This window comes from Paramormyrops kingsleyae, chromosome 2 (assembly GCF_048594095.1).
Source record: "Paramormyrops kingsleyae isolate MSU_618 chromosome 2, PKINGS_0.4, whole genome shotgun sequence".
In the NCBI taxonomy this organism is placed as follows: domain Eukaryota; kingdom Metazoa; phylum Chordata; class Actinopteri; order Osteoglossiformes; family Mormyridae; genus Paramormyrops; species Paramormyrops kingsleyae.
The window spans coordinates 30,341,911-30,486,089 of record NC_132798.1 but is presented as its reverse complement, the minus strand read 5'-3'; the positions used below and the strand labels follow the sequence as shown (position 1 = coordinate 30,486,089).

Genomic DNA, 144,179 nt, shown 5'->3' with positions numbered 1-144,179 from the left:
CAGATGCAGTATAGTGTTTCCCAAAGGAATTATACCAAACTATCCTTTACTTACTGTCAGCAAAATAGGCCAAAATGCAGGTCTCAGTCGTGTGAGTCATGTGCCGCACAGAAGCCAGAGAATAGCAAGAAGCCGTGAGTAGTGCCAGTGCAAGGTGGGAGTTGGCCCGTTTCACCACCCAACTGTGCACTCTGGCTGCCAGAACCTCTGCTGTAGATATGTCTGTGCTGTTCAACAGTGTCAGCAGCTCTGCAAACAAGCTGGATATGGCCATGTGTCTTTGCTGCAGATCAGTCTCTGAAAGGGAGACCATAACCATGGATTGCTTACTGTCCCAATTCCCATCCCCCCACCAATTTGGAATAATCAGCTACCCTATTGTACACCAGCTCCTCAACACAATAGGATAAGAGCAGTATTTATCTTTGTATCAACCATACCAGTGTGCCAGCAAAGAGGTCTATTTGTTGTTTCATCACCATACACCAATGAGCCAAAACATCCCCCCATCCCCATGTGATGTGAGTAATCTCAACTATTTTGTAAAAACAGTGCATGTCAAGGTCTGGAATATATTAGATGGTAAGCCAACATTCAGTATTCATAGTCAACGTGTTGAACACAGAAGAAATGGTCAATGATAAAGATCTGAGTGACTTTGATAAGGGCTAAATTGTTGTGGCCTGACATCTAGGTCAAAGGTTTGTGGGCTGCTCAAAGTCAACTATGGTGAGACTATACAGAGAGTGGTCAGAGAAAGGAAAAGCCAATAGTCCACCAACAGGATGCTGGAGGCCAAGATTCGAAAGCTAACCTTTCTGATACAAACCAACAGAAGGGCCGCAATGGCACAAATTGCGGACAATTTTAATCATGGTCATGGGAGAAATGTCTTACAACACACAGTGTATCAAGCCTTGCGAAGTATATGGTGCTATGTAACTGTGGATCAGGCTTGTTGGCCCAACGCATCCCATAGATGCTTGACATGTACCCAGCCATCCAAATGATGCAACAGAAAATAGCATACATCTGCCTATTGCGCCAAGATCCAGTTCCGATGCTTTCATGTCCATTGCAGGTGCTTTCAGGGGTTGGCATGGGCACTCTGACTGGCCTGCAGCTAAGCAGCCCCATGCGCAGCAAGGTTTGATGCACTGTGTGTCGTAACACATTATTAACATGACCATCATTAAAACTATCTATCATTTGTCCCCTTCTGTTGGTGCGTACCAAGCCTCATTCACATCATGCATTGAGTCTTGGCTGCAACCTTGTTGGCAAATAGTGGTTTTTCTCTCACAGCACTCTCAGCAGGTACTCACCACGGCTGACCATGAGCACCCCACAAGCCTTGCAGTTCGCAGACACTGCTCAGTAGTCTGCTCATAATGTTTTCAAAGTCATTCAGATCATTACCCATGCCCATTTCTTCTACATTCAACATGTCGACTACGAGTATGGAATGTTAGCTCACTATCTAATAAATCCTAGTCCTTGACCCACACCATTTGTGGGTTGTACCATTGGTGTGTTGTTCCTAAATTATATTAAAATGACTGAACTTTGAAAGTGCAATTCCATGAAATAAGAAAGTGTATTACTCTAATTTGAACTTTTCGTTTGCAAAGCAAGTCAAAACCGAAAGAGCCTATACAAATCTTACCTGGTGGACTGAAGAGCACAATGCACTCTAAAAGCTTTTCAAATTCCTGCTCCATAGAAATAAGACTGACTTTTCCATTCTGATCCAAAGAAATCAAAAACTTTACCATCAGACGAATGTAGGATTGGCACTTCATGGTGATGTCCTAACAAGACAACAGAATATCCAACTGAACGTTACTTCTAGGAAGAACAACCTACTTCAGCAGCATTCTGCATAAACAGGGAGATCTGAACAACTCATAAGATCTAGTCATTGTACAATTCAACTTGCAGGTGCCTGCATACCTTGTACTGTGACCCATTAGACCCAAAACCTGCCGCCATCTGAAGCAAACTGAAAATCTGCTTTGAGGAGTCATTCTTGCTCAGGATGAGTGTTGGTGAATAATGTGTATCAACATAGCCAATTACATTCTGGTAGGAGGATAAATCCACAAAGTACCAGGGGAAGAAGCTGGACTGCCCCAGCAGATTCAAGAGTGGGGATTCCTAAAATGGAAAAAAAAACAAAACAAATATAGTATTACAATATGTACACACACAAAATGAATTCGGGGAAATCAACATTTAGTGTGCAAGATAAAATCTTTGTATACAGTTCTGATAAAGAGCTTAATGAAGTAGCTTACAGGTGTGAGAAGCAGGTGTTCCTCTTTGGCCAAGAAGACCATCATATAAAAGAGGTATATGACCATAGACTGGTCTGCAGGGCTGGGCTGGGGACCCAAGGCATCCTTCAGCACACTGACCCAGTTGACCTCACAGAGCACCTCACCAAGGAAGAGAAAGCAGCTTTTCGGACTACCCCTTTCCACCTACATGACATATAGCAAACAAGAACTGAATTTTGACTATTACAACAATAATGTAACAATAATTTAGGAATAAAATGACAATAACATACAATGGAGAAATCACCATAAAAATGATAAAATGATGAGTAAGATATCATAGGTTCTCTCACATTGAAGAATTTGTTCATAAGGGTCTGATCAGGGTAAAGCTCCTTCCAAGGTAAGCTCCTGTATGTGGAGTGGTAAGTGGACAGAAGATACTCTGGAGTCTTGGGAGCAGTGCAGTTATCACAGTAGTGGATGAGATGAAGCCACAGGGAATCCCTGTGATTGGACTGTAGCAGGCCTGCGTCACAGCAAGGTAACGGGAAATCATGTTTATGATATTGTCTTATTCTGATCATCATTTTGAAATATCATGCAGATTGTCAGGTTAGTTATTTGTGCTTGTCGTACTTTTAAATTTCTCATGTAAGGAGCAAGTAAGCTGGGTGTACAGGTCTACCAGTTGGGCTGCTGTATTGTTGTCTGTCTCCAGCCAGGGGAAACAGCGCTGTCTACAGGGAATAGCATGCAGAGCACATCAGAGTTAGGTACATCTTACTTACACCTCTCAACAAAATGCAATGTCTGAAAATCTAAAATTTAAACAGATTATACCCAGCATCACTTGACTCTTCAACTAGAATCCAGGGCTTGAAAAGGGCTTGGATTTTTGAGTCCAGGTCTAAAAGAACTGAAAGAAAATGTTTTTAAAAGTGGGTAAGGTACATAGCTAAGGTACTTGATCAATATATTAGAACAATTAAAAGTGAAATACGAACGACTTGTTTATTCCTACTGTACCTTTAAGAACGGTGCTGCTGCCAGGAGGCTCCTTAGCACATTCTATCACTTTCATGTCTACGATGTAGTTCACTAAATATGCCAAGAATATCTTGATTTCCCCAATGTAAGGACTCCATTTACAGTAAAGGCCAAAACTATGGAAATCTGGGTTAGACATGCGGAGCTTCGTGAGGAAACTGGACAGCCACTCAATTGTCTCATCAACCTGAATATAAAAAGATGAAGCAGATACATAGACACATTCAACATTTTGTGCTGATAAAGATTTTCAGGAGACAGTGAATATTCAGATATCATTATACATATATTATTCTACATATTCACTTATCTTGCTTTTCTTATTTACATAAATATAAAGGTATTTGCCCACATGGTAAGAGCATATTAACTAAGAAAAAACGCATTTTCAGGGGCATCCCAGCCATTCTATGTATTTGTTGCATTTCACCAACAATTTACTTAATTCATTACTTAAGTAACTGGATGAGGTAATGATTAGTCAAATTGAGAATGTCAGTGGTCAAGTCAACATATTAACACAGAGATTGGACAGTTATTGCACATACTGGGGTGACAGTAGGAAAAAATACGAAATCACAAAACTGGCATACCTTATCGGGTACAATATAGTTTAACACCAACGTAAAGGTAAAAAATTTTAGCAGCCTAAGACTTTTGCGCAATGCTGTACATTCATCAAGGGCCGTCAGTGTATGTGTATTTACCTGCTGAGGGGAGAGCGAGATGGAATCCAAAGCCAGAGCAGACCTTAAGATTGTTGGTGCCTTCATCTTGGGAGAACATCCAAGAACTTGAAGAAAGCTTCTCCAACACTCTGGACTAAGAAGCTGTTCAGAGCAGCCTGTGAGCCAGAGTCTTAGGTAAGAGCCAGGAACACCTCTTTTATACTAAAAACCTTATTTTGTATGATTCTAAGATACTTTAACAAGGTGAAATTTTAGTCAATATACACTATATTGCCAAAAGTATCAGGCACCTGCTTTTACACACACATGAACTTTAATGACATCCCACTCTTAATACATAGGCTTTAATATGCAGTTGGCTTGCAGTTTCCACTTTAATTCATCCCAAAGGTGTTCTATCGTGTTCAGGTCAAGAATCTGTGCAGGCCAGTGAAGTTCCTCCACACCAGACTCGCTCATCCATGTCCTTATGGACCTTGCTTTGTAGACTGGTGTGCAGTCATGTTAGAACAGGAAGGGGCCATCCCCAAACTGGTCCCATAAAGTTGAGAGCATGAAATTGTCCAAAATGGCTTTGAATGCTGCACCATTAAGAGTTCCTTTCACTGGAACTAAGAGGCCTAGCCCAACCCCTGAAAAACAACCCCACACCATAATCCCCCCTCCACCAAACTTTACACCTGGTACAATGCACTGTACCATTCTCCTGGCAACCGCCAAACCCAGACTCATCCATCAGATTGCCAGACAGAGAAGAGTGATTCGTCACTCCAGAGAACACGTCTCCACTGCTCTAGAGTCCAGTGGCGGAGTGCTTTATACAACTGCATCCGACGCTTTGCATTGCACTTGGTAATGTAAGGTTTGGATGCAGCTGCTCAGCCATGGAAACCCATTCCATGAAGTTCTCTACGCACTGTTCTTGAGCTAATCTGAAGGCCACACGTTTAGAGGTTTGTAGCTATTGACTCTGCAGACAGTTGGCGACTTCTGTACTTTGTGCGCCTCAGCATGCATTGTCCCCTCGCTGTGATTTTACGTGGCCTACCACTTCGTGGCTGAGTTGCTGTTGTTCCCAATTGCTTCCACTTTGTTATAATACCATTAACAGTTGACTGTGGAATAGTTAGTAGCAAGGAAATTTCACCAATGGAGTCATTGCATAGGTGGCATCCTATCACTGCACCACACTTGAATTCACTGAGCTCCTGAGCACGACCCATTCTTTCACAAATGTTTGTAGAAACAGTCTGCATGCCTAGGTGCTTGATTTTATATACCTGTGATCATGGAAGTAACTGGGAGACTGGAAGACATAAGGAATGTCTCAATACTTTTGGCAATATAGTGTAGTTTATGTCTGAAATTATTTGTGGAATATAGCTGTACAAACCACAAATATCCCATTCCAAATGTGTCATATCATGCAGGTTTATCCACATCTGATGTAAAAGTAAAATCCGTAAAATCTAAATGGATACAAAGGGCTGATATGTATAAATATCTAAAATTAACAAATGATAAATACTGGATGTTTTGGAAGAAATGCAGACAGCCATCTTACTTTGTATTAGAAGGCGCAGACAGTCACTGTAGTGATCTGGGAACTGGTAGCAGAGTAGCTGTGCCCAGTGCTTACAGAACAGGTTGAAGGGCATGAGGACCTCAGATTCAGGCTCCATTCCACAGAAAGACAGAGCCAAATGTACATGCTCTACCAGGCGGCTACGGTCACTGAACGATGGCTGGGCTGCGGTGAACCACTGGCTCATGTCGAACTGTCCACAGGGGAGAAAAAAAGCTACAGATCATAATTACTCTGGTGGAATACTGCAAAACACATTAACATACCTGCCCAAAAATAAGGAAAGTTCTATTTCACTGTTTTTTAAAAAAACTTTGATAGTATTACCGTTACCTTTAATTTAGAGATAGTTTAGCATTTCAATTAAGTTTATTTGCTACAATTTAGAAACACTAGAATCATTTACCAATGTTTTTTTAACTATTCAGAAATAAAGACACATTCTGTATATACAGTGCATATAGAAAGTCCACATACTGTTTAAAAATGGGGACATGTTAGGGCAAACATAAAGTATAAAATAAAAATACATGTATGTATCGTAAAAGGTTGCTCAAATTTTCAATGATAATTAAAGACAGATATATAGCAGTATATACCAGAGCAGCAAAATAGCCTTTTGTATGAATTACTGCCAATAGCTCTTTTGCAAAAAACAGGAATATCTGCCTTATTCTTCTTACAAAACACCCCATAAAATAATGCAATCTCCGCCAAATATTATAGTATTAATGGAGTTCTGTGGGTAATTCTTCAGATAATAAAACCTTTTCCCAAACATGGCTACAGAATTCTAATGGTGCTGTTTTCCCCAAAGATTAAATGAGTCTCAGTTTGACCTCAGATTTGTGCTTTCAGAGCTGTTAATGGAACATATCTTGAACAAGTTGTTTTTAATGTGCAATTCCTCTGGTAGAATGAGCTATCCAATACAATCCGGTCTGGGGAGTCTCTCAAAAAATCTCATCCCCTATCCCTCACTGCTGTATTGTTTCGGACCTTTTTATTGATTTGGTTTTACTAAACACCCAGTAGCACCCCACTTCAGAATATCACACGTAGAGTCTTGCGGAAGATGTTTATTCATAAAGTCTTTCTGAAATCTGGTTCTAAGCAGTGTTTTTGCAGCTCTTATTCCAAAGTGCTTGACCAGCTGTATGCTTATCATCTGTTGTTTCCCTCACTTGTACATTGTGTTGGATAAAAACAACAGGCAAATCAATGTAGGCTTTCTATATGCACCACGTTTATCTTGACAAGACGTTACTACTACAAGAAACACAATCAAATTCGGTGAACCTTAGTGAGTAGCATGAAGGTGATATCTCCACTGTCAGTGTGAAGAGCTCCCACAACTTCCCCATACATGTCCACCAGCTCCCCCGGGGACGCGTTGGGGGTGAAGTAAGGCGACAGCAGGGTACAGAGGTGCCGGTTTAACAGAATGGTCTTTAGTAAGCGCCTGCATTCTGACTGGACACCTTGAACGAAAACCTGGTGTGAGGTGAATAAAAACAAGTGAAAGCTTGTGAAATATGCAAAGTGTGAGATTTATATATTAATAATGTATGTAATACTTTTACCTGTCCCAGGACCTCAATGCAGGAGGAGAAGAACTGGCGCGTGGGGGGGTACCGCTGGGTGTCCTCACAGACAAAGGACACCAAATGGTAGAAGGCTGCGACCCCCACATTCCGTATGGCAGAGGTGGGCATCGCTTTGAAGCCATTGACAAGAGCCCTACGTGAATAAACACAGCAGAACACATGTTTCTTCTAAGCATAAGTGCTGCTTTCCTATTACATGCTTTCTGAATTTCTTCCAACGAAATATAGTGAATAATTCAAAAGTGTTAAACGGGATAGAAGAGGCGAAGGTTCTGACGTGATGAAGCGCTCCACATGCACTGCAGCCTCCGCCACACACTGGGGGGGGCGCTTGGTGGCTTCTGTCTGCAGCTGTCTGACGTCACTGTTGAGGGACTGAATCTGATTATGCACTGGTTCCGACTTGCGCATGACCTCAAACTGCATAAACAAAGGTCAAAACAGGTATCAGTAAACAACAATGCTTGATACAGACATTTTCAAACTTGTGTTTTTTTCCACAAAAATTAGAGTCGGTGGAGCTGTGAAAGAACAAAGCCCACCATGGCTGTGATGAGGGCTGGGCCCTGACAGGGACGGCCCCCACTGCCCTTGCACTCCAACCGCATGCTGATCTTCTCCTCGTGGTTACTGTGTAGCTGGGGAAGACTTTCCAAGAGCTCACTGTGCAGAGCTACCTGCTGGGTTTCACGCAGCACCGCCAGTCTAAATGATAAGGACAATAACCACAACCACATTGAATTTCATATGCTGTTATTCCTATAGCATTCTTACATATATACAGTATATGCAGTACCGTCTTAGGCAGTCTAAGAAAATTATGTTTAAATGACCTTCATGTTGGTGTAAAAATATGCCATTATGCCTGTCAAAGTGTAGCCATCTGCTAAAATCACCCCATTATTTGCAGCACCCACTCAGTACACCCATGTATCTTCTGACTTGGCCATTAGCACACTTATAGAGCTAGGCAATATCTTATTGACTTTTTAAACTAATTAAATTGATAAGTTAAGGGAGATGGTGATGAAATACATGGAACGGCTGGGGTGCCCCTGAGGAGAAGTTTGGGAACTGAATCGGTGTTCATCTAGCAGTCCAACTAGATATCAGTAACTTTTTGGAAAACAGAAAGATTCTTACTAGATTTTATTGTCTTACTCTTAATTTCCATATGGTCTAATGTTAAATTGTGGTTTTTGCTCTGACGCAAAGTGCATTACTACTCAAATAAATAGCTTTAAACATTTCTATGGGCCGCCTGAGACTGCACAGTACTGTATGATTATTTTTACATTGTGTTTTGTCATTTGTCTACACCTGGAACTTTTCAACATTTTATGTACCTAAAAAAACTACTTTTCCTTGACATATTGCAAACAATTGTGAATGCATCTATGCTTTTCCTTCATCATACTTCCCTGTCGGACCAGTGGCAGCTGCAGAATATTTTGATTGAGGTTTTAGCACACCCTACGTTGAATATCATTTTATACATTACAGTTCTAATACGATACAATATGCTCTCTATACTACTTTCTTTAGAGACAGACACTGCTTTCAGAATCTAGACCACTCTTCACATTTTCACATAATAGCATTTAGTAAAAGGTCAGTGCAGTTATATAAAAATGACTAAAATAACATGGCCCTCATTTTCATTTGGGGAAAACATAAAATCAGAATGCATATGAAACAGAAATGGAAGTGTGCAAATTACTAAATTCTTACTTTGCTTGGTGCTGTAGTTTCTTAAGGTCTTCTTGGAGCAACTTGGAGGACAAAATGTCATCAGAAAGGCAGCAATGTGCAATGTCTGGAACCGGGGGCCTCATTGATACCAGTTCGAGGGCAGGCTGGGGTCGCACATGCTTTCTCAGGTTCATCAGGATGCGCTCTTGTGCTTTAAACATGTACAAAACTTTATAGAGCACGGACTTCATAATCAATCAACATCATTTTGTTATTTTTCTACCACTGTACATGCATTATATAGATATAAAAAACTATAGGTATTGTACAAGAAACTCCATTATAAATAAAGTACATATTTGTTAACAGTAGCTGACCTCATAAGGCACAGCCGATAAAATCCCAAAAATATAATTTACATCAACAGATCAAGTGGGATTTTCCAAAAGGTTCCTTTCTGAAATACATAAATGTGTTTGCCTTTTGAAGTTAAATCAATGAGCATCTCCCCCAAATAAATGAGCAGGCAACCTGAGAAAACTATATACTACAATGTGAGATCTAGATAATGATAGTTAATTCAGTTAATTAGTCCTCAATACCATTCCTATCAAAAGTAAGCTCTGAAAGATGGATACATGTGTATATTGTCCATTGAAATCTTCATTTATATAGTTCCAACAGACCATGGTGACAAATTTTTTTAGTAAATATAGCTGACAACGATAAATGGTTGTGGAATTTGTACAATTAAGATGGGCAGGAGGTACACTGGAGATGTAACTTGGGGAATGGTCTTGCACCATTAATTGTAGCCATTTTTGAGTAGAATTAGCTTTTTTTGAAGAGCCTAAATAACAGTGGATGAAAAATTCTCTGAATTTTGTGTGCTCAAGATGCTATACCGAATGCCAGAAGGGAGCAGGGAAACAAGAGATGGTGCAAGATTACTGGCAATTAACTTAAAACAAAATTAAATAAACAAACAATGCATACCAGCTTGAGGACTGAAGAAATCTGTGAAAATAGAGTTGCTATTGTTCTGCAAGAGTGATGGTTCTGCCCTGACTTTTTTGCAAAGCTGCGCCGCTTCCCTAACTTCATGCTGAACACGTTCCATATCTACAAACTCCATCCAGAGCTCCTGAAACAAAACCGCACAAGGGACGGTGAATTTTAATAAAAAATATTGAAGTTTGAGGAGACTTTGCTGAGTTAGTATAGGAACTGACCTGCTGATTGTGCATGATTTTGGCCAACCTGTGTGGATCGTGCTGTTTGGGTAATGAAGGCAAATATACTTCCTGTAGTTGAAGATTTTCATCTTCTAACCAAACCATAAACACACTGAAAAGGCTGAATAAGAAGAAAAAGAGAAAAAAGATCATTTCTAATACAGAGAACATTTTCAGGAAAAACGTTACTGAATGGGACAAAAACATTTTAGCTTGAAACTAGATAAGGGTGAAATATTATCTGGAACTCTATAGTCATCCATCCATTTTAAATAACCAATAAATATTGATTAATAAGTTGCTGTGAGTTTGGTGGTTATGACAGGAAGCACGGGTCATGAGATGGGAGTCAGTTTGTGGCAGGACATGGATTCACATAATGAGAAAGGCCAATTCACGTAACTGTTTTATTATACCAAAGTCCACACACCTATCATATCACTACGCAGAAGATATGAACATGAGACCCCGGGACTCCTTTTGCACGGTGATACAATTGGTGTGTGGAGTTTGGCAGAATAAAATAGTTCCTACATTAAACTGCTCTCTACAAAGTATGTGGATCATCTTCAATAACCCAGACATGATTTCTGCTGTTAAATTTCTCAAATGTATTTTTTACGCATTTTAATCACCACAGAAAGAACACCATTAAGTCCTAATATATTAGACAATCCCCAAAACCTCTACAGTTGATATCTCCAAAACTAAGTAACTCCCAGCAGAACAACCTAGATGGATAAATAGCACTAGAGCCCCTCAAAAATATACCTTTTCAGTTTTGGGGTGAACCGCCCTTTTAAGGAAATTTCCATAAAATAAACCTAATCATTCCAAATTTTCTACACTTATTGTTGCCTCACAGCTTTGAGGTAAGGAATCTGAAGCCTAGTAAGGGCACAAGGCCCCACCATGGTCCTGACCAGGAACATACAAAAAATGGATGGTTAGGCAATGGATGATTAACCAATGGAGGTAATAAAGACGATAAGAACAGAAACAACGGCTATCTGGAAAAATGCCAGGAAAACAAGCAAACAACTGAGGAAGTCATGCAGCTCGTGCCTACCGAACTAATTCAGTGTGTAGTTCAGGGGAGGTAATATATTGCGGACATGGATATAGCAAGGTAGGGTCTTCTTCACTGGTGGCTGGTGGTATTTTTAGGGCCTTGCTAGCAGCATGGTGGAAATCTGACACCTGGATGAGTCTTTGCTTCAGCTCTTTAAGAAGAGCAGTATGTGCTGAACTCTGAAAGAAACGTCTTCCAATGCAACCTTTGGTTTCCAACCTGGGGACACATGACACAACAAATTACAGCATATTATAAAATAAAGTGATATAAAAAAAAGTAGCAGACAATGTTACCTAAAAACAGATTTCTCTTTGCAATGTCAAAAGTCATTCTTTTTAAAGGCATACAATGATAAATAAATGGATCATGTTTTTGAACAAACAAGGTGGCATGCAGAAAACTAAGACAGCATTCAAAACCACAACCTTGAAGCTGTGGGACAACACCAAGGAGTCACATTAGGGTTTTTTCTCCAAGATGTGAGATCCTCCTTAAATTATATTCATTTGTATATACGTATGTTTTGGTCCTACAAGTGAATACCCAAACTCAGGTCCTGGCTGGTGTAGGTACAGCTGCAGGAACCTCTGCCACACTAGTGGGAGCAGTGGATGGTCAGCTGAGGTGGCTAAGGCTTGATGTGTCCATCGGTACACCATCATCCTTTCCATGGAAGGCACCACAGGAAGTTTCAGGCGAGCTTGAGCTTTCTTTCAACAAAACAGAATGGAACACATTGACAGAGTATATTCAATATTTCACATGTACAAAAATCTACAAAATTCAGGGATAATGCACACAAAATTGACTTTCTTCCATACCATGTGATCTATAGTACCTTGAGAGCCTGCTCAGGAGAGATGGTGGGGTTTGACAGCAACTCGTGTTCTACGCAGAGTCGCAGCTGAGAATCCTCTTCAAAGATAGCCTCCATGTTCAAGGTCAACCAGGCAAACCACACCTGGCAAAACATAAATCTTAAGGGAACTAACAGGGACAGCCATAATATAAGACATTGACTGTTCAGTTCCTTACCTCATCTGTGAGTGCATGTCCTTCAATGAAGGAGGGTGTGACATTTCCAGCCACAAACCAGCTCACAAGGGAGGACCACAAACCTCGGTCTCCATGGAAGCCTAAGAGCCTCTTTACACAGCAAAAACCAAATGCAACATTTGTATTTTTTCTATATGACATAATAAACAAAACAATACAGAAGTCTTAAAAGTAATACCTTATGCTGCTGGTACAGAACTTTCTGTATACACTCTTCCTGTTTGTGCAAAACAGCAGCCTGACACAGATTGTCCATAAGAAAGAGAATAGGCTTTTCTCTGTGCCAAAAATCCTGACCAGTCAACATCTGGACCCAGAATTCCAGCACTGCAGCTGGCCCAACTCGACCAGCCTTACAACTCTCAGAGACATGAGCCTAGAGAACAAAACATTCCTTATTCACTACTACAAAATCAAAACTATGAGTATATCTGTCTTCTTTCATAATCATTTTATATACAAATGCTCCTCACTTTATGATGGTGCATTATTTATTATTTTATTTATGACTTACAATATTTTGACTTTACAATGGTGCATGGTGATGGCATTCAGTAGTCATTAAACTTTGAATTTTGATCTGTTCCCGGACTAGTGAAACTCCATACTTAATGCTGATGCCAGGTGAAGGCAGTAACCACTCAGCCCCGCTTCAAGTCTCTATAGTGATTGCGAGTGTTTAACAACATTTAATGACAGGATTCATGTATTTACTTACAAATTACTGGTATTTAGTTAGTCACAGTATTTGGTTATTTACTTATTCAGTGAAAGTAGTTATGTATTTATCATATTCATGATCGACTTACAATGGGCTCATTATTACATCTGTATTAGCTAATGGAAGTCATGCACTGGGCGACTACCTGTATAATGCTGTTAAGGAGTTTGATGTTTTCTCCATAGGATGACTTTGTGAGATGCTGAGCCACCTTCTGAGTGACTTGCTGGGCCATTCCCTGTGGAGTACCACTTTCCAGTTGGAGGAACAGCCGAATACACCTCAGGAATCTGACAGGCATACAGCACAATTGTACTCAGATATACAGTCTCGAAAAAAGCTGCAAGCTTAACACAAACGAAGAACATTTCAAAGTCAGAAACTGTTTGTCCCAAAATTAGTTAAGTTACTTAAAGCTTGTATAATAAACCATAGTAAAAATGTTCTTAACTGTTCATTTTTGAGCAGGTAGAATGGGTAGGAGTACGCCAGAGGAAGAAAGTTCTCCAGAATCTGCAGCACAGCTCTGAGCTGCCGGGAGCTTACCAGCGTCCACAGTAAGTCAAGACCCTCACTGCAGAATTTCTCCAAGCTGTATAGGCATACATATTGACATATTGGCATACATATTGACTTACTCACAGATTTTACAAATGACACTTCTACGTACCACAAAATAGTGACAGCATGATAGACTTTCCAGATAATCTGTTAAAAACATTTTAATATAATAGACAATAATGATTTTAGAACCTGTGTCCAATGGTGGTTACAGAAATGGCTAGAAAGCAGCCAATTGGGAGTCCGGTCTTCACTGCTTTGAGTACAGGGTACATTATGGGTGAATCAGAGAGCTGTGGGATCAGGGTGCTGCTAGGGGACGCTGGGGTCCATGTGTCCTTGGGGCAGCGCTCAGTCATATGGAGCTTCAGACGCAGCACTAAGTCCCAAGCCCAATTACTGAAAGAGGCTTCGGGGGTGCAGCCCAGGCGGACAACGTTGGCGAGGTAAGATACCTAGACACAAGGAGACAACAAAACTATGCTGAGCGCAGCACCTGTTACAAACAGCAGACAACGCATTCATTCATATCGATTCATGCAGTCAAAGGAACCCTGTTTTGACATGTACTTCACTTTAAACAATAGTGTCTGCTTTAGAAAAGAAATGCAAACATGAATCATATGAACCTATACAAATTCTAAGTACTCATAATTCTTACAAATTAAGAAACATAATACTTAACTTTCAACTCAATTTTCACTCATTCTAAAATACATTTATCATAATACAATTTATGTAACTTTGAAAACTGATAATGAAAATACAACATAATGACACACAAACCTGCTTGATGCCTTCAGAGACAATCCCTTCATAGGGTTTATCAGTGAGATGTTTCTGATAGGCCTCAACCACCAGCAATGACACCTCAGTGTGTAAGGCAGGTTCCAAGGCTAGGAAGCCATCCTACCAAGACCACGCATTACATTAAGAGAAAGCAGGGCTGTCACTATCAACTGTATCAATATTTGAGTAATCTACCAATTAATGATGATTCATCAAGTAATCATTCATAATATAATATAATATACATTCTGATTGGTGCGCACTCAGTCACCCATACGGAAGATTTAGGCACTCCAATCCACTTAAGTTGCTTGTTTTTGGACAGTGGAAGGGAACCGAAGGATCCGCCAAACAGCCGTGCACACACAGGGTGAACATGCAACCTATAGAAACCCAAAGAGGCGGTGTGCCAAGACAGGGCTACCCAGTGTGCCCCCAGTGTGCCACTGTGCCACCCTGACAGGCTTGCATGATGTGTGATGTTAAAATTCACATGGCATTTTATGCACTTACATCTGTCGCATTGCGATAATCTGCTGGGTTCAAAACATCACTAAATTGCGCTAAAACAGTATTGGTTGAGTCAAAACAATACATGGGTGTGTTGGACAGCTGATGCAAATACTGTCGTTTTAAAAGAGGTATTGAAATGGCTAAGCTAACACACTTTGACAATTATAATATCATATTTTTACACCAACCTGAAGAATCGTTTAAACATAATAACACTTTTGCAAGGTACTGTATGTTTGTCTGTGCACTATGGTCTCAATGCTATATGTACCAAAATGTCCCCCTGCAATCAAGTCCATCTTAATCTTTACCTTAATGTCAATGAAATGTGTTTAGGTGAATTATATAATAGAATTTATTAACACCGACATACACAAAAGGGTTCATCAACCTCACCTGACTGAAACTCCAGTTGAGTCTTTCAAGAATGATGCATGCAAGCTTGTTCTCCACAGTTATGAGGCTGTAGTCCAGGAGCCAGCTGTGAAGGATCCTCATGTCATAAGTTGCAGGCTTCCATAAGTGGAGGGGCAGCTCTTTGAACAGATACAAAGACACCTGTTTGCAGAATATAGCAGAGATGGGTTTAGGACTCAATTAACGAAAAACAAAATGCTAATAGGCTTGGTTAGATTAAACTATGTTTTTTTTTTTGCTTAGACCACCTGTATTTATTGCATTTCTCACTTTGTGTATATTATTTTGGGCAGGAAATCTGGCAGGGTTGCTATGGATACTCCCCTCCCCCAACAAAGAACATAATCACCACAGAAAGTCTATGTTGTGTTTCACTGCTTCAGTGTTTTGCACATTGATGTTGTTGTACTTACTGTTTGTTGAACTATGTTATGTAATTTAACTTATAACCTATTTTTGTTTGCACTACATTGCATTTCACTACTGCCATTTTTGCGAAGTAGTAAGGTAACTTGTCTAAAGATTATTCTTGTACCTTGTCTGCATTATGTTTGTCTCTTTTATAGCACTGCATTTATGGACCGTTATGGTTAAGTCCTATACATAGCACATATGGGTAGAACAGTGTGAAAGCAGACCCACCATGCCCACTCTGTCAATGGTCTCCTGGAGTCGTTCCAACAGCACAGAGATAATGTGAGGGTGAGATGTGGCTATCGAGGACAGCAGCTCACGTCCAACCTTGGAGAAATTCTCTCTTGTGGTCATACTGACATATGACACCTTGAGGAAATAAAAGCAAATCATTTTCTCAATTCACAATGAAAACTGTAATGTTAGCACCTGAAGCTCAAGAGCACATCTATAAGCTAAAAAGTGTTATGTCTATATAACTCAAAACAGACTGCAAATATTTACAACAACTTGAAGTCAACTAGCAACCACAATAGACTTACTTGGATAACAGAGTTAGTATATTAACAAACCTGATATATTTTTAGCACTACAGTGCTGACAAACTCAGGATCTACGCTGCTGTGATTGGGTTCAGCCATGCGTGCGAGCGTGGTCAGCAGACATATCCCATCAGAGCTGTTCATCTCTGACAGCCAGCACTCAAACTTGTCCTGGTTCTCAGATTCTGAAAGGATAGGGATATTCTTTTTTTTTAACAATTTGTCAAATCAACTTAAAATTCCTCGTTTATTTGTGTACCTAAAATGACATTACCTGTAACTTTGGTACAAGGGCCGATGCTTAGGTTTGAACAAAGCCCTTCCAGATCTTCAGTCTCCGCACGCTGCATGATGTGGTAGATTTTCCAAAGCATGGCACTAGAGAGAGTCCCATAGGGCATCCCTGACATAAACAGCCAGATTCCCAGTCTGTCAAAAACATAAAACAAGACGCAAAACAAATTCATTCACATACACGCTTTTAGTATCTTATCAGCACTTTCCAATATTAGATATTAGTAGTACAGCTCCCTTCCATCGAGGCCTCCCAGTATAAGCAATGACTGACATAATCCTGCCCAAAATTAGTTACACACTATACAGAACTCCATAATTCTTCAGAATTCTTTTTTTAAATTTTTTAATGCTGTCACAGAAACTATATAGAGTGGGACCCCTGTATCCACTGATTTAGTTATCCATGGTTTGCCACAGTCTAAATTTAAAAATCCAGAAATACACATTTCATAAGTTTCAGACCGCGCCAAGCGAATACAGACTGTTACATGGTGAAATCCACCAACTTATCATTAAATGTATATGATACAATTTTTTTATTTGTAAAATGTGTCACAATAAAATTTTTCATTGTTTCTTCATCCTTTGAGGGGTATAAAAACATGTTTTTCATTATTCTATTATCCCTTGATAAATTATATTTCTCGTTGTGCTATTGTCTCTTGGGAATTAGGCTAAAACATCCAAAATGCTTCCATTTCAGTAAGAGTACAGTACTGTATAATAATGTACAATGTATTTAATGTTGGTAATGTATTATTTTGCTTAATTTCACAGATAAACTTTACGATATGTATGTACAAGAACATCAAGTATATATTTGGATCTGCAGATTTGGTGTTATTTACAGTCTCAGTCATCCACAGTAGTTCTTGGAATGCATCGCCTGTGGATACAAGGAGACTACTTTATACTTATTTATACCACACTGTATGTACCACAGTACAAACTGCCCCTGATTTATGACTGGGCTCCAGTCTGACATGGGCTCCAGTCAGTTGAAATGGACAAATGTTAGAATACAATAACCTTGCGGGTGTGACAGAGACTGGGAGATAACCATGAGGATGGGATAGTCACTCTACCAATAGAGAACAGTACTTTCCAGCAGCAACTATAGTACGACAGACAGCATATACTAGGTAGCTTAGCGTTGCTGGGCGCATGGCAGTCCAGAGTTTATTTTTACATACGTTTACTTAGTTTTTTTTTTTTTTATTTATAAACTTTGGTTGCATGTGTGAATTTTTGTCGCATAGGTTGTAAGTCGGGAACAGCACTGTGCAATGACAGTAACACTGGATTTAATAAAATATATTCATATTATTACATATTATTAACTGATGCAGTTGTCTTTCACTTTCACTGGATTTTCAGGCTGTTAAACTCATTCAAATTATGCAGATGCCAAAACATTCTATACTTTGGTACACTAGACACTCACCTCTTGGCCCTTAAGACATGCAGCACAGCCCTAAAGAAGAGCAGGTCAAACTCCTCTTGCAGTTTATCCATGGACTGCAGCAGCACCACGGATGTGGTGGCACCTTGTAAGCTCTTGTACTGAGCCCAGTGGTCACTGACATAGCAAAGAGCCAACCTGCCACAGGAGAATAAAGAGGCCCTGCTTTATGCTTTATGGATGATAAAAAACAGGTATCCCATGTCTATTGAATTCTCCATAATGAAATACCTGATCGTATATCCAATGCGCTTCACGAATCTCCTGTAGCGAGCTCTATTATATGTCTGCAAGCCAAAAGCCAGAACCTCCAAAAGGCATGAGGTGAAATCAAAGACTTTCATAATCTCCTGCCTGGTTTTAGCCTTGGGGCCATATTCACCTAACCAGAAAAGGCAAAAGAATTTACCATGTATACAATAAAATGTGGATGAATTGCCAATCTATTAATACAATAACAGGATGATCACAACCACAGGTGCTGCTTCATATAAAATGTTTTTTCCTTAACATTCAAACAGCCAACATCATACCTGCCAACAAAATACTTTAATTTATACCATAATGCCATATTGGGTACCTTTCACTGTGAGTCCTAATAAATTCTTGAAAAGCTCATCAAAAGGAAACTGAGAAAAAAAGGAAAGAAGGTCATCCTCTGACAAAAGCAGCCAGCTTGTTTCAGGGTCTTCTTCCTGTGAAAACGGTAATTGCTTAGGTCAAATGTTCAGTAATATATGAGCTTTATTAATCAATTATTCGAAAGTAACATTAATAATTATCATTCTAAAAACTATACAAAGAAATCATGCTAGCTATGCATAAACATTCATTACAATATCAACTTTAGAACAATATCACTGCTTACCTCCTCTCCACCCTCATCTACCAGGGTCCAATTTCCTGATCCTGGTCCTCGATCAGAATTGCTGCTGGAGCTGGTCTTGCTATCACAGTTCCTCAGATGACACAGAAAATCAGCTCGGTTCCTATGATACACACATTTGGAATCAGGGTGGGAAAGCCATCTACTTGTACATAATACTCTATAATGGCATTACAATGCAGTATGTTAGCAAATTCATAATTCTCTGTCAAGCACAAAACAACAGTTAACATGCTCTTTACCTTACTGGTGACATGAGTATAGCCAGGGCCTGCATAAAGTGATTCATTCCAGATGGATCATCCAGCACTTTCACCTGAAAAACAACATTTGTTTAAAAGAGCTGAACTACTGCTATAATGTATTGTTGACCACAATATTTTATTACAAAAACCTTTTACTGTGTTTTGTCAGACTGTGTAATCATTTCAACAAAAGCTTCTGAAAAAAATGCCATGAGTCACAATGAGATTATTAAAATGAGGCTACAGCCTTTTTTATGATGCTACATTCAGACATATTTTAAATCACTGTTTCTCAGCTGGTGGGTCACGGGACCAGTGGATCGTGGAGTGTGTGGGTCATGCAGTACCAGTCCTTGTCAACGTGGTGCCCTAGATGATCATCACCGCCAATGGAAACTGGCTGGAAAGTTGGCACCCCCTCAGAAGTTGGTGCCCTAGGCAGGTGCCTATGTTGCGTATAGAACTGACTGGCCCTGGGATCATGGTAAAATTTCCCCAGTGGCATGGGTGTCAAGTCTCACACACCCCCCCCCACCACCACCACCACTTACCAAGGTCAAGTAAGACTCAGTTTTCACCAAATTTTACAGTTTCTGTCATCCATTACTCTGTTTTCGCTGCAGCTAGGTTGACATGTCTCAGTCAGCAAATTTTACCGTGAGCACCCCTCGCTTTAAAAGTTACACAATTTAGGTTGTGAAACCCTGGGTGCTGAGGCTAAAACAGCTGAGAATCACATGTTCACTGGTAAATGGAAATTTCGCAATTGTTCTGTTTCTCCAATTTCATTTGATAAAAGTTCCTTTTTAAAAATAAGCATAAATATTGATCTAAGAATAAAGCAACCCTATTACGTTTAAGGACTTAAAGAAAAAACTCTACATAAATCCTTAAAAAGCATCATTGCACCATTGGGAATGAAGAATTTTTTTAAATGGCCTTATCAATATGTCCTCATCATTAGGTCTGATCACTCGGGACGATAGCCCCAATGCCAATCTTCCTTCAGAAAAAAATTAAGTCAATCCCCAAGTAAACATGATTTAGCCCCAGGTCTTTTCAATAGCTGAAAATGCCCCCGTCCTACTCCAAAAGACAGCATGACTTACCTGGAGGAAAGACACTGCCCATTCTCCAACTCCAGAGGGGCAGCAGAGAAGATGATTAAGCAGATACAGGTGGTCCTCAGATGAGCCAACACGATGTAAGACCGATACCTACCAGAGTGCATTCAATACAGGATAGTTAGCTGGATGCAAACAAATATTTGTCCTTCACAAATATTTGTCATAATTTCAATTCAGGCTATGCATTTAAGTGTGCTTTCCTTTCCTTGAGAGTTCAGCCCCCGTCCTAGTACAGAAACCTTTAAAGTCCAGGAAACACTCTTTTTTTAGAGCCATTAATTTCACCTGCCCCTTATTACTAATAACATAAAACTGGCTTCTGCTTTTTCTCTTGGCCAAACCACACACCCAATCCTAAACGTGTTCCAGGTACCCAAGACATGTATAGTAGCCCTTCCAAAACCTGATGCTCATTGTGTTCTCCTGTGTTTCCTTTGTTTTCCACACCTGTATCCAAACAGACTGTCCATTCCATCCTGCCATCCTTGTATCACAATACTGTAAGGCTTGGCCTGGACACTCAACTATGCTGAAACTACACTCTTAATTAGCCAGCCAATAACCAACACCCACAGTTAAGCCCCTATGGGTCGTATTTTACTTTTGCCCATGCAACCTCAGAACAGCCCAGTCCTTGATCTATAAATTGGCCGATGTTATACATCCATGTTCACTCACACCCCACCTTCTGTTATATATAGTCTGATACAAAAAGAATATGTATTAAACATATCAAACAATTTATCAATTAAACCTACACCAGTCACTGTGAAGGCTTTACTATTTTCCACACATTCAGTATGATATACTTAAACTAGGATGAACTATAATTTTCAAAATTACGCTGGATTTTAGTACTGCTGTCCACTAACCACAAACTTACTTTATGTATTTCTTCCCAAAATAACAGAGGCTCTTTGTATTCAGATGTAATCAATGTGGGAGAAAAGTGTCTGTTCTAGAAGGTCTTCTATGGTGTCACTAACTTTTCGTCAGCATGAAGACTTCTGCTCTACATTCAACTAGCTTATTCTCCTAATTTTCCAACGGCAGAATTTTAGATAAAAAATATATAACGACATACCAAAGTTAGACTCACTTGACTGCAAAGAGTATTTGTGAGATCAAGCAATCATAGGCAACCATAACTTGCACAATATCCATAACATAAAACAGGGTCCGGTTAGGTACCAATTTCCGGAGCCACATGTGGACGTCATCCTGGAACTGTTTGTCCTCAAGGATTCTGCGAGTGAAGCTGAAGAGTATGCTGATGCATGTCTTAAGCGGCTGTAAACTAGAAGGCTGGGCCATCAAGTCTGGGCAATCTGTCAAAATGTCAGTCATGCTCAGCATTGGATATAAAGCGAACAGTAGAGTATAACTTTATGTCACATTAAAATATTATGGCAAATTGCTCCAGTGCAATTGATATACAGAACAAGTGCATGGACCACATAGCTAAACCTGTTAAAGAAAAAAAAAGACACAAGGTGCGCACTCACCAGTAACAGATTCGTCGACAACTACGCTCATGGTTACTGGATTTTTTCTGAGCATATAGTAAAGGTAAGAGTCCACCTGAAGGTGTGATAGCATGGTTGTGTAGATATGCATTGCAACTGTTTGGTGCACCAGGTCTATCTTGGTTTTAAACTGATGTTGCAATTCTGCCAACACGGTTTCATTCAGCACAGCCTGCTGGAATCTGTGGTATCCACAAACCTTGGTCTGGTCTGCACAGACACCCTGTCAGACACAGAGATGGAAACTTAGGATTTGGACTGAAGAAAAAATTTAAAAAATATTATTTACTTATTTAAATCAGAATTTATTCCAATCAGTTTATCAAAAGCAAGATACAAGGTCAACATTATCAACAACGTGTCTAAATTAACATTTGTTATAAAACAATTGTCACATACTGATAGCACTACAATGCAGTCATGTGACAATACAGTATATGGTGACTGAATTTCAGAAAATGTATATATTTTTGTTTTCCTAATACTAACATACTAGTTAATTACAAAAAGCATTTCCACTCTTTTCAAAGGCAAGTAATATAATGAGATGCTGAGATCCTAGTTCTCACCTGTAGCGTGAGCTGTTCATCTCTGAAACTCCATAGCCGATTCTGAGTGCTCTTGCACTCCGAGTTGGCAGCCTGGAGCTTAGCTTGGGACTGGCTCAGCTGGTGACAAGACCGCCAATACTGCTGAAGCAACTCATGCAACTCGTGCCCCTCTTGGTGGGCTATGACATCAAATTCAGCTGCATGGACCTCAACGTTCTTAAGCAAAGATGCAGGATCCCACATTTTCAACTGCTCTCCTCTTAATTCTTGTGGATCTGAGTACAGCTCTGATAGTTCTGGGTATATCTTCTGAACCTTTCCCAGTTCCATCTTTATAGAATGTACTGGCACTAGACTGGAAACTGATGATTCTTCATCTGCCAAGGAAAGCACAGCTGGGGCTTTTTCCTCAAGGCTACACAATACTTTAGACATCTTGTCCTGAACGTTTGATGTTTCATTCAATTCAGAACCAATGGGATTCTGATCCTTCACTGAAAACAACTGGGGTTCTATTATCTGTGCAGTGAGAGTGGCATTACTTTGAGGATACAAGATTGGAATACTGTTTGCCAGTGGGCTTAATCTATAATCCAAAGCTTTTTTGTCACAAGTCAGTTCAGTCAAGTTGTGATGAATCTTGAGCAAATCATTGTCAAACTGGAAGTCTCCTGTGCTGTCCTTAGACTGCTTTGCATCCATTTTGTTGATACAATCCCATGTTATCTCATTTTCCACATTTTCTACACTTGTAAATTGGTCTTGCTCCTTTTGTGTATGTGCAGTACATTCTGGATGCTTCTGCTCTGCGGCTGGATGTTCAGTAGAGAGGTTCAGGGTACTGGGCTGAGAGGTGGTCATCTGTCTAAATGTAGGATCCAACGACTCAACATCTTCGTGTAAAGACAGAAGAGGCTTATCCTTTTCACAATGTATAGGACCATGCCTCCCTGCTTGGTTTATACCTTCAGATCGTTCCTGCTTTTTACCCTTAACATAAAATTAAAATGTGTACAATTATTAGAATCAATATGTACAAAAAAGGTTTTTGGTCTTTTTGTCCAAACACTAAACAGTTTCCTTAATGAAAAAAAAGATAATAATTTGCACACAAAGAAACAAACAGCACACAAGCATTAGTTTGGTTTTTACCTGAGACTTCCCAGTTTGCTTAGTCTTCTTTTTTTTTGGTCTCACAGCTTCAGCCATCGCTGTTATTCTAAGGACAGCTCCCACTTCAACATTTCAAACAATTGCTTTGCTATTGGATAGTTTCACCATTTCACACTCACCACTATTCACACTTATCTGTTATGAACAAAACAGCATAAAAACTATTAGATTACATATAACTGCATATGAAAAGCATCACGCTTCATATTGGAAGACATCAGACAGATCTTCAAGAAGAAATTGATATCAAACATTACATCAGCTTTGCCCTGCAGTCATCCAGCCTTTTTCATACATGGGAACAGGGCAATTTTACCGAGAACGTGCAACTGAATGATTATAAAATTACTTTTTCAAAATTAAGTTACATTATACTTTAAACTGTACATCCTAAGCAATTATGAGACTTACATGCTTCACTATACAACAGAAACTAACGCACTGAATTATGAGACGCACATGCTTCACTATACAACAGAAACTAACACATTGGGGGTATTCCACAAAGCAAGATTTCCCAGTTAGCTGGATAACTTAGCCAAACATGAAAACTGTCCAATAGGAGGAGAGGAAAGTGACATTCCTATTGGACAATCCTTACATTTGGCTTAAGTTATCTGACTAATGAAAAATTCCTGCTTTGTGGAATGCCCCCATTGTCATGCAATTTATACACAGTTATGGCGATAATAAATGCTGTATTCCCCTGTACGTGTTAATTTCAGATTCATAAATACTCAAGCGAGAATGGCTTGACTACAGTAAACAGCAAACATGTCATGTAATAAAATGTCACGTAACTGTAGTGGCACAAATTATGCAAATGTCAGGCATTCGTCTGACACAGGACGTACAGTTTACTGTCAGTATGTAGCGTAAGGTCAGCGTTTACATGTCCATTAAAGTAAAAGCTATTACGTGAAATCGTTGTGTTTAATAAATACCACAACATAATAACGAAACATATCCGACTAAATACCTACAGTATAAGCACATATGTTTTTCTGCCAAAGAAAAAATAAAGTTGGCAGATTTCAGTTTTAAGATAATAAATATTAATACAAGCTTGGTTAAAACAGTATCGGCCTTACAATAACAATAAATGCATGTTTGGCGATGAAAATTACTTAAAATAATTAAACAAGAGGATTTTCGTGACAACTAATTTGACAACTGGCGTGCCATTATCGTAATGCAGTTAGCTACCAAGCTACCAGGCGTGATTATTCATAACATAGTTCTGCGGCTAAATATACAGCTAAGGAGCCGTATTATAAACGCGCGTTGACAAACGCATATTATAAATAGCTATCAGTTGTCATACCGAAAGTAAGTGCGCTTGTTGTTGACTTCAGTCTTCATTATTCGATACATAAACATAAAGCAGTCACTCGCAATTTCGTGTTTGTTGTCTTCCGGAGAGCGACGGCTCACGTCACGAAATCGTGTTCGGCGATTGCGCAGAACGCAGCGCGATCATTCAGCAAAACTCAGCCCAATACTAGACACATACCCTTCTATAATAAAAATAACAACGTGCTGCGCAATGGGTTGCCGCCCCTTCACGGGTTATTCCCTATCGTGATAGGCTCCACCCAAAAAATGGATGAATAATAATAATAATAATAATAATAAGAAGAAGAATTTATAAGAAGAATTAAGTTACCTAGCTATAATCAGCACCCCGTAACCATAACCTAAAGTTCATAAAAAAAATCAATTTATCAAATGAATGACGTTTCCCCATATATTTTGTGTTAACTTATATTTTTCTACCTGGCTTATAATTTTTGCCTGCTTTATTTAAAACAGCCTACTAAAAGTATAGATATATCTATAACCATTTAATTCACAATAAAACCATCGAAGATAAATCTAGTGTAAATGGTGAGAAGTTATTATATATACTTAGCACATGCTTTTGCTCATAGTAACAGGAAGGAAGGTCAGCGAGTCCCTGGAGCAACTGTTTGCAGGTTTTGTATTGAATGCGTTGAATATTTGGCCTCCTATGAGTAAGTATAATTCCTGCGTTGGTGACAGAATAAATTAAGCTAAAATATGGATAAAAATGCTTATACGTCTTACTTATACATATTACAGTTATCACAATATTCAAAACTGCTCAATCTATGAAGAACTATATTCTGACTTTTACATTACATCACATTTAATTATTTTCTTATTCTACTGGAGCATTCTCTTAAATCTTTTCCAATCAGAATTTTTTTGCAGAGTTTAAAACATTTTGGTATTTGTTTTTCATAAATATTACCATTTACGTATTTTATGCTCTAACTTCGTTCAAAGCTTCAACGTTCATGCAAAAGCTTGACCGGGTGATACCTCAGCACCACACTAGTTTGAATAGACCAGTTTGACTTTTTTCCAGTGGCTGGAGTGCCAATCCTGCCACCAACCCCCAAGCCTTTCCCTGTAAGTTGGAGGACCTCCTTATAGGGCTGGATGTAGATTAACGTGATATCCAGAGTGGTTGGGGTGTAATGATGGCCTGTGACAAAAATAAGGCTGTTACTTGTGAAACAAACAGGAACAGCGTTTACAAACTACATATCCCACAATTCTTTGTAAACCTTTGACCTCGCCGATGAGTAGCGACGTATGGAAAATGGCGGAGGTGATGAATGTTGGTGTGAATTTAGAGGCTTTTTCTCAAGCAATAAGTGCAATTCAGGCCCTTCGTTCTAGTGTAACTCGAGTGTTTGATTCTTTGAAAGATGGGATGAAAAATAAAGAGACTCTTGAAGGGCGAGAAAAAGTTTTTACCACTGAATTTCAAGATAATCTGCAGTCGGTGAACCGAGACCTTAAGTAAGTAAAGGCGTAGCGTTAACGTTAGCACTGTGAATGTGAATTGAGTTATCAGAATATAAAGTGTAACCCGAACTGTACCATATATTTTTGCTAGAATGTATAGGTATTTCTTACAGGAGAGCCGTCTTTATGTTTGGTTAACAAGCTCAAGGCTACGGATGTTATAGCCTGCTACAGCTTTAATTGGATACGAAGCAGTGCTGATGAAGTTGTTTAGTTGATGAAGCGTAGCATTAGTATAAATTCATCTCTGTCGACTTTGGATAAATCATTAAAGTTTGAGCCTAAATTTTAATAGAAGCCTATAATATTCCTTCCTAGTTGCACAGAATCCCAAAATGAAAACCTAAAATCAAAACATTAAGTAAACCTCTTAAAGGGAAGCTGATATTACCTGGTTTACTTCGATCTGCCATTTGAGAACATGTGATTGTAAGTACTTGTGGTATACGCTTTTAATCGCCAAGGTGTCTGTGTGTTTATCCCTTTTTATAATACACTAGTCATCTGTTCATCAAGCCTCTTCAAAAGCATTGAAATTCAGCTTGTACTTGCTTGCAAGTAGTAGTATATGAATAATGTGTATATCACAAACTTAAGTTAAACCATTACACAAATATTAAAATGTGGGTCATTCTCACGAATTTGAGAATTTTTTAGGAAAAATTATTTGGGAATATTTTGGAGAAAGTTTTTTTTGTTTACCTTGTTTGTTTAGCTTGAATTTGCCAGAAGGACAATGTGGAATAGTGTGCATTAGCAGCTCCAGTAATCCACATTCCTGCAGCACCTCCCATAGTATGCATAAGAGAATGTGCTGTTGCAGTTCGTCTGGCATTTATCTTTTTGAGATTCAATAAGGACTAAAGACTCTACAGCTCTGGAAACCTGTAACTAACTTTGGCACTTTGACTTTGGTGCTCTGTTAAACTGACAATGCTTGCTGCCCTTAATTGCACAGATATTGACTTCAGTTATCACTGAACATTTTTGTATTGGACGTTTTGAAGCAGTTAAATGTACCATGATGCACTTTTATTTAAACTTAAATATAAGTATAAATGTGGTCTGTTCTTTGCAGCGAGTTGGAACGTCTTAGCAACCTGGTTGGTAGACCTTCAGAAAGTCATCCCCTTCACAACAGTGGTCTGCTGAGTTTAGATCCAGTTCAGGATAAGACCCCTCTCTATAGCCAGCTACTACAGGCATACAAGTGGTCCAATAAGGTAAGTTAAGTTTCCTTCAGGAAAAATCCTGTTTGTTCCTTACCGATGTTACAAATACATGTAGCTGCAAGCCAGGCAAGGTGTGTGTGTATTTTATGCTTCCCCCTCTTCCCTATTGCAAAATATTTTGACTTTTTTGGATCTTTGTATATAACTATTTTGTTTCAGTCACTAGTACTACTGTAGCCTACTTGTTTTTGAATCTTGTGTAGTCTGAGTTGTTCGGATGACTGTAGTTCTCAATGTTTGTAGTGGAAATCCAAAATATTTTACTGAATGACAGACAAGTGGGTAGGGGTGGGGTGGGGGGAATTGATTCTGTTACAAATTGCAGTTCTTCAAAGTTGTTTTGACATTGCCATGAGAGTTAAAAATCAATTTATAAACATCAGTTTAAATGTGGGTTACTGAAATTAAATATACTGTACAGCAATCCTGGAGTACAATCTAATTCAGTCTGCAAGAGACCTATGACTTGGGAGAAGATTTTTCTTCTGGCAAGACAATGATCCGAAGCATACTGTGAAACCTGCACAGAAATGGTCAAAGACATGAATTACAGCAATAATAGGGTAAAACATCCAAAGGGGTGAATACTTTTCATAGGCACTGTAAGTGATGTGGGAGGGTCTTTGAGCTCTCTAGCACTCGCTGTAACCAACTCCAAGCCGCAATTAGCATAATGTTTTCCATATTGAACATCTACTTGTAAATTTAGCTTTCACCCGTGTCATGAAAATGTATTGATTTATTTCATCACACAAATGTGTACTGTTTTCAGCCCTTGTCTTTTACTTTAAATGTAGACCTGAAATGTTATTCAGCAAAATCAGTTTTAAAATTTCAAAGTATATAAAATCATCAAACATATATATCAAAATCAATTCAGGTGGTCACTGCTGATTCCCGCCCCTTTTGGTTTCTTTATTGCATTAAACCTCACTGATTTTTTTCCCCCTATATATGTCAGCTGGAGCTAGGAATTCCACAGCTTTTGAGTCCATTATGTACTTTATTGTTGACTTAAATATGTATGCACAATGATGATATACCTTAGACCCATTTCCCTCAGAGAATTACCTCAACTTGGCCAAATATTTAGGTAATCTTATATCAAATTCCAATACAAAAGTAACACATTGGGACAAAATACAATAATTTTGTGCAATCTGTAATATTGTAAAACATATCTTGCATAAGTAAAGACTGTCAGAGATAAATCTTATTCTGAAAATGCAGTACTAGTCTTGAGGTAATTTTGCTAAACAGAAATTGAGCTCGTACAGTTAAGGTGACAAAAGTGTTACCCCCAACTGAAAACTAAAAAGTTCTTGTGAGATTCTCATTTGGTTTGAAATAGATTTCTGTGTCATCAGCTTAGGAATGTAAATGTTCATGAATATTGTGTTTCATTGTCCTTAGTTGCAGTACCATGCTGGCTTGGCATCTAGCCTGCTAAACCAGCAATCCCTCAAGCGTTCTGCTAATCAAATGGGAGCATCTGCCAAGAGGCGGCCTAAAGTCCAACCAAGTGCCCTTGCCTTGCCTCCACAGTAAGTAAAACTTAAGGCTCCACTCCACTTTTCCACGTGCCCTTTCAGTTGCGGACATGATGTAAATTTCGCCATCAGGGGTTGGCTGTGGACGACTGCAGTCGGTGCGCGTGTTGCCCAGATTTTTATGTCTAGTGGAAACCTTACGTATTGACCGTGCATGTGCAATGTCAATGATTAGGTATTTCCAGTAGGTGGCAGTGTGGATTTTTACAGATCAGTGCTCAATGACGAAAGAGTAGAAGTAGTTGTAGTGGTAAGGGTGAGCAGCTGTATGAAGAGGGTTGGAGGTACCCGCAAATCTAATTTTTCATACTGTCCAGACATTATACTGATGTATATGATATTTTAAAAAGTAGCACCATTCCAGCGTTTTTAAATCAATAAAATAAAATTCACTGAGAGGGTGGGGTTCCGGCTAATTTTGTCGTAATGATTTCAGAATACTGTGGTATGCCTTATTACCATAATGCCACCAAGACTAATAACTTTAAAACTTCATGAAAAATTTACCCGTTTCACTACATCGCTCGTGGACTGGATTAATGCTGTACTAGTCTTGAGGTAATTTCGCTAAACAGAAATTGAACTTGTATAGTTAAGGTGACAAAAGTGGTAATTATCAGTGATGGACATGAACACTGACTGAAATAGTTTTGTCATTTTATTCTTTTTAAGCCATAGCTCAGTCTTGTGGATGAGAACCCAATTATGACTTGCTGCGGTAAATTGAAAGCAACGCAAAAATTCACACATGTATGGAACAGATCGGCCAGTGTCCTGAAAAGCGGCTGAATTCTGAGCATGTGCTGACTTTTGCACATGTGCAGAATATATTGTGCTTCCAGACTTGGATCAGACACCAACACATAGGGCTGGGCATCGTTCAAAATTTTCCGATACCAGCGTCTTGATTTCGATACCGGTTCCTGCACAATACTTTTCTTGATATCAATATGTTTTTCAATCAGTTTCAACAACAACAACAGCGACAGTATGACTCAGTGGACTAACCCTCCATGCCTGTGATCGGAAGGTCACTGGTTCAAGCTTAGCCTCACCACATCTGCAGGTCTTGGTGCTGCTGCCAGTGGCGACCCTACAGAGAGCACGTTGGGGGAGGCGTAAAGAGAATTTCCCCACAGGGTCAATAAAAAGTATCAATTAGTGTTTCAAGTTATAACTATAATGAAGCATCTGTTCAACCACAGAAGCACTTCTGTTTTCATTCCTCCAAGGGTCATTGTGACTGATAACAGTAATAATAATAATTGTAAAAAACCATACACAGCCTTTTCCTGCCTCTATAACATGTTTATGTCATTTTACATTAGACAGCCAATGACCAGCAACTTTACATCTTTACACAAGTATGCTGCCTACTTATTAGTTTGCAGATGGTGAGATGTACTGTTTGTGTATCGGAATTTGGCACTGAAAGAAAATTAAGTTTTTGATCCTCAATAGGACTGGAGCTCCCTATGACTCCCTGTGTGGCAGTCATTCTCACCAATCATAAGCGCCGTGCTTCTCGCGTGCCAGTCATGCTCACCAGTCAGAAGTGGCCCAAGAAGGCGTATAGGCCCACAAACAGCAAACACGTGAAACCCAAGGAAAACGTTACATTCGCGGTGCGGAAAAATACTGATTCCGCTACTGAGCTGTAAGTGAATTGCCTTCCTATTTCATGGTCCGAGATTGTTTCAGAAAGGTCCTATCATCAATAGAACCGGCAAGCTCCTTTTAAACACCAGCTGCAATATACTTCAGCGTATCATACCTTTGGTTTTTGTTAATAGGCAATAGCATTAGCATACTGCTAACCCATCAAAACAACAATGAGACAGTCAGTAATTCTCACAGCAGCTGAGTCGGTGACCTCCAAAAAAGCCATAAAACCCACAATACAGTCGTGTTTGTCATATGTTTTTGTGCTTATTAAATTTAAGTGTTTCCAAAGATTAATCCCACAACAGTAATAAAGTAAAAGTCTTGCTTTAACATAAATACTAAAAGCTTTTCGGTGCTATATAGACATTTATTTACGCCCACAATTTAAGCAGTTTAGTAGTATGGCTAAAATATTAATGAGGCTTTGTATGGCATCCAAAAGTCATTATTAGTATAAATACGGCATATCCTTATGTTTCATAAATGTGTCAGACTTTGAACTGCAAAAAGTACCACCACACCGCCAACGTATTTTTACTTTGTTTATCCACAAGATCTCCTCTTTTAAAAGATGTCGTGGCTGCTCTTCTTCACCGTGACTTCAGTGCATATTGCAATGAGGTATACCAAACCGTAGTATACCAAACCGTAGTACACCAAAACAGTATTATGTGGGGTGCTCCGCTAATCAAATCGAATTACTAACTTTTGGGTATCACAAAATGCATCTCATTAATATTTAAGCCATACTACTAATCCTCTTACCAAATTATGGGCGTAAATTAATGTCCGTATAGCACTGAAAAGCTGGCGTCCGGCCAAATGCTTTGTCTGTCATCTGACCCGGCGGTGATTATTGCGCATGCGTGATATAATATCGATATGATATCGCCCAGCCCTACATGATGTTACACATGATCATACCATGACTGTGTCAAACTGGTGCAGCCCTAGTTGGGATAGGTTCTAAGACACCCCCCATCCCCAGATGAGCAGTAATCTGATAAATGCGTGGAGTTCTATTGTTATTACGATGACAGACTGCAACAAGCCCTGAATGCTGTAGTGTAATTACTGCTTTTACACTTGCAGGTATGTGGATGATGTTATATCAAGGATTGGCAGAATGTTTCCTGATATGACTATTGAACTCTCCAGACCTAATGGGACATCAGCAGTGCTTCTGGTAAGATCAGCTTTTTCTCCTGTAGCTTCCCTTTTCAGTAAATCAACATTACTATCATGAAATTTAACTTGGTAGTATGTCAGAATTTAGTTTTACAGAAAATATTCATTTGCTTACTTCACCACTCTTCTGCATTAATCCACACGAGTTCATCTTTTATCAACCCAGCTCCAAAATTTTAACTTCACCTTAAACTAGATTGAATTATATTGTAGAGTGCCTTGCAGTTTTAGCCAATGACTGTGGAAATGTGTGTGATGTTACTTAGCCCAATGAGCAATGCTGTATTGTAATTGAGTTCTTTAAAGCTTGTGTGTTAGCAAATAACAATTTAAATAATATACCGACTAGAGATGTGAATGTGCCAAACAAACCTGTTTTTTAAATGGATGAATTTTTTTTAATTGACCTACTCTAATAACCATTAACTATATATTAAATAGCAAAGACTGAGAAACTAAATCACGAGTGTCTTCATTATTGCTAATACTTAATTGTATGTTTAAAGTATATGTATACTGTGCAAATTATTTTAAATGATTAAATTTAGATACATTTTAGTTATTAGTTTTACTTGTCTTAACCAAACTTGACCATACACCTCCAATGAAAGTATTTTAACTGGACAAAGACAATAGGGATCTCTCAAAAATCATATTTAATTGGTTTAACTTAATGTTCATTTTGAGGATTTGAATAGTAAATATAAATAATGCTTATGTATATGTTAAATTTCAGCACAGTTACATCTTAAATTCTCTTTTTCTCCCTCACTTTCCTATGGACATCTACCTTCCTGCCATATCAAGGTGACTCTAGGTAAAGTGCTGAAAGCCATTCTGGTGATGCGAAGTTTGTTTATAGATCGGACCATTGTGAGGGCATTCAATGAGAATGTGTACTCTGAGGATGGCAAGGTAAGGACCCATCAGATGGTAAAGGTGGTGTAAGAGTAATGGAAAACTTCTAACTCATCTCAGTGCTGTCTCTAGCATTATTGGTGCAGTACTTTTTATGTGATTTATCCAAAAACAGCTGTACCTGACCCATTCTGCAAACTGACTGTTTTCCATTGCAAAGTATGTTAGCCGTACCCAATCCATCCCCGGCCTGTACCCGTGCTGACCAAGCAGGGCCGAAAGTGTGATTAAGCCAAGCTGGTTGCGTCACCACCATCTGATTGGTTAAAAGCATGGAGATACTAGTGATCTGCGTTAATAAGCATGGATTGTCTGAAGGAAAAAACCAGCGTATTCTATGTATTTTTAGTAATAATTTTGTACATTGCGATGTATTAATGCATTCCCAATAAGTCGGAACATGAAAACTTCCAGCCTTCTACATAAAGTACTATGGAACAGCTGAAAGGAATGCATTCATAATGCAAATTTACAGTTGAATGCTAATTCTGCTAGCGTTTGATGCTAACATAACAGGGATTGTCATAGATGTACTAGCAGAAATTAACACTATTAAAAAATTAAAATTTGCACTGAATTTCCATTATGTGGACAGTGCACATGCACTTCTTCGGTTACTGTTGCTCTCCAAACCCTGCAACGCCTTTACTGAGCCGACCCTTCTGCAGTGGAAAACCAAAGCGAGCTGGAATTGTGCTGTAACTAGTCTCTCTTTCCAGTACAACTCAAGTTCTGTATGCCAGTGGAAAAGCGCCATTAGAGACTAACTACATGTCTCTGAACTTTGGGAGGAAGCCAGAGTACCCAGAGTAGAACTTGTGTCACACATGGAGAACATGCAAACTCCATACGTCCTGCAGATCTAAGCTAGGATATGAACCTTCAACTTTGGAGGTGTGAGGAACAGTGCTACCCACAAAGCCACGGCGCTGCCCCTTCTGTTATCTCATGAGTGAATCAAAAATGGAAGAGGAGGTTTTCAGTATGCCACTTAGCATGTGTTTTAACAAGGATGAAATACCTTCAGATACATGGCAGATGTACAGTGGAATTCCAGGAATTTAAGATCTAGAGGTTCAGCGATCTGATATCTGGATTGGTATCGGCGCTGATCCGTACCTTTTAGAGCGATCGGGTATAGGCCAAATGTGACCGATCCACGTCTGATACTTATTTAGTATTCGGCAGTCTGTAAAAAGATAGCTAATATTTCTTGTTTCTTGTTTGTTCAGTCAGTCGCACGACAGCTCTTTCCCATTTTGATGTTTTTTGCAGCATTCAAGCTGAACGCTAACGCTGCTACTCAGTTAATTTGCTACTCAGTGGCTGTAAGCGCAGTGACTTCTGTGATGTCATGTTCATACTCTTCGCAGTACGAGTAGCGGGAGAACATCAGATATGCTTTTAACAACTAGTAGCACAGCAATTTGCAGACCTTGTAAAAACAAAGGTTTGAGAGGTGGAAGTAGCGTTTAGTGGAAAATCCCTCTAAACAAAGGTAGGCAAATTGTGCGAGACAACGCGAGAAATATGAAAAAAAGCAATGGGTCACTTGGGAGTCGCTAGCTTGGGCTGTTTTGCGCAATCGCTAAAGCTTGTGATACACGAGGGGCTGCTAACGCAACAAAGTGTAAGTGACGCTGTTGGCAAAGGGAGAAAAACTGTGGGGCATTTTTAAGCATTCGCCACTTGCGTGTACTTGCTTGGAAGATATTCAGATTTAACTGCAAATGCCTCAGAAATGCATAAAATAAGATGTAACAGTACGTTATGTATGTTTCTAATAGCCTAATTAAATATTTTTTTTGGAATACATTTTTTCATTTATATTTCCTAGTTTAAAATATTAATGTATAGTGTATATATATTTATATTTTATATGTATAAGTAAAAAGAGCACTTGTATCAGAATATGTATCGGTATGGACAGCCGTGTATCGGAGTTGGATCAAAACTGAGAAAATGTGTAATCTTTACATTTTCTTTTGTCAGTTGGACATCTGGTCAAAGTCGAGCTATCAAGTCTTTCAGAAGGTAAGAAGCAACTATTTAGATCAGTGATTCTCAGTGTGGTCTGAAGACCACCAGCAGTCATTGAGCATATGCCAGGTGGACCACAGGCTGATTTGATCATCTTTGGTTTCCATGAAGTTGGTGCAAAACAACGGTTTGTTTTAAAAGAAAACCATGTTCTGTTGTTTCATTGCACAACACATTTATCTTTCAGATTCACAATGACTGCATAACTTGTGGCCGGACTGTACAGCACATATTTTTCGAAAAATAACAGCATCCTCAAAAAAAAAAAAAAAACAGTTCACATGGTAATTTCTTGCACTGTTCCGACAATAAATTACCATGCATTTGAAGTACAGACAGTCCCCGGGTTAAGAGTGCCTGACTTCCGGATAACTCGTACTTATGGACGGACTGCCATAAAGCTGATTACATTTAAAGTTCAGGATAAATGCAATGGTTTGTGATAATGGACACACACACTACTTTGTGACAGTCGTGAAAACATTGCACAGCTTCAGTGGCTTGTAGGCTGAAGGTACAATGCAGTAGTGTATTAAGTTACTTTTATTATTACTGTATAATAACTTTTTTCTCAACTGACTGACAAATTTGACTTAAAGACTGACTTAGGGAACAGATCTCGTTCATAAACTGGGCACTGCCTGTATACATTTGTCAAAGTTTAAAAAGCTTGGTATTATCTTGTCTTAACAGTGCAAATGGACATAATATAGAACACAGTTGCGCTCTTGTAACAAGAAAATTGTATCATTATATACATTATATACAGCAAATGTGTTCTTGCGTACCCATTATGTCAATGCATGTTATAAGGCACTAGATTTTTATTTGTCAGACATTGATTTAATGTCGTTGGACTGAGAAATTGACAGTTATTAAAGTAAACTCTCTCTTCACCCTGTCCGATTTCTGAAAGGTTACAGATCATGCCACTACTGCCCTACTACACTATCAGCTTCCCCAAATGCCCGATGTGGTGGTACGTTCCTTCATGGTATGTATCAGTCTGATGGCACTAACTCCCATGTCTCCTACATACTGTATTTTAAAAGCTTTAGATGTCCCAAGTTTTTGTATTCCTCAGTGCCTGATATCGCAAATGCTGATTTAGGGTTATATCTAGGGCTGTGCGATATGGCAATATATTTTGTATGACGAAATAAAAACATCTGTAGTTTCATTTTGTGCTCTATTGTTTATTTTGTGGTGTCGCAGAATGCACCATTTACGGCGATACTTCATCATTTGGATGACTGTTTGCAGTGTTGCACGCCACGTGGGATGGTAGTCTTAATTGGCCTTTATTTGTAACCTGCAGAAGACAATCCACAAATATGTACCATCATCCAGAAATATTTAACTATCCACAAATATGTATTTTTAAATTTGTTCTGTGTAAAATCATATCCCCAGAAATACAGAGCGATATGTACACGTGAAACGTGTTTCGCACATTTGTGGATCGCATCCTACCTATTTGTTGATTGTATTACATTTGTGACTTCCCTCCTATTGATTATTGGATTTTTGTCCAGTTCATACCGCTACAGAGCCCCTAAGAGGTCTGGGTGGAAAAATATTTCATGAAATAGTTTTGAATTCACTTGCAGTTTTGCGATCCCGCTATACCTGCCTACTTGGTGTTTGCTGCAATGTGACGGCATGGATAAATATCAATAATACAGTCGTCCTGTAAAGTGTGCTTTAAGTATTAAACTATGAGGGCAGTGTACACCATGTAACTTTAATATTATGTGTTCTTGTATGTGCTTATTTATACGTATTTATATGTACTGTGTTCATTCACCACCAGTGACTTTAAGTGAGACAGTTGGGCCACTGAACGTGAAGTGTGCACACAATCACTGGCATATGTTACAAAAATGGAAAGATAATACAGCTGAAAAAAATGCATGTAAAGCTAACTTTACCACGGTGTTGGAGTTAAGGTTTAAACTCGAGCCCACTTTCTGGAATATTTCAGTATAGATCCACATATCCCCACATACACCATCAAGCGAGAATAACAGGCTGGTATATCCGAAAATGGGTTTGGGTTTAAACCTCAGCTATGACACTGCGGTAAAGATACCTTTATATTCAGTTTTCTAGACACAGTACAATTATTAGTAACGGAAAAGCATTACGAGGGAATGCAAAACTATTGCGAGAGAACTCAAAATTGTTTCAAAAAATATTTTCCCACACTGATTTCTTAGGGGCTTGATATACTACAGCTAATCTGTAGAAAAAAATCACAAATATATCTCTATCCACAAACATCTATTGCACATTTGTGGATCACTGCCCATCTATTTGTGGATCGCGTTAAATTTGTGACCTACCTCCTTTTCTTGTATTTGTGGATCTATTTCGTTCAACAGCTGATCTGTAGAAAAAAAAACATAAATATGAGGTGCAGCTGCGATATATATCGTTATCAGGATTTTAGATGACTTATATCGGGGTATGAGATTTTGGTCATATTGCACAGCCCTATATCTAATTGTCCTGTCCTTCTCTTCTTCCGGTAAAAATACAAACCATATATGAACTGAAGAGACTACTGTAATGCTGCATTACGATAAAAATAAAAAATTTATTGGGAATTAAAAATGAATTAAGAAATGAGGGTTAATGTATTTCCTATAGTTTTTGGTCTGATTCCTCTTACAATTCGGTAGAACATTTTAAAACAAATTTGAGGAAGCACTTCTTTACACAGCGTGTAGTTAAGTTCTCCCCAAATGAGCTTGATGGGCCGAATAGCCTCCTCTCGTTTGTAAATCTCTTATGTTCTAATGCAGACCTGGCTAAGAAGCTACATCAAGCTTTTCCAGACACCATGTCAGCGCTGTGGAAGATTCTTGCAGGATGGACTACCACCAACTTGGAGGGACTTCCGCACTCTGGAGGCTTCCCATGAAACATGCAGACAGTGAGGGCCTCTGGGCTCTTGTAGAATGATAAGGAGTATTACCTGTCCAAGTTTTGTATGGTCATATACTATCAGTCAGCCAGAATGTACCAATTTAATGGTCAAGGACTCTATTGTAATGAAACTATATATGTTAAATGATGGACTGTGTAAACAGAACTTATTTGAATAATTGTAATGAGTGGTTAGTGATTTATTCAGCAAGTCCCTTGTGGTTTAATCTTGATGAATTCAAGATTTTTTTAAACTGCTCAGTTCTGGTCTAGTGCTGCAGCTCATTTTGCAGATTTGTATTTTGTTTCTTCATTTTTGTTTCTTCCTGTATTTAAATTGCTTTGACTTGCTCCATAAGTGTAATATAAAATATTTAAAAATTGGTTAAAAACAGTTGCTTAAAGTCCTTAAATGATCCAGGAATAATCCGCAATCTGAACGACAATAGTAGGGAAGTTTGCTGTAGAAAACGTTAGTGTAAATATTTGTATCTTGTATTTGTCATTTTTACTGTAAATGCTTGTTGAAAGTCATTATAAAGTAGTTTAATACTTGTTTACACAGAGCTGTGTATGTCACATCTCAAGCCTTCACCAGGTTCATATGACATATATGTAATGACACCTGTAGCCATTTGAGCACATGCAGTCCTCTCCCCTCAGATCAGTAGCCAGCATAATCAGATAATGTGCTAGGGGTATTCCCAAAAGCAGGTTTAGCAAACGACCTTGAATTTGTAGCTCGTAACCTGACAATTTCTGTTCCAGGACCAAAATAAGAATCAGTGTGCTGCAGTTACAATAGCTACTAATGCTCTGTGCCAAACCTACCCAATAGCTGGGGCCTGTACTTCGAAGCGGGGTTACTGGCTTATCGGGGTAGCTTGTCGGATTTAAGGTAGTCTGGGCAAAATGTAAGTGAACGAATATGAAGTCCATTTAAACTGGTACCTTAAATCCGACAAGTTACCCTGATAAGCCAGTAACCCCGCTTCGTAGAACAGGCCGAAGAACTGCTGACAAACTCAGGGTTTAAAGGGCAGGGCAGTGTCTGAATCAGCAAGGTTTGGTAGTTTGAGATGGTGTGTCCTTTTCTCAAGAGAAGGTCAACAATAGGCGGCCATTTTTTTTGCGGAGCTTCATACCGGGAGAAGGTGATTGAATTTAGGCATTCTGTCGAATGCGAATGTTTCTTCTTCCAGTGATTAATTTGAATACCCGTCTTTAGCCTCATATTTCAAGCATCTCACACTGTGGATTTGCATTCATCTTTACACGTTTAATGTATTGCCCTCTTTTTTTGTTCCCTACTGGTAGCTTCTTATGTAGTATAGAACTGCCAAACAGATTGACTGCAAATGAATTGAAAGGAGAAAACCTTCCACAGTCTACATAACTACATGGGAAGCTAACTTCGTGGATATGTCTGTGAGATCTGCAGTGCACTACATTCTCTGTAAATTTGGTGCATTTTGCATCTCACACATACACACAAGTTGGTCTTCCTCTCTAAATTCTAAGCTTTTAGGTGTCAGGGCATAATACAAATCATTTGGTCCTTACCAGGTCTTAAAATTAGGTATGATTTAGTCTGATTTGTACATTTTTTTACCAATCAAATGTGGTAAATCAGTCATCGATCTGTGTGTGTATCAGGCAGCGAGAAGGAAAATAGGCTGTTTTTATACATAAAGCTTCAAGTGAAAAAACAGCCTCTTTCCCTACTACAGGGGCGGTGAGTGGCACAGCCTGTCTCTCTGCCTGTGACTGGAAGATCGTTGGTTTGAGCCCCAGCAAAACAGTCACATGTTCAAAGGCCATTGAGCAAGGCCCTTAAAGTCGCCCCAATGCGCTTTACGTGGGTATGTTGTGATACATTACAGCTTCATAAAGAGAGAGTAATACAAAACATTAATGGACAACGGAGGCACTGCACATTGGCTGGCCCTATGCTGTAAGCTATGGAGAGCAGAATGGGGTTAGGGTTAGGGGTAGGCAAAGCGTGGAATTCCCATGTGCCCATACTTCCCCTTTGCAATGGCAAATTATGGATTTTTCATTACTACCTACCTGATACATTTACCTACGACTGACTCACCCCATTTGGTCACTACGAACCTGGTTCCGTCCTCATTTTGGTGTTTTAGCCAACAGTCTGTCATGTAGCCCTTATATTGCCAAGGCATATGGCCATAGATGTAAATATAGTGATAATACTGTATGTATTCAAATATATTTGTGAAATTTTCACATTTTGTCAAAAATAAAGTTGATAGGATATCAATTTACCTGTATGGCACATGGCCATAGAGGTAAATAAAGTGATATGTAAGCAAATATATCTATGATTTTTTACAAAATCACATTATCACGTCAAAAACAACATGGATATTTTGGTATTTTCATTTTCAAGTACAAAACGGCCCATTTCCCTACTACCTGCCTGATACACACTGACCACATTTGATATTTAATGAAAAAATTCACAAATCAGACTGGCCTTTATGACCTAGTTTGGTCCTTCTGGATCACTTTTAAGGTATTTTGGTATTAAATCTCCTTCAATTCCACTTAGCCAGAGTTCAATCAATGTGCAAAAATAAATGTGCTAAGGTATGACCTTTTTCACAAAGGCAGGTATCAGTCACTGACAGACGAACTCAAATCAGACTTGTCAGTGTGAACCTAGTTAGACGTAATGTAGGTAGGTACCTGTTTATATGGTCATTTTTTATTTTTCACTTTAATATTATTGAAATTATATTATTTACTATTATTCACTAGGAAATAAAAAAGCAAAGTACTCTATAATATCGGCAGACTTCGGGGGAGGGGGTAACGGCATCTGAATACACAAATCATGAGCACAAAATGCCACTGTTTACTATTGTACACGTTACTGCACTATGGAGAAAAATTCAATGGAATCCCGAATCACTAACTGCAAACTCTTTACCGCGGTGATATACTGTATGAAAGCCTGCTATTCAAATTAACTTTGAATTGAATTAATCTGCTTGGAATATCAGGGACAGGGAGAATAATAAAGCAGGACGAGAAGCAAAACAACATAACATCACATCATAATGACGTGTTGACATGTTTGGTCGACATGCAATACAACAGTCAAGCGACAGGGGGTGCTAAGATGACAGAAGTACAGTGAAAAGCTGAATTGACCCAGACAATTGTTTTGTCAGGTAAGCAATAGACATAGACAATCTCATTAGGCTACTGTTGTGAGGGTTGTGGTTGGTGCATCCCATTTTAACAAACTGTTTTGTTTAATCTAATCATTTTCCCCCACATCAAATTCATTACAATATAAATTGGAGTCTAACTGGTAAACATCGAATGACTTAATTTATGTGGCAACCCTTGAGAATCATTATACAATGCAATACAAACAAAACGATTCGTTAGGACATGCTGCACGGGCCACAGCCCTCACGGCAGTAGCTGTAGATGGGGTCTCCTGCTACCATGTGACACCTTGGAGTGAGTCGAGGCACAGATGGATCTGCTTAGAGAGAGAAATAAGTAGGGAAAGTCCATTCACAACCAGTAGAGGTGGGATAAGTCAGGGTCATAACAAAAGCTACAACAGCTAGATACGTCATTTTGTAATTTCATAGGAAAACTTTTTTGACACAAAAACACAAGTACAATGTTCTTACAATGCCCTTTATATATCCACTACAGTGGTACTTTGGAAAGCAAACTTAATTCGTTCCAGAAGGCTGGTTCAGTTGGTCAAGGTCCAAGTCGAATTTCCCCCTAAGAAATAATGTAAACGAATTTAATCCTTTCCAGACCCCCAAATGATTGAATATTTCAACTTATCTACCTACCTAATGGTAAAAAGCATTAATAATCAATATAAAACCAATCAATATATACACATATGAAAAAACACACATCCAAAAGCAATAAACATGTAATAAACGACAATCCCATACTCTGAAGCGAGAGCAGACACATGGGCACCACCTTCAAGTCTCCCTATAATTTCCTTTTTAAGTTCTAGAGGTACTCTCACTACTTTCCTCTTTGGTTTGCTGCCATCACTGCTCACTTTCTTAGGGGCCATGATAACTGAATCACTAAATGTACTATAGTTAAAGCACAAAAAATGACATACCGAACACAGCTTCCATACAGAGAATTCGGTCAAGAGGTACCACAAGACTGATAGATTCATAGGCATAAGCATCGCAGTAGGTCCATTTGTCAGCGAAGTGTCAGCCCATCGGAGATCTGTGCAAGTTTTAGCAGGTCTGTTTTGTTTTGTCACGTCCCGAGTTTTCGAGCAGTCGAGTTGCGGTTAGATTTTTCTCGACTGACCCATTGTCTGAACTAGTAGAGTTGAACGCATCTTGACCCATACAAGTTTTAGCAGGAATAGTCGAGTTCCAAGATTTTGGTCGCGGTACAAGTCGAGGAAAATTCAACAGACCCATTCGATGTCCGTGTTGGTCGAGTTAAGAGGCGTTCGAGTTCCAAGGTTCTACTGTACTTAAATAGGACAAGGTTGTAATATAATAACAAAATAATCACAAGCTAAATTTGTGTTGGTAGGTAGCTTAGCATATCACAAACAACACAATGGCAAAACAAATGTGTAAGGTTGCTTTCATAGACTATTTTCCATTCAGTCACCCAGGAGTCTATCTAAGGGCATTCCAAACTGGCAAAAGGACACTATATGGGCAGTTCCCCAAAAGAGAGCGCAAGCTTGGCATTGCTTGTGGAGTATAAGAAAAAAAGTTGAATTAGATAAACACAAGAAAAATGGGCTAAGTGGCATCATTGACTCATGTGCAGTAGTGGCGCTGGGAACAAAGTTGTTACAATTTGGTAACCTTACACATTTCTCAACTTGTCCAAGTAGCTCAGCAACTTTCAGTTGTGGCAAGACTTTGCCAACCAGATAGATACCCAACTTAGATGAATTCAGAGGATACTCAAATAAAGGTTCCGTCAATTCATATTCCCCAAAGACAATGTAAATCTCTATCAAAGCAAGGTGGTCACCAGTCTTTACTCATCTGTCTCCCTTACTTGATATATTAATTTTGGTACCACTAATGACAAGTTCCTAAAACTGAACTACTGGTACATCCCCATTAGATGACCTGGTCCAAGGCTATTCTCTTTTTGCAACTCCCTCTTCCCAGGTAAAGTCTCATTCTCTGTCAAAATATTTACTTCTGGGATTAGCCAAATAACCTGAGCCAGTGGATGGTGCATCTTTTTCATCATACCCAAATAATCTTCAAATGGAAATCCAGATATTAAGTCCAGATGTCCACGTAGTTCAACATCGTCAGCGAGCCCATGTAGTTTGCAGAAATGTGTTAGAAATGGCATAAGTAATTGTGTGCAAAGTCATGAAGAGATGCCGACAGATACTGCCACTGCACTGAGGCCTGCAGCCAGAGGTTGTAGTGATGGTGACAGAGCAGCAGGACATTGATGATGAGGGACTGGACACCATTAATTGCCAGTGACTGCAGGTGGCAGTTGAATACTCTGTGACTGTGACTCTTTATACTCAACTGGTTGGTTGAAACAAAATCCTGGTTTGGATTTTTACTTTCTGGACCTGAAATGTCCATCTCTGTCTGTTGAAAATACCAAGTTATGGTTTTCAGTCCATATCCCCCAGGCCTCCTTCTGAAGTACGCTTATATATTTTATCTTAATTTTTTATGATAGGCCTTTAAGGTCCCATGCTGTTTCTGGTGTGGTGGTTTACTGAAAGACGATGATGTTAAGAAATTTTCACTCAACAATATACACACAAAAAGTCAAGTCAAAACTTGCTGTTACTGCAGTTAATTTCATTAAATTTGCTAAAATGCTAACGGGGTAAGGCATATGCCCATAACCAGCCAGGTTTCAGTGGGTGTTGAATATTTAAATGGAGGAATTATGCTAATATGGGGTTTATTTATGATTGTCACTATGTGACTGAGTCATCACCCATTCGCCTTCCTGTGAAGCCTCTACTGCCAGAGCAGGATGAAACTGGCTAAGTGGGCAACTAGGTGAATCAGACAGTAAAACCATGTCTTCTCTAGATCTGCCAGCCGTACCACCTCAGTGGTGGGGTGTTGTCACCATGTGCTGACCAGGTGTCCAAAACATGGGTGCTGAAATCTTGACATGTGACTGCTGTCTGTGGTGCTACACTTGTGTGTAACTACCTGTTAATCTGCTGGAGCCGTGAGTGAGTAAAATGTATGTAAATTTAGATGTGGGGCCCAAGATGACATTTTGTCAAGGGGCCCAGAATTACTAGGTATGCCCTTGCCCTGAGGTACTGCTGTGACACTGTATTATTTTCAGATTTAGTATAGCCTAATTATAATTGTTTTTGGTAGTGGTATTGCTTCCTGTTGTGTCACATAACACATTTAATTTTCTTAGGCTTTTGCAACTTTACAGTTCTGCCCCCATATAAGCTAACACACAATGCTTTTGTTTTAATTGCTTGACCAACAGTTCCCAATAGAAGGAATTGAAGAAACGTGCACCCTTTTTCATATTGTATAGTATATATCAATTTCTCTTTCAAAACTGCACAGATTTGTAAATGGGTCTAAAATTAATCATATACATTTAGTTTGAGTAAACAATTAATTTTAGATACTACATAGTTAGATTTTCCTGTGGTATAGTTTCATATATGATTTTGGACAATACTTCATGCATGCAGTTGAATTAGTTTGCATGAGATTGGCACTGTGCCATCTACCACATTAATTCCAAGTGGCATCTCTACCCTGTTGCCAAGGAAACTAGAAGCATGCATTTCCAATGGCTGAATGAGCTAAAGGAGACTGACTGCAAACACTGGCAGCTCAGGCTTTATTTTTTGGGTTCTAAAAGAAAAAAAGCACAGGAAGTTCTGTTCAAGCCTGCCTTGGCAGTGTGTGTGTTCTGTACAAGCCTGCCTTGGCAGTGTGTGTGTTCTGTACAAGCCTGCCTTGGCAGTGTGTGTGTTACTGTGCGGCTAACCCCAGTTTAATTTCCCACCAATCTCATTTTTTCCCACTGTCAAGTTTATACTAGCTAAAAGTTCACAATCGTTTACATCTATGTTCATTAAAGTATGTTACTAGGATCACATATTTGGTTAGGAAGTATTTTGGGAGCAGTTCCAGTTAAAGTAACTGTATGGATGCAGAAGTAATATGAAGTTATGCTACATATATTTAAAATGATCGTTTTTTGTACTTTTAGGGTTACTACTACAAGATGGTAAGAAATGTAATCTTTGGGCAGCAGTCCGCATCTACTGGCATGCATACAGATTCGCGCAGGGCATTCTAAAAATGCTACGTGGAATTAGATAAGAAAGGTCATTTTCAGTTTATGTTCATTAATGGAAGTACATTAAGAGAAGATCCTGCTAAATGCTTCCAGCCAGTCATCATTATTAAACAACAGTTCAATTTCTTTCTCCCCAGCCAACTTTAGTAAGAAGCACGCATGTTCGACAAGATTGCAAATAGATTTGTGATTTCACGTGTTACAGATTTCGTAGATATAGTATGTTTCTTGAGTTGAGCATGGATTTCTGTCTTTATGTCTGTCTTTATGTCCCATTGAGCCTTTCTCACTGCATTGATTTCACACCTTCCCAGCAGTACTTCAGTTGGCAGGTCAGGGTAAAATCTGAGATCTGTGCCATTATAGGATGTTGTGCTTCTTTACTTCTTCTTTCAGAATTGTTGAGTCATGCATAAGTCTCACCAGTTTGCTTCTGGTCAGTCATTCTATTTGAGAATTGCGGCAGGAGACCCATGAGGTCATTCAGTGTCTATAGTCAAATATTCTCGTCATACATTCACCCAGGAAAATATCATTGGCTGAGGGAATTATACTCAACTACTCAGTGATAATAAAATGCTGTTTATTACATTATACATACATACAGTAGATCAAGCCTGTATGGAAATGTAGTAGTCTTTAACCATGTGCACAGTTCAGAAATAATAATAATAATAATTATAATAATAATAATAATAAAATAATAATAATAAAATAATAATAATAAAATAATAATAATAATAATAAACAAGAGTCCTGCTTTTCATACCACCATAATTTCAGACAACTTGGATGCAGAAAATGAGTAAACCAACAATAGAATACTCTGTGTTACAGCCCTTGACCTCTGTAGGGGTGAGGGATTGGTCATAACATGAGGGTTAATTAGCTGGGTTAACTTCTACAAAATGGCACACCTCCGACTCAATGTAAATGAAATGGGGGTAAGATACAGCAACCCAAATAAAATGTAAGAAAGAAAGAAAACATATTCAGGACACAAAGGAAAAAATGAAGGAAACAAATCAGTGCTTAACAAAACCCATGCAATCAACTCAAATACTTCTTCCCTGTACACAACTACTGCACACAATACTTCCACAATGCACTGTTTTCACATCACCTTCCATTCCTCCTTCGTGCTCTTTGCTGAGAAGGGAGTAGGTTACTTAAAAGACAAAAATGTCTCACCTTCCTTGTTCAAGTTTGGTTGAAGCTCATTTGAACAAGAGACAATTCAACCAATCACAATGGCTGCAGTCTCACACAGTAGGGTACAGAAAACAAAGCAAAAGGCCTTACCTTTGGGACCATGACATCCAAACACTGTTTATAGAATGTCCCTCAGTATTCCTGTTTGGATCGCGTCTTTGCTAAAATTTGTGCTCTTTTATCAATGAGACTTTATGGTCGGACAGCCAAAAAGAGTGCAAAGAGAGCACATTGCAGGTATAAAAACTAAAAGCTAGGATTTTCTCACATTACTGGATGTGTTTGATATGTTTTCTCTTTGTATATGGACATGCATAAGTACGCAGGTGATTAGTGTTCCAGGTCATGTAACTGTGATCTGTGCTGCCAACACAAAAGCACCTAGACGTAGGAGGGAGGATATACACATTTAGAAGGTAGTGTACAACTCCATCCCTCCACCCACGACCTGGATAAGTGATTAGAAGACGGATGGATGGATGGACGGACATGTAAGTTCTGTGAGGCACCACAATACCTTGACTTGAACACCAAGTCACCACACTGAGGAATTCTGGGAGGAGATTTAACTGCATACTGGTGGCAACCGGATCAGAGATGGCAGCCAGTGACCAAGATCACATCCACCACTCCGGCATAAAGGGAGACCCAAGAGAGGAGGAAGGGAGAGAATTCTAATAGGGGGTCACTTTCTTCTTTTCTTTTTCTTTTCTTCCTCCTCCTTAACTCCCAATAAAGCAGCGCTGGGGGGGGGGGGGGGGGGGGTTCTCACTCACTTCCCTGACTCATCTCCATTTCTGTAATGACTGAGAGTAAACTAGTAACACATACATACTACAGCATGTGCTGAAGCACCAACAGTGTTATTTAAAGGTAAGTTATGCAGGTAGAGACTTGAATAAGTTTCCAGGACAATCTGAGTTGTACACCTTAATCAGCTCAGCTAGATAAGCAAGGGCCAGGTCCTTTAATGCCTAATGAGGATGGGAAGCTATTAAGCCTACTGCAAACATCTTTTATTGGAATTGCTTCTAGATTCTCAAAAATCAAAATAAGCAATCATTAACACTGGCATGCCCTTGCTCTGAATCTTTAGCTTTCAGCCTTCGCCAGGATTGTATTGTAGAGCTGGTATTGGTCTTTATTGTTGCTGTTGCATGTTTCTGAATGTGAACTAGGATGGGGGTTTTTCCACTATTTCGTCCCAATTGTTCGCCTGCTTCCCCTTTGCATGTATATCCAAAATATACTCATCCTTCGACCCTGGGTGGTAGATATAGTACTTCCTTGTGAGGGGGTGGGCCAATTTTGAGTAGCTGGGACAAGCATATTATAAATACAAGTATTCAGCCCTGTTTTGTTCACTATTTTCACCCGGGAAAATGAATATCACTGAGCACAGAAAAAAACAAAAACAGAAAATGTCAAATTTCATATTTTTTATAATCCCTAGAAACTTATTCAAAATATAGTTTGGGGCTGTACTTAAGTGAATATCTAACATATTTACCTTATTTAAAGGGAGCCCATTAGTTGTGAAAATGTTTTAATGGCAAATTGTTGTTTCAACTTTATTTTAATGATTTGGAATATTTTCATTCCATGTATTTCTTCAAAACAGCATTTATCTTCCAAACAATAGTGGAATGATAAGAAGAAACACAAAACAAACAATAAACAACATTTGAAATATATGCTTTGCAGAAAAATGCATCCTTCAATAAAAATACTTTGAAGATTTGTGTTAAAATAAAGCAATACAACTTCGACAAATGCTTGAGAAAAACATTTGAGCTGCTATTTATATTGTTTGTTTTGAATCGGCTCTCTGTCCATTTTTATGGATACAACAATTTCAGACAGTAATTTTTGCTCATTTTCAAGTTGGCAATAATTTTCGAGTTCACTGCATTTAAATATAGACCCAATTAACTGCTGGAAAGTATTCTATATTAAATCTTCCCACTATCTAAGCAATGGTAACAATTTTGGAAAGTATTTTCTCACAATTTAACTAAATACTTAGATATAGCACCCTTTTCACCTATAACTTCCAGTTTGCTCATTATTATTTCAAACATTATTATATATACTGAAAATGAAAGGTAATTCTTTGTTTGCAAAATTATTATTTTTTTATTACTTTTTTGTATCTAGAAGAATGAATGTTCTGTTGAAAGTGAGACTGTGCTAAAGCAATTCTGAGGAGCAGCTCAACTTCTCTTCCTTTGGCCTGTCAGCCTTTCTTTTTCTTTCTCTTCTTTCCCATGTATTCTCTCGCAAAGACAAAGTCCTCTTTGTATACACAGAGATTCTGGCAACAGTGTACAGAGCTTTTAAACTCATTTGAATGATTTTAATTTCTCCTTTTCCATGCCTGATAGTTTTTTTTTCTCACCTTTTCATATAACATGCTATCCCTTAGCAACATAGAGGGCTGTTGAATCTATGGTGTTTTTTTTTTTTAATTTAGTACAGTGTCAGTAAAAAGGAATTGGAGAGTAATGAGCCTCCTTCAGCTTATTATGCTGACACCATTCCATGATAACACTGCTGTTTTCAATACGTAGTACTGCTGACTATTGATTAATTACCACTCCATCAGAGAGCACTGTTGGGGAAGTACCCAGAGTAAACCCATAATGTATGGAGAACATGCGATCCCCAACCACTGAGCCAGCAGTGAGAACCGAACCTACAGTCCTAAAGGTGAAAAGCTGCCATGACATCCACAGACGTTAACGCAATAAATAAAATTCTTACTATTTTGACCATAATTCCGATAAAAGATGGAGGTAGGCATGTTGATTTCTCATTAAATAATAGTTTAAAAAGTATAGAAAACTCGTTGTCCTCTGGAAAAATTCAGAGAGTTCCCAAACCTATTAAAAGCCAAGTATGACGGTACAAAATATTATACAGTGGTGGGGGCAAGCTTGTTATTTGAGGAGGATGCATGAAAGTATCTTTTTTCTCTCTTGCCAACTTCTCTGTGACTTTTTTGTTTTCCATGCATTTATTCTCATTTATTCTTATTCCTCTCTGCATTTCTCGATGCCTTTTATGTCATTTGTACTAATTTGACACGCACATTTCTCACTGTATAGTACGTTTTTGTTCTATTTACTGCCTTTTAAAGCTATTCCTTTTATTGGAACAGAGTTGACAAATTAATATTCTGGTTTATTCACTCATGACAACCTTTCAACTGTTTCAGGTTTTATCAAAGAACATTTTTAAGTGAGTTGTGTACTGCAATCCAACCATGGTTTCCCACTCTATGACATTCTCAAAAGATTCTAATTATTGACATTAAATAGATTATTATTTCCACTCAGTTGATTTAGTTTTAAATCTTTGGTAGTTGTTAGGACTATGTGTTTTATCCATAGTTAAAATCATGTAAATTCAGAACATTTGGAATGACGATCCTGCTAATGTTTCCCTAATAATCACAAATTTTTCAATGTCCATCATTATAAAAATGGAGGAAATCTATGGTACCCACAATAACAATGTGTTTTAGAATTATGCAGAGATGTTTTCGCTTTTGTAGAATGAAAGACTTACATCTCCTTTTATAAAAGTAATCTGAATCTTCACCCTTCTCTTGGCACAATGTCTCACAGGTTCTCCCCCGTGATTTCCTTGTATTTGGACTCTATCCATCCTGCCCTTGATGGTAACAGGCTTTGTAGTTCCAGGAAAAAAAACCATAGCATGATGCTGCCACCACCATGCTTTATGGCAGGGATTGTGTTACCTGGGTGATGGGCTGTGTTTAGTTTGGCTTTCAGGCCATAGTGTTTCTGCTTTACTTTTCTTCCAGAAGATTTTAGGGTCTGTCACATGGCTTTTGTCAAACTCCAAGCTTGACTTAGTGTTGCCCTTACTCAGAAGTGACTTCCATCTTGCCACTCTCTGAAAGAGGCTGAAACCATGACCAGCTGAAAAGGCTACTGGTCACTGGACAGTGTTTCACATTTCAGTCGACGTGGTCAGCAGTTCTGCTGCAGGTGTCGTAGGTGGTTCACGTCACTGATAGTTGCATTTCTCATCCAGTTCTTTTGTAGGACGGCCTTACCTTTGTAGCGTCTGAGTTGTGCGGTGTCTCCATTGTCTTATAATGGACACGACTGTGAAGGTGGCCTTGGATTTATTACTAGCACTAAACATGTCAATTGAATTCGTTCCTCTTTGTCAGTGTGAGGAATAGATCACACTATCATTGTGAACTGCAGGTGTTTAGTATAAATGATTGCGAGCTTTGTTTTTTGTAACCTGGCTCCCATGCTGGGTTGTAGAATGATGCAAATGCATGAGAAGCTTAAAAAGGTGATTCTAAAAATCCCAGTTCATGCTTATTAAAAGAAAGTGATAGTCCATTAGTTTTTAATGGACTAAAAATTTACATTTAGAGCCTGGGATGAGTCTAAAATTCCTGTCCAACCTACCTCACCTTGTAAGGCATTTAATTTAAGCAAGTGTACTTTAACCTTTGCTTTTTATCCAATTCGAAATACAATTAAATGTAGCTATATTGCCCACAGGTGTGACATATAACAATGATAACACTTTACCTGAGGGGGCACAAGTAACATACGAATCATCAACAAATACAGTAACTGCAGATAATACATGAACTGCTATGATTCGCTAAGGATGAATGAACAAGCGATCAGTACGTAACACTTAGCTGCGGGGTAATTAAATAAATAAAAGTGTACTAATACATTATTTGTGCCCCCACAAGTAAAGTGTTACCATGAGAATATTAAAGGTTAAGATCACTGCAATATATTTTTCAGTTATTTGGCTTTTCTTACTGCGTCTGATTTCTTTAAAACAAATTATGTTTCTATAACATACAGCTACCATCAGAACGCAATCACTACAAATGAAGGAATCTACTTCATTTCTGCATCAAGAAGTTCTGAATTAAAAGTCAAATGCTTCTTTCAGAAAAAAAGCAATCAGCGCCGCTACCATAGCACACAAATTAAACTTTGTATTTGAGTAAAAAAAATAAAAAAAATAAATAATTATTTCTGCATTATCATTGCTGCTAGGTGACACAAAATGATACAAATAAATCTCTAGAAAGGTTCACTTCTAAAACCAACCATGAGAACCATTGTCAATTTCATGTCAGAGAGTTAGATGAAAGCAGAACAATAAATCCATATATTTCCCATGACAGAAATGCTCTCCCAGAATGCACTGGGCCAAGGCAGGGATACATCCTGGATAGACTGCCAGTCCATCTCTGGATACACACAAACACACACTCTGGGCATTTTAGAAGCACCAATTGTGGGAGGAAACAGGATGGGTTTCACTCCCCAGTCCAGATAGTTTGAGGTACCCACTAAGTACAGTATGGTTTATATTTTCATTCATTCATTCATTCATTCATTTTCTGTACTACTTTGTCCTATTCAGAGTCATTGGTATTAACAAAAAATTAACCAGTCAGGTTTATCTACCTTTTTAATAAATCATAATATCAGGCCTTAAACACCTTTTTCACAGTCCAGATGAGTCCAAAGTAAATGAAATGGGTTTCCAAAAACATACAGACTGTCCTTAAATTTCTCATGGTATATGGCTGTCCTTAAATTTCTCATGGTATTTGTCGTTCTTGCCCCCTTGTAGGTACTTTGATTTCTAAAAATAGCTTTTCACTGTCGTTCACCAGTGAATTTTTTAAACCCGGCATAAGGCCCATGCAGAATAGCCCGCTCATCATAAATGATATGAAATAGCATTCATACATACAATATTAGCTAAAATAAAGAATTAAATTCTTACTGAAACAATAAGAAGGTTCAGAATAATTGCTTGTTCTTATGCCTGTGCAGGCCGGTCTTCAAGTTAAAAAAGATGGAGCAGGATTTGGAAAATGTTATTTATATATTAGAAAGCCGTTTTCATGGGCAATGATGCTTGACTAAATATTCAAATTAGAAGACAAGAAGAAGGGAAAGCAAAGCGCTCTTGCTAAGAATGAACAGTTTGTGAAACATTTCCTAATTGTTAATGAGGGGGAAGCTGGCAGGCTGCCAAATTTTCCCAGGGGCCAATAATAAGGGCTAGTCTTTGAGGCCCGAAGGGAGGGCAGTAGCTGTGGGGACAGGAGGGATTCTACCTGGACTCATTGCTATAAATTTGGAATAGCAGAGAGCAAGACTCTCTCCCTATATACGCACATCTGCTGCATTTACGACTTGGGATAGCACAGTGCACTTCTTCCTGCACATCCATCCATATAATTCATCTTGTTTATTTATACATACTTAAAGGTCTTGTTGATGTCTGTTCCACAGAGAGGAATCATTTTAAGAGAAAAGCAATCAAGATGTTGCCAGTGAAGCCTTCGCCGCCACCACTTGTGAAGTTACCTCCACCTGTTGCGCAGGTGACAGATCCTGTTAATATCTGTCCACCTGTGAAGAAGATGAGTGGTTCTGGGGATGAAGACAAATTGGAGAGCCGGACAGCAGCCATTGCTTCTCAGTCTGTAAGATGCAGTATTTTCCCTTTTGTGGTCTCCCCAGACACAGAACGAATCCGATTCATGTTAAAGGAGGAGGACGAGGTCCCAGCGACACCCCAGCTCTTCACTGAACTGGATGAGCTGCTGGCTGAGGATGGGCAGGCGATGGAGTGGAAAGAGACAGCAAGGTAAACGCTCTGTGAACACAAACCCTTTAGCACAAGCACAGAGCTGACAAGGTGCACTAGCTAAACTCTTGGATAGATTTATTTAGAAAGCAATGTTTTTACTCTCAGATTAAACTGCTGTATGATTTTCTCTCAATTTACTTTAGCCCAGACAGTAATTAACTAGAATTAAGTGAGATAAATGTATATGTCAAATTGTACTGGATGAAGATAGGTGGATTGCTGACTACCACGATAAATATTAAATTAGTGAAGCTAATATTAATTTACTATAGCTATAAACCAAAGCCACCAAATAAACAATATCAAATCAAATTTAGACAATTGAAATATTTGACATATTATCAGGTTAAAAGTTCAGTATATTTCATAATATATCAGTATATGTATTATGTGTGTAAAGTTATTCTACTTAAATGTGTTAAGGTAAATATATTGCACAATTAGCTGAATATTAATTGAAATGCAAGTTTTAATCCCTAAGAATAATTCTACAATAAACATATCTGACCGCTTTATGATCATTGTATTCAGTTTTTGTGGTCTAGTAAATAAGCTACTCTATAAATAGTCTATAAATAGTGTTCTGAGTAAGTCTGTAACATATTAAAGCATCTGCTTGGGTCAATATGTATATATGTATCTTGTACATACATACATGTATCTTCTTGTAGTCTGTATCACTTCTGTTAAGATTCAATGTACTTCTTTAATGGAAAGGACTGTTGCATTTTCACTGTTGAGATTTTACTGAACTTTAGACAGCACATCTCTGTAAAATTATCTTAAACAAATTTTTTTAAATTAAATAATATGTGCAAAACTAATTTAATTTCACTGAAAAGATGTTCCAAGTATTGTTTTCAATGGGCTCAAACTAAGAATGTCTACATGACAAAATCAAATTTTACTGTGGAACTATTACTTAATTTTTAAATTTCTATAAAATTTGAAATCATTTAAATTGTGAATTTTAATGCAGTTCTATATTTTTCATTTAAGGTAAATAGTTCCCAAATTTTTAAAGATTTTATTGAATAAAATCTATGAGTACTCTATTAATCTATTAAAATTAAATTTAGCATGGCTGCCTTTCCATCAGCGTTCTTTGGTGAAATGGTTTATCATTACATGAAGTAGTGATACAGTTTCATAGTTTATTAGAAGATATTTGACCATAAATAGGTATTAATTTTGATTCACTCATAGTATATACTTATGCCATCCATGCATTGTGATATTCATGAATAGCATATGTTGTCAGTGCTACTGATTTAACATTTTCTGACCCAGAAATGCTTTTCATGTCTCCATAGGTGGGTTAAGTTTGAAGAAAAGGTTGAAAAAGGTGGAGAACGCTGGAGTAAACCTCATGTTGCCACATTGTCCTTGCACAGCTTATTTGAGCTGAGAACCTGCATAGAGAAGGGCACTATTATGCTAGACTTGGAAGCCTCAACTCTTCCCTTGGTTGTGGGTAAGCAATGAGAAAAAAACACACTTTTATAACCATGTGATTATCCATGCTAAACCTCGCAGGAAGGAGCACTATACATTTAAATCAATCAATTTATTTTCCATCCTTTTACACCAGTACAAGATCAGGGTGAAAACTTGTCATTAAAATTCAAATTTGTTACAAGCATAAAAAACCAACATAGACACCTAATACTAATACTAACTTTAGTTAGACAAGGTCACCACTCAATGGTCACATGAGAACTGTTTAAAGGGGCAGTTCACTCCAAAATTGAAAAAGCATACTGTATGTTTTAGAGGGACATTAGTGCTATTTATCCATCTAGGTTGTTCTGCTGGGAGTTAGTTTTGGAGATATTGGCCGTACCACTCTTCTCTTGCATGTAATTGGACTGGATGGCATTCCTTCCATGTTGATTAAAGTGCCAAAAAAATACATCGGAAAAATTCAACAGCAACATCTCTTACCAGAAATCATGACCTGGTTACTCATGATGTTGAGGTGTCATATTTTTTAATATCTGTAATTAGGGGCGCTCTAATGTATAATGAATGGGTTTGCCCAGGCTGCTGCCAAGGGGCTACCACTAAACCCCCCTCAGTTGTCAATTTGAACCACTGCCACTCCCCATAACCCCCTCCCCCCATCCCCTAGGGGGCCCCAGACAACTGAAATAGCCTCTGTCTGTAATGCTTTCAATAAATTGGTATAATGAAAAAGATGTTACCCATATAGAAAACTATGCCATATTTGTTGTGCCTAATTATCCAGTTTGACCCTTGCAGTGTGGGGGTCCTCTGGGGGTCCTCAGGGAGTCCCAGATGACCTTGGATTCACATCAACAAGACTCCTTTCCTATATGTTTTCTATATGTTTGTACTGTATAGTATATGCCCCATGTAACAACAACATTACACCAATCATTCCAATCAAGTCGAACATTTTGTGCCAAACATACTCAGGAGTACTAAATGTTATTATGAATGATGAAATGTTGATATATTTTACCTACAATATGAAAAAGTGGCAACCTGTCAGTGATTATTGACCTTAAAACAAGCTGTTCACTGCTGCAATTATTATTGGTTTTAAATGGCATTCTCATGGTTTCCCGAATTGCATTTTGCATCTATATGAGGAAATCCATAAATCTATGCGCTACACACTTGTGTTTTGAGTACAATAAACCATACCTATCTTTTCTCTTTTCATAGAGAACATCATTGACAGACAGATTGAGAATGGACAGTTGAAAGCTGACTTCAAAGACAAGGTTATGTTCACCTTGCTGCGTAAACATCAGCACCAGACAAAGAAGAGCAACCTACGCTCACCTGCTGATGCCGGCAAGACAGTCCCTAGTGCAAGTAGGGCTCTTTTCTAATCCAGATAATGCAGGTGCTAGTTGGGTGCACTTCTCATAAAGCAATGGCAGTCAACCCTGATCCTGGAGTGCTGGTATCCAGCGGGTTTTCTATCCTACCTGGTCTCTGACGAACCACACCTGATCTCAGGCAGGTAGCAACTCATCAGGTGGGATAGAAAACCTGTTAGATACTGGCACACCAGGATCAGGGTTGTGTAACCTGCTAAAGTGATCATTTTTTGTTGTTTGTGAACATGCTCTTCCTTTATTTAATTTTATTGAACAAAAATTATATTTAAGTAACATTAAATATTATTTTAATTTTGGATACAGTTCTGGAGTCGGTTCTCCTACAAAAACAAATGTTGAATACTTGTTGAAAGTTTGAATATACCTGTAATCTTATCAATACTGATGATTATTCTGTCTGAGATGGTGGGTTTAGTAACAGTCCGACAAATTTTCTGCATTTTATATCTAGTTCAGTAACAAATTCTGATGGCCAAATGGTCTGAAAGTCAAATATGTAATTTCCACATTCCTGTTGCATATTTTGTCTTTAATTGTGTACTGTTAGCACCAAAGATCATTGATGTGCTGAACCCTCCTCCATTACATTACGGTTGGTGTGTGATCCTGCAGCATAGGCTTTTGTGCACCCGGTCAGAAGGTTACCAGTTCAAACCCTATTGGTAGGAGGGATGTCTGTGTGAGGGATTGATGGGCCCGAATAAAGTATCACTATTCTATGTGCTTGAATCAACATTTCTGTCCACTTGCACAAGTGCATATCCTTTTATTTCAAACAAGGATTCTGGCATTGTTGAAAGTAACCGGCTATTGGTAGAACACAGAAGTGACGCTTTGTGAAACTCAAAGCTGTAAGTTACATAAGCTTGCTGCGCTTCCAGCTTGTTGTCAAATGAGCGTAGTTTGGTGTGGATCATGGATGGAAGTGGAGGTCCCCGAGTTCATCCCCCTCTTTGTTGTCTTTCATAGCTGCTAGTGGATTAGGTCCAAGCTCCCTAAACCACATGACAACTGTTTCTCTCTATGTATGCCAAAAAAAAGTGAAGGACAGAGTTTGAGTGGTGCCTCTCGGGTGTATGAAACAGTGGGTCAGTTCTCCACATTCTGGCCACATTCTGTGTCAGTACGTCTCCTCTGTGTAGGCGGCCATTCTGTTTCTAGTCCACATAGAGATAGGACAACAAACATCAGTCCATTTTTCTGGTTTTCATACTGGACAGTAACACAGACAATAACATACAAAAAAAACCAAAATAAATATAATTATTATAAATTCTTATAACTGGCGTTGTGATCTTTCTTCTGCCTGTTGCTGGAAGTGAAGTCAGGACTTTGGCATTTCAGGATTTCTGGCTGTCCTCTCACATTCTCACACCATTCTGAAGGTTTAAAGGCTGGGGAATTTCCCACTTTTCAGATGAACTGATGAAGCCTCTCAGTTGAGGGGGGGGGGGTATAACTTGATGGGATGCCGGTCTGTATTTACTACTGAGTACTACCTTTCTGCTGGGAGGCTACTTCATAAAATCCTTTTTTTCATAGCAGGCCTTTTAAATGACTTTATGTTCCTGCGTATTTATCAAGCAAAGAAATCAAGACGCAGTGGGTGAAACATCATGGTATTTTATTTAAGCACATTGTGGCTGATTAAACAAAGCCGTAATAAGACATTATTATCTGTCGACTCTCTGACATTACGGTGAACTGCCACCACAGCTTGCCTTGAATTGAATGTTCTCGTCATTGTCAAACCGCTCTAGTATAAACTTTGCATGATTCTTTTTCCACTATATTTTGCAAGGGCTAAAATAATGCAAGAGTGGTTTGGGCTCTGCTGTACAGCAGAAACTGCTAGAACCTAGTAAATGGGCCACTTTCATATCAAAATTTGTAACTGGCTGACAATGTAGTGCAGTCACTTTTTCAATAAATATTATAAAAGCAAAACCGTAGAATTTTAACTAACTAAGTCCATTCATGGATCCGTGTTTTCAGAGAGATCCAGTGGGAGTCAGCAGGCCTGAAAAGATTTGGCACTGTTTTGGACTGTGATTGATGAGAGTTGGAGTCAACTGAGTTTTAGCAGTAATCTATTATTGAGTTACATGTTACAAAAGGTGCACTGATTCACCTGCCTGGTGGTAAACTCTATATTGTGCTATAGAGTCCAGTTATTTGAGATAAACTGGACTATGTATGTGTACCTAGTTGATTGACTTCAGAAGTTTCTCAGCCGAGAATCCATCCCCCAAACTTTCACAGTAAAGACTGTGTCTATGCTCTAGATCTCAAAGTTGCCATCAGGGCCCTTGGGAAAATTTGCCTACCTGGGAAGGGGGGGGGTGGGTATCTCTGTAAATTGTTGTGAATTTTGCATGACTGTCTGTTATCAAAAATGGTACTAAGTAAAAATAGTACTGGTATATTTTATTATTTGACTATATTGTGTAATGGCAACTGCAAATACAGCCCATTTTACATGCTACCTTCATTATCAAGTTTACTCTAGGAATTCACACCAAATAGAGTTTATAGAGGGTTTTATAGGATGGAAGCCCAATGGGGAAGACCTTAGCCTAAGATAGAAAAATAGCAAAGCCAAAGTAAATCTGTCAGTGCAGATTCAATCTACAAATTTATTGAATAGCAAACATTATAGAAAACCATTACAAATGCAAGGCTAGAATCAATACCAGGCAATGCCACCATGCAAAACCCAGAAAACACTGGAACATGACAACAATGATGACAGATTCAGCTCATGGACAGTAGCAAATGAGTGTTGCTTAGGAGTCAGGCCTCTCTGCTGCCATCAGGGGGGTATTCCATGAAAGTAGCTAAAAAAGTCAGACTCAACCTACCTCCATCTCTAAACTTATCCTCACGTTGTTCCACGAATGCAGTTCAGTTTTAATTAATCAAGGTTCATTCCAGACAGACTTGAATAGTCTCACTTAGTGCGCACACCCGCGATATTTAAGAAGCCCAAATAAACGGATGGAGATCGACCAAACGAGTCGGAAAGCCTGTAAAACGAGAGCGGTGTTTCTTTCCGCCGCAGAATAAACGCTGCTGATGGAGTTGTGTGAAAAATGCAAAGATGTAATCGTTAAAAAAGGCAATACTGTGGCCATAAACACAGCCAGGGAGTTGGCTTGACAATGAATTGCAGACAGACTAAATGCATAAGTTACGTAAATGTTACAAGTGCTTAGTACAGTGGCATGGTGGTACGTACAGTACAGTGGTTTATGCTGTCGCCTTATAATGCGAAAGTTGCTGGTTTGATCTTCATGGCCAACGACGAACCTTCTGGGTTGATTTCACCTGTCATTATTACTGTATAATATTATTTGATCTCCGTAAAATACTTTAAATCACATCCGTGTGAAATGTTCTGCACAAATAACCGTGTTATCTTTGCTATTTTAGTAGTAAACTTTCAAAGTAGACAGTGACTAAAAAAATAAAGATATCTTCCAGTTCATATTAGCCTATTTTAACGGATTTTTTTTCCAATTACAGTAATTGCATTTCATGTTTCACCTTTGTAATATGCGTACGCTTTTATTTTACAGTAAAATACTGTTATAACGGACTTCAAGGGACCTGGCAAAACAGTCTGTTACTGTACGTCCAGAGTTGCTGTATGCCCAGAACACAACTGCAGGACACCATTTACTCATGCCACACCTCAGCAGACACACTTGTGGTATAGATTATTATATTGTACATGTAGTAATCCAACTTTACCTGACTAGATGCGTGACTATTAATAATACCGACTACGTACATATCTGCGCTGGATATCACTGGCAAGCCACACGCCTTATTGTAGGCGGAACTGCATGTCCGTTATAGCCGAACAGAACTACAGCTAAAAGCGGCCCTGGGGACCAAATTGTTTGTCCATTATAAGCGAAATTTATGCGAGTCTTATGCGAGTCTGCTATATCGGATGCCTTTTCTGCATGTTCGTAAAGGCGCACGGCCGGGCCCAGCGGACATCGTCCGTTATAGACGATATTCCGTTATAAGCCAGTCCACTATAACGGGATTTTACTGTAATTATTTTGGAATTAATTGGAATGCTAAGACGTGATTTTATAGGCTTTATTATATTGATTATGTAGCAATCTCAGCTCTGTTCTCCATATCATGGAAGTATCACGCAGAGCTTTACTTCAGAAAAGATGGTTTTTCTCTGCTTTCTCGTCTTGCTTTTACTCACAGTAGGCACTTAAGAGGATTCTGCCAGAAGGCACTATATGCCTGACAAATAAGTTCATCGCAAAGAGCATGAGAACAGAAGCATTTTGATACCTTATTTGTCAAAATCGGTCTAGTAGTTCCTGATCTAGAGCTTTTTAAACGTGCCACTCAGCCGCCTTTTGTTTTAATGCAATTTCCATTATAATGAACAAAGAAAAATTGTGATAAGAATTAGAGGTTTGTATTCAAGACACTGCAACAATATGATACAATATATAGTACACTAAACATCAGTCAGTTGCACAAATCCAAAATCATCCTGTCTTATTATACATCAAAATATCTTCTAAAGGTATTTTTGTATGTAATTATAATATTTGGTCAAATCCTTCAAATTTTTTATAAAAACTTCGACCGTATTTTCGTCTGCCAGCTCACGCATAATGCATTGTGTCCTTGAAGACCAAGGCTGGGAATGCAAGATCCCGCTTGAATTTTGTTGTGAAACGTTGCAGATAAGTAGTTTAGAAACCAAAGAATGCGCCTGGAGGTGAGTCTGGGTTGCCTGGGGGATTACTGACTATTTTTGGGAGGGGTAAACCTTACCTTTAGTTTGTAAAACACCACAGAAATTGATCGGATAAAACTTGTTCGAAATCGAGGCTCTCCTGTCCAAGATGGCACCCATCTAACGTAATTTCGTGCAGTGCTAGCCCCAAAAAGAGGAAATTTTTTAATCCTACCGATACGCTCTTTGAAAAATGATGACGTCATTAGGGGCGACGCGATCGGCGATCGGCTCGAGCGAGTGTTTTAAGTGCCTACTCACAGGACTACAGGATTCCATTTTTATATACGTATATGCAAGACTCATTTCTCCCGCTAACTCAAACGAAATCATATCATTTTGGTACACCTTACAGATTAACAAAAAAATTCAGTCAGATAATGTAAAATATAATGATATAATGAGAACATATAATTCAACAGATTACACGACAGAAAAGTGAATAGTAAGATCGCCGAATTTCGTCCGACGGAACCATTTTTTGGGAATCTGTTCCCACAAGTCGGACGTTCTTTGAGACAACGCTAAACTAAGCGAGACAGTTAGCCTGATTCGGACCTGGCTTGTTCGCAGGCCTAAATTACCATGGTAATTTAGCGGGGATTCATTTAAGACACGTTAATGGAACGGAACTCGCACTTAAGTAAGACTGACTTGTCGAAATAAGTTAGACTCTCCCTTAAGCCTGCTTCATGGAATACCCCCCGGTGGTGGTGCTGCCTCATAATAATTTGAAGTAAATTCCTGTTAGGCACCAAGGGTACCACAACCCTGTAATAGATAGAAATGGTTGAAAGAAGGATGGATGGATAGCTGTTTCCTGATATGTCAGAAACCATTTCATAATAAAGTAACAGTAATCACAGTAATGAGTAATCATAATAAATAATTGATGTAATTAAGCCCTTATTAATAAGTATAGTTTTACAGTGACAGTGATCCAAAAGAACCCCATGAAAAAGTATCAAATCAAAGTCCTGTTTCCCTCGCCCGGACTAGGGTCACCGGGGCCCCACCCTGGAGCCAGGCCTGGGGGAGGGGCCTGTTGGCGAGCGCCTGGTGGCCGGGCCTTGGCCCGTGGGGCGCGGCCGGGCACAGCCTGAAAGAGGCACGCGGGACTGTCCCCAGGTGGGCCCACCACCCGCAAGGGGAATGTCAGGGGTTTGGTGCATTGTGGATCGGGTGGCGGCCAAGGGAGGCCCTGCCGGTCCGATCCCCGGCTGATAAAACTGGCTTTCGGGACATGGAATGTCACCTCTCTGGTGGGGAAGGAGCCTGAGCTTGTGCGTGAGGTTGAGAGGTATCGACTAGATATAGTCGGGCTCACCTCAAAACATAGCTTGGGTTCTGGAACCAATCTCCTGGAGAGGGGCTGGACGCTCTTTTACTCTGGAGTTGCGGCGCGTGAGCGACGCCGGGCTGGGGTGGGGCTATTGGTGGCCCCACAGCTCGGTGCATTAACAACGGAGTTTACCCCGGTGAACGAGAGGGCTGTTTCCCTGCGCCTTCGGGTCGGGGATAGGTCTCTGACTGTCATCTGCGCTTATGCGCCGAATGTCAGTTCGGAGTACCCGGCCTTCTTGGATATTTGGCGTACCGTGGGGGGATTCCATCGTTTTGCTGGGGGACTTCAACGCTCACATGGGCAATGACAGTGTGACCTGGAAGGGGGTGATTGGGAGGAACGGCCTCCCTGATCTGAATCCGAGTGGTGTTCTATTATTGGACTTCTGTGCAATGCATGGTTTGTCCATAACGAACACCATGTTCGAGCATAAGGGTGTCCATAAGTGGACATGGCATGAACACGCCCGGGGATACAGGTCGATGATCGATTTTATAATCGTATCATCTGATCTGCGGCCTTCCGTCTTGGACACTCGGGTAAAGAGAGGGGCAGAGCTGTCAACTGATCACCACCTGGTGATGAGTTGGCTCAGGTGGCGGGGGAGGAAGCCGGTCAGACCTGGTAGGCCCAAGCGCATAGTGAGGGTCTGCTGGGAACGTCTGGCAGAAGCTCCTGTTCGCTGGAGCTTTAACTTGTGCCTCCGGCAGAATTCCGACTGCATGCCGGGGGAGGTCGGGGACATTGAGTCTGAATGGACACTGTTCCGGACCTCCATTGTGGAAGCGGCCGTACGGAGCTGTGGCTGCAGGGTGGTCGGTGCTTGTCGTGGCGGTAACCCCCGTACCCGATGGTGGACACCAGAGGTGAGGGGGGCCGTGAAGCTGAAGAAGGAGGCTTACCGGGAATTATTAGCCTGGGGGTCTCCGGAGGCAGCTGACGGGTACCGGCGGGCCAGGCGGAACACAGCTTGGGCGGTCGCAGAAGCAAAAACCCGGGCGTGGGAGGAGTTCGGTGAGGCCATGGAAAGTGACTTTCGGTCTGCCTCAAAAAGGTTCTGGCAAACCATCTGGAGTATCAGGAGGGGGAAGCAGCTCCTGGTTCCTACTATTTATAGTGGGGGGGGGGGGGCTGTTGACCTCACCTGGGGACATCATCCAGAGGTGGAAAGAATACTTTGAGGACCTCCTCAACCCTGCCTCAGATACATCTACGCACACTGCCTTTGAGACATCTGAGGGCACAGAGCCCGAGGGTGCTGGGGGGGGGCTTGCCCATCACTGGGGCTGAGGTGGCCAGGGTGGTTAAAGAGCTCCATGGCGGCCAGGCCCCGGGGGTGGACGAGATCCGCCCGGAGTACCTGAAGGCTCTGGATGTTGTGGGGCTGTCGTGGCTGACACGCCTTCTCAACAGTGCGTGGAGGTCAGGGACGGAGCCGCTGGATTGGCAGACCAGGGTGGTGGTCCCCTTATTTAAGAAAGGGGACCGGAGGGTGTGTTCCAACTACAGGGGGATCATACTTCTCAGCCTCCCTGGGAAAGTCTATTCCGGGGTACTGGAGAGGAGGGTGAGATCGATAGTCGAATCTCGGATTCAGGAGGAACAATGCGGTTTTCGTCCTGGCCGTGGAACACTGGACCAGCTTTATACCCTTGCAAGGGTACTGGAGGGGGCCTGGGAGTTTGCCTATCCGGTCTACATGTGTTTTGTGGATTTGGAAAAGGCTTACGACCGGGTTCCCCGAGGTGCTCTGTGGGGGGTGCTTCGGGAGTATGGGGTCCGGGGTCCGCTATTGTGGGCGATTCGGTCCCTGTACGAACGGAGCAGAAGCTTGGTCCGCATTGCCGGTAATAAGTCGGACGTGTTCCCGGTGCGGGTTGGGCTCCGCCAGGGCTGCCCTTTGTCATCGGTCCTGTTTATAATATTTATGGACAGGATTTGTAGGTGCAGCCAGGGTGTTGAGGGTGTCCAGTTTGGTGGCCTCAGGATTGCCTCGCTGCTTTTTGCAGACGATGTCGTCCTGTTGGCTTCATCTGCTGGGGATCTCCAGCATGCACTGGGGCGGTTCGCAGCCGAGTGCGAAGCGGCAGGGATGAGGATTAGCACCTCCAAGTCCGAGACCATGGTTCTCAGCCGGAAACGGGTGGTTTGCCCTCTTCGGGTCGGGGAAGACGTACTGCCTCAAGTGGAGGAGTTTAAGTATCTCGGGGTCTTGTTCATGAGTGAGGGTAGGCGAGATCGGGAGCTGGATAGACGAATCGGAGCGGCGTCTACAGTTTTGCAGGCGCTTAACCGGTCCATCGTGGCTAAGAAAGAACTGAGCCAAAAAGCAAAGCTCTCGATCTATTGGTCCATCTTTGTCCCTACCCTCACCTATGGTCATGAGCTATGGGTAATGACCGAAAGAATGAGATCGCGAATACAGGCGGCCGAAATGAGGTTTCTCTGCAGGGTGTCTGGGCTTTCCCTTAGGGATAGGGTGAGAAGTTCGGATATCCGGGAGGGCCTCAGAGTAGAACCGCTGCTTCTTCACGTCGAAAGGAGCCAGTTGAGGTGGTTTGGACATCTGGTGCGGATGCCTCCTGGGCGGCTACCCGGAGAGGTTTTCCGTGCATGTCCAACAGGGAGGAGGCCCCGGGGCAGGCCCAGGACTCGCTGGAGGGATTATATCTCTCGGCTGGCCTGGGAACGCCTCGGTGTCCCCCCCGAGGAGCTGGTAGAGGTAGCTGGGGAGAGGGAGGTCTGGGTGCCTCTCCTGAAGCTGCTGCCGCCGCGACCCGAACCCCGGACAAGCGGCAGATGATGAATGGATGGAAGCCCTTATTAATAAATATAGTTTTACAGTGACAGCAGTCTATTCTACATGTGACATGTGTTTCTCATAATGATTTCTATATTTATTCCAACCAACTGGCAATAAAACAAAGCTTATTGTATAAAATGTTATTATTATAATAATAGTATTATTATGAAAACAATCCAAATGAAATTGACTCATATGACAAACAAAATTGTAAGCAGTGATGAAATACTTTTACACTGATAATATTTTGCTAGCATTTGTCTTTGTGGTATTTACTTCATCCTATTATGGTGCCTAAACCAGTGCAAATCAAAACACTCCTGTTCCACAAATCATTTTCCATTCTGCACACATATCACACTTTAGTTTTGAGTTGTCATGACTGTCTACATTTATGTACTGTGCAGTGCTGTATCAGGCATAACAGCATAATGACTTTTATGGCTTTCCCTCTGTTTTCCATTTATACAGGTAGCCCAGCAACTACCCATCAAACTGTAGCACCAGGCAGCTTATATGTTTCTGAAAAACCAGATAAACACCAGGTATGTGTGCTATTGTAGTTTAGAAAAACATAGTTCTTGTGTTTAATTATAAGGAAAACAGCTGGTAAATGCTTTAAGGCAATAACTGATTTATTTTTTGACTTTATTTTTTTCCCCAGCATTGGAAAAACTGTCTGTGTTTAAGAACACTTGACTTATAACTTAAAGGTGTGAAATAAAATCCAGGTGGCAAGTATGAAATACGGGTGGCAGGTATAAAATACAGGCGACGTGTAAAATTCAGGTGTAAAATACAGGTGACAGATGCTTTGGGCTTCAGGGGAAACTACTGTCTGTGGGATTGGGATGCCTTGGAAAGGAAATTAAGTGCTGAGACAAGGAATAGGCAAGTTTGTTGCAGATTTGATTTGTTGTGTTGTGGTGGTTGGAATTTCTTTTTTTCTATTCTTTTCTTGGCTTTTATGAGCCACAAACTGCAATCCAGTAGTAGAGGGAAATTCTTTAGAGAAGTTGCATCCCACAGCTGTCAATGAAATTGCCCTGTTCCATTCTCCAGTAACTAACTAAGTAGTTCACAAAAAGTTTTCCCCCAGATACTTGGGTACAAATTTATTTGGCAAAACACACAAAGCTGGTTGGAGCATTGATAGGTTGATATGTGTAGCCTCTTAAGAAAATATAAACATACCCCTATTTAGGTTACTAAAGCAAAGAGACAAAAGAGTTAATGTGTTCTTCAGCAAAGCAATGTGAGATACAGTAAAATTAATGCTTCGTTTAGACAATTTATGTTTGATGGGATTCCATCTGAATTAAAGGTACAACATTTCAGTTCTTTAATTATGATTAGTGCCATGTGTACAGTAAATATTCAGCTTGATATTTTATGTGGCTATGAATGTGATATATACTTTGACTTTTTTGCTTTTAGTTGAAGAACAAGTTTATAAAGAAGCTACCAAAAGATGCAGAAGCCTCCAATATATTAGTGGGAGAAGTTGACTTTTTAGATTCACCATTAGTGGCATTCGTCCGCTTGCGGCAAGCTGTTATGCTGGGAGCTCTGACTGAGGTTCCTCTTCCAACCAGGTATGACTGTATTTAAAAAAAAAATGGCATTTGAACAATAGGCAAGACCTTGGGAGAACAAATTATGAAAAAAAAGAATTTAGGCTATATAAAAACTGCATAATTATTTTATGAATTTCCTCCTCAGATTCTTGTTTATCTTGCTGGGTCCCAAAGGCAATGCAAAGTCCTATCATGAAATTGGAAGAGCAATTGCTACATTAATGTCTGATGAAGTAAGCATCATAAATATTTAATAAGATACAAAGACAATCCTAACATAGTATATAACATAGTCATCTGGATTTCAATTACTATTTTGAGTAACGATTAACTGCACCTTCATAATGCATTTTATAGGCATTCATAGAACATTCAGTGCAACTATATCGCGTCAGGATGCATTACACCAAGCTGTCGATTATTTTCGTATAACCACACACCTCGACGTGCATATGGTTTATACCAGGACTAATGAACAAAAATAATAATAGAATAAACTAATCACAATAAATTTTTTGGAAGGAAATTTTCAATTCGCATTTAATAATGTTGTACTCTTAAAAATATAGTCCCTATAAGGATAGAACGTCTGGACAGGCTATTCACTGGAAGCAGCAACTCCCTTTACTCTTGCGTATCTCCGATTGTTGTTCCCAGAGAATGCCACGTACTTTTCATTCGCAATAAGTTGCTAACAAATTAATGGCAAAATATCTTAAATATATTATTTTATGGTAAATTATTTGCCGAAATGAAGAGGATCGCTAGTTACCCGAACAAGGTAAGGTGTTTAATTGTATTATAACCCCTGCTGCCACTTTGCATGTAGAACACGTTTCATACGTTTTTCTTGAAGATCTACCTACCCATAGTTTATACCTGGAAAAAAAAATAAGTAGAATGTTATATTATTGGAGCAGGATCCACACCCATTTCTGCAGCCAAAAGCTGCACAGTATGTGTCACGACAGAACACTCGGTGAGTTCCGAAACTCTTTATTGGGGCAAGACAGAATCGGGTCCAGAACACAAGCAGAGTCAAAGCCAGAGATCCGTCCGAAACCGTTTACCAAAGCCAGGGGATGATCCAAAAGAGAAGTCGTGAAGCCGGGTGCAGCGGAGTCGGGGAACCGGGAGATCAGTCCGATGACGTGGAAGACACACACGAGGAGGAGCCACGAGGGAAGATCAGGGCTGGTCAGGAGGGAGGTGGGAAGGTGCGGAGGCGCGGGCAGAGGGAGTAGGAAGAGTCGGGCGGAGCAGAGCTGTAACAGAGATTGTGGTTAGATTTAGAAATGCTCGGACGTGTCATAATCAACAATACCTCGCAAGGAGCGATCTCCGTTAAATAGTCGGGTAGGCGTGGCGCGACTTCCTGTGGGCGGCGCCGTCCGCCGTCATGAAAGTATGAAGGATTGCTTCGACTTCTCCAATATTTTGCCAAAATGTTGATCAATCAGTCAATATGGATTTAAGTTGCACATGAGCCGCTGTTGAAAGTCAAATGCAGAAGCAGCTAAAACCAGGCTTTACCGGCGTCAATACAGACAATTAAAGGTAATCAGCCATATTATGAACATTTATACAAATAGGCCTACATGAGATGGCCCATAACGTTCTATGACTGTTAAGGGTGCAGGTTATAAGCAGTTCTGAAGTCCTTTATTACGTTAACAGTTTAAAACTTAACACGGTTTGTTCGACAGCGCATATGCGACTCAACTCAGATCTTGTAGTGACCTATGTCATTGCACAATAATAAACACCCACATGACATCTCTGGACCAATAAAAAATAGTATTTACCAAAGCTGTAGTATAAACACTAATAGCAAACATTATACGATGCATTATGAAGGTGCAGTTAATGTAAAATGTTACCCTATCTTGTAATTTTTTAAGTGCTCATAGTAGCTGATACATAGGAAACTAATATATCTGTTTATGCTGTTCTACAGTATGTGTCTATCCGTAACTGTTTATTGAATACACCCTTGGTGTGATGCCAGTGCATTGCAGGGCATATACTGAGACACACAGTTACGCACTTTCTCATGTACTCAAGCACAGCGCATGATTTTGAACCGTTAAGCGAAACCAGAGTACATTGAAGAAAATCCCACACAAACACTGAGTATATGAAAACTCTGTACGTGTAGAGCTTTAGGGGTATCTCCTTCTTTTTCTTAATAATAATAATTAGGGCAGGTGCATTGAATATCATCACAATAAAAACGATAGAGGTGTGTATGTACCTCATGTCAAAATTGAAACTCCACATGCACAGCACCAGGGGTTTCAACCAAAGCCACAACCCTCAAATCCCTTTGAAGCCTGGAACACATGAAGCCGATTTTCAGCAGTCGAAAGCTGGCGGGTGTAGTCGGACATGGTTTGTTTCTGTTGGCATTGTTTTGGCTGATTTAGCATGTTTGATTGGCAATAAAGCTAATAAAGAAAAACTGAGCTCTCTGATTGGGCAGTATGTCAGCTGTCCACTCTAGTCATGCTGGTGTGTTCCAGTGCAAATTACAAGTAACAGGATTCGATCATCCGTTGGCCTTGGTTGGTGCTAGTTTTTTGCAGTTGACTTAACGTATCCCCTCAATATTTAATTTGGCTTCATTTGTCCCCCAATAAACACTCCTTTGCATTTAAATTATTAAGCTGTGTGTTTCCTCAATATCAAACTCTCTCCTATGCCATTGAACATCAGTATGAAAGTAAAATATTAAAGATGGGTGAACTCACTCATTTTTGTAGAAAAACTCTCAGTATGCTATATCCCTTTTTTGATTTGATTCTTGTGTAAAAAATGTAGGAACTGTGTATAATAAAAAAGTAATATTCCAACACATTTTATGTTTTATGTAATGTATGATATATACTGTCAGGTAAGTATTTCACTTGCCAATTTATGTGTCAAACTGTAGACTTGCAGCATCTGCACCTCTATTGCTAACATTTGATGTATACAGGTCTTCCATGACATTGCATACAAGGCCAAGGAAAGACAGGATCTCCTGGCTGGCATTGATGAATTCCTAGATGAGGTAATTGTCCTTCCCCCTGCGGAGTGGGACCCTGCCATCAGGATAGAACCACCAAAGTCTCTGCCACCCACAGACAAAAGGTGAACTCTGACTATCATCACTGTATCATTCTGCACCACAAAAGTAGAAAAAAAACTTGACCAAAAAGGTTTATTTCTTCCATCCATCCATCCATCCATCCATCCATCATTTTCCATAACTGCATATGTGGTGTAGGACTGAAGCAAGCATGGAGGAAATTTATGGTTGCCATTTCAACCTGTCTTTGGTCAATTAATAAAAAAATAAAATGATAAAATTCATTTATAAAGTCTTAGAACGAGTAGAATTGCTGTGAAACATTCCTATTCACATTTATACAAAACAAATCAGATTTTTAAAGGCACAGCATCAAACAAAACCTGCAGAAGTTCTTACATATATGAATGTGTTGGAGGAAACAGAAAAGAACGACATCTAGAGGTCAGATGGAGATGTGTATCTAAGTTGGCATTTAGATTTCGTTTTTGCACTTAGTGAAGTGCGTGTTAATAAATACAGAAACATTATTATTATATTGGATATACAACTAACATTAAATGTTTGTTTTATTTTTTTATGACTGAATTTATATATACCAATACATTTATTGGGTGCAATCTAAGTTAGATATGTACGTATTGAAAAGTCAAATTAAGTATAAGCGCAAACACTTGTGCACCCATATGTATAGTGACTCCATTAACACTCGCGTTTTCAGTCATTTGTGAGTTGGCCGTAAGCTATTAAACGGGAATATTTTTAGAGCTTGCTGAAAGATCGCAGAAACTCACAAACAATCCCAAAAACAATACTGAAATGATTTGGATCAGATAGAATAATATAATAGGCCTTGTAAAATTTTAGTGATGCATACCATTTGTTAGTGTAAATGTATCTTTAATATCAAAATTCTTGCCTAGGTTACGGAGCACATCTTTGTCTGGGCAACCAGCCTCACTCACGTTAGCTGTTTTTGTGATTAAGTTTTAAACTTTTCAGTGCCGTTAACTCTGCATTTTTAGCAATGGTTCCAAAACAGGCCTAGTGCTCCCAGCGCGTACAGTAGTAAATTTATAGGCTACATAATTCAGCATAATTTAGACAGTTTGTATTAATACCAATCGCAAATGTGAAGGGGGTAATTACCCCCATTTCACCAACCTTATAGAGAAGCGGAACCCAGGTTCAACGGATTTTGAATCCGGCCATTGCTTTTATTTCTGTCTTTGGCTTATTGACCTGACTGCATTAACAGCAGCAGTCACATGCTGCCATATGGCTTTTCTCTGTCACACCAGCAGGCCGACTATCAGATGAAATCGTTCGGCATTCCCCTACTTCGAACACTATAAACTACGCACTTTACATGCTAAGAAAATCCTTTTTTCTCTCTCTTGTTTGCGGCTCCATTGTTTCTGAAATGGCGTGCACGTAGGATGTTCACGTTCATATATACCTGGCTAATTTGCATTGCCGTTGTAGGGTAATTAGTGGGTAGGAATGAGGCAGTTCGTTAAGTGTGCACACACGCAAATGTTTCTACGATATGTGAGATTTATAACCCGTATGATGCGTTTCACAGTTTGTGCAGGGTCTTTTAAATCTGACTTTTCGTACCTACATTTCCTTTTCCTTCCATAAGAATGTATGACTATTCTGTATATATATGGTGTAGGATCACGCAGGCCCCACAGCCAGTATTTTATGGCCGCTGAGGGAGTGAGTCGGCCATGCCAAGATCTCCCTCCGTACCTCTTTGACCCAGGGCCCCTCTCCAGGAAGCCGGAGCCCGCATTCCAATGTTTATGGCCCTCAAACGGAGGACCCAGATAGTGGAAAGGGGGGGAGATCCTGCATCTCTCTGGAGTGGGACAAAGCTAAAATCATATGCCATCTATTGTGTATTTGATTGTGTGTTATCCTCACTATTAGTTGGCATCATTACTGTAAACTTGGTGGATGTGTATGTGTCAGTCACAATTGTCTTTTATTTTTCTTATGAATGTCCCATTGTATCTTTGCCACTTGGACAATTATATACATATATATATATATATATATATATATATATTAATAGGCACAGATAGGTAAACACTGGGGTTATCCAACCACGTGCTCACACCTCTCTCAGAGAATAGGGGAAATGAGTTTAAGTGGTGTAACCAAGTAGGTAGAAATGTTTGAGCACATAGTTATTTAGTTAATAGAACTAAGGAAGGCCCCCACCCCTCACCAAAAGGGGGGGGGGAAGGGGTAGAAATGTGGTTGCTTATCTATGCCTTACAGTCGTAAATCAGAGATTCGCGCTCTTTTCCTGCCTCCCTTTGTCTGAAAGAGACTATGCAATGTATGTGAAAACTTGTGTACTGAACCCCTTTTTAATAGCCCGATTTGCTACATTTTATAATTTGGCAATGTATAATCAACCCTGTTCTTTTACTGAAGTAAAGAAAGTTACCCAAGCCATCCTTAATTAGGACACACTGTATGCAATGGGGTACAGCTTCAGTAAAATATACCTGAACTTGTCACAGCTGTGAGGTATGCCACCTAGCCATGTATTCTGTACATTGATGGCAATAATAAGCATGCACCTCATAAGAGGAATTACAAATTAATCAATGAAAATTAGCAAAGGTTTGGATCAAAGGTGGAATATCATGTTTGGTATCAATGTCATCCTAAATTATGTCCGAATGTGAATCCGGGGACGGATTATTACACAATTGAACCTATCCAAAGCTAAATTACTTAATTAAAATCAGCACAAAAGTTGGCCAAAGACCACCATAAATCTATGGTGCCATTCGGGGAGCCTGCAACCGGCCCCTCGGATCCAGGTACCAATTCTCATTGGGTATGAGTTGGACCCTGGGTCATGAATATTCATGGAGCCCACGGGGCATAAAAACCTCACACCCGGAGGAGGAAAAGAAGTCATCGAAAAACGTCATCGAAAAAGGAGAAGAAAACGTAAAGCCTCCAATCCAAGACTGCGGGAGAAACTACGCGCGGAGAAGATTAAATCTACCATCGAAACTACGAAGCCTCTCCGCCGCGAGTTTCAACAAAAGACAAAGCTGATCCCCGCTGCAATCACGTAAACTCACTGTCAACTCTTTCATATTCTTTCATATTGAACTGGTACTGATCTATACTGAAATCTGGGTTGCCTGTTTAGATCCTAGGCTTGCCGTTGCAGAACAGTATTTAATCAAAGCTTATCACTGTTTCCTACTGTAAATCCATTTTCCGTAATTTCGTTATTGTGTTTGTATGTATTATGTTTAATGTTTGTCCTGTTTTAGTGTAGTATTAGAATAAACGCATGCTGTTCACATTTTAAATCTCCCTCTCTGTGCTTACAATAAGTCACTTTATTGGTCTGAATCCCGTTACTGAGCTTTGAAGTCCCACTCGCGTCCTCAAGTATCGCGAGACTCTCTCTTTGGCCAAGAGCTGAGTCGCTAGGTTACAGAAAGAAGCCAACCCGGTGGACGGGCAGCTATCTTTAGACTGAGTAGTGATACCAACGAATGAATTCCATTCACATTCTGGATTTAAATCATCCAGCTCTTTACCAAGTGGGACTAATATAAAAACTGTGATATCGGAACAACAACTCAAACCTAATATTCCCTATTTAATTGTGTATGAATTAATCATTAATTAATTCATAATCAATTCCCCTGAACATTGGTGGGAAACCATCCCCATTTGAGCTGTTCAATTCCTACAATGGTTACCTGTAAAGAACACGAGGAAGACGTCTAATTTTCACATGCAGAGTGGGGGTATCATGTCATTTAACCCCATGCCCCCATTCCCTCTGGCTATGCTGATTTCCTCCAGGTTCCTCATGGCCTGCGCTTTCTATGATAGATTTGTCATTGGATAAGTGGTTAAGGAATGTATATGGAATATTTTGTTGTCTGTTGTGATTTATGTAGCTGGTTACAATGCGGAACATAACATTTCTGCTTTGAATCACGTTGTTTTGTATGTGTTTGCTTTTGGGGTACTTTGTGCTCGGAATCCTGGGAGGGATTGTAATATCCAGCAGTTTAATTATTCAATCCCCAAAATAATTCCATGACGACTCAGTAGAGACTCACGAGTACTAGAACAATGTGTCTCGCGTAGAGGGGCCACTTGTCTGGACAAGGAGTGTCTGGTTACTTCAATTATTCACATTAAGACAGTCAATAAGACCGTCATAGCCATGCTTTTCTGTGGTGTTCATCTATATTACAGGAAGAACATGTATTCTGGAGCAGATACTGTGCAGATGAATGGCGGAGAACATAAAGGAGGCAGTCACCAAATTGGCAATGAACTTAAGAGGACAGGGAGGTAACGTGTTTTTATTCCTAGAACGAAAAGTATACACCAACTTTTTGTATTTTCACAGAAAAACACAGATTTATACTGCTTGCACGCTGTTACTCACAATTCTTGCGTTTGCTAGGATGTTAATGACTGCTAGCTGTTTTTGCCCTGTATTAACATAAGAAAAGACTGGTAGCATGGAAAGCAGTGATGTAACCCACCTCTGATTTAAAAAAGCACCCAGCTATAGTTTGGTTCCATGTTTTTTATTATATACTATCTTATTGGTTTGTTTATTTGTTTGTTTATTTTAGGTTTTTTGGTGGCCTCTTCCTAGATATCAAAAGGAAAGCTCCCTATTTTCCCAGTGATTTTTATGATGCTTTGAATATCCAATCACTGTCAGCCATTCTATTTATCTACCTGGGAACTGTAACAAATGCTATTACTTTTGGGGGCCTCCTTGGAGATGCCACAGAAAATATGCAGGTAGGAGTTACCTGACAACAAAGATGTAACTATGATATTTTGTTGCATATCTTTTTAGAACAACAGAATGGTTGGTTTTAAGCAAAACACCTGATTTTGTTCCACTACAGAGATCCTGGCTGCATATGATATGTATTTGATTGCTTGGGTGTGTTTTGGCTTGTGTTCAAGGGCGTGCTGGAGAGCTTCCTGGGCACCGCTATCTCCGGAGCAGTCTTCTGTCTCTTGGCAGGGCAACCTCTCACCATTCTCAGTAGTACGGGTCCAGTGCTGGTCTTCGAGAGACTTCTTTTTAATTTCAGCAGGTTTCACATTTATTTATTACCTATTCATTACCTTTATTCATCTCTTTTTTTGTTTACTTTATTCATCATTCCTTTATCCAGTACCTTTATTCAAACCGGAGTGCAGGCAGCAATGATTTCAATACCAACATCAAGTTTAACATCACATTACACGGTTTTGGTGATTGATATACTACATGCTATTGAAGATTTTTACAATATTTATATTATTTTAACCAAATTATGTAATAGGCGTAAAAAAAATCACTTTTGTGGTCAGATTAGTTTTACTCATAGTTTTAAAAGACAAATGACCTTGAAGGTGGCCATAAAGATGTGTTTGTTCATTGTTCCCCTAATATACCATTGTTAGGCAGTATTGTGTAATGTCTTCAATGTTTAATCAACCTGTCATAGAACAAATTTATCTTTGCAGACATTTTAAAAAGGTTATATGATGCTTTTTATATCACCACGTTCATGTTTAGTTAACTCTGTAACATTGGGCTGCTGTCTGAGCTATAAATATATTCTATAAAGTGAGCATCTGACTATAAGTACTATTTTTTTCTTTTAGAGAAGTTTAAATAACTTGCTAATGATCATCTTGATTTAATGAAACAGTAGAAAAATGTGCATTGCATTCCAAATGTAAAGTTTGAAATGAATAATGCTATAAAAATGTTTTTTTTTTTTTCCAAGGGACAATTCTTTTGACTACTTGGAGTTTCGACTGTGGATTGGTCTGTGGTCAGGATTCTTCTGCTTGGTTTTGGTGGCAACAGACGCCAGCTTCTTGGTTCAGTATTTCACCCGCTTCACAGAGGAAGGCTTCTCTTCCCTCATCAGTTTCATCTTCATCTATGATGCTTTCAAAAAGATGCTGAAGCTGGCTAATTATTACCCAATTAACTCAGAGTACAAGATTAATGACGTGACCCATTATGACTGCATCTGTAAGGCTCCAACAGTGGGTAAGATTTCTTTTGAATATATTTTTTCCTCAATAGTTTTACTGTTGTACTTGTCTGAGTAACCTTTGCCAAAATACAGCTTGAAATGTTTCTTCATTTTCAATAGACAGAGATTTGGGTCTAGGCTGAAGTTTAGGAGCATTCAGTTTTAATACAAAACACTGACACTATCCATAAATGAAATAGATAGATAGATAGATAGATAGATAGATAGATAGATAGATACATACATACATACATACATCATATATAAGCTTTAAATTGTTTTGTAAGCTTATCAGTTTTATTGACAAAACCTGATTCTAAGTTGAATCATAATAAATACTGTGTAATACTTATGTGAATTTCTTTTAGCTCACATTGCAACTGAAAACCATTAACGAAACAAAGATTATTGTGTATTTGAATTCTGTTTATTCATTTGAAGTTTCAGCCTTTCTGTACAAAACAATGCTGATTTTATAAAATATGCATACTTATTGGGTGGCATGGTGGTGTGGTGGTCTGCACTGTTGCCTCACACCTCTGGGACCTGGATTTGAGTCTCTGCCTGGGTTCCATGTGTGTGGAGTTTGCATGTTCCCCCTGTGGTGTGTGTGTCCCCCCCCCCCCACAGTCCAAAGACATGCTGGGGTTAATCGGAGTTACTAAATTGTGAATGGTGTGTGAGTGTGCCCTGCGATGGGCTGCCCCCCCCCCCATCCTGGGTTGTTTCCTGCCTCATGCCTGTAGCTTCTGGGATAGGCTGCAGACCCCCTGTGACCCAGAAGGATAAGTGGATTGGAAGATGGATGTATATTTATTTACCTTCAAAGAATTTTAGTGTAATTAAGATTTTGTTAGTATCCATAATATTGCTAAGAATTATAATCTGTTTTGCTGTCCTAAAATGAACAAGCCTGGTTCTCTTACATGCATTGTTCTGGAGTTACCACAAGGTAACCATATAATAGGCTCTAGACCCCTCCAGAATTGTAGAAGCGGGTATAGAAAATGGATGGATGGATGAATGGATGGAGGGGGAAAAAAACTATTCAGTGAAATATTAAAGCAAGTGTATCCTAAAGTATAGTTAAATGTAATAGTTAAATGGATATTCATTTTTGTTCATATAGATAATAAATCAGGACTGTACAGTGATTCTTTGGAAGTCTCCACATGGATGCTCAATGTCACTGAACTGGCAAGTTGCTTTACTTCAATATGCTATAAATGATTGCTAATAGTATGACTCAGATCAACTTATTGGTGTGCAGTAATGTATGCATATTTGTATCTATATATTTTTATAATAAATTTAAAATGTGATTTATAATGAATACTACATACACACACACACATCATGTCATACATTTGTTTACTGATAGACCAATTCTTTCATTTGTCATTGTTTTTTATTGTTAGTTTTAAAGAACTCGTTCAGGTTTGTAATGCTTTATAAATAGTTTTAGATTCTGATTAATGTGTTTTTTGTCTGTTCAGGACACTTGGTCATCTCTGACAAAGAAGGACTGTATAAAATATGGAGGAGAATTAGTTGGGAAGGCTTGCAAATTTGTCCCTGACATAACCTTAATATCCTTTATTCTTTTCTTTGGGACTTACATATGCTCCATGTCCCTTAAAAAGTTCAAGACAAGTACTTTCTTTCCCACCACAGTGAGTATTACTGTAACTTGTTGTTCATTTGATATCAAATAAAACAATTTCCTTATTAAAGTTCTGGTGCCCACCAGTAACAAATGTGTAAAGATCTCATGTATTGCATTTATTGTTTTGCAGTTTAAAATGAAAAAGAATTTTGATTGACTAAAAGCATTTATTTTTAAAAACATTGACCAAAAACATCATTATATTATATCATTATATTCGTTCTTTTTTGTCTCAAGTGGTTGTCCTTGTTAAGCTACTTACTGAAAGATGAATCACCATTTATCTTTGTGTAATTCCTTTGCATTCTATGTGTCCACAAAACATAAGGCTGTCTTCCCATATTGCTATTGTTATTTTTTGTTATGTCTTATACCAGGTGAGAAAACTTGTCAGTGACTTTGCTATTATCTTGGCCATTTTAATTTTCTGTGGTGTGGATGCACTGGTAGGGGTGGATACACCAAAACTCATTGTGCCAACTGAATTCAAGGTGAATCAATATGTGCATATTAAAATTTCCTCTATATCCTGCATTTTATCTTCTAAAGTTTTTGCAATCTACATTATATATATATATATATATATATATATATATATATATATATATATATATATATATATATATATATATATATATATATATGTTATCTTTATGTTCTGGATGATCGATGCCATACATCAGGGGTCACCAACTCCGGTCCTGGAGGGCTACTATCCAGTAGGTTGTCTCTCCCCCTTGGCTTCTGATGAGCCACACCTGCTCCTGGTATTTACCTGAGAACTAGTGTGGCTCATCAGAAGCCAGGTAGGATAGAAAACCTACTGGATAGTAGCCCTCCAGGACCGCAGTCGGTGACCCCGGCCATATATTATATTGCACATCAAAAGAATCTGGTCTTGTAATTGTGATGATGCTGGTAGCTTAAACAAACTGTTTCTTTCCAGCCAACCAGTCCACACAGGGGTTGGTTCGTATTTCCATTTGGTGGAAACCCTTGGTGGGTGTATGTGATATCAGCTGTTCCTGCCCTGCTTGTCACTATTCTGTTGTTCATGGACCAGCAGATCACGGCTGTCATTATCAACAGGAAAGAACACAAGCTCAAGGTGGGCTATTAAGATGAGGCACAATTCAAGATGTCCCAATGCTATACTCTAAGGGCTACATGCTCAGTAGCCTCCCATTAGCAAAAGAGACATAATTTATTACAACTTTCTCTTGGTATGAAAATGAATATAATCATTTGACATGGAAAAAATGGACAGGAAGTTTAATTGGGTGTGGACTTGGATATGAGTTTGGTAAACAGTAGAAGAAAGGAAAATGAAAGATGTTTAGTGTTAGTTCTAGTTTTTAGTAAATTTAAGGCATTTATCAGAGGCGTGATTCAAATACGTCAGAAAAAGTATTGTGTATTGTGTCTCTAAATAATCCTCCGATTACTTTTTTAAAGATATACTGTATTTTGTGTTATTTCCTCTATATTTGTTATAAATCTCTAGAAAATGTTATGATGCAATGAATTGCTTTGCACTAAAAATTATAATGTTTGTTACATTGTTTTTCAAATCTGCCCCTCCCCCACAGAAAGGAGCTGGGTATCATCTGGACCTTTTTTGGGTTGCAGTTTTAATAATTTTGTGTTCTTTTATGGGACTACCATGGTATGTGGCAGCCACTGTCATCTCCATTGCTCACATTGACAGTTTGAAGATGGAAACTGAGACATCTGCTCCTGGAGAGCAGCCCAAATTTCTGGGAGTAAGGTAGGCCATCTGCATCTGCAAACCTTTCCAGAGTGTGAGACCCATTGCTCTACAGCAAACATGTGATTTCTGTACAATAGATCTGTGTTGGTAAATGCTCATTGGAATGTTCATGTATTTATTATTCATATAAGAATTTAAACACTTAAACATCTTTAACATCTTCAAATATTATTTGACTATAATTTGTGGAGAGATTTTAAGCACCATATGGTTGCTTATTTAAGTTGCCTAAGATAGCACATGAAGCTTCAACTGGTAGCTGAACAAAAATCAGTTACTAGTGCAGTGTTACAGAAATATTATCAGATTATATGATTTCCATTAGTTATAGAATTTGGTTTAAGTTGAATGGAAAAAAACTAAAAAGCTAACCGATTGATTTCATAGATTTATGTGTCTGTCAACATTCATCTTTTATTTAATATGAATGTAAGTAGAGATTTTTATCTACCCAGGGAACAGAGAGTCACTGGTGTTTTTGTCTTCATTTTGACTGGACTATCTGTGTTCATGTCTCCAATACTCAAGGTATTTATTATTATTTTCCAATTTCTAATCCTTTCAAGAAGACAACTTCAGAGATGAAAATTGTAGAAAAAACATTTAAATGAACACACTATGTAACAAATTATTTGCTTGCGTATTACTGTATTAAAACATTTTAATACAAGATTGAAGTATATAGTATTTCTAATTCATTGTTTACTATGCTAATATATGGTCAAACTGGATGAATGCAGACAAGAAGTTTGGAGCCATGTGCCAAAGCTACATATCGATTAATTTTCAAAATACAGTGGTACCTCAGTTCTCAAACTCAAATGTAGGGATCTTTATCTTTATTTATAACTCTTTGTTTTTTTTTCTATTTTGCAGTTCATTCCAATGCCTGTTCTGTATGGAGTATTCCTCTACATGGGGGTGGCCTCTCTTAAAGGTGTTCAGGTGGGATACAGAAATACAGCAATAAACAAATTATATGATAATTTGGACATATTTACAAGTTTTCCAGTGTAATTTTTAATTTGCAAGATTAATTGAAGCACATTTCTTTATCTATCTATCTATCTATCTATCTATCTGGACAGTTAATTGCAATTTAATCACATTGCTTCAAAATTAAAATGCTGTTAGTAATTAACTTATCTTCCCTAGAATACTATTTAGTATTTTAAAGTTCTGAACCAAATATTCCTATTTATATCAAAGCCTTACCATTGTGTTTCTCTCTGAAGTTTATGGACCGCCTTAAGTTGCTCCTAATGCCAGCCAAGCACCAACCGGATCTGATCTACCTGAGACATGTGCCCCTGCGCAAGGTTCATCTCTTCACATTTTTCCAAATTCTCTGTCTGGCTCTTCTTTGGATTCTCAAATCTACTGTGGCAGCCATTATTTTTCCACTGATGGTAAGGTTCCTTCCGTATATCACACTGTTAATGGCCATAGTGCATGGTTCTGTGTGCCCTACAATGGACTAGCATCCCATTTAGGGTGTATCCCCGCTTTATGCTCCCTGCTGCCTGAAATAGACTCTAAAGGCCTTTATACACCAAGTCCGAGGTTTTTATACACTTTTTTTTTTATCCATCACCCAATAAAAATCATTACGCACAGAAACTTTGCACATTGAGTCCTATACGTTTTATTGTATAATTGCAAAAATTTGCAATACGAGACAAAATGGAGTTGTCAAGCACTGAGGATGATTATGTGGTTCTCTCATTTCTGAGCTGGAAAAAAAGACAGAAAATACTGAGTCTTTCACCTGATTGATTTGGAAACTGTGGAATTATCCTGATCATTTCAACGTGTATTTCGCAATCACCACCAATTTCCACAATCCAGTTGTTCCAGAACTGTGACTGACGGTGTGTCCAATGTAGGGACACCCATGCACACGTAAATGAGCTTAATTGGCAATATAAATTGTGCCATTAGAAAAATGTGGTCTAGGTGATTGGCAGACATTCAGCGTACAGCTTCAAAATGCTGCAACATACATGCAAGATCATGGTCATTAGCTCTTGAATCCGAAAAATGTAGCCAATCGAACCTGTTTCACAAACTTAATGATGGCAGAAAGTTTTGGAGTCGGTGTGAAAACATTGTATTTATATTTACATGTGCGACAATTTCAGACAAAAACTATGGACTTGGAGTGCAATGGCCTTTAGCCCCTTCCTGTGACCCTGACCATGTTGGAAGATGGATCGATAAGCTGAGTAACCTTGGTGAAAAATCTTACTGTATATTCCTTGGTACAGAAGTACTGAACATAAACAAGTATCCCTTTCACTGAAATAGCTGAATGAGATTAAGGAGTATGAATTACTGCAGACCCCCATGACCAGGAATACTGATTAGATCTTGGATGGATTATGTTAAATGTCTCCCCCAGATCCTGGCTCTAGTGGCTGTGAGGAAGGGTATGGACTACTTTTTTTCCCAGCATGACCTTAGCTTTCTGGATGATGTAATTCCTGAAAAAGACAAGAAGAAAAAGGAAGACACCCAGAAGAAGGGAAGCGCAGACAGTGACACTGAAGATGTGAGTGCTTTTCAGTCATTCTCAACAGATTCATATAAAATATAAAATAATTTTCCACACACACTATTCATTGTTCTTACGTTTCTTACAGGAACAAGCATATGATTGTAGTATAGACTTCATTTAGAGCTTTTAGAATTTGGAATATTCACCACCATCCTCATACCTTTTGATCTGGGGAGGGCTGTACTGGCAGCATGTTGAGCAGATCAGACCAGGTTGCAGTCTCTAGCTTGTTCTGGGTGATCCCCAGACATTCCCAAGCCATCTGGAAGATATAATCCCACCCTGCAGTGTGTCCTTGGTCTGCCCTGAGGCCTCCTCCCAGTGGAACATGCCCAAAGCAGCTGCCTTGGATGTTTACCAGGTGGCATCTTGATGGTAATCCTGAACTAACTCAACTGACTAATCTTAGTCTGAAGGAGCAGAGGCCCTACTTTGAGGTGCCCCTGGATGTCCAAACTCCATGCAAAGTGAGCATGGCAACCCTGTGGAGAAAGCTCATTTTCACCACTTGTACCTTGTTCTTTCGGTAATTGCCCACGGATCATGACCATCAGTGAGGTTAGGGATGTAGACCAGTAATCCGCAAAATTCATCTGACAATTTCAGAATCAGCATCACTCAAGTTCTGCAAGCAAAGCATACTGTATATAGTATATGGGGTGATTGACACGAGGGCTGTAACGAGAGGTCAGATTTACAGGTGTGGCTCATGAGAGCCACACAACAGAGAAAACAAGGGGAAAGGGATGCAGGAGGTGACACATATAGTGCTGAAAACCAGCATTGTGACATGAGTGGCATGAATATGCTAGTGTGGCCATAATCTAAAGCCCTGACACAAAGTCCAGCATCTCTCTTTACTGATAGCATTTCCTAGAAGAGAGTTTCTGTAACAAAAGGGTGACGGATACTTATTTCTCATCTGTCCTGCAATTTTAAAGGTATTCAGTGGAGGGTGATTTCAGCCAATAATCTTAGCAGAACAACTTATGTGCTGTAGTTGCAGATGCAGTGGCAAAAAAGAAAATGATGAAGTATGTGAGGATGTTCTTGATGGAGACGCTGTAGAATTGTACTATGATTTTTTGTTTGTGAAGTCTGGCAATAGCTGTAAATAACCACAAACTGCTGCATCACATTCTATATTGTGCCTGTCCAATGAAAAACATATTTCCAAATCATTATTTTGGGGTGTTAAAAATAAAAAAATAAAACACTAACAATAGGAATTTGGAACAAAGCGAGATAGAGGCACAACAAAATGTTATATTTGGGGGTCTTTATTAGAAACAGGAAAATATATTGATGAATATTTCTTAAATATTTAACTTTCTCACATGCACACATGTGCGCGAACACACGCATGCACACACACATACACATGCTTATAGCATCTAAAATAGGAATAAGAACCATGAAGTCAATAGACTGATTGGGAGAGCATGGGGGTTATGAGGTCACTGGAAAGGGGTATGTGGTGCTCCAAATATCTTTGCGAGAGGATGAAGGTCCAAGTCTTTAGAGTCCTGGTGCTCCCTGTCTTGCTGTATGGCTGTGAGACATGGACGCTATCCAGTTACTGAGGACCCGAGTGGCTGGACCAGGCCGAGGCGTCACCCACATAATACCTGACTGTGGCAGATGGATGGCCATTTCCGGAGGGTGGGATTGGACCATGTGTCTGCCTGGGGGGTTCGCCAGCCGGGATCTCGAGGCATTTCATCATGTGGTGGGTGCGGCAACGTGCTGCATCAGTGCATGCTCCCCAAACTGACCTGACCTGTAACCTAGTCAACAGCAAGAACACCATTATGCTGTATCACATTCTCAAGACTGTAGGCTATTTCTATATTGTGCCTGTCCAATGAAAAACATATCTCCAAATCATTATTTTGGGGTGTTAAAAATCAAATTTTCTCAAAAACTACTTTTACCTTCACACAGCCATCATTGAACAGTTTAGTGTTTTAAATGGACTCGTGGATTTTTGTCAGTGACGGAAATATGTCAGTGTCAACAAAATACAAACTAATCTCACTCTATATTCACAATTAACCATGGTATTAGTTGACCCAGCTTTCTAGCTATCAGCGTTAGATTGTTAAAATGAGCAATATACTGTAAAGTAATCCATACAATCAACCATCATGAATATAGATGTAAACTAGTACAAACACAAATAGTAGTGAAAAAATGACTTCATAAAACATCTAGATGTCTAATGATATCAGTAGACAGGGGAGAATGGGTGTGTTTTATCTATAGTAAAAAGTTACAATTGTCAAAAAGTGGACATACGTGGTTTTCATTGGGTGTCATCATTTCCCAGTTTATACAATGTTGTGTACATTTGCCCCTGACTTTAATCAAGTTTTGGTTCATAAATCCTGGATTTGGTGTGCATTTTGGGCTTCCTTTTGTGTATACAGAACTATGATAAATGAGATCCCTGGACATCCCCACCATCTTCGTGAATATGGTCTCATCTCTATTTTTGATTAGAACTACAAGTGTGGTGTTGTCTGCAAATCAGGAAGGTCTATATTAAGTCTAATTATTAGTGCCCACAAAATTGCAGCAAGCAAAATGATCTGCCTCATAGTCCTTCTTATGACCACTCAGGAACAAGACCCTGAGGTGCCCAATATGAGCAATCCAGATTTTTCTGAAAATGCACCATTGCTTCAGATTTTGAGCTACTGATTGTAATCCCTGCTGCTTCACTCTTGACACTGAACCACTCAGATGTGTGCTAAAGGTCATCTTGAACCCCTTGTCATTCCAGTTATGGCTGCACTTTGATAACCTGTCCATGAGAATTGCAAATAGGAAAGGAGATAAGATGCACCAGTACTGGAGATTAATACCCACTCTAAACAATGTAGACTTTGTGCCAAGAATGCAGAAAAAAATCCTTACTAGAGGCTACCCAATACTATCTCCAAATTTTCCATGAAGATTTGGCTCCACCACTATCTTGTCTGCAGCCTTTCTGGATTGTCTGTGTCTTTCAATACTGGTGCCAACCAGCAGGTTCTAGTGTTACTGTCACGATAGGCACCACCTGCCTTTTGGCGACAGAAAGAGATACGGATCTGTTTCCATAGGTGTAAGTTGAATTCATTGTGCACAGACACTTCAGCCAGATATTCCTAGGGAACTTCTCATAGGGTGTTCCTTTAGCCTCCTCTGCATGCACCGAATGAAATGCACCTGCAGAAGGAGATCAGTTCATTTCTGTGCCCCTCTACTCACCTGACTGTCTAAAACACACAGTCTCAAATCAGATGACTATTACCAAGTCAACCATTGACCTTAGTTGGACGCCTTTAGCGTTCTGGTCCCAGTTATGCTTATAAACATTCTTGTGTTGGCTCATGTGGTTCATTACATGGGGCTTGTTACATGGATAATCTTTAGCTTGCACAGAAGTCTAATATGAGTTCACTACTCAGGTTTAGATCTGGGAGGTCATTATTCCCAGATACATCCCTTCATTGTTCCCCATATGGCCAATTATGTCTCCCAGTCGAACCAAAAGAGGTACCATTTTGAACATCTTACCAACATCCTCAAAAAAAGCTGGGTATTCCAAACCTCAGTTCAGTGTACACATGCACACACCACTCTGTACCTGGGCCCTACCTTATGAATGGTGAGCTCACAAAAATCCATGTAGCTATTTTGGAGGGAATTCTGGCAGGTTGCTTGAGTGGCCTATAGCCACCAGCCGCTTGCTGGTGAACAGAACTCACAGGTTTAAACAGAGCCGTGGGTCCCAGTAATGCTGTTCTGTCTAGGGTACTCTGGGTTTTCTCGGTACTTGGCTTCTACTGACAAACCTGTTTGTCAGGGGAGACCTCTAGAAGACATAGGATCAATGAAGCACACAAACCCATCCACCACACCCAGAGTAATATTGAGAATTGAAAAAGCATTTTTATTTTATATGAGTGAGATAATAAAGTCATATTAAAAACGATTCAGTGTCTCACCAATATTTTTTGAGAAATAATAAAAATAGTAGCTGTAATATGATTATATGTTATTAGCCTGTGCTTGTTTATCATGTGAATATTGAATGTAATTCTCTATTGATATTTCTGCTACAGTGTGACTGTCCCTACAATGAAAGCGTCCCCAGTATAAAAATACCCATGGATACCATAGAAAAGGAGCTTTTTTTAAGTGATACAAAGTCTGACAGTAAGTAATTATTCCTGATTAGAATCATATGTTAATGTCTGCCTTTTATTTGATAGCAAAAATATGAAAATAGTAAAGAAATTGCCATTTTGACGTCATCCAATCATATCACCATAGAATGATAAATGATTGCTACAATGCAGTTCCTAAAAAGGGTTGTGTAAACAACTGTGATATAACATTAATTTATTTTTCATTCTTTTAATCAAGAATATGAGTATATGCAGATTATGTTGTCACACATATGATGCAAAGCAAATGACTCTTTTTTTCCACAGAAGAGAAGCCTCCAAATTTGCTTGAAAGAGATTCATCATGCTGAACAGCTGCCAATGTATGGCCTTACTGTAGTGAAATCATATATTGGTTTAAGCAACTCTATAAATATATAGCGATAAGACTAACAGTAAGGGCTTTTTAAATTGACTGATAGCACACAAGTGCAGTCACGTGTTAATGAAAATCTGCAGGATATGTAGGAAGCAAATTATATGCAAACTTTAAATTATGTCAGGAAATTATCAAGTGTTGACACTTTTCCTAAACATAATGCAGCGTATGTTTTAAGCTGACCTCTGTCATTACAGATGCCAAGAGACCAGTATCTGAGGAGGAGGAGGACATATTTTCCTATATCATATGATGAACGCAGAGTAATATAAGAACAAGAATGGGAATGTCTTGAGGTTATTAGAGCAGTATTTTACCATGCTGAATTGCAGCCTTTATTACATTTTTGTTTATAATCAAAAGCAGATATTAGGAAATAAACATCCTGTTTATGTTACTCTGCAGTCTGTTTTTAAACTTTAGTTTTTAATGATTTTTAACGTTTCTTTTAAAGTCTTTCAAAGATTCTGGATTGTAAATATTTTATGACAATGGATTCTTCTTGAGAAATCGGCCTCAAAGATTTTCAAATCTCCATTAACTATAACAATATAAATATAATATCCAGTTCTTCAATTGTTGCCAAATTTGACTTATGTAATTTTTTTATTACAGATAATTGTGTTCATACATTTTTTTCCCCAGACATGGCATATTTGCTGTGCTAGAAATAAAATTATAATTCTCCAAGTGGCTGAAACACAAAATATGTTTTTCCATTTGGGACTGGCATCCCATCCAAGGGGCAGCCCCTGCATTGTGCCTTTAGGACCCCTCTATGATCCTGACAAGGAAAAGCTGTTGAAAGATGGATGCATGTTTTAACTTTTATACTCATTAACTTTTTTTTCAGTGTACATGGTGATTGATATTTTTAACATTATTCTTGCACATTTTTCAGATTATTGTTTTGTTTGACTTTTATATAGCAATACATTTCAATGTCTAAAATGTAACACTGATATATTAAAAATACTAAAAAAAAAAGAAGCTTCTAATGCGACTGAATTTGAAACGATATCTGTAAATTTAATAATTCTCTCCATAGTAGCCTAGAGCTGGTTGATCTGCTTGAGAGAAAAATGCTTAAGGATTAGCAGATATGCACCCCGATATACTGGTCATGTAAGTTAAACAAACTTCGTGCAAATTAGAATAAAGTTCCTGTTTGACTCTGTGTCTATGTTAGGCTGCAGGGAATTCTTCTAGAGCTCTATGGCTATCGTCCAGAAAATCTTTGTAAACAACAGTGATATAACATTAATTTATTTTTCCTTCTTTTAATCAAGAATATGAGTATATGCAGATTGTGTTAAGGGATTCAGACTTACTTTCAATCCTCTCAATCCTAACATCTAGGCTAAAAATGTACTTGTTTAATTTAGCTTACAGGCTTTTGGTAGTTACCCCACACTGGGTTACAGTTTGAGGCGTAGAGCTGGGTGGGGATCAGTATCACTGACTTTGGACAAACCGCACTGTTGGCCCTGTTGTTCTTGCTCTGCACGTGGTTTTGTGTTGATTGGTTGCCGCCTCATGATTCCTCATTGGTTCGTCATGTTTTCTCCCTCCTTCTTCACTCACACTTGTATGTTGCATTGTCATTTTTCTGTTCCACATTTGTTGATGCACTTTTCTTATTCCCTCTCATCTGGGGAGGGAACAACTCAGAGGTCCGCATGCAAGGGAGCAGGTTCACTTGTGTTTCAGCCTGCTTGTGCTACCCCACCTCCTTGCTGTCTGCCTAAGCTCACTTGCCCATCTGTTTGTCCGCCTCTGTTCTCTTGCCACCTGCCTGACTTCATCTTGCACTAAATTATGCAACCTTATACTGCTCAGTGCTGCTCACAGGTGGATGGACCTCCCCCACGAGTTTGGTTCCAAGATTTGTTCTTCTCTGTAAAGGAGTCTTTCCTTGCCATTGTTACCTCAAGCCAGGGACCAAGTACTTTGTGACCTTGTAAACAGCACTAAATATAAAAATGCATTGGACTGAAAGGCTAGCTCAGCTATGTGACAAAGAATAAATGAATTAAAATGCATGATCTTGAAAATCCTTGAGGCAAAGAAAAAACATGGTAAGTAAGGTTCAGTATGTTTATTTCAGTCTGCTCCCATTACAACAAATGGCTTCAGTAGTTTACACAGAAAAAAATGCAAGATTAGAAATACAAAAGGTCACAAAGGCATGGGTAATACTGTGTGGATAGACCATATATATTCTATATATCTGAACTGTCTGAATTAAAAATCAAACTAACCATGCTAATCTATTAAAAATGTAAACATATTATTAAAAGCAATTGCTTATCGTTATTCAGCAGCTAAACACCTATAAAATTATTATAATACAATTTCTCTTTCACTTTAAACACTTAAAAATGATAAAAGGCACATATCTTTTGCTTTGTAAAGCCCCCATTTTAAATAGTCGGAATGCATATATGTAATTCAAGTTTCTGATGAAAATTTCTACTACACCTGGCTGTGCAGAAATAGCTTAAAATGCAACATTAATAATAAAACAAGTACTTATCCATCTATCCATTCTGATATATGCTACTGAAAAATGACAAATTTTAACTCATTCAGCGTTATTCTGACAGGAGAACAATGTTTTAAAAATCATGGGGGTTGGCAAGTGTCAACAGGAAAAAGAAAACAATTTCTATTTAATGCATTTAAGGCATGTATTGACAGATCAGTATGGAAATGAAATAGAAATTTTCAATAAATAAATCCTTTGTTCTGCACACCACAAGAAACATACCAATATAATATCCTTAAAGTCACGTACATATATCTTATTGCAGTCAAATGTGATGTGGTTGTGATACAGTTCTTCCAAAGAACCTTATTCAATATGCTCTACATATATGGCAGCTTGGCTATACATATTCCTTATTTTCATTTTCTTTTTCCATTGGAGAGGAACATTTGTTGTGTTTCTTTTTAATACTTCTGTATCAAGGAATGCACATTCAGATAAATCATGGGTTATCAGTTTATCCACCTGTCTTCCAGCTGCTAATCTTGGTCAGGGTCATGGGGGGTAAAACAGCGTATCCCAGGCAACACAGGACACAAGGCGGGGTACACGTTGGATCAGGCACAAGTCCATCACAGGGCGCACACACACACACACACACACACACACTTTAAAGACACCTAACCGAGCTTAACAACATGTGTGTGGTATGCAGGAGGAAACCGGACTTGCATGCGGTGCATGTGGAAGCCTCAGAGGCGAGACTGAAACCTGAATCAAAGAGGTGGAATGCTGGTGCTACCAGCCGGTCCACTGTGCCACCCGGTTTTCTTAGTTTAGCTCATGTCTGTATTGTAAGTGAACATGGTGTCCATAAATAAAAGGTTCTGCTGCTACAAAAGCCATACCAGAACATTTTCCAACTTTCCAATCTATAACCTCACGATTTTTTTTTTTTTTACATATGTTTCTTTTTAACATGATTTTTTAAAAGAACTGATCTTAGAACCAGACGCTGAAGTGTCTGTGTGAAAATTCTTAACATTGACATTAAATGTTCTTATACTCTTATGCTCAAATATGACAGATATTTCACAGATATATTGTGTACATGACAAATTATACATATATTACTGGAAAACTGGTGAGAAATATCATCTAAAAATAATAGTCTTGCCACTGTTGACTGCAACAAAGTTCTTTAAAGTGACTGTAATTATATTGAGGTCTTTGGTATTTTTTCCTCCAGGCAGAATACAATGTTCATTATTAAAGTGAACCAGCACTTTCTATTTTCTGTTCTCTTTCTATTTAAATTTTAAAATATAAATTATCCAGGCTGTTGTGAGATATATTCTTTCAGGTTTTGCAGCATTTAAAACTCATCGCTCCTCCTCAGAACATTCTTGAAATGCATATTTCCTCCACAGCAAATCAATTAGCTTTTGTGCTGTCTTGAATATGACACAGGTAAAATCCTTCCTCCACAGTAAGTAGGAGGCATGAACCACCTTTGAGGCAAACTATTTATACTGAAGATTTTTCTCAGGACAGAAACTGCAGGAGAAATAAAATGAAGTAGTGAGTGATCAATAGTGTTATTGGGCTCTAAAAAAAGGTTATGAGATTTTCAAGATTTTAGAAATGTGGTCTGTATGAAACCTGACCTCTTCTTCATCCTCAGCAGCTTCAGAGAAGAAGGGAGTGGGACTGCTGCCATTCTTGCTGCAGGACTCACAGCACAGTTTGTTGTAGCCTGGGATTGAACAATATCGGGCTAGAACTTCCATTTGGCAGAAAATGGACTTATCCCCAGTGCACTGTTCATCTGGGAGAAAAGACAAACATGCAAAATCATTACAAGTAAATTAAAACTAAGTTGCACATGTTGCACACAAATGCAATGTTTGCAGTTTGACATTGTGCAATGAAAGTTACAATGGAATCCCATTTGGCTCAATTTAACATTACATTAAGTGTTAAACATTTTATGTTTTCAAACAACTTTAGGAGCCTGTTTTCAATAATATATGAAAAGATTTCAGTAGAAAGGCAGCATTTGTGAGGACTGGCACTGATGTTGGCCATGATTTGCCACCCCACAGAACACGTTTCCACTGCTCCAAGGTCCACTGTCAGCGTGCTTTACTCCACTCCATCCAATGCTTGACATTGCACTTGGTGATATGAGGCTTGCATGCAGTTGCTTGGCCATGGAAGCCCATTATGTGAAGGTCCCGGCAAACAGTTTGTGTGTTGGGGTTAATGCCAGGGGAAGTCTGGAACTCGGCAGTTACTGAGACAACAGTGTTGATGACTTTTATGCACCAACATCTGAATTAAATGAATAAGAGGTGTGTCCTAATACTTTTATCCATATAGTGTATTTATCACTGGGTTAAAGGAGGGAAGCTACAATGAATTGCATTGTACTTATATGATGAACAATACAATGGACCATGTTACCCTGTCTGGATTTGGGAGACTAAGGCCTTGCCCTGGAGCCAGACCAAGGCCCACCACCTATGGGATCAGATACAATGTTGATCAGGTGGCGGTCGAAGGAAGGGGCCTCGATTGTCGGCTACCAAAACTGGCTCTTGGCATGTGGAATGTAACCTTTCTGGTGGGAATAGAGCCTGAGCTGGTGCGGGAGGTAGAGAGATACCAACTAGATATTGTTGGGTTCACCTCAACACATGGCTCGGGCTCTGGAACCAAACTCCTTGGTGAGGGGCTGCACTCTATTGCACTCTAGAGTTCCCATCGTGAGAGGTGCTGGGCAGGGATGGCTCTACTTATAGCCCCCGGTTCAGTGTCAGTATGTACCCTGATGAATGAGAGGGTCACCTTCCTTAAACTTCAAGTTGGGGGATGGGTTCTGACTGTTGGGTCCACAAAGACCCAAGTATTTAAAGCTGCTCACCCTCTCCACTGCAGTCCCGTTGATGTTTAGGGGAGTGTAGGACCGCTGTTGTCTCCTGCTGAAGTCCACCACCAGCTGCCTGGCTAATGTCAGAGGAGAACTTGCCCATTTCTACGGCTGAGGTCACTGAAGTAGTCAAAAAACTCTTCAGTGGTAAGGCTCCAGGAGTGGATGAGATTCGAAAGTTCTTGAAAGCTCTTGATGATGATGGGCTCACATGCTTCTACAACATTACTTGGATGTTGGGGACAGTGCCTTGGGATTGGCAGGCTGGGGTGGTGGTCCCAATCGACAAGAAAGAGGACCTGATGATGTGTTCCAGCTTTAGGGGGATCACACTCCTCAGCCTCCCTGGGAAGGTCTATGCCGGGGTACTGGAGAGGAGGGTCTGTTCATTGGTTGAACCTCAGATTCAGGAGGAACAATGCAAATTCCATCCTGGTTGCAGAATGCTACACCAGCTCTTCATCCTCACAAGGATACCGTTGGGTTCACAGGAGTTTGCCCAACCAGTCTACATGTGTTTTGTGGACTTGGAAAAGGCATACGATCATGTCCCTTGGGGGGTCCTGGGGGGGGGGGGGTGATTCAGTAGTATGAGTTACGGGATCTGTTGCTGCGGGCCATCAGATCCCTGTATAAGTGTAGCGAGCGTTTGGTTCACATTGCCAGCAGTAAGTCAGACTCATTCTTGGTGGGTGTTGGACTCCACCACGCTGTCCTTTGTCACCAATTCTGCCCATAACTTTTATGGACAAAATTACTAGGCATACCCAAGGGGCAGAGGGAGGTGCGGGCATCCCTGCTTAGATTGCTGTGCCCACACCCCAACCCTGGATAAGCAGCAGATAATGGATGGATGGATGGAACTTATTTTAAATTGTCACTGTTAGCGTCATATTTATACGATTGGATAGCCCATTACAACCCATATGCCATAGCATAACGACATAAATGCTTAACAATCAAATAATTAGGTATGCACTTGCTCTCCAGTGTTGACTTACCATGGCACAAGCCGCGCTTACATGGCCTGATGGCTTCTGGTTTGTCCCCATTGCATTGACCCCCAGTGGGGCAAGTCACCAGGCGATGCTCCACACCCTCTCCACACGTCACTGAACACTGAAATTATATTAAATAATAAATAAGCTACTTTCAATCATCAGGTATATTCTAAATTATTCACATACCAATAGAGAATTTAAGTCTTACAGGACATCATGTGACATAGCTAGTTTATTGTTAAATAATAGAAGCATGCTATGCTGAACTAAAAATCAAGTTCACTGTTCCATCAGCTGCAATTCCCTGACATAACAGCAGTTAATACAATTGACTTGATTTTAAAAAGCTTGTTGTTGATTGATTGTCTTATTAATTGAAATGAAGGTTGGTGATCTGTGTGAATATAAGCTTTTGTTAAAATGCTTTGACTGCCCTTTTGTTGTGGGTTTGAGGCTAGCTAGTTGTAATTTGTTTTGTGGTTTTTCTTGGTGTATCATGTGTTTGTGTATTTCAGTGACGGTCCCTTGTTTTTGCTCCCTGGTCCCTGTTTGTACTATGTTCAGTTTTCCTTGTATCATGTGTTTGTGTATTTCAGTGACGGTCCCTTGTTTTTGCTCCCTGGTCCCTGTTTGTACTGTGTTCAGTTTTCCTTGGTCTTTGGCCCTTTTCTGTATCTGATTGCCCCCAACTGTTTCTTTTTGCCCTGAGTCCTATTAGGTTGGTTAATTGGTTATGGGTCTCACCTGTCCTTCGTCTAGTTTTGTTATTAGCTTCTTTAAGTGCCTACTTTGGTTCTGTTCCTCAGTCGGTCATTGTGGCTGTTGCCCTGTGTTAGCTGTGCCATTGTTAAGTGTGGTTAATACAGTTATCCCATGTTAGTTATTATAGCTTCTTGTGTTCCACCCTACCTTTCGTATTCTTGTTTTCTGGTGTTACTTCCTGTTTTAGTTTCTGTTTTATTAGTCTTGTTTTGCTCCCTTGTGATCCCTGTCATGCCCTGATCGTTCCGATCCTCCTGTGTGCCACGCCCCTCACTTGCCTCGTGTGGAATCCCCGTGTTTTCCGCTGTTTCTAGCGGTGTTAATTAATCTGGTGTATTTAAGTCCGTGTCTGTGTGTCTTCAGTTAGTCAGGTCATTAACATCGCCTGTGTTCCCTGTGTTCCTGAGTAAATTTCCCCTAATAACCCCCGTGTTCACCCGACTCCTGTGCCTGCTTCCATGCTTCTGCCTTCCATGCCAGCGTAGTCATGACAATCCCTTTGTTTTCTGATTCTCCCTTTGTGTTCCGTCATGTTAATAAAACCCTCCTTTGTCAGAGCCACTACATGGATAGTCTCTCCTTCATCATGCCCCCCCCCCCATAACATAAATTGCATCAATCTACAGAGAGCACATTATGTAAGCAAAATTTCTCCTGCTATACCTTTAACCAGGTCCCAGTTCTCCACTGAGCAGGACAGAGCTGTCTGTTGCAGGGCCTCCGGCTCTCTGGTTTCTTCCCACTGCAGTGCTTGCTGTGGACTGATCGATTAGCACCTTCATGAAGGAGCTGCATGCACTGCACTGTGCGGATCTGATAGCCTAAGTTGCCACATGTCTTGGTGCAGTGCTCCCATTCTTCTGCTATCCACCTGGATGAGTATACAAAATGAGGCTTAGACAGTCTGGCTTGTGAAAAGGCAGTAAGGCTGGTGTACACTTAGATAATGGGTGGGCAACCTTATCCAGAAAGGGCCATTAGGCATGTGGGTTTTTGCTGCAACTCCCTAATTAGATTATTAAAGGACTGACTGGCTGAAGAGTCCTCACACCTGGGTTTGAACAGCTGACCTAATGGTTATTCCAAATACCTGCATACACACCGGCCCTTTGTGGATCAGACTGCGCACCCCTGCACTAAGTGGGATGTGAGCTAACTGATAGACACAAACATGCACACACAATCATACAGCACAGAGTTTCTTCAGCTTACACTTGTAACTGTGCATTCATTGCAAGCTCAACCTATCCGCACTTGTGCTTCGTCAACTCCTTGACAGCATGCATGTTTGTAATAAGCTATTTGCCACATTCACGCATCACTTTGGACAAAAGCATTAGCTAAATAAAGTAAATGTAAGTGTGATTGTACAGATGCCAATTTACCTAAATGCATATCTTTAGACTGTGGAAGGTAGCTGAAAAACTGAATCTGAGAAATGTGACAAATAATTTTCCTTACGATAAACGCCAAAACAAAAAGTATTAATATTTATTAGACCGCGCAGTCTGTCCCAGAACAGTTCTAACACAAGTATTAGATTTTGTAGGATATTTACTCACTGTGGTGTTGTGCATTCTTCCATGTTACATATTCGACGGACTGGTTTTGGCTTTTTGCTGACGTCACAATAGCTTTGATGGGCCATCTTGCTGTCACCTTTTTTTCTACATCCATACTTAGTATACTGAAACCCTGAAACCAAACAAGTTCATTTGATTGCATTTGATTAAGCATAAGTGTAACATGGGGAATTTGTTTTTGCACGATACCTCCAGCACAAGGTCTGGAACACTGCGACCAATTCTTCAATGCCCATTCGTAGATATCCTCCTGAATTACATTGTTGTGGTGGACTGGAATGGAGTCTTCGTGTATAATGTATTTATACATCAGAGTAGATGTTGTCTTATTATCCTGAGGGATAATCTTAAAATAGACAAACATACATTCAGTTTTGTTTCAATGGATGATTTCTAAGAGGGTAAAGTATAAATAAGAGGGTAAGTCTGCAGAAAATTTGTGTCATTATGGCAACATCTGCTGGCAAAGCGGGGAAGTGACATGAAGGGCAGGGACAAATGGCCACTGACCCTGACATTCATAGAGCATTCATAATGCATAATAAACATGGCTATAATGTGTTATGCATTTTCATAAAAAGTTATAGCCGTATTTATAATACTTCATGAATGCATTACAAGGCATTACGAACGTATCTATGATGACTGCTTTAGGTGTTACCAATGTATCAACTCATTAAAATTAACAGGCATGGTAATAATGCGTTATTTGATACATTACAGCAATATTTTATCTTCATAACAAAATACTTCCGAATCCTTACCAGAACAACCACTTCATCATTTAAAGGCCCATCTGTGTATAAGGTCTCAACATTATTCTCAATGATGTAATTCCATTGCACTCCCAAATCAATGAAAGTCTTTGATTTTGCCTCGACTCCTTTTCCATTAAGTATATATTGTCCTGTTGCTTGGTTCTTGATTGCTGAAATAAACATCTTGTAAGGGATAACATTATGATACTTGAAATATAAAAAAAAAAAAAAAAAAATCAAAAGGTCTATTTGTGATGCAATGAAGTTCCAATAATAATGTATCATGAATTTCCAAACAAAAAAATAGCAGGGACCCTCTCATAATCCATTGATTATTGACATTTTTGCTACCTTTAGAAATAAGTAATACATAGGTGTAGCACTCAAAACCAATATCCAAAAGAGAATGGATAGAATTTGAAGCATTCATCCATTTTGTTAAATTAAATATCTAAAGTAACATTTCTTTTTACAAGACATAAGTTACCTTTCCATAATGATAACTCGCTCCACCGCAGCAAAGTAAACAAACATTCAAGTCAAGATTTTGAACTAGTACAGTGAAAACCGCTTATAGTGATCACGGTTATATTGATCAACTTCTTATTTGGAACAAAAAGCTTGGGACCGAATCACACACAAATACTGTTCAAATAATTAATAGGAATCAAGTAGTGCGCTTACAGTGTTCATTTTGACATGACAACATATGGAAAAAATGTAAACTGCGGTAATTCTTTTTTCTTTTTAGATTACTTTGATAGCCTTACTTTGCATTGAGGTAACCTGTCTACTTCTGGTCCAAAAACGAGTCACCAAGATGCAACAGCAAAACTACAATAAATGCTTTGAGACAATGTGACGCTGTGAAAATGTACTGTATACATAAAATTGAATTGAATATTTATGTACAGTATACTGTATTTCAGTGTATTTGAATTATACACAGTTCTGTAATTTAATTTGTACAATACTGTAATTTGAAAAGAGTTTGAAACAGATGTACTGTGTTTTAAAATCATCAGTAAAATTAAGTAAAGAGTGACACTGTCTGTTTTATTACCTTATATTCATGTAATAAATATACAAATGTAAATTAGCAGAGCAGCTTAACCAGGTGAATCACACACCATCCACACTATACAGATGCTACCAAAATATTGTTATTTATTAGAGAGATATTAGGCTGTCATATATATATGCAGATATGCAGATATATACAGTATCCATCTGGGTGTAAGTTCTACTTCGCAAGAATTAATTAATGTTTGAAAAAAATACTGTAACACTGGCAGGTAGTTAGAATTAGTGCTATTTAAAATGAATGAGGTAGCTTTTATAAAATTTAAAAAGCTGAAGTTATAGTGTCAATTCAAAGTAGTGCCTTTAATTCAAATTGCATCCTCTATACATTTACCAAATTTAGAAGTATATAAGTATGTAACTGAAACACTTACCAAGAATTTGAGGTAATCCCTCATGTTCTTGAACCATCACGTGTCTCGCAGCAGGTGGGATGAGAAGCATCTTAAAGTGGCCTTTGTATTTATCTGCAAAAACAACATAAGCAGAGATTCAGAAATACAACAGAACTGATTAGTGACGGAAAAAGGTTTCGCTATAGAGGTGGACATCTACTTGGTTAGAAAACACTTAATTTTCTTTAACAATTAACAGATAACAGCATGGAACGCACTACAAATCTACTACGACCTTTCATTGTGCGTGGTCATAATAACCTGCAAATGAAAATCACTGCAAAAGAAAAAAAAAACTGAGAAAGGTTTCATATTCATTCATCAGCCAAGGTATTTTGAGTCTTATATCTGACCCTTGTATTAACATATCGAATTTAGTAAAACAAAGTATTACTGAATATCATTCTAGTCTGTTATAGGATCATATCATACAGTAAAATATCACAATTATAAAAAAGAATGAATAAGTGAACCTTTGTCAGTTAAACAGGAAAACTGCTGTTTGGCCGCTGACTTCTGCATGTCCACACGCCTGCAACCTAGTAAGACTCACCAAGAAATGTTTTATAATCTTCTGTTTCATTCAGAGACACATTACTGGCTTCTTTAGCCAGAAAGAATGCTCCTCTTTTTTCCCCTTTACATAAATATTTTGTTACTGTTTTAAAAGATCCCATCTTCACTAATGTTCCCAATTGCGTAATTAATCACTGTGGAAATGTGATCACATGTTAAGGTTCTAGACCAGAGAAACTTAAGTTCTGTTCTTTCCTGTCATAAACACATCATTGTCAGAGCAGTTCTTCTGTTAATTAATGATAATTGCTGCTGACAGGCACACTGAAAAATATCCCCTCTCTATGTAGCCTCCACTGGATGCTTTTAAAAGGCATGCCAAATATTATTTGGCATGTAGGGGATGCAGTCCTCAGTTCAATTCAGACCATGTTCAAAAAGCAAGAACTGTAATGTCTGCCTTGATTATAACCAAATAACAAATGAATCCACTGACATGTCATTAGGGGTGTTGCATAGCACAACCTGGACTGGGGTACTGCAGAGTCAAGCTTTTGAATCCTCTAGTTATACAAATATATATGAGAGGTGCGTGAGGTTAACTGGACCATATCCTTCTATCTATGCATTACTGCAACATACTGACTACAATAGATTGAGAAAAGTGACTGAAAAATCTAAATAGGACATTGACCTGTCTGATTGTATAAGACTAAACATTTCTGGCAACATGATAAAGTCATGACATTAAAATATACTTCCTATAATGTTAGTCATTTTGCTGCACCTTCATTCTTCAGGTGAATGGCCTGAAAAAATACCAGTGAAAGGTTTAGTACGTAGCTCTCTCAAAAAGTGTTAGGCTATGTCTACATTGCAAATTCTCTGAAGGTAATTGTTGCCTGTCTAGCTTTTCAGTTCATTATGTCACCCAATGCCATGCCAATGTCATCCAGCTCACTCTGTTTTCCAGACCCTGCTCTCTGGCAGATGCTACACATCTCCGATCCCCAAAACTTTTTTTCCTTACTGTGGTCACAGTTTTTAACACTTAAGACAAAAAAAATTCCCACCTTAAACATTACTGCACTGTAAATATAGTGCACTTTTAGCTGCACTTTTCAATTTGAACTGTTAGAGTACCTGTATTTACTGCATCCATACTTTCAGTTGTGTCTTTGTGAGATGTGGATGTTTGCTGCTATTATTTTTCTCTTTTTCTCCTGTGTTGTTTTTATCTCTGTTCAATTTCTGTGAACCCAGATAATGAAACTACACCCTTTATACCTGCTACTCCATACACCCCCGCCTTGTCCATTCCAAAATAAGACAGTCCAGTGCATGTTTAAGCACCACAATGAAATACTAAATTAAACCAGAAAACCTTGCACTTCCTCTCCTATCATAACACTCCCAGTTTAGTCTTTAGATGAAGCCTTTATGATAATTATTATTTTACTCCACAGCTACAATTTCACGTTACCTTAAATGCTGTATGTTTTAAAACCTGAGATTCCACATAATTCCATGATTCTACATAAGGCATTGTGAATGAATACCTGACATGTTATTGGGTGATATGAAAGAATTATTTTAGTGTTATTATTTATGCACCTATGAATGAGAATTTTGTTTCATTCCTCTAACGTACAAAAGCAAGTCAATGAAAGAAAAGACTAACATATAGGAAGACAAAGGCATTAAGTAACGCTGGATACTTGCTGGTTTTGCTTTCAAGCAAATTCATTTCTTTTTGGCATCTCTTGCTTAATTTTTTTCCTGTTAAAAAAGGTACGTGATTCAGATTAAAACAGATAGGAGTAACAATGTCTCCATTCATTCATTCCACCATGCACACACTATTGCTGTTGGATAATCTCATTTGCATTCTGGCTAAGCCATAGTGTTAAATTACAGGCAAAAGGAAATCACCCCATACATTAAGTTTTCTCTGTCAAATTGCTGCCAATATATAACACATAAATCTACAGGAATTCCCTTTCATTGCCTGTGTTGTTGAAAATGGTACTTGCCATTTTTGCCAGTGTGGTGTAGTTGACCCATGGCTAACTTCGGTCTATATATGTTTTGGAAACATAGATTTTCTTCAAAATGCAAGACTTTTTTATTAATCATCTTATTCCGTCATGTCTGTCAACGTTAATTCAACATAAAGCCATCCAACAGGATATCAGTTACTTTTACTGCAGATATGTAAAAGTTTTAGGTCTTCAATGTTTAAAGCTCTCTGATCATTTAGTATATATCTACAATAAAAAATGCAATAAAGAAACTAGTATTTCTTCAGCTGTCCAGATTCTGTTCTTCAGTTACTGATCTTCTTGGATGACTAGATGAACACCACATCAGTTCCCAAACCTCTGTTCAGGGCCACCAGTCATTCAATGCATTCATTAGATTTCACCACCTGCTTACTTAATTAGATTAATAATTTTATGAGAATACTGACTAGCCAAACACGGTATGCTGGTGGTCGATTCAACAAATACATGGATATACTAGATGTTTACTGCAAATACTGATGTGACTTAAGGAGACATTTTGAAATGGTAAGCTAACACACTTTGGAAGACATCATAGCTTTATATGAACATGATGATCATTTAAACATAATTTTCTTTGGCAGCCTAAAAATTTTGCACGGAACTGAATATATAAAAAAGATCTGCAAGAGGTAGTGATAACCGCTTAAACTGAAAGGTTGCCTCCATGTTCCAGGTGGGACATTCTGTAGCACAATTCACCAAGACTTGATTTGCTTTCAGTTCTACAGATTGGTAGTAATGTTTATACTGATTTGGATAACATCATGAGCTTGTTAATTAATGGGTCCGAGGGTTGTACAATTAATCAATCAAAAGGAAAAAAAAAACACTCAATGAAAAAGAAGTTGCCTAAAAGATTATAATGGGATTTTACATGAAATATTCTGTTTTAGAAGTACATTCACTGAAATGCATTATCATTTGTAGCTGTATTGCTTTAATAACAGTGAGAAGCATATATAAATATGACAGTGCAAAAATATAAATATTTTTGAGGTATATTCATGAAATTTGTATTTCATATCAAAAGATGAAAATGTGGCTAAAATACAGTGTCACGCCCCGGTCGTCCGATCCGCCCGTGTGCCACGCCCTCGCATCTACCCCGTGTGGAATCCCTGTGTTACCAGCTGTTTCGAGTCGTGTTGATTTCCTGTTGTGTATTTAATTCCGTGTTAGAGTATGTTTCCCCAGTCCGGTCATTGACGTCAGTTCTATGTGCTACTGTGTGTTCCTGCTTGTGTTCTCCCTTAATAAATCCTACATTTCCCCGACTGCCTGGACTCCTGCTCCTCTTTCCCTGCTCCGTACTCCCACATACATGACATACAGAATATTAGCTTGTCTTCTTGGTAAAGTTTTAATAAATCCTAAACCATCCCAAACCAGTGTTGTTTATTCACAATGAGGGATGGCTTTACTGTGTATTTTGGGGACAGTACTGCATGCTGTGATAAAAGGTTTTAAAACCAACCTACCCGATTTCTTGGGAGTGCGAGTGAAAGTTCCCTTGACAGTCCTACAATGAGAGTTGTCTCCGCCACACACCCCACAATTATCCTCAACTTTGTTTGAGCCAATTTCTTTGTCACATCCCACTTTCTGTGAAAGGAAATAGGCAACAGAGTAAAGTACAGTTTCCAAACTGTGTACTGCTGATGGATATGGGCTGATTATCTGTAATTTGGCTTTTACCATACTGCCTGCCAAATAAAACCATAACACCTGTTAGAAGCACATCTACTACAATATGATGCTATCCATCAAGCAGGGAGAGTTTGAATTTTACTTGGCTGTATTTTGGATGCTCAAAGAATATGCATGATCTAGCTTGGTCATTTAATGATCTGATGTTTGTAGCTATCTATGGATAAGGAAAAACAAATATTTACAGATACTGATTTTGCATGCTGTCATCAACTGTGCATAAAATGATTCAAAGACATCATTAGCTAAAAAATAGTTTCAAAATTATAAGGTTATGTAATGTTATGGTGTAAATGTTTAAACAGGTTTCATGTATTGATACAAAAATGCAGCAGATTTTTTTCTATTGGTGTCAGATGTGTTTTACCTCGAACTAATTCGTTTTTGTTAGAAATGGCACTTGTAAATCAATCAGTAATCAATACATAATTATAACTGCCTGAAATTAATACAAAAATTGTATATAGAATGTAAGAATGGATGATGACTAAAATAAAAGTGCGTTGCTTGGGAGATAACAGTGGAATAGCAATACACTCTTTCCCCACAATCCTCTGCATTTCAGAGTACTGCCAGCAGAGTTTGCTGTGAATGGATGAAAGACCTACTCTGTGTTTTCTTCAGTCCTATATAAAGGTGAATAAATAAGAAAAAGAAAAAACAATATTCAAAGAAAAATACAGTGATAGAGCATCGCAAAAAGTGTGTTTTAGTTAAGCATTTAACAAGTGTAGCAAATTAGAAAATGACATCTCTTTCCTTACCACGCACTCTCCCCGCACACAGATGCTGTGAGGGTCTCTGTAGGAGCATCTTGTCCCATCATGCACTAATTGCTTCATGTAAGCCACATCACTTGTTTGTCTTGACTGACAGTGCAAGTGACATCTTTTATTTGCTAAAATAATAAACATTAGAAATGAAAACAATAATAGTAATAATTGTCAAACACCTCCATGTGTATGTATGTATGACCACAAAACAATACTACTTGTGGTTGATATACAAGTATTTAAAAATGTTTATCTACATACTAAGGAGGTAACTTATGAATACTAAATATCATACTAAATATTGTAGGCAAAAACGAGGTAAGCTACAGTAACTACATTCGGTAAAAAAAAAACAGCTGAATAAATAAATAAAAGGCCTACAGCCGCATCTTTACAGGAAAAACATATCACTACTGACAATGTGACTGGTCACATATTGCACAAACTCACCGTCTGGATGCTCATAAGGTAGCCAGTGGTGCTTGCTGTTTTGAAACTTGAAGTACAAGTTACGTTTCTGGCACTGCTGTGCCCGAAAGTCTTCAGATTTCTTGGGGCAGTCATCCATGTTGCAAAGCTGATACTCAAAGTTTACACCTGGACAATCCTGACCTCCATTAGAGGGGCTGTCGGATACATATAAAATTTTAAATTGATATATTTTATCCGTACATTCATCTTCCAACTGCTTATCCAGTACGGGATAGGTTTACCAACTTACAAATTTTCAAGGAAAGAGAGTACATTTTCACAAGTTTTTGAAAGAATTTTCAACTTTCATATGGTATCCACCCAAGGTCCCTTTCATAGCAGCCTTTTTCACAACACAGAATTAGCCGAAAATGTAAAAAAATAAAATAAATAAACAAATAGATTTTAGAAATCTGAAAGAGGCAGAGAATTTCCCATAGGAACTGCTCACAGGAATTTAAAGAAGAATATCAAGTTAGTTCCACACTTGACATATGTGCACCAGATACAGAGATTATAAAAATGAGTGCTAACTTTGCAAGTAAAACAAATTTATAGAAGAATAAATATCACTGCTGAAATAATGGGTAGGTTATTTTGCAGATTATACTGTATATCCCTCTTGAACCAACCTTAAAGTCATCCACATTTTTACAGTATGTTGCAATTCACAAGTTTTATTTAAACCAGTCTTACACAGGGTTGTTGCATTGCCGGGTTCTGAACCGAACCCCAGTCCCACAGCTTCGAGTACAAGAGCCAAACTTGGTCCAGGAGCTCCAGGCGCCATCTTGCTTTGCATGGTTGGAGGTCCTCCACATGCAGTGACCTTTGTAGCACCACTGGAAAAATGCAGATCTTTGGTAAACTCTCTGTTAGAGTTATACGTTATGCTGTTTTTAATAAAGGTGCCACAAAATAGCTAAATGTAATATGGCAATATGAACAGCATACTGAAACTACCTTTCCAGGGGCACATTCTGTCCCATCCAATGGTGGCCCTTTTTTAGTCTTGCAGAAATAGGGATTATCAGAGTGACTGCACCACAGTTGCTTGCAAGGATCAAAGGTACGAAACTGAAGAAGTTAAAAGTAGCATTTAAATACAGACATTCCTAACAAGAAAATAAAGATGAACACTATTTCCAGCAGTTTCACTGCATGGTCCTTCAATGCATATAACAAAAAAGAAAAGGTGTCCTGCAGTGCTTGTCCTCATTCTTTGACAAATGTTGTTTTAACCAATTAAAAAAAGATAACTGTGGTGACAGATTCACAATTTATATTCTTGACTGGTTAGTGAACACATACTGTAAGCATTACAGTAACTAACACTATTTTACACACATTTCTGAATCTACTTACGGATGTGCAGATCTTGTATCCAACTCCAAAGTCAAATCGGCATTGGTCATCCATAGAATAATTCATTCCAGGAAGTTCAGGAATTTGGGGCCAGTCATGCATGAAAGGGTCATCCAACAGGCAATCATATGAGCTATAAAACATATAGCACATATACAAATATGTGTTAACAATAATCAAACCAGAAAAATTTTATAAGGATTGTTAATTTTTTCAGTTTTAATCCACAGTTAGTTCAACAATTTATAATATGCAACATGCTGCAGAATAGTCAGTACAAAGCAAATCCCAATCGTGGAGGTGTGATGTCACTCCTTATGATATGTTCCATTAAAGTAAATTTAATCCTACTTTCAGATGAGAACTCACTGTATGTATTTCTTGAGCTCTTGCCCGCTACATATTGACCAGTGGTACCGATGGAAAGCAGCTTGCACAAGAGGTGCCATGACGCTGCCCATCGCAGTCTCATCCCCACATCGATTTCCCTGCCCGTCATGCTCCATTCCCAGCCTAACAGAAAGAACACACATTTATCATGGACATATCTTGTTTCTAGAAAACATGATGATAGGTGTCTGCTATGTAAAAAGCATATCTGTATAAGTGATTATTAAATTATAAGTAAAAAAAAATGATTTCAGAAGATCTGGTGAAGAAAAATACATGCTTTCTGGTATTACATATTTTTTCCAATAAGTATTTTAATCGTTTTTCGTTTATTGGCTGTTGCACTGGAAAAATACTTTCCTTTCAACATAAAATAATCTGCAGCATTTCTTTCTTAGCAAATTTAGCAAAACAGACAGTTGAAATTTCGAGTATCATTTTCAGATTTATGTAAGGACTGGAAGCCTTTTGACGTAAGAAAACGATGACTGTTTTGAAAACCTCTAACAATTCAAGTATCTTTCATTTACAGGAATGATCATAGAGCCATATGTTGACATAAAAGTATTTTTTTGTGCTTACTTCATAATCACTCTACACATTTCACAAGCCTTTGATTTCAGCAGATTACTATGCCATTTAAAAACTGAAGCACATTTGTCCCCTGAAACAGCAACAAATATAATCAGGGGAATGAAAATATTTATCTGCTATGTTGCTTGCATTCCAAGTGTTGACCTTCAGTGCTGTGTTCAGCCTGCCCCTCTCCATCTGGAGGGAGTTATGTAATATTCCATACACGCATCTGCCAAAGAAACCTACACATGGCCCGTTTCATGGGCCACCACAAAAGCAGAGGAGAAGCCGTCTTCGTGGTTCAGGGTGCAGCTCCGGACTGGATGGCACATTCCCGTAACTGGGGCATATCCTGCAACGGTGACAGAAAAAGAGGGTCGGGGACAACTGCTTATTTTATACAAATACTGTGACTTAAATCCAGTTTTTGAGCCTAAGTGACAACAAAAATGAATTTTTATGACCAAATATTTACTGCATTATCAATAATGTATTATTTAAAAAACTATAAAACCAATAATCACCAAACTGTATGACAGAAAACATGTTTCACGGACATTCTTAAATGAGCTGAATTGCTGCTAAGCAAATCAGTCTCTGTGGCATTGAATATATTTGCATATTATTTTAGTGGCTGAAAACATTCATTAATCAAATATGACCACTTCTGTGCCCTTGACAGCAGAGCTAGGTATAACATTTTTTCAATATTTTGGAAAGAAAAAAACAGGGTTGAGGACCTAGCCTAAATTTGTCGTGCCATACTGCTGCTCGTAACATGATCCACTAGAGATATGGTTTATTTGGATTTTTGAAGAAACACCTGATATTAAAATATTATGACTGCATTACTCAGGAGGAGGAAAACTGGGAAAATGTGAAATAGAAAAATGAATTTACTCCACGTGCTGTTAATTTCCCATGCATATGTGTAACATTTTTTCTGTAATACATCAATTCCACATTTAGGATGCAGCCTCACCGTTAATGTGTGGTGGCAGATTTTTTTGTAATTCTTGGAACTTATGAAATTATTTCCACAAATTTGAAAGACTGCACACCACAAAACCAGCTCAAGAAAGTTGGTTTCACATTTTTTAACATGCAAACATGGGCTATTTTGACCAAGTTTACATCTGGGTTATCATCGCTGTACATTCAAAAATTGGCAACAGGCCTTTCACAGAGCAAATAACCACCCCACCCCCGCACCCATACACATTATGAATATTTATTTCCAGTAACTTTCCCCCCCCCAAAAAAAAACATGTATCTCACAAATATGTGCCGTTCATGAAAGGGTATCAAAGTGTCACATATACTTTGTATCTTTCTAGATTTTAGCAATTATGTGTACAGCTCAGTGAAACTATGGGAAGTGAATATGTGTTATAATGTGCACAGTGCACACTGTATTTCTCTTTATTTCAGATTCATGCATCAAAGGAATGGCTTTTGAAATAAGAACATAAGAACATAAGAACTATACAAACGAGAGGAGGCCATTCGGCCCATCGAGCTCGCTTGGGGAGAACTTAACTAATAGCTCAGAGTTGTTAAAATCTTATCTAGCTCTGATTTAAAGGAACCCAAGGATTCAGCTTGCACTATGTTATCAGGAAGACTATTCCATACTCTGACTACACGCTGTGTAAAGAAGTGCTTCCTTAAATCCAGTTTGAAATGTTCTCCCGCTAATTTCCACCTACTGTATGGCCACGAGTTCTTGTATTTGAACTAATGCTGAAGTAACTATTCGGTTGAACAGCATCCAAACCCGTTAGAATCTTATAGACCTGGATCATGTCCACCCTCAGTCTCCTTTGCTTCAGGCTGAACAGATTTAGCTCAAATAACCTTTCCTCGTATAACATTCCTCTAAGACCAGGAATCATGATGTCACAGCAACTACAACAGACAGCATTACCATACATGATCCATGATAGCAGTTTTTTTTAGTGTTACACTATACTGTACCTTGCATACCAGTGGGGCCAAAGCTTTGTCGGGTCAAAAAGATAGCATGGTCATGGTGCTCACAGTGCTCGGGGTCAGCTTTCTGCTGGATAAAAGCCCAGCGACAGACATTCTCCAGGCTGCGAGAAGGGTTCTCCCTTTCTATAAGACTGACGGACTAGAAAAAAAAATTCATCATCAATAGTAAGGTTATTGTTATACTTATTGTTCTAGTTGTTTATAATCAAGCTTGCTATTCTCTGAAATAACTGGACTGCAGAAATATGTTATTTGAGAGTAAATGGAAAAAAATCAGCCCAGATTAGTTACCATGTTATCAATTTAGTAAAATGATACTATATGATAAGAATTAAGTATATTATATAGTTTAGAGATGCATGTTTGTGTGGAGCTTTTACCTTTGGATATCCAAGCATGATCATTCTCACGAGGACTACATTTATATGACAACCTAAAGAGACATCATGATATATTTCATTGACCTGAAAAAGATGAGGCACAGTTCAGTAACAATTTAACAGATTGTGTTGCTGTCTTTTTTGTTTGCCATGTTCATTTTATTTTGTTAGTTACAAAATAACAGAATTTTCATATTCTCTCATAGTTTTGATATGCTATGTTGCACTCCAGATGCTTTGTGCAATTCATTTTATTTATTCTCATATCTGACAAAGAACACAGACAAAATGAACTGAACCATCCCTGACATAGAACACAGACAAAACAAACTGAGGGACCCTGTCCACATTGTCAGGTTCTTGCCTGACAGTCCCTTAGTGCATGAAAAAAATGCAAGAAACAGGCAACTAATGGGATCTGGGTCTGCTAGAAAGTTTGAGATGAGATATGGCATGATATTCTTAAACATGGGACAAAAAGCAGGCAAGATTGGAACCAGAAATCTAAACAGAAACCTGCAAACTGGAGACTAGGAAACTCCGCAAGATTAAGAGCAGAAAACGGTATCACTATAATAATACTGATAAACTTTACGTAGGTTTCCATGAGTATCCTAAGATAACGAACTCCAGGAAACAAATTAAGCAAAGCTTGTTGTTCTTATTATATATTCCCTAACACCATCTGTTCTGGGACTGGGTGCCAAATTGAACCCGACAGGTCTGCAGAGGGGGACACCCAAAACTGAGTGAACCACTGAAATACCAAACTGAACCAAGAAGGTACTGATACCCACTTGGTTCTAGGATTCAAACCTGGACAGAATCCTATAGAACAGTGTTTCACAAACCAGTCCTCAGGGACCTCAAGACAGTCCATGTTTTGGCTAAATGTGGACTGTCTGGCAGCAAACTGGGAGGGGGCAAAAACATATTGACTCTGAGGACTGGGTTGTGATCACTGCAAGGATCACTTAGGAGAATTAATTAGATGTGATGGGCCAATCACCTTCCAGAATAAAAAACAAAGCACTCACCAACACAACGTTAAAGACACTTTTTTATACAGCTTTCCAATCATAGGCTTGACACCACACACAGCCATGTATCTGTACATGTACATGCATAAAGTTGGAACATTTCCCATGTGTGTTTTCGTCTCACAGGTGTGTGTATGGTTTAGATAAATTGGTGTTTTTAAATTGCCACTGATACATACGACCTCTGAAGGTCTTCCATCCCATCCTAACCCATTGTGACCCTGAATTGGATGCCAGACAATTGATATTGGTCAACTATAGCATAGAAAACACTCAGCTTTAAAAACAACTGAGTTTTTCCTATTAAAGGAGAGAAATTTATGAATATAGAAGAAAAGTGATATTCTCAAGAAAAAAGGTACATTCAGTGGCTGCTCGCTAATGCAAAAACCCTGGTCATCCAAGCAGCACTACAATTGAGTGCACAAAGCAGTCAGACAGGGTCAAGATGTTCACATATTGCTCGACTAAGCATTAGAACAGCTAAGATACCTGATAAAAGTGTTTTTAAATGTGGTGCGATTGTTGGTGCCTGGTTTGTGACTAATGCAGTAGCCCCAGAGTGTAAGGCAGGGTGCTGTTCAGCGCGATATTCAGTCTTTATTCTCTATACTCCTTACATTAATATATTAATATATTTACCTTTATTTTTATATCCTGTTTGAACCCCCAGAGGGTTAACATGATAGTCTCCTTGCAAACTTCACTTCAATTAAAAAAGTCATAATGTAGAAGAAAAATCCAGGCAAATATGACTTATTTATAGTAATACAAATGTTTCTAACCATCAAAAAACATCATAAAGCCACTTAAATAAAAATATAAATTAAATTTAGTAACATTTCAATATGGCCACTAGTTGAACTGTGCACTTCCAGTTTGTTTACATGAATAACAAAACAGTCCTGCACAAAGCATGCTGATCTTGGTATAAGGGTCCAATGATCGCTATCTGTTATAGTGCTTTGGTCTAAAGACAAGCTAAAATGCCCAAACACAGCAAAAACTACCACAGTTTACATGGCATCTATGACTTCATCTGAATTTACCCATGGATTTCAACAGATACACTGCGTATACACATGGTTCTCAGGATTCAATACATAGCTCATGGCCCACTGAAGAAAATGAGGCCTGATACAAGCCAATCTGTTCAGATTTCACTGAATGACTGGGGTCTTCACCTGACCACCATGTAAAATGGGGACTACTGACCCTCCCTTCTGACGGACCTCTCGGCCACCCAATAACCTGTACTGTAGCTCCTCAAAATGGGAGAAAATGAGTAGCCAGTGAAAAAGATGAGTTCAATAACATATCAAAGCCCCACCTTATTTTAAAGCTGTCCTGCACAACAGCTTTGTTGCGCTGGTCACTGTCACTGCAGTCACTTTTAAAACTTAAAATAATTTAATTAAACAGAAAAAACTCAAATTGAACACAGAAAATGCACTTTTTTACACTTTTATCTGCAGTTTTCAAGACTGGGTAAACTGGACATGCCATGGGGAAAGCTGACCAAACACTGCAGCCGCTGACCTAATCGAAACACGGTTTAAATCAATTGTTCCCAAGGATCAGAACTTTCAAAATAATAGTTTTGACCGGTCACAGAGAACTCCAAAATGTGTATAATGTCAAGAGAAACCACATTAGCATTTCTGCGAGCATGAGTTTGTTTATAATTCGAGTTTGTTTATCTATGTGTAAAACTTCTAGAAATCGTTTTATTTTTGATTAGCATCTTGTGACTGTCAGGATGTAAACCAGACCAGCCTGCATGTTGTGCAAGTTGTTTGAATGTTTTACGCATTTTATTTCAAGAAGGTCCTATTTTTGTGGTGTTTTTCAAATAGCGGGTGCAGGCTAAGATTTATTTTGTATCCATAAATTAATAATATAATGCTTTTGTTAAGTGCCTGGAAGCAACTGTAATGTAAACGATGCTATATAAAAATTAATTTAATACAAATTCCACGCTGATAAACTTTTTTTACTTGCATGCTACTTACTGAGCTACTGTCACTGTGTTAAAAAATAAATGGGTTTTGCTTGAAATAATACCCGATTCTAAACTATTCCTAAAACAACAGGCATGGAGACAAAATTTTCCGATAAGTGGATGAATCACTTGTCAGAAAAAATTATGTATGTACAATTAGCCCCATAAAATGATAGACACTGGTGAGCCATAACATTAAAATTACCTGCCTAATATTGTGTAGGTCCCACATGTGCAGCCAAAACAGCTCTGACCCATCAAGGCACGGATTCCACAAGACCTCTGAAGGTGTCCTGAAATATCTGGCACCAAGATGTTAGAAGTAGATCCTTTAAGTATTTATGGCTTCAAAGCTCAGACTTGTGTGTCCAGCACATCCCACAACTGCTCACTGGCACTCACATGCCCATCATAGGTTATTTCAGTGGTGGACAGGAGTCATCATGGGGCCCCCTGCATGGTCAGTGGCTACGCAGCCCTATATGCAGCAAGCAGCGATGCACTGTGTTTTGATACCTTTCCATCACAGCCAGCATTAAAGTTTTCATTAATTTGTATGGTAGTACCTCTCCAGTGGGATCGGACCAGAGAGGCCAGCCTTTGCTTCCCATGCATATCAATGAGCCTTGGACTCCCATGACTCCATTACTGAGTCACTGGTAGGCCTTCCTTGGACTACTTTTAGTAGATACTGACGCTGAATAACCCCATAAGACTTGCCGTTCACAATTTGGCCCATTTCAAAATTACTAAGATCCCTACGCTTGCCTATGTTTCCTGATTCCAACACAACAACTTGCCTAATGTATTCTGTAATAGCACTCTTGGCAGATGCCATTGTAATGAAATAATCAATTTTATTCACTTCACCTGTCAGTGATTTTAATGTTATGGCTGATTGGTGTATATCAGAATGCAGATATTTCTTTTAAACAGAAATGTGACAGTAAAAAATACTTTATTTCTTTTTAATTAACAATCAAATATTGCGAATGTATAAATACAATAAAACTGAACATGAAACTCATGATATTATATGGCATCTCTAAATCTGAACGGGTAGAGAAGCAAGCAGGTAGGTGCATCATATAGATGATTATTGCTACTTATAATTACAGTGGTACCTCAGTTCTCAAACTCATTAGAACTTGAATTTCTTAAAAGTCGAACCAACCAGTTCGGAAAAAAATTACCTAGTACCCGATCTGAATCTCAGAAGTCAAACCGTGAATGCCAACCTAAGATAACTTGTATGCACGGGGAAATGAGTCACACGGCATGTCTCTCAACAGAAACAAAGGGTAACGCTTCAGTCTCAGCCTCTCATTCGCTGTGATAGCACCATGCATGTTTACACTAGCTGAATACATATATTTAGACAGTAAAATTACATTTAGACAATGATAGACAGTAACAGTAATTATTATATAATAAAATAAATTTTAAAATAAAGATTTCTTATTAATTGTTTTAATATTAATAATAAACCATTAATACATTTAATTATAATAATAATATTGTCATGCCCAACAGGGACGGAACAGAGACAAAGGCACAGACGTCAGGGTATTGGAGAATACGGGGTTTAATTACAGGAAAGGCAGGCAAAACACAGACGGACAATACAATGACCGGACTGGGGAAACAAACAAACGCGGACGAAATACTGTACAGAGGACTAATGACAACAAGCAGAAACAGCTGATCACACAGGGATTCCACACGGGGTTAACGAGGGGGCGTGGCACATGGAAGGCGCGGACGATGGAGGCAGGACACATTGTTTTTTTTAACTTTACACATTGTTTGGATATATTTATTTTTTTACTTTACAAGTTACTGTTTTGATAAATGTGCTTAGATGTGTTTAGTACAGTATATGCTCTTCTTGTTTTATCCAGTTCATTTTGTGTTTAAATGCTAAAACAAAAAAACCTATTTAGGTGTAATTTTTTGGGGCCGGGAACCAATTAATTGATTTTCCATTATTTCTTATGGGGAAAATTCGAACAGAACCCGAACTTTTTAGGATTCGACCCGGAGTTCTGAACAGATTAAGTTCGAGTTATGAGGTACCACTGTATTTTATAACTTGTCTGTACACTTAAAGAGTTAGATAAAAGCAGTATATTACCAATCAGGGGATATTTTTTACTTGTTTAAGTATTTGCTTGTGTACAATATTGATAACTGATTATTGTGATCACTGAACATTAAAGCTATTAAGCATAAGTTAGAAACAAAATGCAGAGGACTATATTTAGCTGAATTTGTATGCAGGAAACCCTTGATTGAGCCATTTAATACTCATTTGCAAACATCAGCAAAAATGTTCTTAACTGAAGCATCTTAGACTTGGATTATGTACTTTGCCCATTTCAAAATGTCTTAACTATAAACATTATACATTTATGTATTCATAACTTTCATAACCAGAGAATCGATTTGTGCAAATCTGGAATTATAACAAAGATTTTTATTTTTAAATTCTACCATGCGAACACATTTAAAATTTGGATAATGACTATTTCCTCACTTTTCCTGTTATTTGGTTAGTAGACTGCTGTACTTACAATGTTCATGAGGGTCAGCAGGTAGTTCTGGACATGTTCCTTTCCGTGAAATCGCACAACAGAATCATCCACTGCCAGCAGCACCTCAATGTTGTAATCGTTGTCTCCTGCATGCCTGCGTTTCCTGCGAGTCTTGTTTACATACTGGACAATGTTGTTAAGTGTTCCTGGGGTGTCCACCGAGTCTGATGGGAAGTAGACAAGGTTAATGAACTCTGTAACTATTGCTGACCATTATTACTGCTATTCTGGATACCAATTTTACCAACATTGACACATATCAAAAGTGACACTTTTGGGCAATTATACTAACGTCAGGCAGCACTCATATCTGTCTTTCTGCTTATAATTATATGAAATGATAAATTAAGTTTCCAAAAAAAGTTTTTAATTTTTAATTTATTTTTGGGCTCTCTTCTTCGGCTAGTGCTCAAAGAAGGACACCAGGCAAAATATAGGGAAACTTGCCAGTGCAGATTAGTGTGATGTCATTACTGTCAGGATCAGTGCCCCTCTGGCCCTGTCCCATGTGTCTTTTCCCTGTTTGGCCAGTACAGTAGTTCCTGCTGGCCATCCTGTTTGGTGTTACCATAGTGTATTCCCTTGCCCCTCAGGCTACCGCATGGCTCAATGGCTTAGAGACATCCCTCCATCATGAGTTTCAGCCTGGCCACATCTCTGTTTAATATTTTGGTTTTATTTTATCCCCTATTGTTTGGTATTGTTGATTTATGTCTTTGCATTGTGGCCCTGTTAATGGTTACTGTACCCCTGCCTTGTTTAGTTATGCTCTGTTTTACCTGTGTTCCTGTAGTCTCTCATTGTGTAGATAGCCCTCAATGTAGACTTGTAGTCAAGACCGCCTAAACCAAGACCAAGACACTACCAAGACCAGAGGGTATCGAGACCAAGACTAAGACCAAGTCAAAGACGAGACCAAGACTGAGACTGAAAAAAAAGACTCCCTTAACTTTTTATATTGGCCCTTTTTCTTGTCATGTTAGTAATGTATTTAGGTGCCTGTTTTTGTTCTGTTCCTCAGTGGTTCATTGTGGTTGTTGCTGTGTGTTTAGTTCCTCTATCCTTAGTGTTCTGCTCATCGTTCAGTACCCACATTTCTTACTGTCTGGGTCTTCTTCGTTGTAATTTTAGTGTTAGTTTACCTTGTGGTTATTTATAGTTTAGTTTTTGTTCCTGCTTACTGTCAAAGTATACAAATAAAAAAACCTGAGATGCTTCTTCTCACATTGTAAAAATAAATATGTAATATTAAAAATTTTAAAAACTAAGAGACCACAGCACATTTTCTTGTTTCACTCATTTCTCAATTTATGGGTGTGTGTATATTTTTTCTTGCGAACTGCAGCCTGGTTCTTCCCTGTTTCTCATTAATGAAGGGCTTCTTCCTTGCTTTATGGGACTTCAGTTCAGCTTCTAGGAGCCTGATACACACGGTGCTAGCAGTGCACTTCACACCTGCACTTAATGTTTCCCATTCCTTTTGAAAGTCGCTTGATGTTATCCTGATTCATGAGAAACCGCCAGATAAGTTAACGTTCACCTCTGACATTAGAAAGTCACTTCTGCCCTCCACCTGGCTGGTTTCTGGTCATTCCCAGTGTCTCCTGCTTCACATTATTCCTGTGTACTGCTGTCTTAGAAATTTTGTGCCAGCAGAACCAAGATTAAACCAGGATTTAAAAATTCAGATTTTTTTAAAGATATAATACAGAGTGGTCTCTTAATTTTTTCCAGAGCTGTATGTGACTCCTGTGATGTAATAAACTCTAGGATCCCTTGTACTAGATAACTGGATAGAAGTTAATGCAAGATAGTTAAGAAATACAGATCATCCTCTTTATGTTTTACTTCTGGAGAAATTTCTCTTCTTCACATGTGACAATACAGGTATGTCCTGCACTTCATAAATCAGTAAACTTTTGCAGTTATTTTTTTCAATGTCACTTTTCTATGAAATGTAAGACATCCATTTCTAATTTCTTCAGCACTGAATACTTTGCATTCTTGCCAGCTCAACAAATTCCTTCTAGTAGTGCAGCCCACACGCTCCCTAGCATTGCTGTGTGACACACATAAATTACAGTTTTCCACTACGAAGTTCAAATCCTCTTTTTCAGAAATATCCTGCAGAAAGAATGTCCCAGAACTCTAAGGTCTAAGTAAGAACTCTAAGTAAGTCTGAAATACAACAATAATATCGCTTGCCAATATTTTTTCTTGAAAACTTTTTTTTTAAAGGAGACTTGGGATTGCCACCCCTACAACCAAAAAAGAAAACAATGACTTTTGTGTGTTTTCAGTTTTTGCCAGACTTTGCAATGCTAATTTTAAGGTGAATGCTAAGCGAGGAATTGTACAAATTTTGTTCATTGGGATCCCGTTTCCCTTCCGCAAACATTTTTTTTTCTGCGCGCTAATTCCAGGTAGTACGACTTCTGGCCGCTACTCCCGCCGCACAGCAGCGTAGTGTGCGTACTCCCAGCATCCTAGTTCTTTTTACTTGCGTATACCCTTAAAATGATGTTGAATAACGACTTACAGTATGAACATTTCAAGTTACGAACGGCCGTTCGGAACGTAACTCATTCGTAAGTAGAGGAGCGTCTGTATTTGCCCACTAGCGGTTGCACAGACTAGTTGACCTCCACTCTGCCATGACGCTTTAAGCTTGACTTAACAGCACTTATCAGTGGAATAATGTGATATCATTTTTTTATTCTGTGGAAAATGAAAAGTCGATCTGCTGGCCAGATACATCCATCCATCCATCCATTTTCTGTAACCGCTGTCCTATTCAGGGTCATGGGGGGGTTTGGAGCCTATCCCGGAGGCTATGGATGCAAGGCATGGAACAACCCAGGATGGGGTGCCAACCCATCGCAGGGCACATTAACACTATTCACTCACACATGCACACATACAGTATGGGCTATTTGGTAACTCCAGTTAACCTCAGCATGTTTTTGGGTTCAACCGTGATCAAAATGGGCCACAGCCTTTTATTTATATTTTACTTATATGACCTGTGACACGTTCATGATTCTTATTAAATCTAGCCAGCAGATCGATTTTTCATTTTCCATAGAATAAAAAACGATTTAACGTTATCCCACTAATAAACACTGGCAAGTTTCACTGCCAGCACTGTCAATGTCACACAAAAGTATATTGGTTAGCAATTGAATTTTCTGATGCAGAAATCTGAAGATGCAAGCAAAAAATATATATTTTTTATACATATACAATATATACATTGATGCATTGTGATACAAAAATAATTCTATCTGCTCAATTTTTTCTCCACTACATCTCTTTTTCTGCACTTCTGCGTAACCTCCAAGTTAATTCCCTAGCAGTTCATGTTTGAAAGAAAAGTACCTAGTCTGGAGTAGGTACTAAAAAAGAGTTCTGGAACTGCGGTGTGAACATGACAAAAGTCCCTGGTTCCAGAAAAAAGGATCTGAGTCCAGAAAAAAATCCAGAGGTGTGAAAGTGCCGAATGTGTCTGTCAAAGTATACGAATAAAAAGAACCTGAGACACTTCTTCTCACATTGTAAAAATAAATATGTAAGATTAAAAATGAAAAACATAATTATAATGCACAAAACCTTAAGTTCTCTACTAATGAGTATGGTCTGTAGCAACAAACAGCCCTGTTTAATTTAATTATAGTTTTTAGCCTGCATGTCTCATGTGTTCTGAGACCACCGTGATTATTAAAAGCAGCAATGTGGAGCACCACTATGAGACAGAGCACAAATCTACTGAGCAAACATGCCCACTCAAGACCAAATTGTGAGCACAGAAAATAAACTAACTAAGAACCCAATATGATCAATCCACTGGAATATTAACACATTCATTTAATGCCCAGCAATGTGCTAACAAATGTTCCCCTAGAGTTGATTGGATCTTGGGTCAATATAAGAAACCATTCACCGATGGAAGGGCTGTCAAGGATTGTCTGCATGCAGTAGCTGAAACCTTACTTGAAGGAAATAGAAAAAAATCAAGCAAATACCTACGTCAGCATCAACAGCTACAAAGAAAACTGAAATATTAATCTTGCATAATTCATCAAATGGTTCTGTGCTCCACCCAGTCAGACAAGTAAGCTGAGGTGATGAACACAATCATGAGAATGATGAACTTTCTCAGGGCATCCTCTTCCCATCAGCATCAGGGAATTCCTCAGAGAAATTGACGCAAATTCTGATGACCTTCTTGTACACAATAATGTAAGACGTCTCATCCAATGTAGGGTGTTGGTCCCTCCAAAGGGAAATCACAGCACTCTTGGCGCAGCTGAAGAGCCAGAAGGCAACACCATTTCTCTATTTAGAAGAGATGAAGATGATGGATATTGTGGGTTTTTTTGGTAGATATCACTTCACAGTTGAATGAAGATGATTGCAAGTTACAATGCAAGGACGATTCAGTGTGTCACCTAATAACAGCTGTCCCCTCCTTCCAGGGGAAACTTGAGGTATTCAGGAAGACCGGCAGGGAGACTGTGCACACTTCCCAACAGTGTAAGAACAGGTTCTTGGTGAGAGAGATGCATCTTCTTTTGTTGTCTTTGTTGACAAGCTGCTTGTAAACTTCAGCCAAAGATTTGACAGCTTCAGCCTTGGATAGCAGCTCATCTTGTTCATCCAGAACCCATTGCACATCTCAGATGTCGGAGGGTTCACAGCACTGCAAGTGCGCAAATGCTGGGCCTCTCCAGATGCCACTGGTCGATCTCCAAGCAGATGTGGCCCTGAATGAGTATTTTAGAAAAACTGACCCTGCCACTGGTTCCAAATGGTCTTGGAGACACAGCGTTCCCAGGTCTGAGGAAAATAGCCCAGTACGTTTGACCACATTAGACTTCGCATACAGTTGTAAGGCAGCTTTCTACTCAACGGACATTGCAGGAGTCTGATATAAGAGGGAAAGAAAGTGGAAAGGAGATATTAAAGCTGCTCAATTGTTTAGGTGTGTTAAGATGTTTATGTATATAATTAAATTTGTTGAAACTGTTAAGATGTACCTTTACTTGAGGAGATTTTCTTTAACTGGACCTCTTTGAATTTTAATTGAATACCCCTGATAATAATTCAAGGATATAAATAACCAATCAGTTAATCTGTGCTTTACACAGCTGGGCCACATTCAATAAAACCAATTTTTGTTCCTGCAATAAAATCCACTGTGTGTAAAAGTATGATATTATTAATTACTGCATAAAACATCTGCTCAAAAATTCATAGTTTCTTGTGAAAAAAGATGTCTTGTGTAAACATAGTATTTCAATATCCTTTCCCAGGTCATAAATTTAAATTCAAAACAGTACAAATTTTAATTTATCACAAGCACAATCCTCCAGCTAATTGTCAATTTCAAAATACTTTTATAATGTCTGCTTTAATCCTTCTGGGAATGCAGTCATATAATGTGTAGTGGGATATTGGACTACTCCCGAAGAAGAACATTATACTCTGCAGAGAATTACAAGGCAAGTACTATGCCTGGAGACAAGTTTTAGAATAAGTTGGGCAGAAGAGCAGAGGAGCTGGATGAAGTGGCCGGGGAGAGGGAAGTCTGGGTTTCCCTGCTGAGACTGCTGCCCCCGCGACCCGACCTCGGATTAAGCAGGAGATGATGGATGGATGGATGGATGGATTATTCAGTCTATATCAGCAATAACAAACTATTGGCCCAATTAGCCCAAATTTATTGTCCTGTATAGACCTTTCTTCTCAATGACCAACATGAGCTTGTTGTCCATTGAACCAGTTATGTCTTTGATTTGATCAAATCCTATATATACCAGAGGCAGCTAGGACTGCATCCCAGATGCTGCTCTGACAAGTGTACTGCTTCCCTCCTTGGTAAATCTCACACTTTAATAAGGCTTAATAGAGGTCAAGTCAGGCAATGAAGGGGGTCAGGAACTGAATAATTTTCCAAGTCTTTCTTAGCCAGTGTATGAGATACCTTGATGCATAGGAAGGGACACTACCCTTCATGCATATCATAACCCTTTTGAAAGTTGCTGACTTCTTCTTGTGCCGATGTTTGAAGAAGGTATCTTTTATAAATTGACAGTAGAGCTTGTAGTTAATTTTTACACCATCTGCAAGTCACAAAGAACCAATATGTTCATCCATAATAACTACAATCCACATCATCACTCCTCCACCACCTTGTTGATGCTTGAAGAAGGTGTCCATCCATGGGCCCATCCATCTACTCTAAGAGTCACTCTCATCTCATCTGTCCACAAAACCTTTGTAAAAATAGCCTTGAGACACATCCGTGCCCATTCTTGATGTTTTAGCTTGTGTGCCTTATTGAGTTGAGGTTGTGTTTCAGCCTATGTAACCTTAGCAATGTCACAAAAGAGTTTCTAGAAGTCTCCCCTTTAATTTGACACATATCATTGGCAGCTAATTTGTATCATATTCTCTCCACATGTTTCTTCCACATCGTTTGGCGGCTGGCCACGAAACACTCAATTGCATATTTTGTAAGTTGAGCAGTTTACACCCCTTTGACTAGCATTTCCTTATTTTGTTTTTTCCTGCTGTCTACAAGGTCCTTTCTGGCCCTTTTTAACAGTAATAATAATTTGCTTAATAATTTTGCACAGGAAAGTCTCTACAGTTTCCTGTTTCTCTGCAAACAGAAAGTACTCAGAACACATACAGAGCATGCTCTGTTGTTAAACAGTCCATTCTTAATTGGGGACTAATCCGGAATGAAACTATGGGTCTGAAGAGAAGATACAAGCAAAATGCACACTTACCTAATAATTCTGAACATGGGGTATGTGTTTATATCTGGTCATTGGTGAGGCCATGGGAGGTATTTGATTTCACTCAGGTGTTCATGAAACCACTCAGATTTGCTTCTTGCATATAGGGCACTATCATTTGAGAATTTGTGGCATAGAGTGCACATGGTGTTGTAAAATGTACTCATATTTCTAGGCTATTACATGACACAGCAACCATCAGACAATAACTCCCATAAGATTGGCATTATACCATTATGTATCCCCTAACCTTTTTAACAGCGAAAGCAGAAATTACAAGCTGAAGGCATTTTTTATTTTTTTTTACTTTCTCTAAACTTATACCTGTCCATTGTACTCCATTTTATTGTTCTTGGGTCCAGTTTTGTGTTTCTAATACCAAAGGTTTACCCTTGCATACAAGTGGTTCCTAAATAACAGCTCCACCCTAAACTCCTGCTGTGTTACGTTCACGACATACAGGTTTTGTTTGAGACTGGGACAAAAAGCTGATTCAATAACTGTTGAGACTGAACTTAGTGATGTTTAACAACTATAGTAAGTGACTACTCTTTGCAGTTTTTTCAGGTGTGATATATTCTGCCAGGATTGTTAGGACTGTTTCCTTTGACACATTAAATGATTGTATGGTTTTTTGACCAATGCACCTGGAATTCAACTAACTTTTTGACCACTTTGGAACTACTACATGTTGCTGTGAAAACTCACATGTCGAAATGAGTGAGGAGCAAATGTTGGTAATATACTGCAGCATGTCATGTTTGGAAGAATAAGTCGAATAATACAAATGAGAACCAATTAACAAATGGAAAAAGATTACTGCATTACACCAAGGGGCAAACCTAGGAATTCTGAGCCTCCCCCCCCCCCCCCCAATCCAATTTTATGCATAATGTTACATATTCAAGGGGCCCTGAGAAGTGCTGGGCCCCCTGAGTCTGCCAGGGTATCCATGCCCCTCTGACGGCCCTGATGATGAAGTCTGTCCTGTACTCATTTAGTGATCTGAAGTCTGTAAAACATCCATGGTGTACTGTGCTATATCATGTGTTACATCAGATAGTTTCTCTTTGAGATACTTGTATTACAAATAAACCCATTTCGAATGCTAGTAAAAGAAGAAAACATACCAACGACCTGATAGTCTATTGACGTGCCTGAAGAAGAATGCAGAACATCTGATCTTCTGTAAACCACATGGACTCTCCCCTCCTTTTCCTGCTCCTGAGTTCCCCTCTCCAGGGGCTCAATGAAGTATTCATCTGAGTCAGTGCGAATTATTCCAGCCTGTCAAGACAAAAACAATGTAAAAATTTAGAGACGGCCGATCCCAATTTTGAGCATCTGCTGATACCAATCCGACATTTTTTCCCCTTTATCAATTACCTAGCATTAAATGAAATATTTGTATCAAAACATTTCAATTAACATAGCAACCTATATGCATGTAGTGTTGTAGTAGCACTGTTTGAGTATGATGAGAACAGAAAATATAATTGTCATGTTACTCAAGAAAAACTTTGCCGGTACACTACAGGAAGAAATCCACAGCTAACATGGCTTACACAAGTCTGCGTCTTTGTTTTATTCAGTAATAACTTCCACAAAAATGACCAGAAATATTTCTCAAACTGCAAATTGTGCAATCTGTTGCCAAATTAAATATAATAAAGAAACCAATCACAAAAATATCACTGTATACCCCAACTAACCATGACTAACCACATAAGTCACACATAAGTCTTGAGTACAAAATACATAATGGAGCACAGATAAAACTTTTCCGCAGAAATGAACCACACTTTAGAAAGAATACAAGTTTGAAGACATCTAGTTTGTATCATTGTGTTCAGACTAAAGAAAAATCAGCACTAGCCTTACATGCATTGCAGTCTACAGTTCCTGTTTTTTTCTTTCTTCAGCACAAAGTACAGCTTTCACATTGGCAGGGGTTAGGGGCAGAAGATCCCCACAAGCGTGAATATGAATGTGAATGTGAATGAGTGAAAGTGAATTCAGGGAAGATAAGCACCACTAACCTCAACCCATGACAGTCTGCTAGGCTGAACGATGACATAAAAAAAATTACATATTACCAATTTCTCAAACTGGACTGTACTGTACACTTTGCATGTCAAATTATTTTCTCAATGCATAGCAAGACCTTTTCATATGATATACAAACCATCAAACAAACATGCTTTATTTGCCATTTGCTCAAGTTCAGGTACGTCGGAATGTTTCTCTTTGGTGACCCCATCTTGCTCTCCATAGTTTGGGGGTTACAGCATAGAGTCAGCCAATGTGCAGCCCCCCAGGAACTGTATGGTCAATCTTCTGATCATAGGCACAGAGTCTAAGTCCACTGAGCCACTCACCGTCCAGAGAGAGCACACATTTTCATCATTATTTTTTTCTTATTATTTCGAGATCACAAGTTAATTTTTTTGTTATCTGTTATCTTCAGATCACAACTTATTTTCACCCGGGATGTTACAGCATGTTTACCAGGCTGGTTGGCTATACATGATCATCATGGACCTAAACGCCTTCGATTTTATTTTGAAGTAGAAATAGCTGTCTGTCAGCGCTATACAATAATCATATTAGTGTTCATTACTTAAGAAAAAGTGACCAACTAAATCACAGTTTTGAATTAATTTTCCAAGAAATGGGAAGATTACAATAGACAAGGTTGAGCTGTTAAAGCATTGTAACTTTACATCTGTAATTGAGAGGACATATTTATAGACAGGTAATGATTACTACTCACTAGATCTCTACTAAATAGTTAACAGTAATGGAAAGAAACAAAACATTAAGAGTAATTCTGATTATTAACTTTCATTTTAGGGTTCAAACAGGGAGTATATTCAACAGCATAGTCCTTTGTGCTGATGCTGCGGCATGAACAGTGAAGTTATGGTGGTCGTCTACATCACCACATCAGGATAACAAAAAATAAAAGTTGCGATCTTCAGATAGCTTTTATTATATTGAGATCATGAGAAAAATAAGTCGTGATATTGAGACAACAGGAAGAAGAAAAACAATCATGAGTGTCCTCTCTGGACTTCCGTAAAATTATGCCGCTGTATATACAAAATTACTGCTGTTTGCACTGAGAGCACTACGTTTTGGACTCAGTATTAAAAATGCAAAATTTACAGCAATAAAAAGGTACTGTGACAAACACGAGATTCCGCCGTCACACAGTCAGGTTGGTTGCCGTGACATACAGTAGATGGGTGGCGTACCCAAGCCAACAGTTTTCATTTTAAAGATATAGTTTGCACTTACATTAACAAATATTATGTATCACTGATATTTATGTATTATATGATTTTATGTGATCCAAATAATTTTCTGTATTGTTTCTCGCTTATGCATTACCTGTGCGGTTCTGCGATCTTTCTGCAAGCTCCAAAAATGTTCCCGCTCAATTGTTCACAGTCAACTCGCAAATAACCAAAACTGAAGCAACAAAGTCCGTGAATGTCAAATGTGCAAAGATGAAGGGATTACTGCATTTTCATACAGCTGACACGTCAACTCTGACGCACATGCTTCGCTGAACAAGCCATCATGATGACCTACAGTTCTGTTTATGGTAGGCCCTATGTCACGGTAAGGCTCCAGAAATTTTTACAGTTTCAGGCTAGACCTATCTCTGATGAAAAATCGGATCGGTTCCTTACTCTCCGTTGGCGGGTATTGGATCGCTGCCATCCCTATAAAAATGTTAATTCATTACTTCCCATGTGGCAAAATCAGTTATAAATATTAAATTTTTCCATCTCAAATAACCAGTTGTCTAGTTCGAGACTGCTGCGAGTCTGGAACCCATCACAGGCTGGATAAGGCAGAAGGAAGTGGACATCCTAAACACGATGCCAGTCTCTGACACAATCAAACACACTAGCACTCAATCAATATAATCATTTCTTGATAAAATGAGTGAATATTCAGGTTACAAAATTGTATCAACTTTGGAAAACTGGCCAAAAAAGCAGTGATAAAGCACCATCTGTTTAAATAGTTATGATGAAAAATTTCCATTTTTCACAGGAGAAATGCTAAGAAGTTATGCATCCTTCATTATAACTTGATTGAATGATTTGCTGTATTCTAAAAATAGACCACTGTTTATTTTCTAAAAAATATATTTATATATCTATATATTCTAAAAATAGACCACTCCTGATACAAAATGGTATTGGAAACCTAAAACATAACACACCTCTGGAAAAAAAAAAGCCTTTTTCTGAAAATATTGCAATCTGCATTTGTTGGTTGTTTTGCAATTACATACACATGCATTCATAATACTTTAACATTCCGATTCTTAAGTGGCAAATTTTTCCTTTTTTTTGGCATTCTTAAATAATTATTTCAGTCACAATCATACATGCACAAGTAAATGCTTGCCTTCTGTTTACACAGCATAGAGCTAAACTGTCAATAGTAACCAAAATTGTATAATGTTAAGCTATAACATATCGATCAGTTCATCAGCCCAGACGTCTCCAAATGATCTCTCCAGCTTTGGTATATAACAATTTTCAAAGATATATTTCATTAGAAGGATGATCAAATCTGTGTCCCCTCCCTCAGTGCTATTACATACATATTTCATAGTATAAGACAAACTTTGAATTTAGAAAGTTTGTAAACCCATTTTGCAATTATGACAACTTAGTTGCTATTATTTAAGTGGACCCAGAACCAAGGTGCCTATTTACTTATTTATTCCACAATTTATTTCTAGAGGAAATTATTGAAAAATATGTAATTGTAGTCAGGAGGGAGCAACATTTATGAATGTCTGTTCTCTTAAAAGATGAGTCCAAAATGTACCTGTTAAAGCCAGATTAAAAATGCAATGCTTGGAGAACTCTATCAAAAACTCTATCCATGTATGCAATAATAGTATGAATATCATAACCTGGGGTGGCCTTTCTTCAACTATGCATCCTTTGCAATATGAGTGTGGGAACATTGAATTAAGAGAGAAAAGAGAATCCCCAGTCACCCAAACAATGGACTCTTCTCTCTCCCGAGGTCAGGGAAGTACTTGTGAACAAGGTGGAGCTCCATCCCACACCCCATTCGGACCCTCAACCAGGGCAACACCCAGGACTAATTTAATTGTTAATCCCCCATTACAAAACTATGTGATACTTACAGAACTCTGTCTGCCCATTGTTGGACTGCTTTATTATTTGCACATACTGTATTACTATTTGCACATACTACTGCATCTGTACTTCATGATATCTGCAGCCGCCCCCCCCCCCCCCCCCCCCCCCCCGCCCAACTGTTAGATTCCCATGTGCAATTTCTTATCTAATTCTGTCTAGCCCTGCTACATCTGTATCCCATTGTTGCAATTATGTCATGGAATACCAAACAACATTTCAGTGCGAGTCATACTGTATGTATGACTGGTATGTGACAAATAAAATTTGAATTTGAAAATTGAACTTGAATACTGGAGAATGACTGAACTGAAATTCAAGCCATCAATCTAGGAGCTTAATCTGGAATAAATCAGGACAAGACAAAGACCTGCAGCATTAAAGTAAATCTACAATTGTACTACGGAAAGATTCAGCAGAAAGAAGTTTTCTTTCTGACCTGTATCCACTTGAGACAATAATATATTGCTACATCAGATGGCACTGCAATCCACACTAGTTTGACCAATGAGGAATGAGTGAAAATCCTTCAAAGATGCCAGAAACCAATCAGTGATTATAGAAAAACAATTACTTCAAGTCATCATCGTTCAGATACACAAAAATTTCTGCCTAAAATTTTTAAATAAATAATAAAAATCATATATCTGTGTCTACTGTATGTCTTTAACCGATACAGCCATCTGTATATCCTGGTCATGGTCATCTATTACAGGCAGCATGGAGCTCTGGGCTGGGGTATACACAAGAGGTTGCCTACTGTATGTCTGCTTCAAGAAACACATATTGTTGTCTAATTTAGAGACACAAATTAGCCTAAATGCATGTTTTTGTACTGCAGAAGGAAAACAGAGCTCCCTGGGGACTCAAAGCGAAAGCTGGATGTGTGAGGCGATAGTGCCACCCACAGAGCCACTGTGCCAGCCCTTTTATATTTCTCATATTTACTTCATTGTGCAGGGTTCTGTATAGAAAGCAATTTTTTGTCCACCTTCTCTTAGCTTGAGAAATAGCAGCCTTAGTAAAGTCTGGTATAATCTATGATTTTTTAATGAAGTTTTTGCTGGAAATGTAAATAGCCTGGTTAGTGTACCGCGAAAAGGGGCATGGTGCCTGGACAAGAAAAACATGAAGATTGTCGCAAATGAATTACTTGTTAGCAGCAAAAAAATCCTACACAGACGCCCCTTACTTACGAACTTTCAACTTACGAACTTTCAGACATATGAACAAAGAGGACTGTAAGTCCAAATTGTGTTCATTGGGTCCCGTTTCCTGTCCGCAACATCAATTTTTTTTTTCTGCACTCCAATTCAGCCTACTACTCAGCATGACGTCTGGCCGCTACTCCCGCCAAGCAGCAGCGTAGCGTGCGTACTCCCAGCATCCTAATTCTTTGTACGTGCATATACCTTTAAAATTGATGTTGAATACGGACTTAAGAACATTTCAAGTTACGAATGGCTGTTCAGAACGTAACTCATTCATAAGTAGATGACCGTCTGTATTCCCATCCAGATTAAGTCTCTTTGAGAAGGATGAAACTTATAGCTATGTACAACAGGACAATAACTATATAGCTATGTATTCCGAGTAAGCAGTATTAAATCAACTTTCCATATATTATACCATTTTAATGTTGATTCAAAAGAATTTTATAACAGCAATATAGAATTTGTGATATAATAAATCACTGTAATTACACAGAACATTCTGCAGAGATTTTGGATACTGCTTTATTATGACAACTTCAAATGAAGGACAATTACAGGCAGTTGACAAAAACCTAGCCTGCTTTTACCTATATGGAAAAACCTGAGAAAAGAATCAAGAGTCCTGTGTTCCATCAGTTTAATATCCCAGCATCAGCGCCAGCCAAGCAGACACTGAATTTTGGCCAAGACAAACATATGGGATTCAGCTGAAGGGTCCCATTTTCTAAGACGGCAATCCAGTCTAAACTTTTTAAGGAGACGGTATGAACGTGTGGCATTTAAAAAGTTACGACCATTTTCAGAAAGCATGAACTTAGCTTAAACACTGGTACCTTTCATCTTCCGTGTTGCTTAAAGGTGTGTTTAGATTAGAAATGTGTCCTTCCTTTTCAACGTAAAAACGTCATGTACCAGATGGTGGAAGCATGCATCACCACCTCGTAGTAGTGAAGTACTCATGTTTTAATGTTCGTCTACCTCCAGTTCTATCCTGCTTACAGAAAAGTTGGAATATTTCCAATTCCTGAAATAGGGAACAAGTCCTTGATTAATTATCTAAGAAACTATTACTAAATACAACAGTTGTGCCTGCTACCACTAACTGAAACTTGGATAAATATCTGCAAAGCAAAAGTAATACAGAAAACAGAAAAATAAAATTGGTTTAGAGAATACAGTTCTCAAAAATACTACTTAAAACTACTTAAAAATTACAGATATGACAGACATGTTTATTCATGTTTATTCTAGGTACTGTCGAACATAGTGAAACAAATCTGTATAGGTAATGTAGATACTCCTGCGATATTTATTGTTTTTCTTGTTTTTTTTTAAGTTTTATTCTTGACATTGTTACACCACAACTTCTAACTAAAACAAGATGACAAACATTAAACTCAAAGATCGTTATAAAGGTTTTCCCTGCATATAACAGCATTTAAAAATAAATATTCCACCAGCCTATCATCATGCACATCCAATTTTGTACCCCCTTTCGACATGACTAAAATATCAAAGAAAAAAATTAAACAGTTAATCTTTCCTGAGTTCCTGAATACAATGCATCAAGAATCAATGCATTCTCAGAATTATTTATCCATCCATCCAAACAGCCATGCATCATTCCATCCATCTTCTAACTATTAATCCCAGGGTTGTGAGGGTCATAACGGGTCTGCAGCATAGGGCATGAGTCTGGGCCCACACAGGCCTTGATTACTGTGATTTCACTTACTTTTCATGCAGTCACACATTAAAATAAAATTTTGTCTGTATATATAGTACATTACATAAAAAATATTTTGAAAAATTAAAAATGTGGCACACAACTGCAGTTTTAGCTTAATTATTATTAAAAATTTTCAAATACATACGCTCCTCTACTTATGAATGAGATACGTTCCGAACGGCCGTTCGTAACTTGAAATGTTGAAAGTCGTTATTCAACATCATTTTAAGGTTATACACAAGTACAAAGAACTAGGATGCTGGGAGTATGGACGCTACACTGCTGTACGGCGGGAGTAGCAGCCAAACGTCATACCAGGCAGAATTGGCGTGCAAAAAAAAATAAAAAATTATGTTGCGGACAGGAAACGGGAGCCCAATGAACACAATTTGGACTTACAGTCCTCTTTGTTCGTATGTCTGAAAGTTTGTAAGTTGAAAGTTTGCAAGTAGAGGAGCCTCTATATAATGATGTAATTTTTTTGCCATACATATTTCAAAGTTTATAAAGAAAAAAATTTGAAAACTTACCAAAAGTAAACATTGCCTAATATAACTTCATTCTCTAAACCTCTCAGCCTCCATCTCCAATGCCAAGACGACCTATTACCAAGAGAAGATCAACACCACCACAGACACTCGCAAGTCATTCTTCACTTAGAAAGCCCTCCTTAACCCTCCTCCACCCCCCGAACCGAGGATGTTTTTGTCACTCTCTTCCATAAGAAGGTTGCAGCCATTGCACCCACCACCTGCATGGATCCCTCTATGCAATCCTTCATTTCCCTCATTCACTCCCCTCACCAACTTAGATATTTTTAAGCTGCTCACCATTCAGCCCTGCACCATTGCCCTGGACCTTATCCCCTCCCATTTCCTTCAGGTCATCTCTCCTACACTAACCGCTGCACTTAACCACCTGATTTACTCATCCCTCATAACTAGTTCATTCCCTGCTGCATTTAAACAGCATTGTTTGTGTAACAGCACTACTTAAAAAAACCCTCACAAACCTTCACAAACTGAAATTTGTTAGCCAGTCATTCTTGTCCTAAACTGTTGAATGTGCCGTATGTAGTCAAGTCTCTGGATTTCTCACAAAAGGCAACCTCCTGGACACTCGACCAAGACGGCTCTCAATACTATTGTGGATACTCTAAGAACTGCAAGAGCTGCCTCCCAGTTATCTTCCCAGATCCAGTTAGACCTCTTTGCAGCCTTCAACAAACTTAATCACTAAATCCTCCTGGGCATCATTTCTCAACTTTGCGTCATGGGGACTGCTCTGTACTGGTTTGGCTCATACCTATCAGACAGATCAGTCAAAATGTTTGGGGAACAGAGGTGTCCAAATCACATCAGGTAACAACTGGTGTTCCCCAAGGCTCTGTCCATGGCCCTCTCTTCTTTTCTCTTTACCCCTCTAGGTCAGATCATCCAGTCGCATGGCTTTTCTTACCACTACTATATCAATGACACCCAAATATATCTCTCTCCTGAAAACACAGTGATCTCCACGTGAAATTCTGCATGGCTGGCTGACATTGCAGCTCTGATGGGGGACCATCACCTCCAGCCTAAAATGTCCTTGTCTGAGTTTCTCGTCTTCTCTGCCAGCCTTACAATCCATCATGACATTGCTATTCATTTTGGATCATCAGCACTCTCTCCATCAATATCTGCCAGGAACTAAGGGTTAATGATTGTTCAGTCAAACTTTATTTGAGAATAAGATGTGTGTAAAAAAAACATAAGCAAATAAAGATGCTATTGGAATTCACTTGGCAAAAGGGAGCAGGAGAAAAAGATAAATTAGTCATTACTGCCCAATGAGTTTAAAATCACCTGTGACGTCATGCATGCGACGCAGCCTGGAAGCAACAGGTGAGAAATTAAGTGCCACGCTGAGACGATTCATTGAATAATTGCTAAACACTTTACGCTTCGGCGTTCCATGGAATATTGTGCAAATAGATAACATCATCAAAGTTAAAAGTTATTGTATAGTTCCTGCTCCAATACTGCTCACACCTGTACCTGGGCATTCAATGGAAGCTCAGCCTAGTGGCAATTATGCCTAGTTCACTCCTTTACAACAGGTTTGTTTGCAGTGTGCTATTTGCGTCACTTCTACATTTGGTTGGGACAAAAATGTCTGTGAAATATGTAAATGTAAAAATGTTTTAGCAAAACATATTGATGATCTCCCATTGGTGAATTTTTGCATGAGGGACACCCCACTACCCTTTCCAAAATTTCAAAATACCAGAACTGTGTTGCCATTGAAAACACTCTCAAAATACCACATACAGTGGTATAATGTCCAGATGGTATGACAGTAAAGCTGGGCGATAAAACAATAAGGGTAATTATTGAAATATAATTTTCCTCTATATCAATGCGCCAAAAATTTGATAAAAGTTCAATATAATTTAAGACCCAATTTAATGACATCACTTCCTCTGTGACTGCTTGTCGGGGCCAGCAATGGTGCACAAGTGCAGACACAGCCGAAGCAACACAAAAGGAAGAGTTACTGAACAAAGCAGAGAATGCAACAGAGCAGGCAGGCAGACAACAGACAATATAGTCAAAACAACAGGGCAACTCACCAGGAGAGCAAATAAGTTCAAAGCAACCCAATCAATAAGAGTAATCCAGCAAAAACCGAAATGAAACTCCACAGCAAAATTCAGTCCACAGAGTAATAATCCACAGGGAATTCTGAAACGCTAGTAAGAATGTGAGTGGTGGTATTTTGTCAGCTCAGACAAAAATAACTTGATCTGCTGCCAATCACAGTGTTTTGAGAATGGACAGCCTAGCACAACAAACACACAGCACGTTTTATTGAATTAGCAGAGAAACTCACATACTAATATTCTGATAATACATGTGAGTCATGGAGAAAAAAGCAGACCCTCAGAGGAAACTTCCTCATATGTCGATAAAGGAAGTGCAGCAGCCACAACATCTACAGTATTTAAAAAGAAGATATTGTGGACAAACCAGGTAAAAAGACGTTGGTGATGTGGCAATTTAAAGAAGCCTACAACATACAACAGTTTAACATAAAAAGTTAAACTGGAAATCATTTATTTCACCACTCGATGCATTGCCATCCATTGCACATGCAGAATGCTAGTGCTTACAATTACAGACACAACTTCCAGACGTGCCCCGTATTAGTTCAAAATGGGACGAAGCATATTATTACTTATACTATGCCCTACAAAAAAAATGTATATATATATATATATATATATAAAAATTTGCAAACTGCAATCTGAAAGCTAATTTAAATCATACCATTTTATGTATATATATATTTTTTATATATATATAAAAATTGTATGATTTAAATTAGCTTTCAGATTGCAGTCCAATCAATTTGTCATTCTTTTCATGCTCTGTTGAAGGGAAATCTGTTCGAGGGGAATCCAAAGGGGCTTTTAAGTATAAACGGAGCCTCAAAGTGAAGAAATTATGAATTATTATTAAAAATTGCAATGTATGAATCATATTGCAATAATTATTGACCAAGATTGGAAAAATTATCGCGATAAAATATTTTGCCATATCACCCAGCCCTGTATGATGGTAAGGAATATTAGATATCATGCAAGCCTCATCTCAACCCAGCTATCATGGTCTTCGTGATGCGATAACTGCAATGCCAATATTAACATCACACATCATGCAAGCCTACCTCTAATCTAATTAGACCCCTTATAAATAGCCTCAATTTGTTGAGGGAACTAAAATTAACTGAAAAATACCAGTCCATCGTCCCATCCACATGCCACATGCCTCTATTTGCTATCTACTGGAGAAGATTGATACAAACACAGAAAGGTGGGAACAGGATTTGGCAGAGAATTTCGCTCCATTTATGGGAGAGTTAGATGTAAGAAAACATAACACGCATACACAGGGCTGCACAAATCAACATACACATTATATCTTACGAATTGGGTAACGAATCAAAGCAATATATACCCTATTAGCCTTAATGGGAGGTGATGGTAAAACCAATCCAATTTCTAATAATGTTATGTGAGGTAATTATAGGCATCCTGTGGGCTACTAGAAGTTCATGGTCGGTGCGCTGGCCAATGATCTAGGGACACATCTGGGCTAGAATACAGTTTACAAGTCGAGGCTCATACCTATTCCAACAGCAAGATGAATTTGAAATCAGTGACACCTACAGTCAATGCATCAAATTACTCAAAGGGGCAGTTCACCTCAAAGCAAAAAAAAAATACGAAATCTCAAATATAATGAGACTGAATAACATTCTTTCTGTGGTAATTAAAGTGCCAAAAAAATACATTTGAAAAATTCAACAACAATGTCTCTTGCCAGAATTCATGGTCTGGTTACTCAAGATAATCCTCAGATTTAGTAGTGAGCAGTTTAATGTAGGAACACCAATTGTATCACTGCGCAGAAGATAATGCCGTTTATTCTGTTCAATTATGCAATTATATTTGATTACAGTATGTTCGAGAGAAGACTGACATTTCTATGGCCGGTATGTCCCAACAGAACAACCTAGAGAGATAGATAGCACTAAAGCCGCTCTACAACATACCTGTTTTCAGTTTTTGAGCTTTAAGCTGTCTCCTTTAAGCTGTCTCCTTTAAACACTTTACTCAGTTTTGGTTCAGCTGGTCTGGATGCCTGGTTTCTTGGGTTCTTATAGTAGTTCTACTTAATATAGTGATTTGGATTGTTTCTGTCTCTTCTGGTTTGACCTCTGGAATGGTTGATCTATGGTTCATTGTCTAGTTTAGCATCCCGAATTTCTCAATTCTGTTCTGATCTATGATCTCATCTAAGATCACTTCCATGCAGTCCATCTCATCTGTTGACTATATTCATAGTCATTGACTATATTCTTGTCAGCACTGAATATTCAGGGAACACCTTATCATAGTCACCAAAACCTGGGGCTCCTCACACCCTGTGGAAAATGAAATGTTAATCTTACCTGGCGATGGGAGATCAACCCCCCCCCCCCCCCAAATAAATAAAGAAATAAATAAATTGATTGCTTAAGTGGCCTACTTGGGGAGACCCTTTCCAATGTCAGCCTAGGGCCCCCCCCGGATGTTAATCCACCTGTTGTGTGCACACACAGCTTGTATTGTCACGATTAGTTATTCCTCTTTTGAAAGTCGGTTACAGACTTTTTGTTCTTTTGTTGTGATTTATTTATTTATTTTTGTCTTAGAAGGAATCGGCATCCCATTGCTGTCCCTTGCCTTGTGTACTTTATTTCTTTCAGATAAGCTACCCACTCACTGTAATATGGAGAGCAAATGTATGATGTCTCATAGTTTTACCAAATTTTTCAAATAAACCTTAACAATTTGACATTTTGTTTGTCATTTATTGATTAAACACAGCCCAAAAAGATGTGTATATCCTAATAATTCAAATGTTCTTTCAACAAACATAGACTGCTGATTACAAAATTTCCATCACTGAAAGTAAATATCACTGATCACCATTTTAAGTTCAGGCTCTTGCCATATGTGCTGATAAATTGATACTAACCATTTAAAACATCCACTATTGTATAGCCTCACAGCTGTCACACTTGTATTCTTGTTTTATATCGCTGGAGTTTCCCCAGTGTCCAGTTATTCTACATGCCTGGCTGTTGACTGAGAGTAGATTAGCAATTAGCCTTTCATAGCTCATAGTTCATAGAACTCCAAACTGGATCTTCACCTAGGAGTTTCTTGTCTCTGTGACAATGGCAACTGTGTGAGTCATCTTGAGGAAATTAATATATCTTTAATATAAGTGAATGTTGCTGCTGAGACATCATTAAATATTCAGATATTGACTGATATCCGTTTATATGAATTACCATAAGGATTTTTACTCTTACAGCTACAGTAAGTCATTATTGTCGAGGTAAATATTTTTATGAAGTCCTTTGTATCTTAAAAGGTAAAACAAATTACAATAAATATTAGACATATTCCTAATACGACCCACAATGATGTATCTTTTGCTGTGTTAGACACATGCATATACTAAAGTATGCGTTTTAAATAAACCAAAAATACAACTATAATCAATTCCATTTTCATTATGAAGACTGAACAATTCCACATTCATACTAAATGAGCTACTAGTGCACTGAAGACCTACCAGGCCATCACAGTTGTTAATGGCAACAGAAGCTCCTGGAACATCAGTGATGTCACCAACAAATGTACAGTCTGTTTTCAGAAGTTCTCTCTTCAGTATCCTCTCAATCCGGATGCTGGACTGATTCTGAATTTCAGTATTGGTGTCATTCTCAGAGTTGGCCACCTCATCACGCCACTCCACCTTCGCACCCGGGGCCACCAACCTTTCGTTTGGGCGCAGCCGAAGGTGAAGCGCTCTTCCAAATGCAGTTATGTTGAAAAAAAGGTTGTAATTTCTCGCCTGAAAGCCTTGGGATACATCTCTCCTGATCCGTTGTTTATGGTTTGCTGAGAGTAGACATGACAGGTAGCGTCCCTCTGAATCTGTGCTGATTGGAGTAATAAGGCCGTATTCTTTCAGTCTGTTCTTCAAATATTCTGGAGAAAACATGCACACAGAGTAAGAAACACCACGGGTCATTTCATTGCAACATCTTGATCAGAACAAAGTGGTATAAACAAATACATGAATCAGAAATGCTCTAAAATCCTTATATCCAATGGGAATATACTTTATTTTAACTTGACTGGAGAACCTTTGCAGTTGAACCTTAAAGCAGTTTATTTTGGAGTAATTTTCCAACAAGTATTAGTTTAGTTTTATTTGTTGTCAAATAAGTGGATGCTTTAATGCAACCCAAAAACCATTCAATAAATAACAAAAAATAAATAAATAAAATAAAAAAGAAATGGAAAATTTTTGTGATTCATCTCAGATAAACACAGAATGATCATTGCACACTAGTTGACTTTTTTAGCAATTATTTTTGCTTTTAGACATAATTTACTATCGTAGACAAGGGTAAATTGTCAAAATTGGACTGAATTACGCATCCATATCTTCAAGCCCATGCATTGTAACCCTAGATTTAGTAACTGCCTTGGATAGGATACAGTGCTGTTAAAACATACCATATAGAACAATAATAACAATACTCGCAACTTATGTGTAGCTTTTCTTTAATTGTATAAAATGATAGAACTAAAGACATACAGCCAGCAAAGTTTTAAGCTTATGCTTAAGATGCTGTATAAATATGGGAATTTCATAGTCATGAAAACGCTTACCTTTCTTTTCCACACCACTAGCCTAGAAAAACAAAGAATACACGCTTTAAATGAAGCCAAATTGGTAAACAAATGATATTACAGACAATCCTTTTAAAAGTGGTACAGTACATAACTGAGCAAACATTCGCTTAGTGAGCAGACTGAACTTGTAATGCCTCTGCAGTTACAGAACTAGCAGAAACTCTTCTTTCGGTTTCAGGTGTGAAATATACATTGACTCGATTTACATATCAAACAACACATAATATGTTCATGGATTCTTATTCAAGTAAGAGAGTTTAAATGCACAGAATTACTTAATTTGACCATTCCGCAGTATTTCCTGGACTTCCATACTTTCAACAAAAAAATTTACTGAAGCATTACCGGAGAAGATTCAATACACTAAATTTCGCCCAAAAAATCGTATTCGTTACATACCCTACGCTGTGTCTGGGACGGAAACATATGCATTAATTCATTAAAAATATATGTTTAAAAACAAAAATTAAAATTAAAGACCACTAAGTAAAAACGGATCTTTAAAGAAACAAATAATTAGTCTGGAATAAATCGTAGACTGGGAGGCACAAATTACCTGAAGCACGCCATACTGTTCTAAAATCAAAAGCATTGTGCAATTCAAGTAAGTAAAACGCTAACTGGTTTGATATACTGACTATATACATGATATGTACAGAACGAAGGAATAGTTTACTTACTTTGTTAGCTGAAGTCAGAGTGACTGTAAATCCTACAACTACAAATAAGCACTGTGACAGGAGATTCATCACGAGTCAAGTTTTTCTAGTTGTGGAACAAAGAAAAATATATTCTGATGAATATGTAATGAATATATTTCTCCCACCTCAAAAAAAAAAAAATGCCAAAAGTTTAACCACTCTGTCCTTCTTTACTGAAAATTCAACGACATATTTCAAGTTATGTTTTTAATAAAAGTAAAATAAATTTGACCGTGGCTGCAACCCTTGTGTAATAACTGAGAATAAATATTTAATTCCAAAACCGGTCAGTACTTTTCTTTAGCAAACTGTTAACGTGAACTCTTCGCAGAGCAGTATCTAAACTCCTGCAATCTGGCTGCCCGTCCAACTAATACAACTCTAGACTGCCATTCTCTGACGTCATCCTTTAATTTCTTTCTCTCTCCACCTACCTATTAAGCAGTACACATATGACTAGTATGTTGCAGAAGCGCAATTTGCTAGACTAAGATTGTGTAGTGGCTTCTCTTTACACACCATATTTACCAAGAGATCCACAAGAACCCATACAATTGTCAGCTTAACATACAAAAGCAGCCCTCTATTATTCAAGAACCTTAAAGTTTCTAGACACCTAAGCATTAGAACAACAATTTGCATTTTTTTTTTCACTTGCGGCAATAGTAAGGGACATTTCAGTTTTAGCTGGCCAAGCAATTATTCATACAGATGTTTATAAACATATGAAGCATCCTTACATGTGTTTTTTTACCAGTATGGAACAACTTATTAAAATTGTGGTTAGAAATTGTCGGTGTTTTGGCTAAAAAAAAAAAAACCACAGTCCAACAATCCATGATTCTAGCGGTGTATGTATGTAACTGTTAACCTGGAAACCAAAACAAGAAATGTTACCATTGCCATAACATGTCATGACACATCACAGTCAAGCCAATAAAACAGGACTTGGTAAGGTCAAAACAAAGGCAGTAAAAGCTTTCCTTTTATCTAAACACTAAAAACAAGAAGTAAATGCTTTCTATATAACACAACTATAGAGTCTATGCAAACCATTGAGTGATTTTTCCGGCCCTGAATATATGTATTGCAATTCAACCACCTGGAATCCAGCAGGGGGCAATCAGCACAACGCATGCTGTGGGTAACCATGGTTTCCCCAGAGTCAGCCACAAGGAGTGCCAACAGGGCACAGCTGGCAGCTGGTAATTGCCCCAACCAAGTGGGGAGACATCCTTCACATGCAAGGTCTAAAGCACTTACGAGGAAGAAGGTAGTCGGAGAAGGAAACAGCAAGCCAGCTGAGTGAGCAGACTCTCCGCAAGTAAATCCTGAGCTAGGGCCACCCTGAAGGGATTGCTGCCTGCAGACTGACTCCCTTTTGTATATTTTTTCCATGGTTCCCCTTAATAAAACTTGGCCTTCAAGGGGTACTTTCCTGCACCTCCATCTCCTAAACCTCTTTATCCAACACAATATGTATGTATGTAAGGTAATAACTTAATTCACTTAAAATTAAAATGATATGCCAAATCAGAAATACAATTTCCTGCCTTTAGGAAAATAATATGCCTGTCAAAAGGGTCACATTACAAATCAAATCAAAACATTCAATTAGAACATACACAAAATTAATTTTAAAAACAAAAATAAAAAACAGGCAGCAAGGTAGCTTAGAGTGTAGCCTCACATCTCCAGGGTTCCACTCCTGCTCTTTATCCCCATGTTGTGCAGGTAAAATTTTTCCTTGGTCATTAAAGAGGACCTATTATTCTTTTCCAGTTTTTCCCTTTCCTTTAGTGTGTTTTAAAGCGTTATGTGAATGTAAAGTGTCTGTAAAGTTTTAACGACCAAAGTAGGCCTACAGTATATGCCAAAGGGAGTAACTCTCACCACAGAAACCACTTCTGTCTCATCTGCCTGAAATGCCTCATTGGAATTTCAGCAGTTACTTCTGTGACATGGTGAGGTCACCTCGTAACACAATCCTTGTTGGCCGCCTGCCTGCAAGGATCTGTCTGCAGACTGCAAGACAGGGGCGGAACACGGAGAGCAAGCTGACCAATCAGAGCACACTAGGCTCAATGGGGGTGCGACTTAAAGCTCTAACAGAGTATTATATACAGAGGGTACAGATACAGAGGGTACAATCATTAGAAATGTGCAGAATGAGAAAAGGAATGTGTTTTTGAAACATTAAAGCATGTAATTCTCTTCTAGTAGAAAAATTATGAACAGTGGAAATTAACATAATAGGTCACCTTTAAGTCAAGACCCAAAGAAGCTGTTAGCTGAGGGGCCTACAATGGTAAAAGCTGTTAAATACCTGAGAGTGGCATGACAAAATGGTTCATGGTTCAGCCACATACCAGTTGAGAGACACTGATCTAGACTGAGTAGTGTCCCTTAAAAATTGCCTGCAGTTTATGTGGTCTGTGATGGCCTGACATCCAGAGTGTACGAGTACCACTATCTTGTATCCAGTGCTCCTTAGGATAAGTTACAGGCTCCCTGTAACTGTGTTTGGGAAAAGAATTTGGAATGCCCAGGAACCTATACCAAATAGCATTGGACACAAGGCAGGGATCCACCCTGGATCGGATGCCAGTCCACCAAAAGGTACAAACAACATTGCACCATGGGCAATTTAGAAACAACATTCAAACAAAATGCATGTGTTTGAACTGCAGGAGGAAATACACACAACACAGGTAAACCATAGAATCCCTGCACAAGGAGCATGTACAGCAACTGAGTCGTCCAAGAAAAAGTGAAATTGGGTGCCGTTGGGGGTGGTGGTGTTGGGTGCTGTGGGGACGGGGTGCTCACAGTGTAGGTTACCGAGGGCACAACATGGACTTTGACCTGCAGCTATGAAGCGAAAGCAGTGTCTACTGTGACATCCCAAGCTCTTAACAGAACTGATCAGATACTTAACAACTGTTCATATCTTCCTGAGACGCCACCCATTCATTTATGTCCATTGTAGTGGACATTTTATTTTTGCATCTATATTTTCACTGATGTTAGGAAACGTATTTATTCCGGTTGTACACTAAAGAGGACATGCTGTGAAATTAAAAAATAAAAATAAATTTGAAAAAATCTAAATTGTAAGATGTCTTATTTCCTCCAAGACAAATAACCTAACACTTTTTTCCTTGGGTCTCAAGAGGATATAACAAGCTTTTAGACATTTGGTCCCAGTAGATGAACAGCAGTAAATGGAAAAGAACAGGAAAAAATCTGCTTGCTATGAAGCATTTATACACACAGAAAAATCTAGAGTCATGAAACTTCTGAATGCCATGGATGCATTTCAAACAGCAGTGATCTAATGTACCATGCCTTTAATCCAATTTTTCTTTCAGAGTTAAATTCCTCTAAAGCACATTAGGTTTGAAACTGTGTATTGTGAGTGCTGTAGGGTATTGTAGGTAACATTTGCATGCCATTCTCCCCAGTAACTCACTGAATGCCCACTGAACATTTCCAATAAGCCTACTGTACCAAAATTATGTTAGCATCATCTTGTGCATACCCTGAAGAATAGCAAAATGCCCTATAATTTGAATGTAAATTATTCCTAAATTCACATAGGCATGGAAGAACAATCTGAAAGGTAACACAATAGAAACCAAACCAAAACCCTCCCTTTCCCTATCATCCTCCTACTTTTTCATAATCCAGCTGCTTATCTGGGTCCAGGTTGGAGGGGCTGATCCTCATCCTGACTGCTTAACATTGGACTGCAAACCGCCTTAGTACGCACTGGAGGTGATAGTTCAATGAAGCAAACTGGACAACACCATCCACAAAAAACAAAGATGTAAACCTAAGGTCACCGAACAGGACACCCTCCACCCCTTGGCTGTGCCAAGAAATTCTATCCATAAAAATTTTGAACAGAATTTGGCAGCCCTGAAGTAGTCCCACAGCCACCGGGAACAAGTCTGACATATTGCCACCAATGCAAACCAAACTCTTGCTTTGGTTATGCAGGACCTAATGACCTGTAGCTGCAGACCTGGTACCCTATACTCCTGGAGTTCCCCTCACAGAACCCCCAAAGAGACACGATTCTATGCTTTTCCAAGTCCACAAAACCCATGTAGACTGGTTGGCCCATGAAGCAACCAGGTACCACTTCAGTCTGCCAATCCAGAAGCCCTATCCCTGACCTCCAAACAATATTGAAGTTGTGTGTCAGCCAAGACAGTCCAACAACATCAAGAGCTTCCAAGAAGGAACACAGGATAAATCTTATCCACCCTGGAGCTTTACTACCTCAGTGACCTCAGTCCTAGCAATGGGCAAGTCCTCTCCTGAGTCCTCCAACTCCACTTCATCCAAGAATGCCGTGTCAGTGGGATTCTGGGGATCCAGTACTACTTTCATTGCCTGAGTATATCCTGAGTTAAGGTCAACAGCAATCCATCCCTGCTGTAAACAGCATGTGCAGAGCCCTGTTTCCCCGGCCTGAGTCATCTGACAATTTTCCAGAATCTTTTTGAGGCTGACCAAAAATAATTTACCATGGCATCAGCAAACTCTTCCCACACCCAAGCTTTTTCTTCCACAACTGACAAGATCACATTCTGCTTAGCCTGCCAGTACCTGTTAACTGCTTCAGGAGTCTCACAAGTTAACCAAGTTTGGAAGACCTCCTTCATCAGCCTGAGAGCTCCCTTTACCACTGGTGTCCACCACCTGGTTTAGGTGTTGCCAGTGCAACAGACACCAACAACTTTACAGACATAGCTCTGCACAGCCGCCTCAGCAATGGAAACACGGAACATGGCCCATTCGGACTCAACATCTCCAGCTTAATTCAGAATACAAGAGGTGTGAGTCGACGGTCTCCTGCACAGGGGCCTCTGCCAGATGTTCCCAGCACACCCTTACTGTACATTTGGGTCTACCAGGTACGTGTGGCATTTTCACCCACCATCAGATTTAACTCATCACCAGGTGGTGATCAGTTGGCAGCTCAGCTCCTCTTTTCACCGGAATGTCCAAGACATAATCGCAGATCCAATATACAAAATTAATCACCGTGCTGTGGCCTAGGGTATTCTGGTGCCAGGTGCACTTAAAAACACCCTCATGCTTAAGATAAACTGTCGTCCAATAATAGAGCACTCGTTGGGTTTAGATCAGGCAGGCCATTCCACCCAATCACGTCCTTCCAGGTTTCACTGTTGTTACCCTTGTGATTGTTAAAGTCCCCCAGTAGAACAATGGAATCCCCAGAGGGGGCGAATTCCAGCACCTCTCCCAAGATCTCCAGGAAGGCTGGATAACCTGAACTGATGTTTGGTCAGTGGTGGAGGAAGTACTGAAGCTTAGTACTTAAGTAAAAGTACAAGTATCCCGCAAAATATGTACTCAAGTAAAAGTAGAAGTGCTACATCAACAATCTTACTTAAGTGAAAGTACTAAGTACTTACTTTTAAATTTACTTTAAAGTATTTTTTTAAGTAAAAGTACTCACACAATGGTTTGTCTCAACGTCTGGGGTGGGTGTGCCATTTTGTAAAAGAATAGTAGATATACTGACTTACGCCTCTACCGATGTCATTGCTCGTAATAATTACAAGCAACTATACAGTATATGTGTATTGTAAGGTTTTGTGTGCTTATTGTGCGTGCACTCTGTAATACTGTGTGTACCCTAACTTAGAATTATGTGGATGACAAGTTATCTACTAGGTATTACCCACTAATATACCATTAAGATAAACCAATCAGGACATGATATATCTTTAAATCATTTATGTACTTGCAAAACTATTCAACACATCTGTTAAGAGCAGTAAAAGGGAAACACAACAGTAACCAAACACTAGTCGTGGGGTGGCGCCATGTTGAATGTCTCGTCTTCTTAAAATCAAGCCAGTCTACCAGCTCGTGCTGCCAATTGACGCGCGCTCTGCCATCATTGGAACTAATTAAGTCACCTGATTGGTAGGAAATGGCAAACAACGGCAGAACGCAATAGGCTATTTTTTCATGCAAGATTTTGAGGAAATTGTGTTCATAAAATGTAACGACTAACGGCATAAATTGTAGAAATGTAGTGGAGTAGAAAGTACAGATAATTGCCGCAAAATGTAATGGAGTAAAATAAAAAGTATGCATTATTATTTTTACTTAAGTAAAGTACAGATACGTAAAAATGTACTTAAGTACAGTAACGAAGTACAAATACTTTGTTACATTCCACCACTGTGTTTGGTTCATAATCACAGACAAGAGTCAGAGTCTGTCCCCTGACTTAAAGTTGAAGGGAAGCAACACTGTCATTTACTGGGCTGAACTCCAATGTACAAGTGCCAAACTGGGGCCCTATGAGTAAACCCATAACTGCATAATGCCTTTCACCTAGGGCAACTAAGTACAATTGAGTCCAGCCCCACCCCAGGAGTTTGGTACCATGCCTTCAATTGCCACCCAATCCACAATACACCAAATCCATATACAGTAGCTCCTCCTGCAGTTGGTGTTCCAGAGGAGAACAGTCCCATGTGTCTCATTCAGATTGTGCCTGGCCAGTCCCCATGGGTGAAGGCCCAACCACCAGGTGCTTGCCAACGAGGCCCCCATCCCAGGCTTGGCTACAAGATGGGGCCAGGTATTCCTGTTCCTCGTGAAGTTTCTGGTTCCTTGGTTTGTAAGTGTTTCTTGGATAGTCCATAGTCTGGCTGTTCACCTACGATTTATTTGGCATAAGAGACCCCACCAGGGGAAATTACCTCCAACAACATAGCTCATTGGATCATTAGCACACACAAACGCCTCCAACACCTTAAGGTGGTGATTCGTGGAGGGGATCCGGCATCATATTAAAGGATCTGTACTTGAACTTGCATTATTTGCAGGATCTCATACCCAATGTTTAAAGACACTGCAAATTTTGGGCTTAGTGTCAAGTACATCATAATAAAAAGCAACTGTCAAAATACTCTTTTGGACCTGTTTGGCTTTGTTTCATGCTCAGATTACTAAGAAAAGGCATTGGAACAGTACCTTTTTTATTTTCTATTTTTATCCCTCCTACAAAACCTGCTAAATACAGACAGATGTTTTATTTCTTAAATATTTGCTTACATACATAACCATTTTGTCTCCTTTATAAAGCAGTGGCATGCTATAACTCGCTTAAGAAGTTTTGATTGATCACATATTAGTACTTTTCCCTTCTTCATTACTTTGAGCTCTAATAAGAGGCTGCATGTTGTTCTTGTCCTATACGACTAATCCTAATAGTTTCTCATACAAGTATTTCACAAAAATGGCACGGACTAAAGATTCACTGTGTTGGTAAAATGTGATGATTGCAAGGCTGCTGACAAAGCCACTACAAAGACAACAAAGGAATAGCAGAGATTGCATTGGCACCTGACTATTTCCAGCTGACATCTGTAGCTCTGAGAGAACAATCAATGTGCAGTTCATCCTATTCTTGTGAGGCTTCCAACTATCTAAACAGCTAAAAACTTCAAAGTACAACAGGGTAGAATGTATGTGTAGTCTTCTGCAGAAGCAGTCTAAAGGTTTTGATCTGAAAAATAACTCTTCTAACTGCTAAATCTTTGACACAGGCATCTTTGAACTACCAGTCTGAAAGCAGCAGACTGTAGTGACACTTTGAAAAAAATAGTCTGACAGATTAAAATAACCAATGTTTTGTTTCATAATTCAGGCATTAATATATTGGATTTTGGGACAACTTAAACATTCAACACATACTGGAACTTCTCTGGATTCCTTCTGCTTCTACTGTATAATCAACTATTGTTTATCCAGTAAAGGGTAACAGGGAGCCTGAAGCCTAGTCCAGAAAACACAGGTCACAAAGGGGCTTCCCTGGACAGGATGCTACTCCATTATAAAGCACATATTGAGGGCAATTTAGAGAATCCAGTGTACCTAACTGAACATGTTTACCTTCCAAATAATCTGTTAGCATGAAGGTGGCGTCTAATGGTTTTTTTTTGAAGACCTTGTAACCCCAAGATTTTACTTGGTCTTGTAATTCACCAACAGTGATTCTTGGGGATTTTTTTTGCCTTTGTTACGATCCTCCTCACTGTACGTGGAGGAAAACTAAACTTGGGTCCTCTTCCAGGCAGGTTGGTTGTCCACTATTTTATTATT

The 144,179-nt window shown here is 38.9% G+C and overlaps 4 protein-coding genes across 7 annotated transcripts in view; 2 read left to right on the top strand and 2 right to left on the bottom strand.

The window, feature by feature from the left end:
- epg5 (ectopic P-granules autophagy protein 5 homolog (C. elegans)) overlaps positions 1–24,973 on the bottom strand; it is a 27,101-nt gene extending 2,128 nt beyond the window's left edge. The window contains exons 1-41 of the mRNA XM_023820729.2: positions 24,817–24,973; positions 23,472–23,627; positions 22,338–23,309; positions 21,748–21,991; positions 21,434–21,570; positions 20,225–20,332; positions 19,113–19,186; positions 18,853–18,973; positions 18,565–18,679; positions 18,216–18,366; positions 17,967–18,122; positions 16,500–16,654; positions 16,256–16,410; positions 15,912–16,052; positions 15,249–15,410; positions 14,337–14,459; positions 13,743–14,005; positions 13,441–13,581; positions 13,135–13,279; positions 12,447–12,644; positions 12,248–12,358; positions 12,051–12,173; positions 11,756–11,922; positions 11,207–11,428; positions 10,135–10,258; positions 9,899–10,046; positions 8,942–9,113; positions 7,753–7,915; positions 7,488–7,630; positions 7,187–7,343; positions 6,903–7,097; positions 5,583–5,796; positions 4,037–4,173; positions 3,309–3,516; positions 3,123–3,198; positions 2,919–3,019; positions 2,633–2,808; positions 2,298–2,483; positions 1,954–2,157; positions 1,667–1,811; positions 55–297 (exon numbers count right to left, since the gene is read on the bottom strand). Coding sequence (XP_023676497.2) covers positions 55–297; positions 1,667–1,811; positions 1,954–2,157; positions 2,298–2,483; positions 2,633–2,808; positions 2,919–3,019; positions 3,123–3,198; positions 3,309–3,516; positions 4,037–4,173; positions 5,583–5,796; positions 6,903–7,097; positions 7,187–7,343; positions 7,488–7,630; positions 7,753–7,915; positions 8,942–9,113; positions 9,899–10,046; positions 10,135–10,258; positions 11,207–11,428; positions 11,756–11,922; positions 12,051–12,173; positions 12,248–12,358; positions 12,447–12,644; positions 13,135–13,279; positions 13,441–13,581; positions 13,743–14,005; positions 14,337–14,459; positions 15,249–15,410; positions 15,912–16,052; positions 16,256–16,410; positions 16,500–16,654; positions 17,967–18,122; positions 18,216–18,366; positions 18,565–18,679; positions 18,853–18,973; positions 19,113–19,186; positions 20,225–20,332; positions 21,434–21,570; positions 21,748–21,991; positions 22,338–23,309; positions 23,472–23,528 — 7,033 coding nt within the window. The 5' untranslated portion in view covers positions 23,529–23,627; positions 24,817–24,973. The remainder of the gene's footprint in view (positions 1–54; positions 298–1,666; positions 1,812–1,953; positions 2,158–2,297; positions 2,484–2,632; positions 2,809–2,918; positions 3,020–3,122; positions 3,199–3,308; positions 3,517–4,036; positions 4,174–5,582; positions 5,797–6,902; positions 7,098–7,186; positions 7,344–7,487; positions 7,631–7,752; positions 7,916–8,941; positions 9,114–9,898; positions 10,047–10,134; positions 10,259–11,206; positions 11,429–11,755; positions 11,923–12,050; positions 12,174–12,247; positions 12,359–12,446; positions 12,645–13,134; positions 13,280–13,440; positions 13,582–13,742; positions 14,006–14,336; positions 14,460–15,248; positions 15,411–15,911; positions 16,053–16,255; positions 16,411–16,499; positions 16,655–17,966; positions 18,123–18,215; positions 18,367–18,564; positions 18,680–18,852; positions 18,974–19,112; positions 19,187–20,224; positions 20,333–21,433; positions 21,571–21,747; positions 21,992–22,337; positions 23,310–23,471; positions 23,628–24,816) is intronic.
- Positions 24,974–26,076: 1,103 nt separating this feature from the next.
- med27 (mediator complex subunit 27) lies at positions 26,077–38,414 on the top strand. Its single transcript, XM_023820630.2, has 8 exons — positions 26,077–26,324; positions 27,409–27,553; positions 28,976–29,106; positions 31,870–31,963; positions 32,773–32,880; positions 34,876–34,917; positions 35,840–35,917; positions 37,731–38,414. Exons 1-8 carry the CDS (start codon positions 26,101–26,103, stop codon positions 37,863–37,865), a joined length of 957 nt encoding a protein of 318 aa, XP_023676398.1. The 5' UTR covers positions 26,077–26,100; the 3' UTR covers positions 37,866–38,414.
- Positions 38,415–52,514: 14,100 nt separating this feature from the next.
- LOC111848579 (electrogenic sodium bicarbonate cotransporter 1-like) lies at positions 52,515–88,236 on the top strand. Of its 2 annotated transcripts, XM_023820714.2 has the most exons (23): positions 52,516–53,088; positions 54,405–54,565; positions 55,783–55,935; positions 65,364–65,437; positions 66,330–66,487; positions 66,615–66,702; positions 69,447–69,601; positions 73,797–73,895; positions 74,186–74,360; positions 74,532–74,665; positions 75,347–75,618; positions 76,734–76,801; positions 77,101–77,277; positions 77,648–77,761; positions 78,217–78,378; positions 78,860–79,038; positions 79,497–79,569; positions 79,918–79,986; positions 80,277–80,450; positions 81,443–81,592; positions 85,711–85,804; positions 86,083–86,138; positions 86,392–88,236. In XM_023820714.2, the coding sequence occupies exons 1-22, from the start codon at positions 52,763–52,765 to the stop codon at positions 86,124–86,126; spliced, it is 3,099 nt and encodes a 1,032-aa protein (XP_023676482.2). In that variant the 5' UTR covers positions 52,516–52,762; the 3' UTR covers positions 86,127–86,138; positions 86,392–88,236. The 2 variants fall into 2 exon arrangements, with proteins under 2 accessions (XP_023676483.2, XP_023676482.2); XM_023820715.2 differs by lacking the exons at positions 81,443–81,592; positions 85,711–85,804; positions 86,083–86,138; positions 86,392–88,236 and adding an exon at positions 81,183–81,435 and having other exon boundaries at positions 52,515–53,088.
- A 41-nt stretch (positions 88,237–88,277) lies between these two features.
- adamts3 (ADAM metallopeptidase with thrombospondin type 1 motif, 3) lies at positions 88,278–140,379 on the bottom strand. 3 transcript variants are annotated; one of them, XM_023820711.2, is made up of 24 exons: positions 140,307–140,379; positions 135,999–136,083; positions 135,295–135,316; positions 134,186–134,604; positions 121,005–121,161; positions 113,051–113,235; positions 107,436–107,519; positions 107,038–107,194; positions 105,307–105,412; positions 104,464–104,607; positions 104,095–104,227; positions 103,693–103,806; positions 103,426–103,571; positions 102,709–102,884; positions 102,250–102,383; positions 101,257–101,380; positions 97,176–97,268; positions 95,725–95,888; positions 95,150–95,306; positions 94,940–95,072; positions 94,041–94,248; positions 92,616–92,733; positions 90,350–90,510; positions 88,278–90,239 (listed from the first exon to the last, which is right to left on the bottom strand). In XM_023820711.2, exons 2-24 carry the CDS (start codon positions 136,065–136,067, stop codon positions 90,228–90,230), a joined length of 3,216 nt encoding a protein of 1,071 aa, XP_023676479.2. In that variant the 5' UTR covers positions 136,068–136,083; positions 140,307–140,379; the 3' UTR covers positions 88,278–90,227. The 3 variants fall into 3 exon arrangements, with proteins under 3 accessions (XP_023676479.2, XP_023676480.2, XP_023676481.2); XM_023820712.2 differs by lacking the exon at positions 140,307–140,379 and adding an exon at positions 137,913–137,977; XM_023820713.2 differs by lacking the exons at positions 134,186–134,604; positions 135,295–135,316; positions 135,999–136,083; positions 140,307–140,379 and adding an exon at positions 133,580–133,690.
- Between the last annotated feature and the right edge of the window lie 3,800 nt (positions 140,380–144,179).

Coding starts and splice junctions, on each gene's coding strand:
- LOC111848579 (XM_023820714.2), top strand. CDS start 52,763: ATGTTGCCAGTGAAGCCTTCGCCGCCACCACTTGTGAAGTTACCTCCA. Junction 54,566..55,782: donor AACTCTTCCCTTGGTTGTGG/GTAAGCAATGAG, acceptor CTCTTTTCATAG/AGAACATCATTGACAGACAG. Junction 79,039..79,496: donor CCCAAATTTCTGGGAGTAAG/GTAGGCCATCTG, acceptor TTATCTACCCAG/GGAACAGAGAGTCACTGGTG.
- med27 (XM_023820630.2), top strand. CDS start 26,101: ATGAGTAGCGACGTATGGAAAATGGCGGAGGTGATGAATGTTGGTGTG. Junction 27,554..28,975: donor CATACAAGTGGTCCAATAAG/GTAAGTTAAGTT, acceptor CATTGTCCTTAG/TTGCAGTACCATGCTGGCTT. Junction 31,964..32,772: donor GGACATCAGCAGTGCTTCTG/GTAAGATCAGCT, acceptor TGCCATATCAAG/GTGACTCTAGGTAAAGTGCT.
- adamts3 (XM_023820711.2), bottom strand. CDS start 136,067: ATGAATCTCCTGTCACAGTGCTTATTTGTAGTTGTAGGATTTACAGTC. Junction 97,269..101,256: donor TCGCACTCCCAAGAAATCGG/GTAGGTTGGTTT, acceptor TTGTTTTTGCAG/ATAAATACAAAGGCCACTTT. Junction 95,889..97,175: donor GGGATTACCTCAAATTCTTG/GTAAGTGTTTCA, acceptor TGTTTATTTCAG/CAATCAAGAACCAAGCAACA.